The sequence below is a fragment of the Gopherus flavomarginatus genome, chromosome 9 (assembly GCF_025201925.1).
Source record: "Gopherus flavomarginatus isolate rGopFla2 chromosome 9, rGopFla2.mat.asm, whole genome shotgun sequence".
Lineage (NCBI taxonomy): Eukaryota > Metazoa > Chordata > Testudines > Testudinidae > Gopherus > Gopherus flavomarginatus.
The window spans coordinates 53,781,859-53,903,754 of record NC_066625.1 but is presented as its reverse complement, the minus strand read 5'-3'; the positions used below and the strand labels follow the sequence as shown (position 1 = coordinate 53,903,754).

Sequence of the window (121,896 nt, the reverse complement as noted above, 5' to 3'; positions counted from 1 at the left end):
AGAGGCAGGTTTTCATAATCCTGGGTGTTCATTACAGGAACGGATTGGACAAGCCATGCAGATGGCAGTTGGGCCCTGCAGGTGGTAAAACACCAGACGCGGGACACATCCCCATCATGACTCACTGTCGACATTGGGCAGTGCAGCGCCCTTCTCTCTGTGGCTGAGGTGCACCCCTAGTGAGGAGGCAGAGAAAGACACCCGGGGAAGCATGGAGGTGTGTGTCCATATGGAATGGTTTTATTACAGTTTAATCTCACAGTTGGCAGCATTACATGAGAATAAAGCACTGGACAGGACTGGAAAAGGCCTCTGGAGACGGCATGCAAAACACTGCAACAAGTTAAAGCGAAACAATTCAACAATTGCCCTTGGAGTCTCAGTTATTTCACCCGGTCAGTTAGCAGATTTGGGATTTTCCTTCCTTTCGGGTGGGTCCATTTCTCTCTTTCTTTTTTAAACCTTTTTTTAAATTTTTTTTTCAATTACATTAAAAAATAAGAGATTCGTACTTTAGTAAAACCCCAGCACTTGGCTGGCCCGTTTCCATTTGAAATAATAAAAAATAACTGAAAAAAACCCAGAGAAAACAACTGACTCGGAAGTTCTTAAGCAATCGCAGGACTCGTGTGAGGAGCAGGAAATACCCGCAGCAGTAGGGCACCCCCCATTTATCCTCTCCCCCCTTCCCCGCCCCGGCTTCCCTCCTCAGTCGTCCCCACCCTGTCCCCTGCTGTCGCGATCCTGTGAGCTGGAGAAACAGAGATGTGATCCCAGGGAGAAATCAAGGAAGAGAAACTCTGTGGGGAAGGATCGGTGGTTGGGGGCAGGGAGAGAGTGTGGGGGTAACAACATGCTGCTAAAATAGTAGGATTCCCTTCCCAGTTTGGTTTCTACAGGGACAAGGTGGTCGGGGCAGCCTTGATCAATCCATCTCACTCCTGCATCTCCAGCCAGCCCAGCCTAAGGGACCCGGGGAGGGGGAGGCAGACCCAGGGCAGGGATATGCACAAGTCCAATATGTCTCTCTAGGATAGTTCCATGGGTGGAGCAGGTCCAGCAGCTCGCTCAGTCCTTCTCCCCTCCCCTTCTGGCCCCTCCCCCACCCCCGCTACCTGAGCAGGGGGGTGGGGCAGGACCAAAGGGAGAAGGGGCGGTGTCTTGAGGAAGCCCCGCCCCCCCCATCTCACAGGTAGAGCTCGTTGCCTTTGATATGCTCTAGCTGTTCCCGTAGTTGGTGGAAGGAAGGCCGGATGATGGGGTCCAGGGTCCAGCAGTTTTTCATCACCTCGTAGACGACCTGGGGGCAGCCGTCGGGGGCGTCCATCTTGTACCCCTTCTCCACGCGGGGAACGACGTCCTTCAGAGGCTGCGAGGGAGAGGGAGGCTGGGAAGACGACTCCTTAAGCCCCTGGCCCCTCAGTCGTACTGCGGTAGCCCCCGGGGCCCCTACCTACCAGGATCAGGCCCCCAAGCACTAGTGCTGGGCACAGGCCACGTTCCCTGCCCTGGGAGCTCACACGCTTTCACCTCCTCCCCCCTTTGAGTCTCACCAGCGCAGACAGAGGGGTCAGGCCCCTCCTGGCTTAGCCCTCAGATCAACTCTCTTAGCCAGTCGTCCTCCTCCGCCTTTGCCGGCTAACACTTCCAGCCCATCAGTCGGCTTCTCCCTCGGCTCCTAGGGAGATTAACCCTCCCTGCTTCAGCCCCTAAAGGCAACCTGACTAGAGCTCCGGATGCACCTCTGTGGGGGGCCGGTTGGGGCCCATCTCCTCCTGGGGGTTCTTAGGCCTTCCTCTGCAGCAGCGGCAGAGATGGGATGCTGCACTGGATGGACCTCGGAGCCGAGCCCAGCTGGCCACGCCTAGGAAACCAACTCCCCGAAGCTGCGTATCGAGCCAACCCCTTTGCCCTCCTTCAGACACACCTTGGCCAGCCAGTAACAGCCCGGGGTGGGGGAACTACACCTTGGCAAGCTAGTCTACAGGAAAACATGCTTGTGGGGTAGATACCTTGGCCTCTCGACTCCTGCACTTCCACAGGGACAGACACTGGGCTGCTCCGGCGAGCAGCATGTGGAAAAACCCAGAGCCTCCCCTCCGCCCGCCCCCAAACCAAGATCAGGCCCAAGTGGGCTCAAGCAGTGGGGTTGGGGGAAGGGAGGGAGGGAGGGAGCTGGCAGCTGCCCCCCAGGGCGTTGCCTCACTTACAATTCTCGGATAAGGCACTCGCCCGAAGGAGTAGATTTCCCAGAGGAGGATCCCGAAGCTCCACACGTCCGACTTGGTGGAGAATTTCTGCAGGGGAGAGAGTCGGCCGCAAAGGGGTCAGGGGGATGGCATGGGGCGTGGAGCGGCTGGGCAGCCAGGGGGTGGGAGGGGAGGACCCACGACCAAAACAGGGAGGGTGTCAACCCTCCCCGGTTGATTCAGTGCTGCACTGCCCGCCTGCACACACTGGAGAGAGTGTCCTCCGCTGGGAGGAGAGGAGAATCCAGGCCCCACCCTGGCTTTCAGCTAACTGCCTTTATTGCAGCCAGCAGTGGTGATTTATATTCCCATCGCAGCTCTTCAAGCAGCCTGGGGCCTCCTGCAAATGCTGGAGAAGTGTCCTCAAATCCACAGAGGAGGGGGATTAAGAGACTGAGCCCCCATCTCCCTCCTGGGCAGCAGCATCCATAACAAGGAGGAATATTTCCTTCCATGGACCCCTGCCCCCATGTCCTCTGAGCTGCGAAGGGGCAGAATAATCCTGTCTTGCACAAGCCTGTCTGGCCCTGCAAGGGGAAGATGCATCTTCCCAGCCGGGGACACCCAAAAAGGAGTAAGCCCCTGGGCAAGGCAGGTGACTAGCTCTCCTAGTCACTATGGAAGGCAGAATCTAGCCACTTATATACAGAGCACAGGACCATTGGCACTTCATCACTGGGGCAGCGCTTGGAGGCGGGGAGCTGGGGAGCCTGCCCCGTCCCCCACTCACCTTTTCTCTAAGTGCTTCCGGCGCCGTCCATTTCACCGGCAGCTTCCCCGTGTCCTGAGTGGACGATGCCTCCTTTGTCAGCCCAAAGTCGCTGACTTTGGCGATGTTGTCCTCCGAGACCAGCACGTTCCTCGCCGCCAGGTCCCGGTGGACAAAGTTGTTGGCTTCCAGATACTCCATGGCTTCACAGACATCTCTAGGGGGTGGGGAAGAGCGTGTCACGCTTATGCACCCAGCGGGGCTCGGGGCTAATTGCTGGCTGTTTATCCACAGCTGTTACAGACTGAGGGTGTCCCACCCCTGCTGGTGAGGCCGGAGGGGCTCCCCACCGATCATTCAATCCACAGCCTCCAAGGAAGCCAGTTCATGCCAATGACCGTGGCAGTTTGGTACCTTCTAGAACTGGCCTGAGGCCCACATCACTCATTTCCCAAAAGCCACTGACCAGACATCCAATCATAACAACTAAGTCACTGGCTGGATATGAACCTGTGACCTAGGGGGGAATGTACACCAGAGTCAAATCAACCATCCCCACGTGGCACAATCCTCCCGTTCGTTGTAAGCCCCACCTCTCCACCCATGGGTCTGCCAGTGAGTCACTCTACAGCACCAGAAACTCATCAGGCTGCTTGCGAAATACTTAGCCAGCTGGTGCCAGGGGAAGACACTACCAAGGAGCAGCAAGCCCTGGGCAGGACTGGGCTAGCGGTGGAAAGGCAGACCTGGAACGCGACTGCAATGTCACAAGCTACCCTGCTGATGGAGGAGATGGGACAGAATGAGGCTGTACTGACTCTGTGGGGCCAGGTGGAGGATATTGCAGGACAGAAATCAGGCTCCAGGATGCCCAGGGGGCAGATCTGCTGTGCAAGAAAGTGCCATTCACGCACAAGAGCTAGATCCTCACAGGGCAGAGTCAGGAGGGCTGGTCAGGATTCCTGGCGCTGCTACTGGATTCTTCGCGTGGCTGCGGGTCACCTAACTCCTGTTTGCCTGAGCTGCCCCATCACCCTCCACAGGAGGTGGGCTGGGAGGCTCAGCCCATAACATCTGTAAAGCGCTTTGAAATCCTCGCAGGGGAGGTGTGAGGAGAAGCACAGAGCATTACCATCATCAGAGACTCAGGGGCAAGCGGGGGCAGATCGTCAGTGAGAACCCCTGGCTACCCTACCATGCGCTCAGGTACCTGGGTCATGGAGGCCCAGCTGCGTACTTACAAGCAGAACTTCAGCAGGCAGTCGCCCCCCAGCACAGACCTCCCTCGGGATCGCAGGTAATCGACTAGGCTTCCCTGGTGAGAGCGCGAGACAGGACCATCAGAGCCCACCTTCTAACCCCTGATGCTGCCTCGACAGCCCCCTGGCGCCCTGCCCAAGTGGAGCAGAGCCCGGTTGGATCTGAAGGAGGATGGGAGACTCCTCGGCGGTGCTGGGGGAGCAGGTGGCTCTTCTCTCAGTCAGTAACAGACCAATCCCCACAAAGCACCGGTGGCGCTGACTGCAGGTGCCATGTCAAACAGGCAATTGCCCATGGTGCCTGTCCCAAGCTAAGGCCTCCCAGCTGAGCGCCCCCTGGGATGAAGGCGTCCTGCCGCCTCCCTGTATTGCCCCTGGTCTATCTAAGCCGCTGTGGGGCAATGCTCAGTGGGGACCTTCCCAAACCTGCCCCCAGTAGGTGCCCGTGCGGGGCTTCCTGTTTGTGCCCAAGCACTAGTAACACCAGGCCCCACCCCCAAGCACCTGTGGAGAGACGACTGCAGCCAGCGCTCCAGCGGGTCCCAACCTCCCACTGCAGGGGGGCTACCGTCTCCATTCACAGGACCCATAATGCACCAGGAGGTGCCCGGGATTTGGCAGGAGTCCCTCAAACATCTTTCCCAGTGCCAGACATAGACGCATCCTGGGGCGTCAGCGACTCATGGATGCGCTCGGCAGGCGGGCAGGCGTTACCGTGGCTGTTGTAGGGCGCCTGGGAAGCAGCTTGGTGGGGTGCTGCAGATGCGGGCACGTGCCAGGGTCGAGTGAAGGGGCAGCTAAAGGGAAGGAGGAATCCAAGCCTGGGCAGCTTTCTATTGGCTGAGCTGCTTCCCACGTGCACTGGCAAACTTCTGGGGGCAGGTTGGGAGGTGGGAGCAGGGACGGCTGGGTCTGCTGGTGCTCAGCAGGCGAGTTCTGCTCTCAGTGCCAGGGAGGGGGGCTGTTGTATTTAGCATGGAGCCTGTTTGATCCCTGCTGCCAGACCTCACACAGGCTCCCAGGGACCGGCTGGCTCCCCCGGCTGCAGGGCCTCACCTTTGCCATGTATTCAGTGACGATGTAGAGGCCACTCTTCTCCTCCACGATCACCCCCAGCAGCTGTACCAGGTTGCTGTGTCGGAGCTGCCTGCAAAGCCACGGGGCACTAGCTTAGAGCCAGACAGCAGCGGGCAGATCTGCGCTGGCCCCAGCCAGTGCCCACCCCCCAGGGCACAGGGACATCGCTGCAGACACAGAGCTGGCTCTGGGTGGCTTGCCATTACCACGCGCCATCCACCCAAACCCCAATCACACCAGAGGGCTCTCCCTCCCGCAGAGCCACCTCACTCCACTGCCCTAGGCCTGCTCGCCACATGCCCCCGAACCCCGCTTCCATCTCCTGTCACCACCAGATGAGGGCTCCCTGTCCCCTGCCCTGCTCTCCCATCCGGGGGGACATTTTCTCTCTCTCTCCTCCGGGAGCGCACGACCTCCCAGCCCCTTGTGACACTCACGTCATCACTGAGGCCTCCGCCAGAAAGGCCTGCGCGGTGGCATCGTGTTTAATGCACTTCACAGCGACCTTGTTGCCACGGTAATCGCCCAGCAGCACATCTGAGAGGAGGAGACACGGACTGAAGGTGCCTAAGAACATCGGCGTCTCCTCCTCCCTCCATGGGGAACCCCCCAGACTGCCCCCCGCCCAGCCCAGCCCTTGCAGATTTACTCGCTGGGGGAGAATCAGTTTGGGATTCAGGCTCAGATTAAGAAGTCCCGAGTTCTAATCCCAAATATGCGACCTCAGCCAAGTCCCCCTCTGCATCTCACTCTCCTCCAACTCGTAACATGGGGACAAGAGCAGCCTCTGACCTCGGGGTGACATGGGTATAAGAGCTAAGCCAGCCTGCTGCACTGGTGGGCCAAGACACTGAACTCATCACGGCCCCAAAGAGCTTCGGGAGCCTCAGCTGGAGGTGCCGGTAACGAGCAACGGGGTCACTGCAACCAGAGCCAGGCAGCAGCTGGACACCGACTGGATTCCTGCTGCCCCCCAAGAGCATCACCCCCTCAGGGTGGGGAAGAAGCCGGAGGGAGCCCAGAGCTAGAATGGCATGAGACTGGATCCTTCCTCTAGGGGAGGGAGAGTGGTTGGGCTCAGCACCCAGTTCCCCTCCCCACCCCCAATGGCAGAGCACAAGGCCTGAGCCTTTGGACTGACCTCCAAACTCCCCTTTGCCGATAGTCTGCAGAAGCTTCAGGTCCTTCATGTTGAGGGCCCAGCCGCCTGGAAGGGGAAGGGAGAGGTGAGCAGGCAAAGAGACCAGCTGGGATGGATTTGGGGGAAGGGGGAGCTGCTGACGGTGCTGCGCCACGTTCAGGGATGCACTCACTTCTGGAGAACTCGTCCTGAGCGGCTATCGTCCCCTCCATGAGTTTGGGTTTGATGAGGCGTGTGCAGAGCCCGTCGGCGTCCGTGGTGTAATGCTGCCGGGAGGAGAAGGCAGGAGGTGAGACCCCCACCCAGCCAGACCTCGCTTAGGAGACCTAGGCTCTGATTCCGGCTCTGCCACCGACTGGCTGTGTGATCCCAGACACCTTCACCCCACCTGATGCACAGTTCATTGCAAGGTCCAGCTCCTGCTATCCCCATGCAGGGCTGAGGGGAGTGGATACCCCAGGGCAGGTCTGCGGCTCCAGGGGAGAGTCCAACATGGGGAGGATGTGGGGAGGCCAAATGAGCCAGTGAGATCTCCAATTCCCTTCCTACATAAAAGGATGGGCTGGCCCAGGAAGACTGATTTCCCAAGGGAAACCACCTGGGTTCCCTTCCCCCACTGGCCAGGGCAGCAGTGCCGGGCTGCAGGAGCTCACTGAGGGAGCTCCCATTTAACCCAGCTCTGCTACCACAGGATTTGTCTGATGTTCCCCCCACAGGTGATTTTTAGTATTCACAAAGGCAAAGGAGCAATACTGGGGGGTCTGGCAGAGAGTGCCATGGGGCAAATGCCTGATCCATCTCCTAGCTCTAAAAACCAGACTGACAGACCCCCGGAGTCTGGTCCCAACCCCCAGCTCTCCTAACACCCCTCAGTCCTGATCCGCAGCCCCTGCCCTGCCAATGCCCCCTCATCCTGATCCGGAGCCCCTGCCTTGCCCTGCCAACGTCCCCCAGTCCTAATCTGCAGCCCCTGCCTTGCCCTGCCAACGTCCCCCAGTCTCTCCCCTGCCCTGCCAACGTCCCCCAGTCCTGATCCGCAGCCTCTCCCCTGCCCTGCCAACGTCCCCCAGTCCTGATCCACAGCCTCTCCCCTGCCCTGCCAACGTCCCCCAGTCCTGATCCGCAGCCTCTCCCCTGCCCTGCCAACGCCCCCCAGTCCTGATCTGCAGCCTCCGCCCTGCCAACGCCCCCAGTCCTGATCCGCAGCCCCTGCCCTGCCCTGCCAACACCCCCCAGTCCTGATCCGCAGCCCATGCCCTGCCCTGCCCATGCCCTCCAGTCATGATCCGCAGCCCCTGTCCTGCCAACGCCTCCCCCAGTCCTGATCCACAGCCCCTGCCCTGCCAATGCCCCCCAAGTCCTGCTCCGCAGCCCCTGCCCTGCCCACGCCCCCCAAGTCCTGCTCCGCAGCCCCTGCCCTGCCCACGCCCCCCAAGTCCTGCTCCGCAGCCCCTGCCCTGCCCACGCCCCCCAAGTCCTGCTCCGCAGCCCCTGCCCTGCCCACGCCCCCCAAGTCCTGCTCCGCAGCCCCTGCCCTGCCCACGCCCCCAGTCCTGCTCCGCAGCCCCTGCCCTGCCCACGCCCCCAGTCCTGCTCCGCAGCCCCTGCCCTGCCAACACCCCCTTGTCCTGACCCGCAGCCCCCAACCTGCGAACACCCCCCAGTCCTGACCCGCAGCCCCCCACGCCTCCCCAGTTCTGATCCGCAGCCCCAGCTCTGCCCACGCCCCCCCAGTCCTGATCCACAGCCCCTGCCCTGCAAACACCCCCCAGTCCTGACCCACAGCCCCCCACCCCCTCCCAGTTCTGATCCGCAGCCCCAGCTCTGCCAACGCCCCCCAGTCCTGATCCGCAGCCCCAGCTCTGCCAACGCCCCCCAGTCCTGATTCGCAGCCCTCCAGTATAGATATTCCACCCCTTCCCCCAACATTCATGCTAATGGCTCCTCATTTAGGACCTGCGTTTCCTTTGGCTATTTCAGCCAGACTGGCCTGTGCTGAACAGCTGGGCTGGTTTCTGTGGCCTGGCCAAGCATTTGCAGCATGCAGCACACATGAGGCATCACACTTCCAGGGACTGGGAGGGGGAGGAATTGGCTGAGATACCGGAGGAAAAAATGTGGGTTCCAGAGTGTTGATTAAACGGTGCAGTGGCACAGTCTGCCCACCAGGGAGTAGCACGAGGACAAGAAGAGACCAGCCGGCCTTAGCACAAGGGCGTGCAGAGCAGCTTGTCTTGCAGGCTCCTGTCTGAGCCCTGGAAACAAGGGTGAATTGGGGACACACGCTGGGCAGACGACCCCTTGCTCCCCACGTGCACCCAGCCCAGAGCTGCCTCCTTCCTTCGCAGCACCAGGCACTGGCTACAGCAAGGATCCTAGGCGAGGCTGATCTGCGGGATCTGCTCCAGCCAGGAGACGGCCACATTCTCTCCTCTCCGCCCCCCAGGGCCATCTGTGCTCCAGGGAGTTCCAATGGGCATTCTGCACTGATGCCAGAAGAGCCCAGCCCCCACCCCAGAGCTAACCAGCTGGACGGAAGATCACATATGGGTGGCACCCAACCAGCTCATGTCCCTTCACCCCGGTTGGTGCTAAGCGCTGGCCTTCGTGAGCCCAGTGGAGCCCTGGTGACCTCAGATCCTGCCATGCCCATTCTGATCTGGAGGGCATGGAGTTGTTCCTGGCTGTGAAAGACAGGGCCGGCTCCAGGCACCAGCCCAGCAAGCAGCAGCTTGGGGCGGCCAACGGTGAGGGGCGGCACGTCCAGGTCTTCAGCGGCAATTCAGCGGTGGGTCCCTCACAGCAAAGGACCAGCCGCCGAATTGCCGCTGAAGACTGAAGAGTTGGCGGTAGAGCTGCAGATCGCAATCACCGTTTTTGTTTTTTTTCCTCCTTCTCTTTTTGCTGCTTCGGGCAGCAAACATCCTGGAGCTGGCCCTGGTGAAAGATCAGGGTGCACAGGGCACCAGGACCATGTCCACCTCCCAGCCATGATGCTAGGGACTTTCCCATCACCCTGGGAGATGTGCCGGAATCCCCCTACGCTCCCGAGCCGTGCTCAAGAGAGGAACCAATGCAAATCTCCCGGGGCTACTCCACCCGCTGGTGGGCTCCCCACCCCCTTGGAGCCAGCCCACTGCCCCAGCGTGCTCAGCTCCCGAGAGAGGCACAAAACTTTTGGATTCTATCACACAGCGAGGAGCCTCTTCCTGCCCAGGCTGGGGGGCGTGGTCCTGAGAGGCAGGAAGTGCTCAGCAGGTTTGCCTGAATCATTATCAGGGCAGAGCCAGGCTGAGCCCGGCTAACCGCAGCCTGCGCCGAGCGCTGTGTGAGTGGGAGGGAAGCTGGGCTCCTCGGCAGGAGGAGGGGAAGGCACAGCTACTTGAGTGCAGCTGGGAGGTATCTGGCCCAGCGCTGGAGAAACTGGTGGCCTGCGTTTGCCACCAAGGCCGGTGCAGTGGGAACCTCCCCACAACCCACTGCCCTCCTGATACACCATCACCCTGATTGGCAGATGTCCTCTCTAGGGCTGAAAGAGAGGAGTTGAGTCTCTGTGATCCTCTCTGCAGAGTCCTGCCAGCACAGGGCGCTGGGTGTGTGTGAGACAGAGATCACCATGTGCTGGGGGGACAGAGCAGGGTGCCTGGAGAACAAAGGATTTGGAATGCAAATCTTTATGCAAACTCAGTGTTGCTAAGTGGGTGACTTGTGATGGTGGCTGCATGGAGCAGGTGCTGGGAGTTTAAGGCTGTGGGCCATTTCCATAGAGGGCTGGGAGACCTGGCCAGACCAAGCTTTTGGGGAGCCCCTTCCCCACAGCTCACCTCCACCAGCTGCATGAGGTTCTCGAAGTAGACCTCCTCGTCGATGCTGAGCTTGCTGGAGGAGTAGATGATGCGGTAATGCTCCACCTTCCCCTCGCAGCTCACGCACAGGGTGTAGTCGCCCGGGTAGTTGGTGCTCTCCCGCACCAGGAAGAGGCCCGTCTCCGGGGGGTATAGCAGCCGCTCTGCCTGCTCCCGTGTGATCTTCCCATGGAACCAGCTGGGGTAGGGGGAGAGAGAGCAAAGGGGTAAATTCGCTACCCCAGTGTGTGAGGGACACAAACCTGGGCACAGCGAAGACAAGGGTTCTTACACACAGCTCTGCCAGTGCCCCTCAATCCCAACCTGCAGCCCCCCTGTGATCCCAGCCCGGCACCCCCACAGCTCTACCGTGCCCCTCAATCCTGACCTGCAGCCCCCCTGCTATCCGAGCCCGGCACCTTCACAGCTCTTCCATTGCCCCTCAATCCCGATCTGCAGTCCCTCTGCTATCCCCAGGGCCAGCTCCAGGCACCAGTTCAGCAAGCAGGTGCTTGGGGCAACGAAGGGGAAGGGGTGGCAGGTGGGGCTCTTCCATGGCAATTTGGCAGTGGGTCCCTCGGTCCCTCTCGGAGGGAAGGACCTGCGAACGAAATGCCACCGAAGAAGAAAGCAGCGAATTGCTGCCGATCACTTGGGTCAGAAAAAACCCTGGAGCCGGCCCTGGCTATCCCAGCCCGGTGCCCCCACAACTCTGCCAGTGCCCCTCGGTTCTGACCCCCAGCCCTCCTGATGTCCCAGTCCCAGTCAGAAGCCATTGTCCAAGGGGGAACTGTTCAGGGGATACTGCCAGTGTGAGAATCACTCAAGCCTTGGGGAGGAGCTGGGGCTGAAGGAGGAGGGTCTTTAAGAGGAATGCAGGAGGGCGATAGCACAGCTGTTAGAGAACAGAAACAGCTTCCTGGGCACGCAGGGAAATGGCCCTGTCCCCATCCGCTTTGGCCACGTCCCACCCTTGGTGCTGCCCGTGTGAACACGACTGATTGTGCCCATCACACATGATCAGGAACGTGCATCTTCCTGTAAGGCCTCAGACCAGTTCAACCACCAACACCGAGCCTTCGCTGCAGGACAGGAGGTGCTGAGGTGGGCAGAATGAGCAAGCCAGGCACAAGGCAGGAGATGATAAGAAAGGTGCGCACCCAGGAAATCCTCTGAGAGAGTAGGAAAGGGAGCTAGCTCGCTGGCAGTGCAAGTTCCTACCAGGGGCCAGAGCATGCACAGGCTCCCAGGCAAGGAAGCAAACAGATGCATGGAGCCCAACAAAGGCCTTAGGGTGCTAGCACAGAGTTGAGAAGCACTCAGAGGCAGAGAGACTGCTGGCACCCAGATTGCATGAGATGAGCACAGATTGAGGGGGCAAAACACCATTAGAGAATTGTAAGCCACATGGGCTCAGGGTCTGCTCATCTGCACTCATCTAGTGCTCTCTAAAGCCCCACACGTCCCAGGCCTGTGAGTGCTTCCTCCATCTCCAGAGGCTCGTATCTGCCTAGGATGGCGGGACCAGCTGCTGAAAAGTGACCCCAGCTGTGGGACATGGATCTTACTTCACAGCGCTCCGACGGGAGGAGAGGTCAGCATTTCTGGCTGAGACACGTGTCTGCAGGGCACTAGGAGCAGGAGACCCAGGCACCCCAAACAGACGTTCCAACTCCACGTGCATTTCCCTCTGGGTGAGGTGCTCCCGATCAGGAGGCATCGGCCACCCACAACACCTGCAGCCCTTACAATCAGAGCCTCTTGTAACAATCGGCCAGGCCACACACAAGTCCTGCTGTGCCCAGAGCCCCAGTGACTGAAGGGTTAACCAAATTAACCAGGAAATACACCCCGGAACACGAAAACGAAAATGAAAAAACACACACACACACTTCTGAGACCGACACAGCCTCAACAGGTGTAAGCACCAGGAAGTGCAGAAACGGAGTCACCAGAGCATGTGCAGCTCTCCTGGCTTCAGCTTTCACTGCTGACCCTTCCCTTATACAAGACACTTTCCCTCACTCCACCCCCCAGGATTTCCTCTGCCCTGTTTCTCACACTGCCTGCTGCACCCAGCGTGAGCTGGTCTGCGACAGCCATTTGCTGCGGGCACTGTCACCATTACATCTAAACTGCATCATATCTTCTGGATTTAAGCCATCATTAATTGTTCTTGCTAACTGGCCTGAGCACCCTCTACTGGTGAATGAGAGTATAATCCACCTGCCCACGGCCTCCATGCACCCAAAGGAACACTGCTAGGTGCAAGTCCCACACAAGGTTGCACTTGAATTTGGCAGCTATGGGTTAAGCAAGCCTAGGATGAGGCCACTGGACTGGTGACCCATGAAATGGGATGTAGCAGGCATGAAGGGCAGCATCACAGGGGCATTTTTCTCCACATACTTTGGGCATTAGGGGGAGAAAGGCTCAAAAATACCACAAGCCTTCTCTCTTCTGGTCAGTGAGAAGCCTTTATAGCTGCAAAAAAAACCCTTTTAAATGTGACCCTATGCTGCATTTGTCTTCCATAGTCTGCAGACACATAGCTCCAGTGCCTCTGTAGATGCTCATAACTCTTGGAAGCAGCCACAGAACAAAGTTAACAAGATTCTGATCAGTTTCTGTGCTGTTATTCAGAGCCTCAGCAGTGAAACTGACAGAAACCAGGTCAGTTTCCCTCTGCTGCTGGGAAAGCCATGAACCCAGGTACTGATGCTGTTGTATCTCTTTACTGGCTCTCTCTCTGATAGGGCAGCTTTGGCTCTCTGGTTTGCAGGCCTTCAGTAAGTTTTTCAAGCCCTGTGTTAGGCAGCACTTCAAATCATCAGTCCAGCCTTGCTCCAGATCCACCATCCTGCTGCCCATGGCCACAACAAGCAACATAGGATCTGGGTGGCAATTGGTAAGATGGATCTTATTCCTTCCTCTGGATACTCACGGCATCAGACTGAGTTTGGTTCCGGCTTTCACTCCTTCTCGCTTCTGAACATAGTTGGCAGGGATGATCCCCTCACGGCCCACCTTGTTTTTGGCTTTGTACCAGTTGGGATCCTGGGAAGGGAAAGCAGAAGTGAGCCAAGCCCCTATGTGTGCCTCTGCCACCCACAATGCTCTCCCCTCCATCCCACTGAGCAATGCACTGCCATAGAGAGACTTACATCTACACAGAGCCTTTCGTCTTGGGGAAACCTAAAGATATATTATGCATGCAGCCACCTCTGAGGTGTCACAAGGCAGTTGTTTAATAGCGCACAGTAACGCTACACAACGCTTTAGCTTGGGCACTGAAGACGACAAGAGTCCAATTAAGGGATCATTTACATTTGCAGAATGTAATCCCCAGGCCTGGAATCTGATCAAGACAACAGGGTTAAGAAGCCCGTCCTTTTGCAAAACAGAAAGAAAAGAAACGTTCTGGCACCTCAAATGAGCTGCAGCATTTAGTGCGTCAGCTTTTCATCCCATCTGCAGCAAGGCACTGTTAATAGCCCCTGCACCTCTTAGCACTTCAAGGCACTGGTCTCCCACTGACGCAGGAAGAGAAGCACCTCCGCTCCGACTGAAAGCCTGCGTCACTGCCTGCAGCACTTCTGGTTTTCCTGGAGGTCCCCCACCCGAGCAGTCACCCAGCCCAACCCTGTTTAGCTGATGAGACAAAACCAGAAAAGGCCCAGGCCTACACAACAAAGCACCCATCCTGGGTGCTGGGCCCAGCGTTGCCTGCTCACTGCATGATCTAGCTCATGGCCAGACTGCCATCCCACCAGCCTAGAGCTCTGAGCTTGGGAAACGAGACAGCGGCGTGGCTGCTCTTCAGTGTAGACACAGCCTACGCCGACGGAGCGGGACGTAAGCCACCTCCCTGAGAGGCAGCAGCTAGGCCAGTGGAAGAGTTCTTCCCTCGACCTAGCGCTGCCTGCACCGGGGGTTAGGTCGGCTTCACTATGTTGTTCAGGGCGTGGATTTTTCACACCCTTGAGTGACGCCGCTCGGTTGACCTAACTTTTTAGCGTAGACCTGACGTCTGCCTGCAAGGGACATGCTGGCCAGGCCATAGCTCCATCATTGACTATAGAAGCCCAGCCGGGGGGCAGCAGGCACTGGTCAGCCCCACCTTCCCTCATGAAACAGGCCCCATCAGATTTACCATCTGACTGCCATTAACTGCAGACCAACCCCTGGTCTCCGGGTGTCACTCTTCAGTTCACAGACCCCCACACGCCCTGCCTGTGGTGGGTCTAAACACTACGCCCCGGCCCGCTCTTGAAGCAAACGCAGGGCATCTGTGTGCACGGGCGATGCTGCCACCTGACAGAGTCACTCCTGGCAGAGTCTTGCTTTAAACTCACGTGACTGTCTCCCTGGGACCCGCCTGAGCAACTTACATTTTGGAGAGGTTTAAATAACGATCACGTTAATTAAAAAGGCAGTTGGGTTTCCTGTCCCTTCTGCTCCTCTGTGGGAGAGAATCCAGGCAAGGCTCCCGCATAATGAGTGTACCCTAGTGGGCACTGGTGGCATCTCATCTCTCTGCAGTGGGCCCCCCTGTGACCCCCGAGCCAGCAAGGGGGTCTCCCAGTTTTTCAATCCGTGGATCACTTTCTAAGAGGAAGATTTAATCTCTCCCCTTCCCCCTCCTCCTAATATTTGGGTTCCCAAAACTTTCTGTCCAGCAGCCCACACCCCTCCTCTGGCTGACTGACCGGGGCGGGGGGAGGGGAAGCGGGGGGTTCCACCCTTCCTCCCTGGACCGCAAGCGGAGAACTAGAGCCGTGAGGGCACTCCAAGATGGGCTGCAGAGATGCAATCCTTCCAGCTGCCTTCGGGGTCACCCCAGGGAAGGCAGTGACTTGCCAGCAACCCCGAGACGAAGGGTGGGGTGGGTTACCTTGGTGACAGCGACGATGGTGAGCACGTCCCCTTTGCTGAACGGGAGGTCCTGCTCAGCGGTGCCATGGAAGTTATACTTGGCGATACATTCCGTACCGGATGGCCAAATGGCCTGCCAGAGGGACAGACAAACAAGGCCTCAGCCGCTGACCGTATGCTGCTCCCAAACCTCGGATACGGCCTCGGGGTGAAAAGGTGGGACCCTGGCCCTGTGAGTGTGCAAGACATGCTAGCGGAGGGGCGGGGGTTATGGGCTGGGTATACGTGCTGGTTAATACATGCAGTCGCCCTTAGCTGTGGGCTGGCCCTGGCCACATCGCTTGCCTTGAGAACTCCCAGGGGCCCTAGGCTACTGGCTGGGAGGTTTCATTAGCAAAGCCTTTCAGGGCCAGGGGAGGTACCATGGCTGATTCCCAGGATGGAGGGCACAAAGGGGAAGGGACAAGTCCTGATTTAACCCTTCGGCTCCTGAGGCTGGGAGAACAGAACACACTGTGCTAGTGCCCTTGGGGTGTGCAGGCATACTGGTGCCAAGTGATTTACACTGGCTTCCCAGAAACCAGTGAGCGCTGCAGAAAGGAGTGGCCTGCACCTGACCCCCAGACATGGCCCCGCCAGCCAAAACAGGGCTCCAGCCTTCGCTTGTCTCTCCTCCCACCCCACACAGGCCTCAAGCAACGCTGGCCTTTCCCTGTCCCTGACCCCTACCAAAGCACAAGTGGCTCTGGCTGTTACCTGCATTCCCGACATTGTCTCAGGCGGGTCTGGGGATCGAGTCTCACAGGAGGGACACGTCACTTGGTACCATGAGACCTGGAGAAGTGAATGAGAGAGGATGTGTTGAGAACAATCGTGATGAGCTATGTCACACACCCAGCCCTACGGGCAGCTCCAGAGGCCCCCACCCACCCCAGGAATATCCATCTTATTCTTCAACACACAAAGCAGGGCTCAAAAAATGTTGCCAGATACCTATTACCCCGAGGCGAGGTGGGAGTGGTGTCCCCAGGGAGGTTCCAGAGCAACACCCTGGCGGAGACGGCCAGTCCCCATCCTCCAGCTGTTGGGAAGGTGGTGTTTACACACCCTGTATGGGGAACTCCTTGTTTGGATCAGCCACTGCCTAGCAGGCGTCTGATGAATCCAAAGGCCTGACTCTCTGGCTCCTGGGTTACTAGAAGGAAGCACCTTGTACTCTCTCCCTTCCCCCAGCCATCTCACACCCATAGCCCTGACTGCTGTATGCATAGAAGCTTTCTGCTGTCCTACCCCGACACTGCCTCCTGCATGCTCTGTGGGGATAGCTACTCTGCCCTCGTTTCATGAGTCCTTCCCAGTGTGAACAGCTCTAGGGCCTGTCTCTGCACCTAGGAGCTGCAGCAGAGTGAAACTGACACAATTCTTCCACTGCTTCCCCCAGGGATGGGACAGCAGCCCTGAAACTGACCAAGCATGTCCATTACATGCTTCTACCTCTGGCTGGAAGGGTACGGCCGCATCAGGACAGATTCTGACCGTGGCGAAGATCAAGACGGGCTGGTTAAGTTCTGTAGGAATGGATGGCTTAAGCCCTGCCTCCCTCTTCTCCACATGTGCCAGGAAGCACCTTGCTCCCTGCCAGGGAGCAGGTGAGTGGATTTTCCAGCTTCTCCCACTGCGGTGACACTGAGGGGAAGCAAGGGCAGAAGCCGCTGAAGTCTCGGAAGCCAACCACTAGCACCAAGCCCTCCCGCCCCCCGTCTCTGTGCTGCTCTGATGCTGTGAGGACCCCAGGGCACCAGTGTGATTTGACAGAACAAACAGGAAGTGGTTGGGGTAGGCGGATGAGGCTGCTGAGTGCCATTCAGAAATACAGAGACTCAATTTGCACCCAAGCGAGCTGCTGCTGCTGGGAAGAGGCCTCCCTTGTGTGCTAGCTGTGAAACAAACCGGGTCCTTCTCTGGAGCACAAACAACCTGGTGGGGGTTTCTCCCCACTCCCTGGGATGCTGCAGGGGGACAGACAGGGTGGAGATCACGCAGGTTTCACTGCCCCTCCCCCCGATCTAGGTCTCAGCCAGGTAAGGGGGGGGAGGAGCGCGTCTGGGAATTAGCACTGTCCCCTGGCTCAAGCTTTCAGACCATTGCTGGCCTGATAGAGCTCTGGGAAGGGGCGTGGCATGGCCTGTCTCAGCCCAGCTCTGTGGCAGCAACTCCATCTGGTGGGGGGAGGATCCAAACCTGAGTGAGGATTTTGGCTTCATCCACTTTGAGCTGCTGCAGGTCTGGGGGAAAAGGGACGTGGTTTCAGTCCCCGACCTCCCTGGCTATCCACTGGGGGTGGGGGTGAAGCCAAGACCAGCATACACAGTTAGGGGGGTCTCAGTTCGGCTTTAACCCACTTCCCATTCAGCTCTTGGGCCAATGAGATGAACAGCTGCCCCCCTACCCCCCGGAGAGATTCCTCCCCCAAAGCTGGGCAAAACAAACTGATCCACGTGTACCCTTCCCCTGCACTGGGAGAGGGCTAGAGAACACACTTTAAGGCAGGTCAGGAGGGGGAAGGCCACCCCCCTGCAAGGGGACACCACTTACACACTCATAAGAGGGCTTAAGTAGCAAAAAAAAAAAAAAAAAAATTTAACCAAGACAGATACATCAATTAAATTCCAAATCATCCAAACACTCTATGAACTGCCACCTCCAGCTGACAGGTTGCTAGTCACCGAACCATAGTTATGAAGGCTAAAGGGATTACTGCGATCCTCACTTTTCTGCACGGCACAGGCCAGAGAACCTTGCCTGGTAATTTCTGCACCAAGCCCATATCTTCAGCGCTTCTGTAGGAGACAACAATCCAATTCACAGCCCACCCCTCTACGGGTGGTGGCGATCGGCATTCCCAGTTTGTGCACTGAGGGGACACCCACGCTGCATGGTACCCACGGCACTCGAGTCCCTGCTTGAGCATCCACTCTGCATTTACAATTGCTGGACCCAGATCTCACAGCCGTGCTAATGCGTCCCTATTGCACTACACTGACCTTCTAACTCGGATTTGCAGCTTGACCTGCTTCCACAGTGCAAAATGACAGGGCTTGGGCAGGTCTTGAGCTTGGCCCCCACCCTCTGGCAGGTCCTAGGACCCAAGTGCTGAGCGCTTGCAGACCCAAGTCAGAAAGGTTTGTGTGCGGACAGTGGGAAGTGGGGTTGGGCTTAAACCGGAGTCTCAGCCCAGGTTTACAATGCAGTGTAGACAATCCCTTAAAGTAACAAGGTTGCTGCTATGGGAAAACTCCGCTGGGGGAACTTTTGGGGGACGTTGCCCCCAGTGGTGCAGCTTGAGAGGTAATTTTGCAGGTAGCTGGGTGTAAACAGCAGTTAGTTCTACTGTTTCCAGTGCAGCACAGTACCCACAGTCCCATCTCCTGCTTCCTGGCAGTAACAGATCCCTGGGTTCCCCCAGAGCAGTGGTTCTCAACCTGCGGCCCATCTGTGGCCCAATCAGCACATAGCTGCGGCCCATGTGACAGGCTCAGGGCCGCACAGGTAGCATTGTGGCCCACAATGGTAAAGAGATTGAGAAACACTGCCCCAAAGGGGACACACACACCCCTGCAATTACCAGACATAGCCAGTCCTCTGTGATACAACTGGTGCTGCTGATTAGCATCAACCAGCCACCATGTGGGCCTGGATCCTTCAGAAGCAAAAGGCTGGCTCTTCCTTCCAAGGGAGCAGGGAAGAAACTGACTGTGTGTCCTCTCCTCCCTGTTCCTGCTCGGGGAAAGTTATTACAGCAGGGAAGGGCAGTTCTGGGGACCTTTCTCCCCAACCCCCACCTCAGTTATGTCCAAGGAGTGGGGGGTGTTGGCGCAGTATCTAGGCCCCAGTACAAGCCTTCATGCTGTTTGCCAATTCCATTACTTCCTGAGTGTGCAGGTGGCTGAGTGATTATCATTTATGTAGCATTAAAGCATCATCCAGCCATCAAATCATGCCCCACAGCTCCTGCGAGGCAAGGAAGTATCAGCTCCATTGTTCACAAGGGGAAACCGAGGCACAGAATGAGCAGCAGAGTCGGGATCAGAACTCGGAACCTCCCAGTTTCTTACACAATCCACTAGGTCACAACACCCCCTGGCCCACATCACACGCCAATCAACAGAGCTGGACTCCAAGCATAGCCCCTCATGCACTGTCAGTAGCTCCAATCAGGAAACTGCTCGCACACACGCTTACCACACACACTAATGCTACTCACTAGCTAAGGGCTCAGCTGACACAGGTACCTGTGCAGGCAAGAGGCATAGGCAGCTACTAACAGGTGTGTAACTGGAGACCAGAACAGAGAACATTTCTCTGCATGCCCTGCTCCAGATCTGGCACCCAGCGCAGCAGGGGGCTGGTTGAGAGTCGTCAGCCTGGGATACGGAAGGTTTCTATTAGAATGAAGGAAACGGAGGGCACAGGCAGCCTTGGGGGGTGGGGCTGAGAACCACCTTAAGTTCATGGCAGCTTTGTTGCCAGCCTGTTTTGCTTTTCATCAGCATTTGCAGAGGACGTGCTGTTCTAAGCGATCACTCCCCGGGGTCACCAATTCACAGAGCCACAGATGGCACCTGTCAGGTGACCCCCTTCCATTCCATTGCCAATTGTTCATGTTGCAGCAGTACCTAGGGACTCCCTGACTGAGATCTGCACCCCTCAGTGCCAGGCACCGTAGGGACACACAGGAAGAGACAGGTAGAAAGGGGAAGTGGCCTGCCCACTCCAGTCAGTGGCAGAGCCCTGGTCTCCTGAGCAACAGACCAGTGTCTCATCCATTGGACCAATGCAGGATAGAACCCAGGAGTCCTGACTCCCAAATCCCATCTCCCACCCTGCTGGTACTCTACCACTAGATCCCACTTCCCTCACAAAACCAAGAACAGAACCCAGGAGGCCTGACTACTAGTCCCTCCTGCTCTAACCACTACACCCGTGCTGCCTTAACAAAATATCAGGTCAGTTTCCTGTGCTCCTTTTCTCACCATGCCTGCCTATCAGGGCTGTACGGCTGTACTAACATCTCTGTCCTGCATGTCCCAAACTCCCCCTTCTGGCCCAATTCAGGGATGCCATAAGCCAGCCCGCATGGGGTTGCCATTTGGCTTAAAAAAAAGAAAGGAGACATTTGCTTTGGAAATGCAGTGACAGCTTCTGGACTCTCCCCCGACGTATGCTTTGTTTTATAGCGCTCAGAATGGTGTTCCTGGTTACAGATCAGCCCCTTTGGGAAGCCTGAGGCTTGGCAAGAACAGATCCTGGCGAAAGCCAGACACAGGAATCCTGTAAGTCGCTGCACCCTTGGTGAGAAGTGGGATTCCACAAGCTTCGCCGAGCACCATCTCTACAGAGGTGCGGCTGGAGTTCGCTACCAGCCACCAGAGGAAAGAACAGAAAACTTGAAACACCCTATTGTTCTGGTCAGATGCTCATTCATTCCAACACCAAGTGGAAGAGAGAGAGGGGAATGATGGTTCAGTGGTCAGAACAGAAGCCTAGGAGACCCAGGTTCAAGTCACTGCTCTGCCACAGACTTCTTGTGTGACCTTGGGAAAACCTCTTAGTCTCTATCCGTCAGTTCCCCATCTGCTCAATGGCCCTACCCCACGGGGATGTTGCGAGGACAAACACATTAAAGGTCAGGATGGGCTCAGGTAAGTATTAAAACAGGGCTTTCAATTCAATGCTTTGGGCTGCAGTCACCCAGGCCAGTTCTCCATCCCAAGAGGAAGCACAAAGCCTGGTTGAATTCAGTTTCACAAGTCTAGGCTTATCACAGTTTCTTTGATACCTAAGCAAGAGTGGGACAGGGCCCTTTTCATACCTTGACCACGGATCTTCACCTAAGAAGTCAGTCTAATTAATATTTAATGTATTAAATTTTCTAAAACCCCAGAGATCACGTTTCTTTTCAACTCACAACCAGTCACTGGAAAAGTTCACTGGCCTAAAACCACATGTACTGATTCCTACCAGGTCACCATTGTTACATGTATTTATTGGTCTGTTGGCAGCAGCTCGATTAACAGCTCCAGATGTGACGGTGTGAGGCACTATATAAACACAGCACAAGAGATAGTCCCTGCCCAAAGAGCTCACAGTGCACACAGACACCACAGATGCACAGAGGGAGAAAAGCATTATCTTCGTTTTCCAGCTGGGGCTCTGAAGCACAGAGAGAGGACGATACTGAGTGCCGGAAACCTGGGCATTACTTTAATTGATTTAAGCTTCATTACATGCTGATGAGCGACTGTGATAATGCCCTTTTGTGAGTCGAGGGCTGTTTTCTCTAACCAAACAGCTCAGTTCCTTCTGAGTGCCAGCCCCACACACTCAGCTTGGGTCAGGCTGGCATCTTCCAGGCTCATGCGTCGCCAAGGACCCAGATTCTACAACTGGCATTTAGTGAACAATGTTGCAGCCGATGCAACAGAATCCAAAATTCTGCAACAGAAGAGAATTCTGGAGCCAGAATAGAATCCAGCTCCCCCTCCTGCTGCTGTGTTCGCTCTACACTCGGCACCAACGTCATTCGTCACTCAAGTCAGCAAAGGGGGATTCTGAGTCCACACAGAGAGCAGATCTGGGGAGTGACAAATAAAGGGGGACAATTCTACTTTTAAAATCACATCCTTCTGGCTGCCATCTTGTTTCGCCAACTCCCACTTCAAAGCTGGCATCATTTTGGCAGCTGGTATCTTGTGACCACTCGAGTTGGAGATTGGAATTTAATACCACTTGAAAGCTATGAATCCCAGCTGCTTTCAGATGATATAAACCACCAGTTTCTAGTGCTATCTGTTCCCTAGATAACAGTTTCCACATTCAAGCTGGAATTGAACTGGTGGAGAAATAACAGACAAGAAGATAACCCAGAGATCATTTAAGATCTCAGGTCTTACAGTACTGCAAGGGCTGTACCACTGAAAAGATAAGATTCCCAGATTTTTAATGCTGTACAGCATTTGTTTCCAGCACTGGGGCTGGGGATTCACTAGGTATCAGAGCTTGCACTGTCACTGGTCCCTCAGAAGTAGCAGTGCTATTTGGAACCAGTCCAGGACTTTTCATAGCAAGTCCCAGAACTCCAAGCCCCATCACTGTGATCTGCTAGAACTGATAAGTAGAAACCTTTTAATTATTAACAAGACACAAACCAAACCAAAATAAAAACAGAGGAGTTTACTCAATTCGTACAATATCTGCAGAGATGGAGATCAACCCTTCTTTCTCCCATCCTTTGTCTTGTCTATTTAGGTTGCAAGCTCATCAAGGCAAGGACTGTCTCGTACTAGGTGTCTGTACAGCACCCAGCCTAGGTGGGGCCCCGATTTCGTTACAGCTTTGAGGTGCTACACGTGCTAATAGGTCATCATCATCATTACCCCAAACCCTGCAGCACTCCGCTAGTGCACAGAACTGGGAAGTGTGGAACTGACCAGCTGGATGTGTCTGCTTGGAATGACTCAAGGACAAAGACAAAAGCAGCGCAAGTGATGAACTGCTCATTAAATGTTTTAAACCCTTTCGTTCCGTTTAAACCATCTCCGGTGTTGCCGGGGACAGGGCACACTAGGTCCCTTAAATATGACTTTACACCTGGCAGCAACACTTTAAGAACATTTCGGAGCCTTTTACTTTCAGTTCAGGTGATGCCAAGGGCTCTGCTTTAACCTTTAATGACTCAGGCTAATGCCGAGGGGCCAGAGCCACAGCTGCTGGAAACAGGGAGCTAAGGTGATGTACACAAGCCGAGAATACAGCCCGTGGTGTTTAACACCCTGGGGACTAATCCATTTCCAGTTTGGAGGCAGCCGCTGGAGGATGCTGAACTGGGGCGGAAGGACTGACAAAGCCTCATCCGCCCATGCTCCTGGCTTGACTGCGTCCCTCTGGCCATTGACCAGCAGGATGGGAGCAGGACCCAGAGCACAGAGGAAGCAGCCTCTGCTGGTAGCAGAGCAGAGGCAGACAAGGTAGACAAGCATAATGTAGGTGGCTAAGGGCTAGGAGTGCTGCAGTGGGCTTCAGCCTCTGCAGGCGGGCGTGTTTAACAGAGGTGTCAGACTCACAGATGGCGTGGAAGCAGGGCAGCGGGGTTTGTAAAGATCACAGGGGAAGGCAACCCGAATACACAGTTGCAGGGGTCATGCTACAGCCTGCTGAAGTGAAAGCTGGTGGGGGCACCTCCGGCGGCATGGGGGCGTGCAGCTCTTCTGGCCATGGGAGCTGGGAGAAGGAGCCTGTGCTCCCCCATCACTTGGTGGGGGTGGAAGAGCGCACACACAAGCCTGTGTGTTCCCATGCCAGTATCACTGCAGCAGACACAGTCAGTTCAAGCAGCCTGCGGGAGGCCAATATTTCAGCAAGCTCCAGGGGTTGGATCCTTTTCTCCTCCTCCTCTATTTGTTGCAAAGAAGCAGCCAACAGGGCAGAGAATAACACCACCTACTCTTGTATAGCGCTTGCCCCTCAGTAGATCTCAGGGCATCTCACAAAAGAGGTCAGCTTCATTTGGCACATGAGGCATGGGGTGCTGAAGCAATTTGCCTGAGGTCACCCAGGAGGCCAGTGGCAGAGCCAGAAACAGAACCCAGGTCTCCTGAGTCCCAGTTCAGCTCTCTCGCCACTAGAACACACTGCCTGTACTGCTCACTCAAATGTAGGGCTCGAACCCGGCAGCCCGAGAGTGAGTCTCATGCTCTGCTGACTGACCCAGCCAGGTGGAAGTTGAAATAGGCCAACAAAGCCCAAGCAGAAGTTTCTTCTGAGTTCTGCCCACATAGTATTACTCCACCCTCATGTGCAAGGGGTGCTGTGCTCCAGCTGGGGGAACCCCTGGCACTCTTTCTGTTGGGGTATTTCCCTTCCCTCCCCTAGAGTGGCATATTGTCTGTATTTCCCTCCCTCGCAGCTACAGCTGGAGCATGAAGGTTGCCAGAGAGAGTTTCCATTATAACTCCCCTTTCTCAGTCCCTCATAACTAACCCAAATTCTCATCTTTCGGGCTTACATTTTCCAGATCTGGTCTCTGACTGAGGGGGAACGGTCTTGGGAAGTTTGAGTCAAATCCTATCAGGCTTTTTGTGAGATCTAGGCACAGGTGCCGATTCTGTGAGCACTTCAGAAAAAAGTTAGTGGGTGCTTAGCATCACCCGCAGCCAGCTCCCCCCTTGCCCCCAGCACCTCCCGCTTGCGGCCCCCCTGATCAATTCCTTCCCCTCCCTCCCAGCGCCTCCTGTACACCACAGAACAGCTGTCAGTGGTGCTGAGAAGGAAGGGAAGGAGCAGGGACAGGGTGTGCTCAGGGGAGGAAAGAGGCAGGGAGGGGGTTGAGTGGGGGGCGGGAAGAGGCGGGGCAAGGGCGGGGGCTTGGAGGAAGGGGGAGTGGGGACAGGGTCTGTGCTGGAGGTGGGGGTTGAGCACCCCCCCTGGGTCAAGAGGAAGTCAGCACCTATGGATCTAGCTGAGTTCGGATGGTGGGGAACACTAATATTCCCACAAAGAAATGATTATCAGCTTTATAGGGCAGGGACTGTCTTTTTGTTTTGTGATGTACAGCGCCTAGCACAACAGGGGGCTGGTCCATGACTGGGCTGCTGCAGTAACACAAAGAATAAATTCTAACAAATGATGGCAGCTCTGTCTATCCAGCTCTACGCACATACTCAGGGAGCGACTGCTGTAACCGACGTGGCTCAAGGCTTTGCGGCCCGGACTCTCCACTCCTTAGATTCGCAGTGGATGCCCTCATGGCAGGAGAGCTCTGGAACTACTCCTGGGGGGAGAGGGGGCGGGGGGTGTCACTGTGGGGGCACTCTATCCTGGGAAGCAGCAACTACGATTTGGGGTCGTGGTAGATAATTGGCTGAAATGAGCTCCCAGTGCGAGGCGGTGACCAAAAGGGCGGCTGCAATCCTGGGATTTGTAAACAGAGAAGCTCAGGAAGCAACAGAGAGGTTATGTTACCTCCGGACTTGGCACTGTGCTGTCACTGCAGCTGGGATACTCTGTCCAGTTCTGGTGCCCACAATTCAAGAAGGATGGTGATAAATGACAGAGGGGGTCAGAGAAGAGCCACGGGAATGATTAAGGGAATAGAAACCTTGCCCTGCAGTAAACCTCGAGGAGTGTAATCTGTTTAGCTTAACAAAGAGGTTAAGGGGTGACTTCATTACAGTCTACAAGTATCTACCTGGGAACTAATATTTAAACAGAGGGTTCTTCCATCTAGCAGAGAAAGGTCAAACACGATCCTATGGCTGGAAGCTGAAGCTAGACAAATTCAGACTGGAAATCAAGTGTAAGTTTTTAACAGTGAGAGTCATTAACCACTGGAACAATTTACCAAGGGTCACGGCGGGTTTTCCACCACTGACGATGTTTAAATGCAGCCTGGCTGTTCTGCTAAAACCCTGCGCTGGGGATTATTGTGGGGCAGGTCTCTGGCCCGTGCTGTACAGGTCAGACTAGATGGTTCCTTCTGGCCTTGGAATCTGGGACTATGAATCTTGCTGCTCATCAGCCTCCTCCTTCCTCTTCAAACCTCCTTAACCTGAAGTGACCCGTGGGTACAGGATTTCAGTGTGATTGAAAGGGCTCCCCAGGGCACTGCAGTTAGTGCAGAAGTGCGGGGAGCGATGTTAATGACAGCACCACATGGGCCACTAGAACAAAGGGAGGCAACTGCACCCCTCCCTCGGGAAGGGCTCAGTGAGGGGCGAGGTAACGCACACCCACTGAGAGGGATCTGGATCCCTTTCCACAGCTGCTGGGGACTAGAGTAGGATCTCCCTTTGCCCTGGGGCTGCAGCAAGCCACTTGTAACCAGGCAGCTGGAGGTGGGGTGGGGCTGGACAGGGGATTGGAAGCTCATGCTCCCAGTCCAGCCACATGGATGTTACCCTCCCATCGCAATGTAGCACCTCTCCCCCCACCCCGCAGGATGGGAGAACCCTCCCTCACAATCAGCTCAGTCCAGTCCTAAACCCACACAGGCCTGGCAGGGCCCCTCACATGTCGGGACAGACACTCACCCCCTAGCAGACCAGAGCTCACGGCTGCCCGGCTGGAAGGAGTCATCAGCTGCTGAACAGGTAAAATGAGAGACTACCTCCTGCTGGCGGTAGCCAGAACTACAGCCTCCATCTTACACCTTGATCCCACCATTGTCCATTCAGCACAACGGGGAGAAAGAGCCATCTCCTTCCAAGCTCCCGTCTGAACCACGGCAGCTCAACAGAACCCGCCACCGATCAGGGAAGCTTCGGTGGTTCCCCCTGCTCTCCACTGTTAACACTAGTCTATCTAGCCCTGACCCACGCTAGAGAGATCGCTCCTTGCCGGCACTTGAAACTCTTTGAGCTCTGAGATCGCTTTGTCCAATGGTATTTTCCTTCACCCACTGCCTCTCCACTTTCACAGACTGGTGCACGGACACGTGTGTGCGGAGAAGCAACAGGCACTTTTAGAGGATGCTCAATGCACTACAGAAGAGAAGAAAGAACAGACCAGGGCAGGGAGGGTTTTCCCTCGCAAGCCCCAAGAGCAAGGATGGCCCAGCGATTTGGCCTGGGGTGAGTGCTCTGGCCACAAGGCCATCAGAAACCACAGCAGTGGGCTGAGATTATACTGGGGTGCGTATGTGGGTGGTGGTGGGGCACGGGGATCTCTGAGAGAGATTCCTTGGACACAGAACTCTGGAAGATTCAGCAGGTGCGGGAACAGCCATGCAAACCAATTGGTTCCTATAAGGATCCTTCTCCCGGCCCCTTACACTCTGACTCCATGCCCTGGGACGCCCACTTGGCCCCTCACCTCTCAGACACCCCCATACGGACCCTTCTGCTGCAAAGCCCAGCAGGCAGCGGAATCCCAAGACTCCAGCTTGCTGGGTGTCAACTGTGCAGGGGTTGAAACCAAACAGGTCGGGGGGGCCAGCCAACTCGGGAACCCTTCCCCCACCCCCAGAGATCTGTGCACCTGAGAGATGCTACAGGCCTCACGCCCTTAGAGCTCCAGGGAACACGGCCCTCAGACTCGACCTCAGCTAGAAACGCACCCTGCAGCCTGGCTGGGGAAGGCCGAGGGGATGGTGACGTCAGCTGTGCTCTGGCAAGCCTAAGGCCAGCGCCTGCCAAACACAGATGGAGAAAAATCCGCTCATAATAGAAGAAACAGCTGCAGGAACTGGAGGGGGGTAGGAGGGGTGGGGCTGATCCATCAGGGGAGGAGGCAACTCCCTATAACCCCTCCCCCAAAGCCTACTCGGGAGAGGAGGGCGAATCCACAGAGCATACCTCCCTTAGCTGAGAATTTCCCGGTCTCCTGAGCCCCCCACCCCACTACACTGACTGCCACCTCTGCACCAAAGAGGTACCCCATAGATCCAATAACCAAAGCTCACAACACCCCAGGAAGGGGGCTGGGCTGCCACAGATCAATGCCATTACCCCCGCCCCCATCTTACAGACAGGGAAACTGAGTCATCCACTAGTCCAACTGACATCCTCTGCATGACCAGTCCCACAACTGGAAATAGAATCCAAGTGCCTCAACTCCTAGCTCCCAAATGGAAAGCAAAACCACTGATCAGTCCTCTTTATGATGCCTAGAGGCAGCCTTGGGGGAGGGTCCCCCAGCTCCGCTGCTTCATTTTTCACCTCATACTACCTAGTCCTGGTGGCCCCCCTCTCTGTCCTGGGAGACTCCGGAGACAAGCACAGAGCCACCAGTGCTTGAGGCTGAAGCTGGAGACACAGCTGAGTGGGTCGCAAGTGGGGAGGGGCTGCTGCGGCCTCAATAGTTTGAAATCCCCTAAAAACGGGGGATCTCCTGAGATGGGGCCAGGTGTCAGCCGCTAGCTAGGTGTTTATCTGCCGCCCCCATCACTGCTGTATCTGAGCACCTCAGATCTTTGATGCGTTTCCCCTTACACAGCCCTGGGAGGGAGGGCACTTCTATTCTCCCCATTGCACAGATCGGGAGCTGAGCCACAGGGAGCCGGTATGCTGCCTCACCTTGAACTCCCACACCGGCTGCTGGGGCAACTTCTCCTTCCCTCCTCTGCCTGTGCATATCCGATGGCACCTGCCCTCCTTTCGCATCTCTGAATCCAGAAGGTAGATCAAACTTGCCCTGCCGTTGGCTGAAGGCCACCTGACCAGAAGGCACAACAGGCTTGCCAGCTGCTTCTCCCTTTCCCACCCACAGCACCTGTCCCTCTGCCCCCAGTGGCTATACTTAGTGTCTCTGCAGCACGGCTGCCGCTCATCCAGGGGAAGTCTACAGCACAGTCGAGCTAGAACCTGCTATAAATAAATGTGGTGCTAGCAGGCATCTGCTTCATCCCCCAGACAGCTGGGAGGAGAGCTCCCCACTGCGGCTGGTGCATCGGCCCCGGGGCCGGACGCCAAGGGCGACTGACAATCAAACAGCAGTGCAACTGGCATCTCGAGCGCGTGGAGCCATCGAGCTTCCCGGGTGAAACGGGACCCCCACTGAAATGCTGCTTCGTGCCTGGGAGATGAGGTGACTGCGGTTCACAATGCCATGGACAGCAACAGATGGGGCATCACCTTAGGCTAAATCAGCTCCTGGGCTGGCCACGGGCTTGCTGTATTCTACTGCACTGAGCCAATGCACAGTTAGGGAGGAGGGGCCGCTGGGGCAGGAGATTAAAAAGTATCCGCTGCCCAGCATGCATCAGACAGAGACTCCTCACCATGTAGGATTTCTCCCTAAGCTAGAGTGAACAAGCAGCCCTTCAGGGGGTCTTGACTCTGCATCAGGCTGAGAGAGGCCCCTGCTGCGCGGGACTCGTAACAATCCTTGCTTTGTTCTTGCTGTCTTGACCTCTGGAGATGCATGATGTCATTGGCCAAAGCATCAAATGAGCCTTTCTCGCTCAGAGCTGGAGTGTCAGGGCAGGCGAAACGTGGGTGCCGAGCGGCAGCCGTATTGACTTACCACTGCCAAGGGCCCTGGAGCAGGGAGGAAGGGAAGACAGACCCTCTCTGAAATCTCATTCCCGGGCTACAACGGGCACAGAAATTAAGTTTTAAGGATCTACTTTAATATGAATCCTGCTAATTAACGACGTGCACACACCCCTCTCACCATTTCATATTTTTGAAGTACTTAGAGGCAATGGCTTTGAAATGCTTGACTCCAGGATTCACGCCAACTCCCACAGCTGGCCACAGCGTGCCAGGAACTTTGCCACAAAGAGGGGCAGCAGGCAGGCAGCCTGCCCGGAAGCTCGAGGGCTGGGCCTAATTTGCAAGTGCAAACAGAGGCGTTTTAGACAAAACCAACCCTCAAGATTTACATCTTCCTGGAGAGAAGCCCAGGGATCAGCCTTTAGAACCAGGTGCAAAACTCTCTGTGGCATTCACACAGCCAGGAACAGCAACAAGCAGGACTGAACAGCAAAGGAGAAGGCAGAGAAGCAGTGTGATCCAGCGGTTAGGGCACTGGACTGCGAGTCGGGGGTGGTGGGTTCTAAACTCAGCTCTGCCACTGGCTTGCTGGTGAGTCGCTCTTTTCTGTGCATCTCTTGCCCTGTCACCCTTTGCTTGGGGACTGCAACACTTAATACGCTGCAGCTGCATTGCTGTAGCATTTCAGCCTAGACACTACCTCCGCTGACAGGAGGGGCTCTCCCATCACCATAGGTAATCCAGCTCCCTGAGAGGTGGTAATTAGGTCACTATAGCTTGGGATGCAGATTTTTCACACCCTAGAGCCGTATAGCAATGCTGAGGTAAGTACTTAGTGTAGCCCAGCCCTCGGCCGTGTCTAGATTGTAAAGTCTTTGGGCTGGGGATTCTCTCTCATTATATACAGTGCCTAGCACGATGGGGCCCTGACCTCAGCTGCGGCTCCAGGAATATACCTAAGAACGGGGTTGTGGGGGAAGAATATCAAAACCCTGGCGGGAGGCATATTAGACCCTTGGCCTTTCTGGGTTCTGAACTCTGCCACACTCAGATACCCTAGCGATAAGTGCAACCTACAAACCCGGCTAGAGAGTGCATGTGTCCCCCCTGGGGCTTGCCTGCACTCAGTACAGCTCTGCGAGTCTAGACAAAGCCTGGTCTTTACACAAACACCTGTCAGGGCTGCTCTAGGTACACTCAGCCCTGCCTCAGCGCAGGGGGCTGGACTAGATGACCTCGCGAGGTCCCTCCCAGCTGTACATTTCTAGGAGTCTGAGGTCATCAGCTTCAGTGCCCACAGCCAGCAAAGCACCTCTGTACGGCCACTCGCCACCTTTCGCCGCCAGGGGGCAACAAACCCATCACCATAAAGGAAGATGCCACTGTCCGGAGAAAGGGGGGGGAGGGGAAGAGGAGAAGGAGCCACCCAGGCCCAGAGAAAGAGAACCAGCAGCACCCAGGCAGTGGCCAGACGAAAGTCAGCTGCCAAGCGCTGCTATCAGAGGAGAAGAGGAAGCTTCCAGGCAAGTAAGGCAGAGGGGCACTCACTGTAGCTAGCCTCAGGCGTCACTTCCCCTCTGTGAGTCAGTTTCCCCCATCTATAAAACAGAGACAACTCTGCAAGCTGCTTTAAGAGCTAGGGTGAAGAGTGCTAGGCGGGTGCCATGAAGAGCTAATCTCCGAACTGTCCCCCCTGCTTTACGGGACACCCCCCCCCATTGCATCAATCATCCCAACAGGGTGGCTCGTTACAGGCGAGAACACCACTGTCCAGTGCCAACCTCTGTCCTGCTAAGACCATTCAAAAGCCTGGCTCCTTTCCCTAGTGCATTACATGCACACAGCTACCTCACAGGTTGTGATCATGGCGCACACATGCCCAAAGGGCAGGATTGAGACAGGTGCTTTAACAATACATTGCCCTCCCGACCCCCTTCACTGGTGGCTTTCCAAACATGGTCACAAATACTCACTATGGGCTTTTGGGCTTGGGAATATTGACTGGCTCTGGGAGAAGAACTATCTGAGCAGTGAAATTATTCCAGAATACTGTGTCCACACAGGAAGTTATTCCTCCATAGCTAGAGAGTTAATGACACTGAGGGCTTGTCTACATCAGAAAGTTGCAGCGCTGGTGAGGGAGTTACAGCGCTGCAACTTAGGAGGTGTACACATCTGCAGGGCACCAACAGCGCTGCAACTCCCTGTTTGCAGCGCTGGCCGTACTCCCGTTTTGTCTCGGGTGTAGAGGATCCAGCGCTGGTGATCCAGCGCTGGTAATCAAGTATAGACACTTACCAGCGCTTTTCTTGACCTCCGTGGAATAAGCAGGTATCCCAGCATACCTGAGGAAGCCTCTCTGGTAATCAAGCTGGTCTCCTTCCCCGGCTTGCTCTCGCGTTCCCCGAACCCCGAGCAAGCAGGTCTCCGTCCCTGCGGTTTCCAGGGTGGTTCCGGGAACGCGAGAGCAAACCGGGGAAGGAGACCAGCTTCGCCGCGGTTTGCTCTCGCGTTCCCCGAACAAGCAGGTCTCCTTCCCTGCGGTTTGCACGGTGGTTCGCGGAACGCGAGAGCAAACCGCGGCGAAGCTGGTCTCCTTTCCCGGTTTGCTCTCGCGTTCCCCGAACCCGAGCAAGCAGGTCTCCTTCCCTGCGGTTTGCAGGGTGGTTCGCGGAACGCGAGAGCAAACCGCGGCGAAGCTGGTCTCCTTCCCCGGTTTGCTCTCGCGTTCCCCGAAACCCCTTGAAGCCGCCCAACAGCGCTGCAGTGTGGCCACATCTAACACCACTTGCAGCGGTGGTTGCTGTAAGTGTGGCCACTCTGCAGCGCTGGCCCTATACAGCTGTACTAATACAGCTGTAACAACCAGCGCTGCAAAATTTTAGATGTAGACATGGCCTGACTTTTCACATGCCAGACTAGAGGATCATAGTAGTCATTTCTGGCCTTAATCCATGGATAGTTATTCTACTACATCTAAATCAGTCACTTTCCCTCTGCAGACAAGCCCTAGTTCTCAGAGCAGCTCTGGGACATGAGGAGATAGCACCCTTCATTTTACAAAGAGGGAAACTGAGGCCAAGAGACTTGCCCACGGTCACATAGTGAGTGGGGGCAAAGCTGGAAATAGAATCCAGGAGTCCTGGCTTCCGTGTCTCTGCATTAGTCAGGTAACATCCCCTTCTCTGTCATTTGGCTTGAATTAAATGGAGTTTTTGGAATAAATGAGTTGAGAATTTAAAGATGGTTTTTATTGGAAAATAAAACGGAGACGGATGGGGTAACGTGGATTTAGACAACTCTGCCTGGGTGTCACAAGCTCACATGGCTAGAGGTGCACATACAAGACTGACATGGACAGCAGAGAGGCGTAAGGCTCTTGGGAAGCATAGGGATTGGAGTGTGGAATTACCCCAAGCTTAATTACAAGCTAATTCCCTCTTTCCGGGTTCTGCTGACCTCAATGGGGAAAAGCTCAGTGCACATGTCTTTTCATGAAATGGGAGGGTAACCCCAGGCAACAGAGGGACAGGACTTGACAACCCCAACTGCCCCAGAAATGCAGATGTCCCTGTTCCCTTCATGCCGCCTGGTGCGGGACACTCCCCTCCGCCTCCCTAATGCTCTGGAAGCCAGCGAGATGGGGAACAAAGGGCAGTGGCTGCACAGAAATAGAAAAGTCTTTATTAATTTATAGGGTAGATTTAGGGCAGTATGAAGCCTCCAAGCAGCAGCTCCTCATGGCCCCGTTGACAGCTGCTCTTGACGGCTAAAAATACCAGGGAAAGGGGAACTGAGACAAGGGTTGTGAGGGGGGGCCACACCGCAGGGAGGAAGAGACTGGAGCCAAGGTGCAGGCGTGTGACATAACAGCCCGGTGCCCAGCAGAGACATTGCTTCATTGCTCACCCTGCTCCCATGCAGCAGCCAGCAGGGCCAACAGGGGACCCCCTGATGGCATGGCACCCAGGAGCCAGCAGCACCCAGACATGGTTTCTTCCTGCTATGGCACCCAGCCGCACCGAGATGCAACCTCATCCCGTACACCACCTCCCACGCTGTGGCACAGCGCAGCACCCAGGAACTGGCAGTGCCAAGAGGTGGCTCCATCACCCAGGCAACAGCAGTACTCGGGCCCGGTGGCATCATCTGTGCTGCAGCTCAGCGCGCTCCTCTGGACTGCAGCCTTCTGATCTGGCTGCAGCTCCTCCTAGGAACACAGGAGCAAGCACAGCATGGAGACGCCAGTCCGGCGCAGGAGCAGCATGGGAGGGAGAGGCCTGGAGGTCTCTTTGCTTGTTGGGGTGGCCAGGCTCCAGCACGGAGAGATGGAGCAGCAAGAGATGGAGCATTGAGAAGCGTGCTGGAGGACACGCTCCCACTCCCTTTCCAGTGCCCCCTCTGTGTGAGGCAGTCTAGGCTGGCCTGGCCCATCAGATGCTGGTCGAGTGAACCAACCCCTCCCAATTCCAGTGGCTATTATCAGGCTGCAGGCATGTCTCCGAGCCAGCCTGGGAGAAGGGCTGAGTGCACAGCTCCGGACCGAGAACGAGGCACCACAGGGCTGCCCAAGGGGGACCAGATTCTCGATTGTGGATCGATCCCCAGGAAACGCTCCTCGCCAGCCCTGTACCAGCCTGGAGCCTGCAATTTACTGCCAGAACACTCAGAGCTGATGCAGCATCAAAGCACTTACATTTACCAGCCTTTACCCAACCTGGCAGTGCCCCTATGCAGGGCGGGGGCAAGTGTAATCATCCCCACTCTGCAGGCGTGGAAACCAATGCACAGAGGGAGAAGCGGCTCCTCCTCAAGGCCCAGGATCCTTGCACCCAGGGCTGTTCTCTCACCATTGTTCAATGCTGCCCTTCTGGAGAACAGCAATTTTGGCCATTTCCAATGTGCCTCCTGCCTTGGTCTCCAAGTGCCAAATGCAGGCAGCATGGCCTACCCACGCCCCACGAGCTGGAAGGCTCCAGCCCAGCTGCCGCCAGACTCTGGGTGCATTTTGTGCTGACGGCATCACTTTCACCCAGCCTGCGTCACTGCCCAGCGCTTTCCTCTGGCGATAAAATCGCGCCCGCCAGCTCTTGCCTCTTCACAGAGCCCACGTTCAGAGCCGGGGAAGGAGCCAAGCAGCAGCTTCACACCCACTCCTCTCAGCCCGTCTCTGCTTATAAATGGGCCACAGTTTAATGCATCAGCCAGCAGCTCTCCCCCTCCCCCACTCCCCAGCTATCCTGGGTGGCCTGGCAGTGCTCACCTGGGCTAGTTTAGCCCTAAGGGTGGATTTTTTCGGGGGTGGGGGTGGGGGGGAAGAAGGGGGGAGAGGAAACGGGAAAGGCTGGAATTTCTGCAACTGAGCAGCAAAGTTCTCAAGCTCCTCACCTCTCCAGAGCTGAGCAGGCTCTTCTCAGACACTAGTTTCCAACTCCTAAGGTTCCCTGTGGATCTCTCCCCACTAGGGCCTGGAACCCCCAAGAGACAGCAGGGTTGGGAGTTTGGAGAGGGAGGGCAGGGGGGTGTCAATGTGGGGTCACAACCCTGGTCTCGGCATGTGTAGGAGTCACCGCTCACAGCCCTTCGCACAGATTAGGTGATTTTCCCACCACCCCAGGCCCTCTATGCCTTTCTCCTCTCCCCAGCAGTGAGGAGCAAGCTTAAAGCTATATGCGATCGACCCACAGCAACCGATGCTAGCTGAGGCCAGCTTTCCCTGCCGTGCGATGGAGGGAGCAGGGAGCTCAGAGTCTGAGGGAGAGCAGGCAAGTTTCTGAAGGGATCCAGAGCACAGGGAAGGCAGCAAAGACCCCTCAGTGGTGGGTGTCCAAAAGAAATCCAGGAACAGAAGCAGCAGAAGATGCAGGGAAGAAAGGGATCAGCTGGAGGAAGGAAGGTCACAGCCACTGGGTGGGATGGGAAGGTCTAATGCAGAGGCTCAGTGAAGCTTGTCAGACAAAATGGCAGCGTCAAGCATGATGTGACCCTGACTGGGGCAATGCAGGGGAGCCATTAGTCACAGCTGGGAGGGCTCACGGGTGATGCCCTGTGACCTGACCAGAAGAGGAGGATTGAGTGCGCGTAATCAGCCAAGGAGAGGTGGGCAGAGGATGCACTGTTCACAGACACCTCCGACTGGAGAGTTGTGGCTCTGGAGAGCCTGTGACATGAGCCACAAGGGGCCAAAAGGCCCATGGAAAACGTGCCCCAAAGCAAGGAAGGAGCACAGCAGGGAGTCCGACTGCTTCCTGGAGGGAGATGCTGGGGGGAATCTATCAGAGAAGATTAAAAAAGCTGAATGTCTTCGCTGCATGCTGCCAGCAAAAGGTGGGGAAGGGCAGGGAATCATTTACGGGGCTGCACAGGCATGTTACTTAGGTGCAATGTGATGGAATTTGTTGAATCTTGGGGAGAGGAGGGGGGAAGAGACACGACTTACTAGCTGCTGTGGCATGGAAGCCCTGTTGTTTGGGACTTTAAGTCCAGAACATACCCAGAGGGGGATGATCCCACACTGACTCTGAGACACGGCCTGGCTGATCTGATGCCTCGCTTCTATAGCAAAGTCATCAGGATTTCAGCCCCCTTTCCTCATGTGAGCACAGTCCAGCTGCTGTTAGTCCTCTGGGAGATTTCCCAAGCATTGCTCAGAAGGCTTTGCGTCTACCCTCCTCCCTGTCCAGTCTCTCGGCATGGGCCAGTATCAGCACAGAGCGATCATCCTTAACCTCCTACCGAGGCTGGGGTCATTGCAAGGGATCAGCTGCATCTGGAAGCTCTGGGGACTCGCTGGAGCCACCAGCTGCTAAGTGCAGCAGCAGCTAGATAGAGGAGCCGTTTGTCCCTCCCGCTGGCTGGTGGCTGGGCTGTTATGCTGCAGCCAGGCAGAGGATGGGACAACGGGAAATACCCAGTGATAACAGAGCAGGTCTTTCCAGGCTGATCAGCATGGCTGGGGACAGGATGGGGAGAAAGGCAGGACTCCTACTAGATAGAGAGAGAACATAAAAATACCTCATTGCGCAATGTGTGCCTGGGAAACAGACACCGCCTGGGAGGGGCCATACCTCAGCCAGATCAGGAGACCCACTGTGCTCAGTGCTGTACAGACATACAGGAAGAAATACCCTTGCATCAAAGAATTTGCAAGCTAAGGCCCCCATCCTGCAATCAGATCCAGGCCTCGCACCGAGGCAGAGCTTCAGTGACCTAAGCTTGTCAATGTAACGTATAAACCCCAAGACCATGTTTACGCTAAAAAAAAAAAAAAAGTGCGTTAGTTAACCTGCCTTAAAACCTCACCGTAGATGGGAAGGCTGTAATTTTAACACATTAGCTAGTCAAGGAAAACCTTAGGCTCCCCTCCAGCATCGGGTCCTACGTGCTAACAAGAGCTAAAATACAAATCATCCTGATTACACTGCTAGTGAACACATGTTAAAAAATCCACCATTTTTCCTAATGCAGACAAGCCCTAAGACTTGAAGGACCCACAGGCTGCTAGTTTAGCAGGAATCTCTGTCACTTAATGAGACTAGAGGAAATTCCCTCTGCACTTCAGTGAGTGGGAGAAGACGGACTCAGAAGTGTTTGTTTTCATTGTGTATTTAAATCTCTCTCCCTCAAAAAAAAAAAAAAAAAAAAAGACAGTCACTGTCAGAGACAACCTGGGCCTGCCAATGGGGAGGTGGGGGGCAGAGTGAGGGCGGCTGGCTTCAGCAGTGTTATGGACTGAGCATGCTCAGTCTGTGTGAGCATGCTCAGTCCAAGCCAAGCAGCAAATCTAAGAGGGGAGGCGGGGCAGGACCCTGCATGCCCCCCTCCCCATGCATCACCTCCGGCCACTGTCCCCATATAAATGGGCTGCATTGCTTTTCTTTGCAGATCGTGGCCAGGATTTGTCAGCACTAATTCAATGACCAAAAGCCCTTCGTTAACAAAGAGGTAACGTTGCACTACCACAGCATCCAGCTCAAACGTCAGAAAACAAGGAAACGAAGAGTTACGCTACACGCCCACACAGCTTTATCTCTGCCCCACCGGAGCTGGCAGTGCCGCTGGGAATTATTTGCATACATTGCAACTGCGACCACTGTGTTAGGTGTAGCTAGACTGCGTGGAGGAGGAATTAGTTGGAGCAGCTTGGAAGAGCTGTGGCAGTGATCTAAAGAGCTGTGCCCTCTGGGGGCGGTGAAAACCCCTCTCCCTGACACCTGTGTGTGTGATCATGGAGATACATGTGTACCTTGAGAAATGCAGACTGCCTTTTCCAGTACTGTGCTGTGGAGTAGGCTGAAGGGTGCAGAGTGCAGTTGTTTGGGGAAGTCACTGCAGGCTAAATGGACACAAATCAGATATTAGGAATGGCAATATACAAAAACCCATAGGAGAACACTTCAATCTCCCTGGACACCCAATAGCAGATTTAAAGGTAGCCATCCTGCAGCAAAAAACCTTCAGGACCAGACTTCAAAGAGAAACTGCTGAGCTTTAGTTCATCTGCAAGTTTGACACCACCAGCTCAGGATTAAACAAAGACTGTGAATGGCTTGCCAACTACAAAACCAGTTTCTCCTCCCTTGGTGTTCACGTCTCAACTGTTAGAACAGGGCCTCATCCTCCCTGATTGAACTAACCTCGTTATCTCTAGCCTGCTTCTTTCCTGAATATTTATACCTGTTCCTGGAAATTTCCATTACATGCATCCGACGAAGTGGGTATTCACCCACGAAAGCTCATGCTCCAATACGTCTGTTAGTCTATAACAGTGGTCCCCAACCTTTTCCTGGGGGCGGGTGCCAGATGACTAGCCACTGAGGACCGTGGCCGCCAGACAAATGGCCACCAAAATGCCGCCATGAAGCGGCAACGTCAAGAGGTATCGCTGCCTAAATGCCGCCATGAAGGAGCGTCACCACGAGGCGCTGCCACTGACATTTGGTGGGATTTAGACTGTAGCGCTTCTTGACATTGCCACTTCTCGGCAGGATTTCGGTGGCTGCTTGTCCGGTGGCCAGTAGGCGGGCACACATAGATGCCATGACGCCTGCGGGCACTACGTTGGGGACCCCTGGTCTATTAGGGGCCACGGGACTCTTTGCTGCTTTTACCGATCCAGACTAACATGGCTGCCCGCCTCTGATACTCGACTGCAGATTTGATAACTTAACAGGGTGCTAACTTGGTAACTTAACAGGGTGCTAACTGTAGATAAACAGGGAGCACAAATGGTTTCCACCTTTTCCTATGTATTGAAAGCAAGCAGTGACAGAATAGCAGTGAATGTGACACTCAAAGTGTCCTGCCATTAGGCTACTACTAGCCTAGTAATAGAAATGCTTGCCAGTTACTATCTTTGTACGCAGCCATGTCGGTCCCAAGACACTAGAGAGAAGGTGACTGAGGGTATGTCTACATCTACAATTTTGCAGCGCTGGTTGTTACAGCTGTATTAGTACAGCTGTATAGGGCCAGCGCTGCAGAGTGGCCACACTTACAGCAACCAGCGCTGCAAGTGGTGTTAGATGTGGCCACGCTGCAGCGCTGTTGCACACCGCGGTGAAGGAGACCTGCTTGGAGGAGGGGTCGGGGAACGCCAGAGCAAACAGCGGGGAAGGAGACCTGCTTGGCGAGGGGGTTGGGGAACGCCAGAGCACACCGCGGGGAAGGAGACCTGCTTGGAGGGGGGGTCGGGGAACGCCAGAGCACACCGTGGGGAAGGAGACCTGCTTGGAGTGGGGGGTCGGGGAACGCCAGAGCACACCGCGGGGCTGGATACCTGCTTGGAGGGGGGGTCGGGGAACGCCAGAGCACACCGTGGGGAAGGAGACCTGCTTGGAGGGGGGGTCGGGGAACGCCAGAGCACACCGCGGGGAAGGAGACCTGCTTGGAGGGGAGGTCGGGGAACGCCAGAGCACACCATGGGGAAGGAGACCTGCTTGGAGGGGGGGTCGGGGAACGCCAGAGCACACCGCGGGGAAGGAGACCTGTTTGGAGGGGGGGTCGGGGAACGCCAGAGCACACGCGGGGAAGGAGACCTGCTTGGAGGGGGGGTCGGGGAACGCCAGAGCACACGCGGGGAAGGAGACCTGCTTGGAGGGGGGGTCGGGGAACGCCAGAGCACACCGCGGGGAAGGAGACCTGCTTGGAGGGGGGGTCGGGGAACGCCAGAGCACACCGCGGGGAAGGAGACCTGCTTGGAGGGGGGGTCGGGGAACGCCAGAGCACACCGCGGGGAAGGAGACCTGCTTGGAGGGGGGGTCGGGGAACGCCAGAGCACACCGCGGGGCTGGATACCTGCTTGGAGGGGGGGGTCGGGGAACGCCAGAGCACACCGCAGGGAAGGAGACCTGCTTGGAGGGTAGTGGAGTTTGCTTGATTACCAGAGAGGCTTCCTCAGGTATGCTGGGATACCTGCTTATTCCACGGAGGTCAACAAAAACGCTGGTGAGTGTCTACACCTGATGACCAGCGCTGGTGATCCAGCGCTGGATCCTCTACACCCGAGGCACGACCGGGTGTACGGCCAGCGCTGCAAACAGGGAGTTGCAGCGCTGGTAATGCCCTGCGGGTGTGTACACATCCTAAGTTGCAGCGCTGTAACCCCCTCACCAGTGCTGCAGCTTTGTAGTGTAGACAAGGCCTGAGGCAGTATGTTTTATTGGACCAACTTCTGCGGGTAGAAGGGACAAGCTTTCGAGCAACACAGAACTACTATTCTGGGAGGGAGCAACAGGGTGTGGGAATCTGTGGAATCAGACAGAAATGAAATTCTTCCCTTCCGGCTCACGGGTGCCTTTTAAACTAACGATCTCTGAACTCATCTCTCACGCCTAATGTCAATCGTTTTCCTGAAGTTTCGTCTACATTCAACCTTGCGCCTGTTTAACTTTCAGTTAGTTTAAAACCAGATTTTAGTTAAACCAGCCCCAAAACTCTATTGTGAACACTTAACTTTAACTGGACTTCAGCCGAATTAACTCAACAAGGAATCCATTTAATTCAAATTGATATATGCCAGGTTTAAATCAGAGTGTCCACAAAGGTCTTCCACTGGTTTAAATTAACTGGTTTAAAGCCCTGCCTTTAATTAAACTAGGGCAACTTTAGGCAGGGTCTTTCTTGCCTCCATACTTCAAACACGGGTGTAAAGGAAATTAACTGCCTCAAAACTGCAGCAGACTCAGATCTACACACTGCTTTGGAAATATGCAGATTGCAACCAGCTGGTCTCCAAAAAATGCTATTTAAGGAGTTTAAAAAAAAAATTACCCACAGAAAATCTAAATAAAAGTCACTGGAGTTTCTCTATTTAAGTGTATCCCTGCAGCTATAGCAACCCAAACATTACAACACGATGAGATGCAGGAAGTAAAATTGACCAGTCTAGTGTCCCCACCCAAGCAGCAGCATGAATGCAAAAACCACCAAATTATCATAAGTAAAAACACTAAGGGCTTGTCTCTGGCCTGGTCCACACCTAAAACAGGTTGATCTAGTTACATGGCTCAGGGCTGTGAAAAATGTAATGCCCTGTGCAACATAGTTAGGTCAACCTAACCCTCATGTCTGTAGATGCAGCTAGGTTGATGGCGGAATTCTTCCGTTGATCCCGCTACCATTTCTTGGAAAGCTCGATTAACTGCATTGATGGAGAAATCCTTCTGTCAATGGAGGAAGCTGTGCCGCTGTAGTACAGACACACCCTCAATTTAAAATGTTTCACTAGAACAGCAATGTCAGTAAAGGGTGTGGGGGTTTTGCCAACACAGCGATGTCACTAAAAGTCCTACTGCAGAGACAGTTATACTGGGATCAAAGCACTTTTGCTGATCTAGTTTATTTCACTCACCAAACTGGTAAAAGCTACACTAGCAAAAGCACTGATATGCTGCCACAACTGCAATGTTTAAAACTTATCACCAATTTATAAAAAAAACAACCCATCACATCCCCGAGTCAACAAAGCTATGCTGGCAAAACCCCCAGTGCAGACGCAGCTACACCAACAGAAGAGCGTTTGTGGCACAGTTAATGTCATTTGGAAAGGTGGGGTTAGAAAATGTGTCCACACTGGAGGGTTTGCCCCATATAGCTACATGTGCAGAACTCAAGTGTAGACAAGGCCCAGAGTCAGAATCCAAGGACAGAAGGGAACAGCAAATGATTCTGTCAGACCTGTATACCACAGGCCACCAATGCCAAGCCCAGCACCTGCACACAAAACCCAACACTGGAAATCAGACTGACATATTACATCCCACAGGAGACTAGACTATTCTGTACCACAGGCAGCGAGTAGGAGGAATCCACGTACACCTTCCCGCAATGGCAAGGAAATGATTATGTGAGAAATACTCAGATAATCCTGGCAAATGACTGGCACCCACATGCTGCAGAAAAAGGCAAAAGTCCCCACCATCACTGCCATTCTGACCAGGAGGGAGGGAGATTCTCAAGTTTTAAATCACTGCAGCCATCAGGGTACTTGAAAATAGGATTAACCCCGCAGGGTCCCTAGAACTACCCTGGGGCCTGCCCTCAGCAAGAGGGTCACTCAGTTCAACTTCCCCCTTATTATCTGCACTGCAGCAGCGCTTACCAGCCGCAGCCAGGGATCAGGATCACATGGCATTGCCCAAACATAGAACACAAAGACAGTCCCTGCCCCAAAGAGTTTACAGTATCCGAGGCTTTGTTCTTTCCATTAGCAGTGCTTAAATAATGTTGCCATTTAAATGCTCCCCCATCAGGTGTGGGTATTAACACCCGGAGGAGGCGCTCTATGCCCTTGACTCCTGCAGGCGTTGGGCACTCGGCACCTTGCAGCATCAGGCACTGCTGCAAGTGAAGAAAGTAGAACATGGCACATGCATGTCTGTTGCCGCTCATGTTTGGAGACAGTTTTCTACATGGCCATCTCACCAAGCAACTGTTACAACAGCCAGCTTTAGGAGAGACCAGGTCCTTGGCTAATAGAGCCACAAAGACTTGGGTGGCATTTACAGAAAGGTTCATTCCGTCAGAAGCAGAAAAAAAAATGCAAATATCTAAAAGATTTGGAATTTCTCCCCTCCCCCCATAGCCAGGACATTCCAACCACCAGGCTCTGGGTATGGCTACACTTGAAACTACAAAGCGCTGCCGCAGCAGCGCTTTGAAGTGTGAGTGTGGTCGCAGCGCCAGCGCTGGGAGAGAGCTCTCCCAGCGCTGCATGTATTCCATCTCCTCATGGAGATTAGCTTACAGTGCTGGGAGCCATGCTCCCAGCGCTGCGGCACTGTTTACACTAGCGCTTTACAGGGCTGTATCTTGCAGCGCTCGGGGGGTGTTTTTTCACACCCCTGAGCGAGAAAGTTGCAGCGCTGTAAAACGCCAGTGTAACCATGGCCTCTGTGTGCCCCTGTATGGTTACCATGCTTCTCAGCAGGTTTTCGGATTAGCTGTGCAGTGTTTGATTGCATGATATCTTCTCTACCGCTCTCATTCAGCTCCCATAAGTCCTTGCATCTGCAGTATCTGAGATCATGGCGTGGTGCAGGCCAAGAGCTGTCACTATTAAATGGGCCAGTCCCCATGACTTTTAAACTGTGCTCATGGACAGCAAGTTGATGGTGTAAAACCAGCATTTTTACTGAACAGGTCTGCTCCTTATCTGGATTCAAGGTTACATCCAGTTACTGCTGTGCCCAAAGTAATTTTTAACAGCAAGCTGGACTGTTGACAAGCTTCTGTCTGCAGTATCTTTCTAACTAACGACAGTGCACAAGCTATAAAGATCACACCTTGAATTTGCAAGTTAAAAAAAAAAAAGTTTGTCTAACTGCAAGCCCTGCAAACTTAACCTGAGACCTCAAACGGAGCAGGCTTGATCTGAAATCACGTAGGCACGATCGCTGCGGAAGCCCACCATGCCTTTTGCACAGAGCACAACTGCTCTTTGAATGCAAAGATCTACGTTGAGTTTACAATCTGACCACACACAGGCATCAGGAAATGAAAAGTTAAGTCTCCCATAGCAGCACTAACCTCTTCCATGCTGCAAGTACTAAATATATTCAGGGTGTCCTGTTTGCAAGGGTTTCCCCCTGATTTTAGGCTAATTATGGGTCATTTTTATGAGTTAAAAAAAGCTTTTAATTAATAATTTTTTTAAAAGTTGGTTTCTTTAAAAGATTCCAAATCTGTCACTCAGCCCCCTCTGAAGACACAAATTCCCCCAGATGATCTCCTAGTGAAGCTGATTACAGGAGCATTACTATCGGCTAGTCTACACTGGCAGTGCGAAAGTGCTGCCGCAACCGCACTTTAACGTGCCTTGTGGAGCTCTAAAAAAAAAAAAAAAAAAAAAAAAAAAAAATCACTTCAACAAGGGGTGTGGCTCCCAGCACTGGGACACTGTTTACAGTAGCACTTTACAGCACTGAGCTCAGGGGGGTGTTTTTTCACACCCATGAGCGAGAAAGTTGCAGCGCTGTTAACTGCCAGTGTAGACAAGCCCTATGGCTTGGTCCACACTACAGAGTTAGGCTGATGTAAGGCATCTTACTTTGACTTAATTATGTCAGTGTCTACACTAGAATGCTGCTTCTGCCAAAGTAAGTGGCCTGCTATACTGCCATAACTCCACCAGCGCTTATGTCAGTGTAGTTAGGGCAATGCAGTGGCTTTGTAGAGACTGTTACTTACATCAGCTGTTGACTGTCATTCTTGTCGGTTTCCACAGCTGCCTCTGGCTCAGAGCAGCAGGTGGGGCTCACAGCTGGAGCTGTGAAACTGACAAGAATGTCAATTTCACTACTGGTAGGCTCCCTGATGTGAAAATGGAGCTGGGGCTGGGCTCACAGCTATCCCCCCCCCAGCTGTCAGCTAGGCACGGGGCTCACAGCTGGAGCCCCCACCCTCTGCCCTGCGGCAAGAGCCCAAGCTCAAGAACTCACACAGAACAGAATCAGGTCACTGGTGCATCCGGTTCTACTCAAACACAAAATAAAAGGCCAGTCAAACCACCACAAAAAACCAACAATTTGTCCACACAGCAAAAAAATTGGAGATGTTGGGTATTTGATAAAAACCTTCTCTTGTTTTTTTGGTGTGTGGGGGGGAGGGAGGGCGTGTATCCCTGTTTTAACACCAGAGTGAAAGTCCTGGCTGGGCTTTTCAAAAGAAACCAGCAATTTTGGGGTGTGCAGCTCCAGACAGCTTGAAGAGACCTGATTTTCAGGAAGTACTGCGCAGCTGTGGTCTGAAGTTCAAATCAGAAATAAGGCATAGAGTTTGGAAAGGGAGAGTGATTAGCCAGCAGAACTGACTCCCAAGGAAAGTGATGGATTCTTTCTCTCTTGATGCCTTCAGATCAAGACTGAACGCCTTTCTACAAAATAGACTTCAGCCAAACATAAGTTATTGAGCTCAATATGGGGGTGACATACAATCCTTTGTTTTAGGTCAGACGAGGTGATCTAATGGTCACTTCTGGCCTAAAAATCTATGATATTATAAATCTGTGAAAATCAGATCCCTTTAAAGGTGCCACCAGTTGGGTGCCCAAAAAACGGAGACTCTCAAAATCACTGGTCACAGTGGAAAACCTCGACCTCTGCACATATTAAAGCAATACATTTAAGATGAGAGTTTCAAAAGCGCTCAGCATTGTGGGTTAACGGGGGTTTTACCACAGCCTTCAATGGGAGCAGAATCTGGCCAGTCTCGATCACCTCTGAAAATCTAGTAATCTAACATTCACAAAGTACACGTGTGTGCTGGACCCAGCGCATACGGCTACAAGAACTTTCATTTTTGTGTGGGTGCTGTAGTGTAATTCATCACAAACTATGCTTTTGGCATTTAATTTCCTTGTATTTTGTTACAACTGAAAGGACAAGCAAAAAAACCCTCTGATAATTGCAGGAATCTGATGCTGTGGGATTGTGTCTCACCCATCACTGCAGCTTTCAAAGTACTCCACTCCTCAGAAAGGCACACAAACCCTCACTGTGGCTGACATCACAAACAGGGAAGCAGAATACAAATCTAAAAGCTTAACTATTGCCAAAATTTTGCTACATCCATTCCACATTCAGGTTTAGACCTAGGCACGCAATCGTCACTAGCCTCTTAGGGCAGCGGTTTTTAAACTTTTTTTCTGGCGACCCAGTTGAAGAAAACTGTTGATGTCTGTGACCCAATGGAGCTGGTGACGAGGGGTTTGGGGCATGGGAGGGGGCTCGGGGCTGGGGCAGGTGGCTGGGGTGTGGGAGGGGGTCAGGGCTCTGGGCTGGGGGTGTGGGCTCTGAGGTGGGGACAGGGATGAGGGGGTTGGGGTGCAGAAAGGGGTTCCAGGTTTGGGGGGGCTCAGGGCTGGGGCAGGGGATTTGGGGCATGCAGTTGGGGTGCGGGCTTACCTCCAACGGCTCCCGGTCAGTGGTGCAGCGGCAGGCTTCCCGCCTGTCCCAGCACCACAGACCATGCTGCACCCTGGCAGTGGCCAGCAGGTGCAGCTCCTAGGCAGAGGCGCGCAAGCAGCTCCACACGGCTCTCACCTTCAGGCACCCCACCACCACCACCTTCTCCACCCCAGCTCCCTTTGGCTGGGAACCGGCCAACGGGAGTGTGGAGCTGGTGCTCAGGGCGGGGGCAGTGCCTACGAGCCGGACCAGCTGCTGGCTGCTTCCGGGTAGGGACTACTAGTTTTACTACTAGTTTTTACTGGCTGGCCGCCAGGGTCCCTGGGTGCTGGGCAAGGTGACTGGGTCACGACCCGAACTTTAAAAACCACTGTCTTGGGGAATGTCTACATTGCAATTAGACACCCACGCTGGCCCAGGCCAGCTAACTCGGGCTAAGGGGCTGTTTAATTGCAGTGTAGCGATTCCGGCTCAGTCTGCAGCCCGAGTTCTGGGACCCTCCCATCAGAGCCCGAATTTCTGCCCTGCAATTAAACAGCCCTTGGCCCAAGCCCCAGTAGCCCGAGTCAGTCGCCACAAGCCAGTCACGAGTTTTTAATTGCGGTGTAGACATACTGTCCCTTGGCATATTCTACAGAGGGTATTTCCCTCCCCTCCCCCACTCCTGCCACTGTGAAGGCTGCAGAAGATGAGTGCACTGAAAACAGCTAGGATAGCTGGAAGTAACACAACCTGCCCAGATCCCCCGAGATTCTGAGTGCTTTCAACTACTGGATCTAATCTAATTTACTCCGCTATTTTCTGACATCCCTTCCCCTCAAAGCAGACTCTCTTCTCATCTCACTTACTGTGATCCACAAAGCAGCAGCTGCTCCTAGCTACTGCTAGGAAAAGGATAACCTAGACAGGATGGTGGGGGGTGGGGAGAAAGGGACACAGATTGGTTGGATTACCAGTTTGATTAAAACTGAGACCAGCAACCCTGCAGCCCTTCTGCCCAAGCTGCGAGCTAAGCAGGATCAGAGACCAAAACGGTGCTGGAAGTGCTGCTGATGATTTGTAGATAGGGCCCTGCTTTCTGAATAGGCACAGAAGCCAGTACACAAGGGAGCACTGTGCTGCCGGAGGTAACATCTTCTGAAGACTTCAACCTACACTTCCCTGTGACTGCTAAGATCCCAGAGTGCTTTGTAGGAGAGTTCATCCATTCTGCCTTGCAGAAGAAGAGGAGGAGGAAGTACAAGTGTTCTCAACGGAAACCCCCAGTGCTGCGTGCTTTTGCTGGCGCAAAATGACAGCTGCATTTCAGTGGCAGGTGATGCAATCCCGCCATACAGGGTCTTCAGATCGATCCTCTGGACAAAGTCATTACGGACAGGGAGTGAGCCCTCTCCATCCCCAGCCCATCGTGATCCCCATCAGATCTCTCTGCTCTAGTCTAAAAGCAGGTTTGGGGGTCTACAGGTGTAGCAAGCTCAGAATGATCCAATGGCCATCTTCTGGGGGGCCGAGGAGGGGGGAAAGATACTCTGGAAGAAACTGCTGAAAGCGGATCAGGGCTCAGCTAATTTGGGTGAACAGGGGCATTAACTTGATCTGTGCTTTCTTAATAAGGGGACCCGAAAAGATAACAGAGGGATTTGGTGTGGGCAGGACAAAGAATGCAGTTAAAGCCCCTGCACAAATTCAAGGAAAGTGGTCTTAACCAACATCATCTTGTGACTAAGGCACTGGACTAGGTCTTGGGAGATCTGGCTTTGTTTCCTGCTCTATCACATCCCTAGGCAAGTCACTTACTCTCTCTCTGCCTAATAGCAATAACAGCACTCCCTTTCTCCCCCTCTTTGTCTGTCTCGTCTATTCAGACTGTAAGCTCACTGGGGCAGGGACGTGCTACGGATCGCAACAGCACCCAATACAGTGAGGCCCTGACCTCAGCTGGAGCTTTCAGGCATTACCCCAATGCAGAGCACAAACCACAGGGTGGAAAAAATTTTACTCCCTTGATTTAATTATTTTTAAATCATTGATCTGAGTCAGGTCGACGTCTTGTAAAACCAATTTGAAAATCTGTGTTACCGCAATTCTTTTACTGCAAATTTATAATCAACTCACTTATAAATGCTTTATTTTTCTTTTTTTACCATCACTACTGTTGGGGTATCTTAACTGAATCTTACAAAAGCAGCATAGGTGGCATGTGAACCGCCAGCTGGGGAAGCTAGCCATCAGCCCCTGCCCCTTCTGAGACGCTGCCCCCTTCTGCACCCACCCACCCTGGATCCCAGAGCCCCGCTCCACTGCAGCCACTGGCCCTTGCGCCAGGCTAGTGACCCTGCCATGGAGCACCCCCAGTCTCCGAGTGCTGGGAGAGTGGGCAGCACAGCCTGAGCCAGGGCCACCCCCAGGAAGACTGGACTCACTGGAGCTGGCAGAGCAGGAAGCGGGAGGGGGGGGGACCTGGGGGCAGAGTGTGGACGGGGCCATACCTGGCTGTTTGGGGAGGCACAGCCTCCCCCAGCCTATGATACCCGCCACCCATGAAAACAGTATAATTATGTTACTGACATGACCCCCCACTACCATAGTAACTGAACACCTCTCAACCTAACACATTTATCCTCACACACCCCTGGGCTGCAGACCAGTGCTACTGTCCCCATTATACAGATGTGGGAAACTGAGGCACAGGCAGACTGAGGGCATGTCTACTTTGCAAGTGAAGGTGTGGACTGCAGCACATAGAGGCACATCTGTGTTTGCTTTCATCTAGCTAGCACTGGCAACAACAGTAGAGACAATGTGGCAGCATGGGCTAGAAATCAGAATACATACCCCTTGTCCCCAGTGGGTTTTTGCCCTGAGCATGTTCACCTGTGCTACAAGCATACCTTCACTTGCAGTGTAGACATACAGTAAGGGGTTCAGGCCCAACTTCTTAACAAGGAAGGCTGATTAACCACTGGAACAGACTACTAAGGGAACTGGTGAATTCTCCAGCTCTACATGTCTCCAGATCCTGACTGGATGCTTTCCTGGAAGAGACAGTTTAGCCAAACACAAGTTACTAAGCTCAGTTCAAGGGTAACTGGGTGAATTCTCTGGCCAGTGTGTTATAGGAGGTCAGACTAGATCTAATGGTCCCTCTCGCCTTAAACACTATGAGTCCGAGTCACCCAGTTTGTGGGGCAGCAGGGAATAGAACCTGGGTCTTCCCAACAAAATCTTGACAGTAAAGGCCCTCATCCTATGAATACTTCAGCCTTTAGTCACATGAATTATCCCATTGATTTCAAAGGGAATACGTGGGTGCTTAAAATTAAGCACATGCATAAACACTGGAAGCATCAGGGGCTAAAACCGTATTTGTATTAATAGCTTCTTACAGCCACATAAAATCTTTGTCATTTTCAAAACAAAACTGAGCTATTTAGACTTTCCATTGGCACAATTACTGGGAACTTTTTTATACACACAGGCTGAAATTTCAAAACCAAGAGCCTGAAGTTCAGATGTTACGCTCATATTTAGGTTACTTATGTGCTTATGAAAATGTCACCTTACGTAGCGTGTTAGAACAAGAGGCCCATTGACTTCAGACTGGAGGAGCACAGCCCAAACAAATCATTTCACCTTTCGCAGCTTGTGGAAATTCAGTGTCTCAGAAGATGATCCTGGTTACAAACATAGCACGGGCTATTTGCTATCAGTTTTGTGTATTTGCATTTATGTAGTTCTCACACTACAGCGGTTAATGAGGCTCTGGGCTTGTCTTTTTCAGCACAGTTGAGCAGGTAAAGTGTGAAACTTCATAATAGAAAGAAAAACCTATGTAAAATAAAAAATCCCCATTCACAGTTAGAAAACTAATTAAAGAATCAAATACAAAACATCCCCTGATGTAATTTAAGCCTATAAAATGGGAAGAAAGCAAAGACTTAGCAAGATATACATTTTAAAAAAATCCGATTTAAAAAATAAAAAAGAATTTTAAAAAAATCACATTTTTTTCAATAAATCACTTTAAAAAATTTAAATATTATCAATTATTTGTACCCACCCTGATCAATAGCAGCATTGCCTTGCCGCAGAGTGGAGGCTGTCACTTTTAGAGCTAGGTAAATACCAGGTAACATACCGGTATGAGATCAAGTCTCTCATGGCTGTGGCATAAGCTGGCTCCTTACTCATACCACAAGTTACTCCTTTGCTTGGGCTATGAGTGTCGCTAGCTTGCTCCCCACTAAAGGCTGAGGTGTTTGTAAAGGTGTTACAAAGACCTTTCAGCAGCTTTTTTATTTAAACTACTAACTGACTTCAGTCGTGCTCGCATTCGCTTTCCATTATCATAGCCGTGACCAAGTTTTACCAGCACAAATACCTGAAGAAAGTGAACGTTAAGCTCATCTGCTCAGAGGCAATTGTAAAAATCACATTGTGCCCGGCATTTACAACAGAAGCCTGATTACAAGAATTACGCGGCCAGTGACTGATCAAGAACGATACAGCTCAAATAGCAAACCAGAGAATCAACGAAATTCAGTACACATTTCCAATACCTGTGAGAAAAATCGTGATCTGCTTATTGACATTCTGTAAACAGAAAAGGTGGCAAAACTTATGGAGTAAGCTCCTCAGTATGAATTATTTGCTCAGTTCAAGCTACTTTAACCCATCAGAACCCTCCTCACATGTGTTCCTCAAAATGCCAGCTCCCAAAGCGCCTTACACTGTGGATCACCTCATCCATACTGAAATGTAGCCGCCTCACATGGAATACGGATGCTGTTTATAAGACCACACTAACACTGAGTGAATGGTTCAAGAGAAGGGGGGAATACAGTGTTCAACAAAACGGGGAATTTTAGCAGGCAGAGTTTAATTACCCATTTTCTTACAAAAGTGCACAGGAACTCTTCGGGTATGTCTACATTGTGAAAAAGAAACAAACAAACCCCCATGCTCTGCGTGTCCCCTAGCCTCTGTTGGCCAGAAGCTGGGAGTGGACATGGGATGGAACATGAGATGATTGCCTGGTCTGTTCATTCCCTCTGAAGCACCTGGCATTGGACACTGTCGGAAGACAGGATACTAGGCTAGATGGACTATTGGCCTGAGCCAGTGTGGCCATTCTTATGTTCTAACCCCAGGGCAACAAGTTTTGGAGTCCAGGTCTACAGATTCAGGGGCTCATAGCAGCAGTGTAGACATTCCTGCTCAAATGGGGGCTTAACCTCTGAGATCCACCCCCACTTCTTGGGATTCAGAGCCCAAGCAGGAACATCTACCCTTCTATTTTTAGCCCTGTGGCAGGGACCCAAGTTTGGAGATCTGGGCTCCGAGCAAGACTTTCTGCGCTGGGGATTTTGGGAGTTTTATTTGCAGTGGAGATAGCCGTAGGGTGACCAGAAGTCCTGATTTTTGGGTCTTTTTCTTATATAGGCTCCTATTACCTCCCAACCACCATCCCTATTTTTCACATTTGCTGTGTGGTCACCCTAGACAGCCTTGATGGGCAGAACATGGCTTTTCCGGCTGATCTCTAAGATGGTGCCTCTAGCTGCACAGCACCCCCTGACACAACGCTAGGGAACTGCTTCTATACTGACAAAGGAAAGAGCGCCACCTGACTGACTGACTGCAGCAGCTCTGTTTTCCACCAATGTCTCCCCTGCAACCAGCCCCCATAAATGATCCCATTTAGCTTAAAAGCACTGATGTGATCACAACTTGTCTGCAGGCAGATGCACCTTCTGCTGTGTCTCCAGCGGTTCTCTTTTCTTTTCTCTTCCAATTTTTATAATTGTTCTTCTTTCCTCCTTGCATTCATTTTCAGGATAAAGTTTGGCTCTAATCATTACTTAGCAATTTCATTTTCAACCCTGCGGCTCAGAATTTCAGGAGGGCAAAAAGGGGAAACACAGCAATTTAACCCTCAGATCAGAAAAGGTCACAACTCTGGGAGGGGTTAAATTGAAAGATCAGCCAAACATCAGCACCCTCTAAGAAAACTGAAGCCTCCCCAAGACACTGGAGCACAGATAGAATTCACAGGATAAAGGATCAGAGAGGGAAAGAGAATCCAGTTCAGCTCCACTGCCGCTCTACAAGGCATATGTCCAAGACAGACCCTGCAACCATGGTTCTGAATTCCCTTGCTGGTAACGCACCAGTGACACTCGCGAGCACCATGTCACCCAGTCTACTCTTTGAATCCCCAGGAGGTCCTGCAGGTAAAATCCCCCAGTAAAATCAGACGTCACCCATTCTGCACTGAAGCTGAGAGAGCCACTTCCCCAAATGCAGAAATCGCAGTAAAAAAAGCCATGACTGGCTCAACCGCTCCTGTTCAGCGTGGTTGTGTCAGCTTTGGATAAAAATTCCCCCACATATCTGGCCCTGCTATTCTTGGGCCTGCCTCCGTGGGAGATTCTGGAGCCGCGGATTCTGTCTGCGCTCATGTTGGAAACTCCTCTCCACTGAAACGCAGCTCTGCTGGATTCAGAGGAGGCAAACTCAACCCACAAGGCATTGCTGCAGAAGGAAGCAGAAATACAGCCGGAGCATGAAGAAGGAAACTATCGACCTTTTATCTTGCTGTGCCAAGGCTCAGCACCAGTTGCTTTCTCTCATCCACCCTGGGAGAACATGACGGGCAGTTTGATCCCAGAGGGAACAGTCCTGCCATAAATCTGTTGCATCCTTGCACTGGGGAGCAATCCACTCTATAGCAGAGCAAAGAGAGTATCTGCCAGGGAGCTCAGCAACCTAAAATCATTCCTTAAAACTCATTGGAAGTGGATTCCCTGCTAGCGAACGATTGACAGCCCTGAAGGGCGAAGTCCCAAGAACAGGTGCAGCATGGAGACTGGCAGAGCAAGCATCCCCCCGAACCATCCCCTGCCTGTATCCCTCACAGTCCTAACCTGTACAGGGGAGCTCGGTCTCCATAGCCACAAATTCTTGGCCTGTATGAGACAGCTAGGCAGGAGGCCAGTTGTGACCTGGACACCATAGCTGGTTTTGATATTGAGACAAGACAAACCTCTTGCATGTGGGTGGCAACCAGGTTTAGAATGGGAAGCTAGTGCCACCCTTAACATGGAGAGATGATCCATCTCTACAATAAAGGGGATTCTATATAGAGGCTGAAGGACAGTGGTCAGCACCTGTGATTGTCCTTAGCTCCTTTGCTGTCTGCTCTCACCAGATGAGTCTAAGCTGTCATGGAGCCAATAGGAACAGGACTTCAACTCACCAAATATCTCCACGGCCTCTCTAGTGGATTTGAATGCCAGCATCAATACCAGCTGGCAGGACTGCCAAATGGTATTCTCTGTACTGCACGATGGGCCCGATCCAAGGCCCAGTTAACAGAAAGCCCCAGTGATTTCAATGGGCATTGGATAAGGCCCTCTGAGAGCAGAAGGAAGTGTGTGACTCCCATCAACACGGTTGAATTAAACAGAACTAGCTGCTCTTCAAGACTTGAAGCATCCCCCAGGGGCACCCAAATTCAACCCATCTTGCTTTGGCAGCTAAATCCCCCAGCTCTGCACCCCAGCGCCTTCCATTCTTTAGGGCCTGCTCACCTATGTGGAAGAACCCTATAGGATCACCAGGCAGCAGACTGGGGCATTTTTCCTGGAAGCAATTTGAAATCTTTGTCAGTTTCACACCCTCACTAACCTCCCACCTCCCCAAGCAGGTCCCCTAGGAGAGCACTAATGCAGAAGAGCCCGGACCCAATTGCCCAGTACAGTCATTTGGACATAAAGGAGGGACGGACACAGGGAAGTGGGGGATGGGGGGAGAGAGGATGAGCAAAAACAGCTACCAGTGATAGAACTGGTAGCTGGAGGGAAAACACCCTTCAAAAACACCAGCAATTATTTTGGAGTCTCTAGGCCCCCATTAGGAAAGGGGATCTGCCAGACCAACCCAAAGAACAAAACCAACGGACACAGTCAAGATGAAAAAAAGGCAGCAGGCAGCATGAGCTAATGGACAGAGCACTGGACTGGAACTCAGGACACTTGGCTCTTATGCCTGGCTCTGCCACTGATTTGCTGTTTGGACACTGGGCAAGTCACTTCCCCTCTCTGTGTCTGTTTACTCACCCGTCCTTTGTTTTGTCTATGTAGACTGCATGATCATTGGGAAAGGGACTCTCTCTCACTGTGTGGCTGTACAGCAACTGGCACAACAGAGGCCCAACCACTACTGTAGTATAAATATACTCAATCATTTACAAACTACTCCTCCCTTTTAATTCTGCGCCGCAACCCAAGATAATTAAGATGGAATATTTCAGCTTTAACTTTTCACCTTTGGTGTTATTGGTTTACTGCGTGCGGTGGCTTGGAGAGAGAGTAGGGCCATGCCAATTTCACTTCTGGGTTCTCACACCACTGGCCCGACACTATCCACTCAAATCTGGCCCAAAGCTTTGAGCTTTGTCCTCTGCAGCGGTTGCACCACAAACACTGCAGAGCTGAGAACCTGACTATAAACAAGGGTGAAGCTGATGGCATTGATTGGGTTGCCCACGGTCTCTCTCTGTGCCTTAGTTTCCCCACCTGTACAATAATAATACTGACCTCTTTTGCGAAGTGCTTTGAAAGCAGCTGATTAAAAGTGCTGCATGAGAGCAAGGCATTATTATGTATTGTCCAGCCGCTGGAGAAAGGCAAACAAACAGCACAGAGTGCAACATGCACCAAGTTCTAAGAGGGTTTGCCATTTTAATAGTCTCTACAGCCTTCAATAACACAGGAAATATGGTTATTTCTATTATTTTTATTAATATTTGGAGAGGCATGAGGACCTCCTGCAAGGTTAGATTTTACTACTCTCCTCCTCTCCCCTACTTTAAACCAAACTGTTCTAAAGCCGAAACTCAGCGGACAGTCATGTCCTGGGGCCTGATTCTCCTCCCACTTACACTGCTGTAAAGCAGGAACTGCACCACTGAAGTCAGTGAATTGCACGGATGTAACAGAGGAGGACGAGACCCACGGTGCGCGACCAGCACACCTCTGACACCAGGACGTTCCATAGACCGGTCACACCAGGTTTTGAGCCCTAAATAGCAGCAGCTGCATCAGGAATTTATAGTGCACGTCCTAGGCCATCCTCTGCCCTCCCCCGCACCTTATCAAGGTTTCTATACCACACCCACGGCTGGGATCTGCACATCGCCACCCTCAATTTTATCTCAAACGTTAGCAGCAGCTTTGTTTACATTGCCAGACTTTTCAGAGTTCTCACTGCACAGTCACTATTTATAATCATCTCACATTCATGCAGACAACACAAGCCTCCTTTGGAGTGGTACAGGTGGCTTTAAGCCACCTTTCTGCCATCTTGATTCTGGGCAGCTATGGGGCCCAGCTAGCCCCCAGCCTCCCCAAAGTTGCCTGTGGATCATATTTCAGCCGAGAATCCCCATAGCACTTAGTGCAATGAGCACATCCCCAATGCTGGGGCAACAGAGAGCTGCTTACACCATCTCTACGCTGCTCCGATGCTAGGGGAATTCTGCCCTGGCATGCCCTTCTATGCCACTGCAGCAGCATGCCAAGGTTGGGGCATGGCCCCGAATCAGCCCCGCCATACACACATCTGGACAAAATGGAGATCACACTGGGGGGTTGGGAGAAGCAGAGGGAAGAGCTGACTGAATTTAGATCACAGCCTGAGACAGCCATTTGCAACACAGATATTTCTAGTTCCTTGGGTATTCCTAGATGCCCAGGTAGCAGCTGCGGCCAAGAGCACATTTTCCACTTGCACCTAGACATCAAAGTGCAACCTCTTCTCTCCAATGCAGGGACCTGGCCACCATGACCTACGTCCACGTCACCTTAAGATTCGATTGCTGCTATGTGCTCTACACGGGCCTGCATGCTGAGGCCACTCTAACACTGTAGCAAGTGCACGGTGCCACTGCAGCCGTCTTGAGACATGCTGCATGTCAGTACCACATTACCCCAGCGCTCCGGGAGCCGCACTGCCTGCCACCAGATGTCTACGTGGAACTCAAGGCATTGGCACTAAGCTAGGAACCTCCGAACAATTTGGCACCCGTGACATCTCCTCTCTCCGCATGCCACGCTGCTGCATCTCCGCAGATTGTAACGGACTGAGCTGGAGCGCCCAGCTGGCAGGGCATTCCAAGAGTGAATCCTCAATTCATCCCAGCCCTCCAGGCTAGCGCTACCCTTTCTGCAGCATACACAGTCTCTTCCCCACCTCCCCGATTCTGAGCTACTTTCCCCAGCACAGCAGGATCTCCATCAGATGGCAGTCGGCTCTGTAGGCATTACAATCGCAGCCTGGCCAGGCTTACACCTCAAGAATGGTGTGGCTGGTAGAATTTATGAGGCCTCCCCAGCAAGCAGGTTGCCCCGGTGAAACACCGTCAGCGGCTCCTTAAAGCCGCGCACTGTCGCTGGGTGAAGGGATAGAGCCGGGGCTGTAAGGCCGCAAGCGTTTGGTTTCCATTCAGTGCTGAGTCTCTGCAGTATGGGGCCCAGCCAGCAGCTTCTCAAGAAGTGTCAATTATTTATGAATTTTAAAGATGAGGAGGGGAGGGGGGGGAAACTTACAAGACCAGAGCAGAAGCAAAGAAGCATCTTTCATTACATAGCACCCCCTGCCCAGCCCCTTCTCGCTCATCCTCTCATCTTATCTCATGTGGTTCTTCCAGCCAGATACGGGGCGGGGAACCAAACGATGAAGAAGAGCAGTGTGCCTGCTGCAAGGGGAAATCCTGCAACAGCAGCCAAGCCTGCAGCAGAGGAGGCAGCAACCGCCTTCTCCTCAGCACATCAGCTTGTGTGCTTGGCATTCGGAGGCTATCAATTCTGAGCCCCACCACAAGGGCAGTGAGCACAGAGGAAGTGGGGTGGAGAACGGCGCATTCTGATTTCAAACTCATTTAGTAACTTTGCTGCACACAAAAGGGAATTTGTTCCAACCATGAATGAATAGCGCAGCCTTTGCCAAATCCACGGCCCCCGTTTCTAGAGACCTCCACTCAAGTTGATCCCCTGATTCCAGAGGAGGACAAAGTGCCAGCTTCTTCCATGTCAGGAGGATGAGGAAAGGTGGCACTGTTTCTCACACAACTTGATTGGAAACTGTGTAAGATCACTGAAATTAAAGCTAGATGAATCCTGGGGAATTATCTACAATCTACCCCCTTTGGCCGAAACAAGGTTGTACCCTACAATCTTTTGTCCAGCAATCTGTGCTACCTTTATAGACAGTCTGCCTCTAAGTGTCCCATATAACAGGATCTTCCTCCCAGCTCCTCTGGGAGAAATAGGCAGTAAAGATCTGTTAGCCAAAAAACCCACAGGCCAATTAAGAACATGAAGGGTAGCAATGCCAAGAAATCCTAGGGTGATAAATCCAGTCCGCCAGCACTGTCAGTCACTCTCAACTTCTGCGAAGAGGGAAAGCGCTGAGATTCTTACTCAGGTGCTCTCCATAGACCCTGTTCAGCAGTGGATAAAACCGGAGAGGGCGCCAAGGAGAAGGGAGTGACACTTACCTAAGCCAGGGGGAGGGAACAGCTGATTCTTTGAACCATGAAGGTGGAGCTCTGCTCTCTTCCATTTACTTGACTCATTACACAGGAACCCATCTATTGTATCAGCCTCTGGCTAATGGGAGTCGATACATTTGATGTTCCCCCTCCCCAGGGCTGCTGGAATGAAAGAGCGCTCTCTCCCCTTTAGGCTATAGCCTCCTGGCACTCTGAATGGAGGGTTATCTGCTGCTCTAACCCTTGGTTGCTGCAAGGGGAGTGCTTCGCTCCTCTACTCATCTTCCAGTATCCATTTCCGAGTCCTCCCCCACCACGAATCACTCCAGTGCCTGCCTCTGCTGCTGCACACAGGTTTTCCGCAAAAATAAGCAATGTGAAATTGACCCGACTGTCACTTTCACCACTTCTCACAAGGCCCTGAATAGCAAGGGATAAAACTGACCAGAGTCTTGTCCATTTCAGACTGCCCTGGGCAAAGCTAGGAGCAGCGGCGGATGCATGAGAGCTATCTTCCTGAGACTACAGAGAGACACCACCATATTGTCTCATATTTGGAAGATTCTTCCTAAGAGAGAGAAACTTTTTCTTTGAATGAACATTTAAATTGCTGTAGGAGGTGATGGCTAGCACTGCCCCCATCCCCCATGTAGATAATGCATCCTACTTATCATGAACCATTGGGTTTGTCCACCCTGGAATCAATAAACTTCAGCATCAGAAATGATTCCTAACAGTCAACCCGTATTTCCCCTTGCTTAAAGAGAGACTTAACTCTTAATAAAAATAAAAAACAACCAAGGAATCACATCCTCTCTGAAAGATTTTATCTACTTCTGTTACAGAAACCACCTACAATTACCATAACTGAAAGATCAGAGTGAAAAATATGTTTTTCCTTGATCTCATCAATGGATTGGCTGTGTGCATTTAACAGCACTTTGAGTATACAGCCAGTTTCACTGCTTCTCTCCTGTTTAATCAGTTTGGGAGGGCCTTTCACATGCTAGCTAGGGTGAGAAGAAACATTTTTTAAAAGTTGTTGTAAAATCACAAAAATCTGCACTCAGGGGCAGGTGGAGGACCTGAACTATCTGAAACTTGGTTTTAGGGCCTCCTTGTACTGTTTGGGTGTTTGAACCAGTGTAACATGACCAGTGTGGATGCCCCTACACCTTAATCCAGAACAGGGGTCAGCAACCTTCCAGAAGTGGTGTGCCAAGTCTTCATTTATTCACTCTAATTTAAGGTTTCACGTGCCGACAATACATTTTACTGTTTTTTAGAAGGTCTCTCTCTCTCTAAGTCTATATATTATATAACTAAACTATTGTTGTATTGTAAGATAAACAAGGTTTTCAAAATGCTTAAGAAGCTTTATTTAAAATTAAATTAAAATGTTGATCTTACGCCGCTGGCCCACTCAGCCCGCTGCTGGTCTGGGATTCCGTTCACCTAGGCTGGCAGCGGGCTGAGCGGGACCTGCGGCCAGGACCCAGGCTGGCAAGGGGCTGGCAGCCAAAACCCCAGACTGGCAGTGGGCTGAGCAGGTCGGCCTACTGCTGCTCAGGGGTTCCATCCGCCAGCTCCTGCTAGCTGAGATCCTGGCTGCCGGACCCGTTCAGCCCGTTGCCGGTCTGGGGTCCCAGCCCTGCCCAAATACAGTGGGTACCTACCTTCTCCCTGGTTCTGGCCATTCTCTTCCTCTCTCTGCACTAAGCTGAGGGTGGGAGTGCACTGAGCACAGGGCTGGAGGTAGGAGTGTAGGGTCTGGCCAGGAGCTAGAAAGAGGGTGGGGGCTCAGGATTGGGGCAGGAGATTTGGGTGTGGACCGCTTACCTGGGCAGCTCCCATTTGGTGCAAAGGGTGGGTATTGGGGAGTGCAAGAGTCAGGATGTAGGGGGGTGCATGGGGTGTGGGGAGGCTAGGTATGTGGAGGGGGTGCAAGAGTCAGGGCAGAGGGCTGGGGCATGTGAGGGGGGTGCAGGTGTCAAGGCATGTGGTGTGGGGGGCCTGGGTATGTGTGGGGGTGCCAGAGTCAGGGCTGAGGTTGTGAAGGAGTCAAGCAGAGGGCTGGGTGTGTGTGAGGGGGGTACAGGGCTCAGGGCAGGGGCCTGAGGGGTGTGCAGGGCTGCAGGGCAGGGGTCTGGGTGGGTGCGGGGCTACAGGGCTCAGGGCAGGGGCCTGGGTGTGTGAGAGGGAGGGTCAGGGCAGAGGGCTGGGGGTGTGGACTGGGGTCATGGGGTGCTCATGGCAGGGGCCTGGAGGGGATATGCCCCGATTCCACACCCTACTTCCCAAAGGCCCTGCCCCTGCTTCTTCTCTGCCTCCGCCCGGAGCAGCGAGCACGCTGACTCGGTTCCTCTCCCACCCTCTCCCTCGCAAGGGCCTTCAGTTGACTGGTGGGCAGGGAGGAGGAGGAGGAGGAGGAGGGGCAGGAACCCAGCACACTGCAGGAAGAGGCAGGGGAGCTGGCAGGACCAAGCTTCTGCCCTTTGCCCCCATGGGAGGGGGCAGGTGGCGGAGAAGAGCGGGATGGGACGGGCTGGGCAGGATTTTTAAGGGACTCCAGCAGGCAGCAGCGTGCCATTAAAAATCGGCTTGCATGCCGTCTTTGGCACACATGCCATTGGTTGCCGATCCGATCTAGAAGCACACTGGAATAAACTGTCCCTGCGTAACCACATTTTTCACTCTGTCTCTACATTAGGGGTTAGCACCAGTTTAACTGCACAAATCCAGGGCATATTTCCCTAAGCTTTCCTCCACGTACCACTCCGATTCCTAGTGTGTGCACTCTTAAGTCAGTGTAAGAGCTGAAGTGTCATTGGTTTAGCATTAGTAATTTAGTTAAGTGAATGCACAAACAGTAGGGCATAAACCAACCCTGAAGTTCAGAACTTAACAAAAAAAACACAAAGCTACAAAAGCCAGGACACAGAACTGAAACTGCACCTTTAACTCACCCTGCTAGGGCTGGGGATTGCAGCTCATACATGATCTCTAGCTCTGCCAAACACCATCCTGATCTGCAATACAAGGGAGGCAGATCACAGTAGGAGTGGCTCTTTGATTTGTACAATTAGCCAACCCATCAAGTTCCAAACAGGTTTTTTGTTTAACTTTCCTTTATTCCCAGCTTAATGCTTAACAGTAATCAGGACTCCTGTGTGCTAGGACAGCAAGTCGACCTACCGAAGAGGGAGCATTGTACACCTGAGAGCTGACACAGCTTATAAAAGCATCCACCATCTCCTCTAACTACATTTTTTCCAGTGAAGCTTCCTACCTACCATCAGCGGAACTGCACAAGTGTCAGTAACTGTAGAAGCACTAGTATAGATAAAGCATCTACACCTACACCTGCTCTGACTAGTTCCTGGAAAAATGTTACTGTAGTTAGACAATGGTGGCCAGTTGCAGCCAGGTCTCTGCTAGTGCTCCCCATGCTGCTATAGGTTGGTGGAGATGAACCAGTGGGAAACTTTGAGGGAGGGGCCAGAATAGAGACAGCCTCAGACCATACACGAAGCATACTTGTGCAAAGATTGTCCAGGGAAGCACACCCCATGAAATGAATAGGATTCACACGCAGAGGCAAATTCAGCCCTGGGGTAAGCGGGTAGAGCTCTGTCCAAGTCAGACACTGAATTAGCAGCCACGGCAACTGAAGGCCTCTGCTCATCTGCAGAACAGGCAGCAGCGCAAGCTTCCCCTCTACAACCCAACCACCATGCCTTATCACTGCTTCTTTAGGGGCGGGATCCGGCTCAGAGCCCTGTTTAATCTTTTGCTGTTTAGGGTACCACAATATAAGTCCCTGCTCGCACTCAGGCTCAAGTCCAACCCCTCATTTTGTCTACAGACATTTCTGTCTGATTCAGGCCTGGGTCCCAGGACCTTGAAGGGGTGAAGGGTTTGAGCTTGAGGCCTGAGGACGGCTTGGGCTCATACTCCATTGTTTTGCAGTGTGGACACAACTCAGGCTCAGGCCCTGAGAATCTGCCAACACTATCCCACAATCCCATGGGACAGTGTTCTTTGTCCTGTCTATCTCAAGACTGGCCAATCAACATCCAGGAAACAGAAGCAATCCCCTCCCCTACCCGGCTGTTCAAGTTCAGCTACTCAGTGTTTAACCCAACAAAGGGGGCAGCAGTGAGCAATTTTGCGCAGAGACACCTGCTCCTTTGAACTAGACTCACACCACCTAGTCCTTTCTCTCTCTTTCAGCTGCTCAATAATTTTAGAGATCAAGCTTCTTTTTTTCCCTAAATTCTGGGAAAAGAACAGCCAATGGCAAAACTGATCTTAATTATATTCAATTAGCCCCTTCAGCACCCTATCCATACACACTCGAGAGCTATGAACACTTGCATAAAGGTTCTATAGCACTCAAAGGCTTTGAACAGGTGGGCTATGAAGGTACTATACAACCACAGGAGGCCTGTGCTTGTGATCCTGCAGTCGGAGCTACATGACACACACATGCATCTGAGTGGGGTCCTGCTGACTTCTGTAGGGTCCCTATTCTTGTCCTGAGTGGGGTCTGCACAGGTGGAAGGATCCACTCACATGGATTCAACTGCAAGACTGGGACCATCGCAAGAGGCCTAAGAGACAACAAAGGGATCAAAACAAGTAACCCTGCTGGGGTCAAAAATCCAAACACCAAAGCTCCATCCCAATACCATTTGAATGAGCCACGAGATAAGTCTTCGACATACAGAGTTAATGATGGAAAAAAGAGGACAAGAGGACCATGCTGAATCTAAAGCAGGGGTCGGCAACCTTTCAGAAGTGCTGTGCCGAGTCTTCATTTATTCACTCTAATGTAAGGTTTTGCGTGCCAGTAATACATTTCAACGTTTTTAGAAGGTCTCTTTCTATAAGTCTATAATATATAACTAAGCTATTGTTGTATGTAAAGTAAACAAGGTTTTCAAAAGGCTTAAGAAGCTTCATTTAAAATTAAATTAAAATGCAGAGCCCCTTGGACCAGTGGCCAGGACCCAGGCAGTGTGAGTGCCACTGAAAATCAGCTCGCGTGCTGCCTTCGGCACCTGTGCCATAGGTTGCCTACCCCTTATCTAAACATTGGTTCCACTGAGTCTGGTATCCTGCTTGCTGCACACATCATGCTCCTGGGGAGCCCCTCTTGAGGTACACAACTACAAGTGCAATTGTGTATGTGTGTGGAGCAAGGAAAAATTCCTTCCTGACCCCTGAAGTAACCAGTTTATGCCATGGAGGACGAGATTTGATTCCTATTCTATTACCAGGCAGAACTCTCAATGATAAATAGCCAGACAACTATTCAGACTGGTTTTAATCCAACTACACCATTCGGCTTTTTGATCTTTCACTGTCAGCCTCAAATTCCATTGGCCGACTACACTGTGAGAGGAAACAGTTCCTTTTATGTATTCTCAATTCACTTGGCCATCGCTCACAGCACCCCTTCAGCCCATTTTTTAATATGATACTAAAGTTTTCACCGGCCCCTTCATAACCTTAAATACCTCAATCAAGTCTGCCTTCCACTCACCTCAAGGAAAGTTAAATAACACAAGGTATTTTAAGAAATCTCATCATACCTCGAGTCCCATGAAACCTATGCTCAGAGCATCAACAAAGGCAGCACTGCTGCGCTCACCCGTCAGGGTGACATACAATAATGGCTGCCAGGGGATTGCTCTATGATGGGAGTGAGGGCAATGATACAGACCTGCTGCTTGTCCTACAGACAGACCGCCCAGTTTGTAGCAATATGACTCGCCTATTGTTGTGGGGGCAGTGAGGGGGGCGAGGAAAAACACAAACTCTCCACAATCAATAGCTTTGTTGGTTTCCACAATGTGGCTCTGAAAGGCTAAGACTGGTGAGCACTGTAGCACTGCTGTCTGTCTACAAGGAAATGCACATTAGGTGACAGCAGCAGCCTACCATTCATACTGAGCCAACACATATTTCAACAGAGCCAGGAGTTCTAGGGCCCTTGATCCTTGGGCTTAGATAAACCTCAGTGAAATGGAATCAAACCAGCCTAGGGGCCCCAGATCCCCATCCATAGCCCCGAGCACATGAATCTTGGGTTAGAATGAGCTCTGCATAAGCAACCCCATTCTCTGGGCTCCCAGGCTCACTATGGGAAGGAAGAAACAGTGGTCAGCGTGGGGAGGAGGGAGTCCCCATTGTCTCAGCTGCTGTCATCTCGGGCACTGTCAGAATGGCTGTGTGAACAGAATTCGATTGTCGCCCTGAGCAGCTACAGAAACGGATGGGCGGCCATGGAAGGGTCAAGGTTTTATCCAGTGAATCTCCCCCTTCCCACCCGTGCAGTTAGAAGCCTCCTAGGACTGCAGAGGAAACTTGCAGTTTGACCCTCCATTTGTTTGGGAGGGAGGAGTAAACCGGTAACCTAACCATTCAAATCTACTTCAGCCACAAGCTGCCAGCCACAACACATTTCCAAATCCAAACTACTGGGCTAACAAACGGATACATCTTATTCATGCCAAAATCACCTATACAAACACACCCTGGTCTCATTATGGGAAGAAAGGAGATTTTATTTTGGGAAGAAGGGGAAGAGAGCACAGGCCTACTCCAAATGGGAGAGTGACTGAAGCCCTCCAAAGATCCACACGCAATCTGAAAAGTCATTTCTCTCCCGGCCTCCGCATTCAGCAACCGGTGACAAACTGGGTCTAGATGCCAAAGCTGGTACTGCCCCAGGCAGATCACTCCAGGGGGCATGGCCAGGAAATCATTCATCAGTGCCCACACAGGGGTTATAGGCCTTCTGCAAGTCCCAGATGGCTCTCTATGGCTGGGCTGGAGTCAGACGGCAGGGCTATAATCCCATCTGAGCACGGGGTGCACCCTGAGTGACACAGTTCCCAGGATTATTCAGACCCACCAGAGGAATAGAAGTTGGGGTAAACTATGATCCTAAGGTACATCCACCCAGGTGCAGTCTGGGGGGGCTGTGGAGCAGCGAGGAGGAGGATGCAGCTTCGGCCCCTACAGTAACCACTTCCAACTCTCCCCAAAGTGTGAGAGTGGTGGGGGTCTCGGGTACTCACCTCTCTACAGGCTCCGAGTTGCCTCCAGCTTCGTTTCCCCGTCGGGGAGCCGGCTTCTCAGCGTGGGGCTCAGCCAGCTGCCGGATATTCCATGCGGCGGGGGGGGGGGGTCCCCGGGCGCTGCTGGGCCGGGGACGGAGGTGAGGGGAAGCGGGAGAGGTACAAAGGGGTGGGGTCGGGGTGGGTGCTCGGATAGCAGTGGGGCCGGGGGCAAGGGGGATCGGGGAGAGGGGGTGGGGAAGAGGAAACAATGTAGCAGCGGCCGACGGGAGGATTCCAATTTCGAACGCTGCCGGCTTTCTTGGAACGCGGCGAGCGTTCGATCCCGGAACGCTGCAGCTCCCGGGGTTCGCAGCGCGCCGGGAGCACTGCAGACGGCACGGGAAGGGGCGGGGGGGTTCAGCCCACTACCGGCCTGGAGGGAGTGGGGAGGCCCTGTGCGATCCCTGGGGAAGGAGGCGGTGCGGTCGTTGCGGGGCTCGCTCGCTCGCTCGCTCTCTCCCCCGCCCCGCTCCCTCTCGGGCACAGTTGGAGGGGAGCTCGCAGGCCTGGTGAAAGGAAACAGAGCCCGGGCCCGGACCCGGATCCGTCCGCCTCTAGCACCGCGCCTGCGCCGCCGAGGCTCGCCCAGCTCTCAGGCGAGGTGTGGGCAAGGATGATGCGCCACCTGCTGGGCATCCTGGCGCATTGATTCGGGGGGCGAAGGGAGGAAGGGGATTTACACATGGGACGAGAGAGGGAGAGGCGGCAGATAACTGAGTTAGTAAATAGAGGAGGCCGAGGGCAACAGGTTTGAGACGCCTAACTGGTGGTGGATGGGGTGGTAATGTTTTGTCCTGCAGGCTGCGAAAAGCTTGCTCAGTGGTCTGATGCTTGTGCCGGGCATGATGACGTGATGCTAAGTCACGTTTGCACAGGACTTACACGACCCCAAATTGACTGGATCCGTTTAATATTTCCCTAGGTACATCCGAATCCATCTAGGAGCGTCTTAACCTGCCCGTCGCTGTGGTATCTAGGCCCCTTATACACACGTTTCCAACCACATCGGGTCCATCTGAAAGGACTATTCGTGGTTGATGCTGCTTCGTGAAGTGTGGTGTTCTCCCTTTGTCTCCACGTGGGAGATCAGCTATTCTACAGCTGTTGTCAGTGACAGGTGGCTTGCCCAGAGGACAAGTCCTAATGGTGGCTCTCACTGATCTTTGGTGGTTGGGAATGCCACAGTCTGACTCCAAGTCCTTCATTCTGGACTCCTTCAACTGCAGCACCTCTGCTGACCACAGCTGTCACAGGGGAGCAGTGAGAGACAGGCTCCCCCATAACTTTTTTTGGCCTTTGAAGAATAATACCACGTCCTAGAGGCCAATCCCAGGAACTGGCCAGGGAGCCAATGCAGAGCTCAGAGTGCTGGTGTGACATGCTTTCCTCAGTCTAGTGCGGTCCTGCAAAGCCAACCACTGTTGTTGGATTTACTGATGCTTCTGCCCAGCCTGGATGGTGACAAAGACATGGATCAGAGTGGCTAGGTCTGAGACTGCGAGGAAGAAGTGCAGCCTTTTAGCTAACTGGAAACAGGCATTTCTGTTTACACCTGCTATTTGAGCATGAAGGCTTCTTTGTTATTATTATTATTTTATTTTATTATTGTAGCCACTGGAATGGGAGCTGCATTGTGCTAAGTTCTCTCCAAACATAGCATAACAGAGTCCCAGCTCCAGAGATCTTAATAGACAAACCAGGGAGGGAAGGGGAGGGTACAACAGACAAGCAAAATATGTTATGAGTCGAGTAAGATCACACCAAGATATTATGGTGATTAGCAGTCTATGAGTACCTTAGCTATAAGGGATTTGCACAGTTCATAGCACAATGGGGCCCTGTTCCTGACTGGGGACTCTGGGTGCTACTGCAAATACAAATAAATAATAGTAGGATATTATTGTGCACCAGCTTGGCAATCAGGTCAGTCAGAGAGTAAATACCTACCACCACATTAGCTGTCATAGCTGCTTCTATTTCCTCAAAGAACTTCTCCCTTCCTACCAGTGTCATTTCCGTTTTCCCCGCACTGAGCCTGAACTAGCTCCGCTTCTCACCCACAAACTTCCCTCATTCAGGCACAGTGAGTCCGCAGCTGATGCACATGCTACAGGGATGGATGTCATCAGTGTATGGTTGGCAGAGAAGCCTATTGGCATTTCCATGACATCTTACATCTTCAAAGCACTGTACTAGCATGGACTCATGCGTGATCCCTGGGGTTGCCACATCATGTCATGATATAGTGTCACAATGCATTGCAACAGCCCACAATATATTTCAGGGCGCTTTAAAAGGTTTCTAAGCCCAACTTCAAGGTCATGGGACTGCCACCTCAAAATCAGGAGAATCCCCTCAACATCAGGACAGCCCAACAGACAACCTTGGCTCTCAAGCCCAGAGACCCTCCATAAGAAGCCACAAAATCCAAAAAGTTACAAACACATTTAATCCAATTCCCAGAGAGTCGTTTGACTCTGAAAAGAGCAAAGCCTGAAGCTGTCCCATCTCGTGCTGCGTGCTCTCATAAGCAGCATAGTATCAGGCCAGGTCGGCATTTGGGATGTGAAACGCCCAGTGAAAAGCCAAGATGCTGCACAAAGTGGTGCTGGCAATTCAGTCACGGGGGAACTCATCCCTTGGATTCAGTACTGAACAAAAGCCCCAGCCTGATGCTAATGGGCATTGTGCTATGAGAAGATTCATGTTTTGATGAGATATAAAACTGAACTTCTGACCCCATGTAATCAGTAAGATCCCACAGAGCCCTTTGTAAAATTAGATCTGTTATCCCTTTTGTCCTGGCCAAGCTGCACCTCAGAGAAGTACATTGTGACATCCTAAATCATCTGTACAGATTCAATGCAGGAAAGTAAAGGGATCTGTCACTTCCTGTCCTAAATTGCAACATACTGTTGCCATGTGCTATGGAACATGAAATAACACATGTGCATTGTTTGCAGATTGTTTTTTAATTTGCTCTGGACACATCCTGGGTTAAAGGCATTATATATGTATAAAATGATTATTATGTACACAATTTTTTTACTGATGTGATCAGACATAAACATGGTGTGACTGCAACATGGGAGTTTAGATGAAGGATGGGAGTTGGATCAGGCTCTTGTTGAATAGGCAAACACATTCCAGACTTCCTGGTTGTGGCATAATAAGGACACATCGAGGAGTCAGTCAGTTGACTCTGTTTCCCAAGATGTATTATCAGGGAGTGGCAAAGGGCAGTAGAAATATCAGCAACCTGCTGCTCATCCCCCAACCAGCAACAGCACACAGTAGCCAAAAGAAGAAGTAAAACCAGTACACGAGTCCATATATATGCTTACACATGCACGCGCATATATGGGCGGAACTGTGATACTATGACTGGGTGATCAGTCAGTCAAGCTTTCGTCAGCGCTAGAGCAAAGAGAAGCTGAAATAACTCCAGGGGAAATGAAAACGACAAGCTTCTGGCTGTTACTCTGTAACCATCAGCTTCCTCTGTGGCAGGTGTTCACTCCCTTCACAGAAGGAAACAGCCAAAAACGCAGTCTCTGCTGTCACTGAACAAAATTTTTATGAATTGTCCACTCCCTGACATGCCCCCAAAGGCCCCGTTCTCCCTTTGAACAACTCCCGTATTGTGTGGGTTGTGACAATGAGATTTGGAGGCAGATCAGAAAGCAAAAGCGCAACAAGATCATTTAATAGACGAGACCATGGGCCTTCCACACCTCCAGTGGGGACAAAGTCTTTTGCAGGACAGGCACTGTAGAATAGCAGGCGCAGTTAACGTTTGGACCAGCAATCAGAAATCAAATCCTTTAAACTCCACCCCTTCATCCTACCCCTTCTCTGCACTACTCAGCTCTGTCAACAATGTACAATGAAAAGAACCATCTGGATCATTTTAGGCTTAAGAACTCATTCACCCACAAGCACCAGCCATCATCTGACCAGCTAAAGTCTGGGCTTTCCACGGTGTCTCTGCAGCATATCTAGCTGGTCATTACATGATTGATAAAGACCTCTGGATAGCTTAGAAATCAGCTCTTCCTCAGAAGGAAATGGGACAGCAGTGCCACCTGAAGTTAAGTTGAAAATTGCATCTCTGCTCTGGTATCCTGCCTCCAAGGCTGCGCCACATCCGAGAAAGAAGGGACAGTGGCTGTGTGTGACAGCCAGCCTGCTGTGCCAGGCCAGACTGATCGCTCTCTGATAGGGAATGGTCTTTAGAAAGCCGTGTGTGTGTGGAGTGGGGGAACATAAGCAGGAAAATTCTGCTGCAGACTGCAGAGGTTTGAGCTAGGGAGTGGAACGCAGGGATCCCAGGAGTTGGAGGGCAGCTGTCCTCTCTCTGTGGTTGGTAAAACCAGAACCTCAAATCCCAGACTCCTTCAAATTTCAGGGATGCAGGATTCAGATGCCAGGATCCAAATCTGTCTCTGTAGTTTTGGTTCCAAATCCAGAAAGGCCTTATTTTTCCTGTGAAGAGGGTGGGATTTTCAAAGGGGCTTAGCACTGGCCAAACTCTGCCAACTGTCTCTGGGGGTTTCACCATTGACTCAGTGGAAGCAGAGTTTGAGAAAACAGGGCTATTGATCTTCAGGAGAACCCAGCGGGAGGGCAGCGAGAGGCTCCCACCCATGCTTCTCCTGGCTTTGTGAAGCTGCTCTCCCAGTCCCAGCCCTGGTTTAAATTTCACATGCCTACCTCAGAGCTGCCTAGAGTTGAGGAGATCCAGCCTTATCCCACAGACATGCAGGGTTTTGATGGAGCTACTACCCCAGTTTACTCCAGATGAGGATCTAGCCCCAGACAGCTTTTGGCATTCCTGCCACCTGTGCTGCATCCAGTGCTGCAACTAAAAAAAAACGCTACACAGCTCTGCCATCTGCTCCCCCCACCCTCCTTCATGCCCCACATGCTCCTGTCTGACATATGAACCAGACACAAGTTTTGAGGTTTGTTTTTTAAGACCTACATTGACTCCAAGATTCCTGGGCACCCAATCCTGCTTTGACTGACAGCCATTGACTGCAACTGGAGCAGGGTTTAGATTTCACAAACAGCGCTTTCCCTCAGCATGGACACAAGGTCCCCAGACTCCTGGTTCCTTGTCTTATCTATCTCAGTCTTCGGCGGCTGCGACTGCATGGGGTCACAAAGACATATTGGGGGGCATGACCTCCTCCTGTTCTTTATGGCTGGATGGGATGGGACAAGGAATTTTATGGAAGGGAAGTCTTGTAACTTTTTTCTGAGTGCATAGTATAGAAACAGTTGAGAACCACTGATTCATAACCATCTCTTACTGGCATTTATCCCGTGTCCAAATTTCTCTAATCAGGGAAGCAGGCGAGGTGCCTGGCTTAGATTTCTCACTCATGAGATGAGTTTCATTTGTCTCAGGCTACAGTATCTGCTGGTGTTCATGTGGTGGAGGGATATCTTTCATCCTACAAAATCCTTGGGGATGAATGAACTTGCTTATGACTAGGGAGCTCCTTTTGCTAATTTCAAAGCCAAGCAGATACTGTGCGTGTGTAGGTTCGATTTGATCACATACTTGATCAGGCTCACATCCTACTTAAGCTAGACCATGAGAAAAGGAGAAGAGAAGATAAAAACAGAGCCAAGAGTGTGCAGAGTAAGAAGCAAATATGAGGAAGGCTGGGTCGGGAGCAGAGGGGAGGTACAGAAAAGGGCAAGAGAAAAATATCAGTGACCCAATCCATGCAGCACCTCTGATGCAGGCATCACTCCTATGCACTGGGTGGCAGAATGTGTCCTGAATAGATAGCACAGGTTACTCCTTAGCTAGCAAAACAAGTTAGTTGGGTTTTTACATTGAATCATGCTTTAAAGATCCCTGGGTTTAAATTACAGGGGAAGGGTTCATGAACTCAACACAGCTATGCCAAAGCCAGCAGCACAGGTCAACAAGAACAGCCTCTGACACCAAGCGCTTCCCCAGTGCTGTTTGTAAGGTTTGGTTGTGACCCTGAAATAGCTTCAGGTGTAAACTCCACATATATCACAATCAGCCTCTGGAAGGGGAGAGACTAGGGCCAGTTACTGGTGTAACTGACATCAGAATCTGGCCCATAAAATCTCAAGGGTCAGATCCTCAATTGGTGTAAATTGGCATCACACCATTGAAGTTTATGGAGCGAGGCTGAGTTACACATGCTGCCAGTCTGGCCCATGGGCGGAAGGTCCTTCAGTTGATCTCCCTGCCAGCACAGGATCATTCTCAATGTTTTGTTATTTTAAATTCCTCCAGAGAGAAAACTTCTCCCCCTTCTCTTAGGAGACTGATGCTTAGAGGTGATGGCGGGCTGGCAGCTGGCAGGGCCTTCTCCATGAGGGCCCCAGGGGCTCTGAAATTCCCTGTCATCCCTAGTCCAAAAGACTGGTGAAGGGCAGGGCTCATTTGATTCAGCTGGCCTTTGCAGAGAGGAAGGGGACCAAGGCTAGGCCATGCCATGGAGGTGTTGGTGTTTGATTGGGTGCCCCTGGCTGGTGGAAGGAGTAAGCTGATGTTTGCCATCCTGGTCTCCTGGTTTCAAATGATCGGCAAGGTGCTCCGAGCTGAACTTGGGAGTTTTGTATTTGTCCTGACTGGAGACAACATCCATCACCAGGACAATAATGCACTTTAGCTGCATGGGACCTCCCCCCTGTGCCCAGACAGGGGTGAAATTCCACCAACTCCAGGGGAGTTGGGCCTGATTTACACCCATGGGAAAGGAGAATCAGGCCCCTCATAGCCCATTCCTCTCCCTAGTGCCATGCCCAATGCCTGTGCTGGGTAAATAAACAGGGCCTGACTCTCAGTTCCACAAAGGTCCCTTTACACTTTTTTGGCAAGGGGCGCAAAAGAAGATGAAAAAGTGCTACCATTCCTCCCTCAGTGCTAGTCTCTACTCCCACTCTACATGGCTTTGGCACCCATTTTAACTGGACATGCCCCGGTAGGGTGACCAGAGGGCAGGTGTGAAAAATTGGGATGGGGTGGGGGGTAATAGGCAGGGCCGGCGCTACCATTTAGGTGACCTAGGCAATGGCCTAGGGCGCCAGAATTTTTAGGGGGCGCTATTTTGCCAGGGGGGCAGCACGCGGGTCCAGTGGATCTACTGCAGTCATGCCAGCAGACAGTCCGCTGCTGGAAAAGCTCTGGTGGAGCTGCTGCAGTCATTTCGGCGGACAGTGCACTGGTCTAAAGGCTCCAGCGGACCTACCGCAGTCATGCCTGCGGCAGGTCCACCGGAGCCTTTAGACCAGCAGACCGCTCGCCGGCATCACTGCGGCAGCTCCACCGGAGCCTTTCCAGCAGCGGACCATCTGCCGGCATGACTGTGGTAGGTCCACCGGGGCCGCGGGGGGCAGCGAAATGGCCGTCTGCCTAGGGCGTCAGAAACCCTGGCACCGCTCCTGGTAATAGGAGCCTATATAAGAAAAAGCTCCCAAAATTGGGACTGTCCCTATAAAATCAGGACATCTGGTCACCCTATCGTTGGGGCCCATAACCTGTGGCCAGTTCCCTGTCTGGCTGCAGGCCCATCATCGGTATCCCCGCAGGGGGAGAGGGTTAAGATGTAGCAAGATCCAGGCACAATTCCGGAGAGCTCCTGGAGATTGAACAAGATCCGGGCTGGGCTGGCAGAAGAAGGATGCTCCAGGGAGAGCTGGCGGGCCTGGGAAAGAAGCTGCGGGCTCTGGGCAGGTCTTGGTGGAGCGGGACGCAGCCTTTGGCACCAGGAGAGGGGGCTCTCGGCCAGGACACAAAAGGCGAGGGCGAAGCGGCGAAGAAGGCAGGGATCCGAGGAGGGCTGAGCTCTGACTTCGGGCCAGGGAGCCTGGGTGCAGGGCGGCGGAGCCAGACGGGCAGATAGCCCAGGAGAGAGCGGAGCTGAGGACACCCTGCGCAGGGACTGGGCGCCGGGCTGCCAGGCAGGGGGAGCAGCGGGAGAAGCCGAGCTGGCCCAGAGCCGCCAGCCCCTAGCGGGGTCCCGCATGGCCCGGCTGTGAGGGGTGCGCTGGGGAGGGAGTCCAGGGCGATGCTGCGCCTGCTGGAAGCCGAGCTGCTCTTCGCTTCCCTGCTCTCCGGCCCCTTCCCGCCGCTCTCCGGGGATCGGCAGAGGTGAGACGCGGGGCGCTTGGGGCTGCGGGGCGAGGGGGCCGGGCCGGGCTCCGAGGCAAGCCCTGGGCTCCCGCTGGGGAGCAGCGAGCCCCGTGGCCGGGGTGTGTGGGGCGGATCGGGGCCGGGGCGCAGCCGAGCCTGCTCCCTGCTCTGCCCTGGCGAACCCACCCCCGCAACCCTCAGTTCTGCGCTCGGGCCCCGCCTGGGAAGCTCGAACGGCTCCTTCCCGTAAGGAGCGTGACGGGGCGGGCGCAGCTTCTCGGCCACTAGCCGGCACCCCCCGTCTTGCCCCTCCGCAGGTCACTGGCGAGCCCGACGGGACTCTCCTTACACAGGTCTCTGGTGCCTGGCACCTGCCACTTATCCTCAGAGCCGCTGAGCTCCTGGGGCTGAGCCAGCACCTGCTATTCCAGTCCCCGGCTCCCCCCAGCTCTGCCAGTGCCCCCCCCCCAGTCCTCATCTGCAGCCCCCCCCGTTATTCCAGTTCCAGGTTCCTCCCCCAGCTCTGCCAGTGCCTCCCCGTCCTCACCTGCAGCCCCCTGCTATTCCAATCCCGGGCTCCCCCCCTCCAGCTCTGCCAGTGCCCCCCAGTCCTCAACTGCAGCCCCTCTGTTATTCCAGTCCCGGGCTCCCCCCCAGCTCTGCCAGTGCCCCCCCCCAGTCCTCATCTGCAGCCCCCCCCGTTATTCCAGTTCCAGGTTCCTCCCCCAGCTCTGCCAGTGCCTCCCCGTCCTCACCTGCAGCCCCCTGCTATTCCAATCCCGGGCTCCCCCCCTCCAGCTCTGCCAGTGCCCCCCAGTCCTCACCTGCAGCCCCCTCTGCTATTCCAGTCCCGGGCTTCCCCCAGCTCTGCCAGTGCCCCCCCCCAGTCCTTACCTGCAGCCCCCCTGCTATTGCAGTCCTGGGCTTCCCCCAGCTCTGCCAGTGCCCCCCAATCCTCACCTGCAGCCCCTTGCTATTCCAGTCGCGGGCTCCCCCCCCAGCTCTGCCAGTGCCCCCCAGTCCTCACCTGCAGTCCCCTGCTTTTCCAGTCCCAGGCTCCCGCCCAGCTCTGCCAGTGCCCTCCAGTCCTCACCTGCAGCCCCCTCTGCTATTCCAGTCCCAGGCTCCCCCCAGCTCTGCCAGTGCCCCCCCTCCAGTCCTTACCTGCAGCCCCTCTGCTATTGCAGTCCTGGGCTTCCCCCTCCCCCAGCTCTGCCAGTGCCCCCCAGTCCTCACCTGCAGCCCCCTGCTATTCCAGTCCCGGGCTCCCCCCAGCTCTGCCACTGCCCCCCAGTCCTCACCTGCAGCCCCCTACTATTCCAGTCCAGGGCTCCCCCCCAGCTCTGCCAGTGCCCCCCAGTCCTCACCTGCAGCCCCTTGCTATTCCAGTCCCGGGCTCCCCCCAGCTCTGCCAGTGCCCCCCAGTCCTCACCTGCAGCCCCCCTGCTATTTCAGTCCCAGGCTCCTGCCCAGCTCTGCCAGTGCCCCCCAGTCCTCACCTGCAGCCCCCCTGCTATTCCAGTCCCGGGCTCCCCCCAGCTCTGCCAGTGCCCCCCAGTCCTCACCTGCAGCCCCCCTGCTATTTCAGTCCCAGGCTCCCACCCAGCTCTGCCAGTGCCCCCCAGTCCTCACCTGCAGCCCCCTCTGCTATTCCAGTCCCGGGCTCCCCCCAGCTCTGCCAGTGCCCCCCCTCCAGTCCTTACCTGCAGCCCCTCTGCTATTGCAGTCCTGGGCTTCCCCCTCCCCCAGCTCTGCCAGTGCCCCCCAGTCCTCACCTGCAGCCCCCTGCTATTCCAGTCCCGGGCTCCCCCCAGCTCTGCCACTGCCCCCCAGTCCTCACCTGCAGCCCCCTACTATTCCAGTCCAGGGCTCCCCCCCAGCTCTGCCAGTGCCCCCCAATCCTCACCTGCAGCCCCTTGCTATTCCAGTCCCGGGCTCCCCCCAGCTCTGCCAGTGCCCCCCAGTCCTCACCTGCAGCCCCCCTGCTATTTCAGTCCCAGGCTCCCACCCAGCTCTGCCAGTGCCCCCCAGTCCTCACCTGCAGCCCCCTCTGCTATTCCAGTCCCGGGCTCCCCCCAGCTCTGCCAGTGCCCCCCCCAGTCCTTACCTGCAGCCCCCCTGCTATTGCAGTCCTGGGCTTCCCCCCCCCCAGCTCTGCCAGTGCCCTCCCAGTCCTCACCTGCAGCCCCCCTGCTATTCCAGTCCCAGGTTCCCCCTAGCTCTGCCAGTGCCCCCCCCCCAGTCCTTACCTGCAGCCCACCTGCTATTGCAGTCCTGGGCTTCCCCGCCTTAGCTCTGCCAGTGCCCCCCCCCTCAGTCCTCACCTGAAGCCCCCCTGCTACTCCAGTGCTGGGTCCTATTGCAGCCCTTTCACTGTAGGTCAATCCTTTGTGTTGTTTTGTTTAAAGATGCATTTAGTGTTGGGCTGACAATAGCCCTGTAGATGACAGGTCCTCTGTGGATTTGTCTACAGGGCAGGCACAGCATGGGCCCTGGCAGCAAGAGCTTCCCCACCTCTTGAGTGTGGACAGAAGAAAGAGTTCCGTCTCCATTGTGCATTCAGTCCCTAGCCTCTCTTCTGGGAGGGCCACCAAGGGGTTGCCAATTAGCGTTAATTGCATTTGGCAGTTGTGCCCTAGGAACTGGACCCATTTCACACAAGCCACTGAGCAGCCCTCAGCTGGTAAATGATTTTCAGCGCTTGCAACCTGGGCCAGCACTGAACTAATGATCTGGCAGCAAAGGGATCCAGACCCTGTTACTAATCCCCAGAGCCCCTCTGCAGCTCAGAGCCCCGAGCCCCTATGCAGCTCAGTCTGGCCCTACAGCATCAGAGTGCAGCACGGACTGACAATTGGGCCAAGGTGTGTGGTTGCTTTGTAATGTGGACAAGTGGGGGACTGGAATAAACTGAGCTCAGTGGGGCCTCATTGCGCTAAGGGCTGTACAAATGTGTCTGAAGACAGCCCTTGCCCCAGAGAGTTTATCATCAAAAGCTACTGCAGCCTCCAGTGTCAGGATCACCACATGCCTTTGCCCATCCCATGGAGGAAGGACCCCGGGGCCATGTGGTTCTTGTCCCCCTGAAGGGGTGCTTGGAACAGGCTTTGCACACAAACACCTTTCCTTACCCCTTCAGCATTTGTAACTGAGGTCAGGGAGCTGACTTCCAGCCTGGTTTAAGAAGGACTAACTCTAGTGACCCCGCTGACACTACATCTGCTTCCATCAGGTCTGAATCTGACCCCCCGGGAATTCTGAGGGAGGAAGGACTTCAGGTTTGGACTCCGATTCTCTTCTCACTTACGGGAGGGAAAATCAGACATAATTCCCTTACAGTCAGTGGGGTTACACCAGTGTCAACCTGGGGATAAGAGCGAGGCCCCAAATCAGGCCCATCTGTTTTGTTAACATGTTTGGTGCTGCAGAACGAGAGAGAGAAAGATCCCACTCATCTGCAAGACAGACAGACAGACAGCCTGTCTGAGCAGAATGATGTATAGCTAAGGACAAAAGCACCAAAGTATTTGCTAAGGGCCAGATCCTCCCCTGGCATAAACAGACACGCTGGCTCTGTTGACTTCAGTGGATCTATGCCAACGTAGAGCAACTGAGGCGCCGACCCTCAATTCCCTGCCTCACGTTTTGTGGCGCGTCCAAGTAAATTGTTTTTCCTGGTGTTGCATAAAGGACTAACTGGAAGCAATGACACATCTCCTGATGCCTGTCAAAAAAATATCTGCAAAAGATGTTGCAGACACGCCAGTTGTGTTGATGGGGCCAATGCTGCCAAACCTCCTACCCGCAGCAGCGCAACAACTTCCTCTCCTCCCCATGACACATGAACACTCTGCCTTACCCAGCTCCCAAACCACCGCATGGTGTGAGTCGGTGTGGTTTTCCGGGCCACTCTTAGACCCCCCTCGGGGTTGTTACTGCTGCAGCTGGCTCAGATGTTGTTACCAAGGAGTCCAGCCAGAGAGTTTAACAGTTTTTTTTTTGTTGTTTTTTAAGGAAAGACACTTTATTCTCTAAACAGTTACAGAGAGGCCCCTGGCTGGAGCAGATTTCCCCTCACCCCAAATCTCCAGAGAGCCCCACAGATGCTGCTGCAGCCTCTCCTCCTGTCGCCACCGGTTGGGGGTATTTAGAGGGGGCATTACTGGAGCCCTTCTGCCCCAGCAGGGGATCCTGGTGAAATGGGGGACCCCACCCAGCTAGCCCTAACGGGTGCAGAGGCTTTATTCAGGCAGCCATGGGGGGCAGGTGCTGCCAGGGGAAAGCTGGGGGGAGTCCCCGACCAGCCCCTATGACACCCCCACAGGTCAAGCCAGAGTCTGGTCAGGAACTCAAGGGGAGCCCTCCCCCCCATTTCACCCAGCCACACTCGTGCATGGACCCCACCCCCGCGGCTCAGACAGCGACCGGCTCCCACAAGTGGTTCTGTCGCTTCACCACGAAGATCTTCTGGCAGGAAATGGTCACCAGGAAAGTGTGCTCCCCGAACACCACTGATAGGCATTTGAACTGGGGGTCGGGGCCATGCTGGAGCTGGAAGCCACAGGCTGTGGCCACCAGCTCTGAGATCACCCCGGCCGTGTGCTCGGCGTTCTCCAGGTCACCGGCTGACGCCAGCACAGCTCCATCGCAGATCACCAGGTAGCCCAGCTGGTCGGGGATCCGCTCCAGCTCCTGGGTCAGCACCGTGGTCATCTCAGGGCAGCACAGTTGCCTGGGAGGGGGAACTCAGTGACTGAAGGACGAAATGGGTTGGATGGAGTTTAGAGAGTGTTTCAGGGAGGTTCCTGTGAGCTGCGGAAGAGTGCCGCCAGGATGACTTTGGCCCAGTGCAGCATTGCCAACTCTCGCAATATTGGATGTTTTGGTTAAAGCCCTAGTTCCACGAGTCATGTGATCAGACGAGATGCTCAGCTTTTGTTTTTAAAAAAGTGAGATTGTAGCCCAGGAAAGTTTGAAAAGGTGACTTGAGTGCAGCCTCCCAGGCTAAGAAATCAGAAGGCAGCTATAAAGAGCCCCACCTTTATTACTTTAAAAAAACTCTTATGATATTTAAGCCTCTCTTATGACTTTTGGGGGACGGACTCCTGCTTGTTTAACATTTGTGGCTGGCAACACTGCCAGTGCAACACACACACACACACACACACACACACACACACACACACACACACACACACACACACACACACACACACACACACACACACACACACACACACTTTGAAACTCATGAGCACTCTACGTCAAAGACAAGTTGCCTTTCCTGCCCTGCTTTTAGACACAATCCATACACTGGGGAATCAAAACTCCCCCATACCCTGGGGGTTAGGTTTTATTAATGAAAAAACTAACAAGATAACATAAAGAACAGCTACCACCTTCTCCCCAGGCTTGGCAATTCTAATAATAGCAGTAATTCCCTTTGATTGTTCACTAGCCAGTGTAGCAAAATTTTCATGGGCTGGTGATCACTAGCTATAACAGCATGACGTTAGCTAGCGCTCATTCACTATCAAAGGCAGGCATGTGACTAGATCACCAGACAAAGCAGGAGCGATACCACCTAGGGCTGGAAGATCACTAAGCACTGAAGGGATGCCCTTAGCTAGGGCTAGAAGACTCTGGCTAGAGCGCTAGAATGTAACTTCCCAGTCCGAGCAGTATGTTGCTAGCAGATCATATCAGGTCACTATGGGTAAGGGTAAGATTATGTAATGGAGGTCACAGATTCTGTGACTTTCAGAGACCTCAGTGGAGGGCAAGAGCTGTCAGCCAGCAGGGACCCTGGAGTTTTGAGCTGCCGTGGATGGCGAGGGGACTCTGGAACTCCCAGCCTCTGTGGAGCTCCCAGCCACTCCAAGCTGCTCAGGTGGTAGGTGCTGGACCCACCCCCCATCCTTCTGCAGTGGGGCTTGGGCTCCCATCCCCCGGGCCCCTCCCCACTCGTGCTTCAGTCCTCCCTCTATCAGCTCCATTTGTCACAGTTATTTTTAGTAAAAGTCAGGGACAGGTCACAGGCTTCCATTACTTTTTGTTTATTGCCCATGATCTGTTCCTGACATTTACTAAAAATAACCTTGGCAAAACCTTAACCTAATAGCAAGGTAAAGGCAGGCAGGCCACTGGCTAGGAGCCCTGGCCAAGAGCAGCGTATTGTCATGAACTGGGTGTAACCTTGTCATGCCTTGGGTTAAAAACTCATTGAGGTTGGTAGGTGTGAACTCATCCTTCTGTTAACGTAACTGTAAACATAAACGCCACCCAAGACAAAGGTGTGTGTGAACCCGCCCAGGTGCTTCTGGGCTGAGTATTGCTTGGGGTAGGTTTGTATGGGTGTGTGAGAGATCACAATGAAACTGAGGACCCAGCCAAGACCAGAGAGAAAAAAAAAAACAAGAAAGCCTATAGGGCCTGGTCTGCACTACAGAGTTAAGTTGCTATAAGCTGCCTTCTGATGACCTAACTCTGTAAGTGTCTACACTACAGCGTTGCTCCCGCAGATATAAGTTGCCCACTACACCCACCTAATCAGTCTGCAAGAGGCATAGCGCTTAGGCTGACGCAGTTAGGGCACCAACGTTTGACTAGCCTCTCGGGTCACAAGTATCCAAGGGCACTTGCCTGTAATGTGGTCTGTTTGGAGGGACAGTTAATTCTGACAAATACAACCTTAAGGACCTCACGTCACTCCAGACCCAAGGCCAGTGAGCACAAGCCACCAAACCGTGTCTACTGACAGGTGCTTATGACGCTCAGGTGGGACAGGCTGATGTGGCTTTAGGAACCAAGGCAGCCTGCGAGCCGATCTGGAAGGAACAAACTAGACTTAAACTCCTCCTTCATCTTTCCTGCAGCGAATCTTGTCCTGAGAATAAAATCCTGACCATGGAATATTCCTGCACGGGAGCAGGCGGGACGCCAGCCACATGCTTACGGTAAGTCATGTGCCTCTCTGAGAGCTCAGGGCAGGAAAAGGGAGGCATCTGTAGCACCCCAAGGATTTTGAAATTGAGGGGCATCTGGAAAGCTTTTTCTTTTCTGTAATGAGGATAAAGAAACAGTTCACAGCTCTCAGGATAGACTGACCGTGACAGAGTGTACTCTAATGGTTAAATCTGGGGAAACAGGAGCCAGGACACCTGGGTTCTATCTCTGGTTCTTCCACTCTTGCACCAAGGGCAAGTCCCTTCTGCTCTCTGTGCCTCGGTTCCCATAGCTGTACAATGGGGATAATAAGTGCACCACAAGGGGTCTGATCCTGCATTGCTTGCACAGTCACAGTGCCCAGGCAGAACCCCAGCTGGTGTAAATCAACATTGCTCCAAGGACTCCAGTGGAGCTATGCTGACTGCGGAGAGTGTGAATGGGTGAGGAATGCAGGATCAGGCCTGAGGGCATTCCGGGCTTAATGAGTTCATATTTGTAAAACACTCACAGTATTATTGTTGTTACCCAGAGCTTCTCCAGTGAAACCCTCCCGGGCATGACCCAGTCAGGGCTTTGTGTGTTGAGGTGCTGTGTGTGATCTATAGCCCTATTGAGATCACTAATCCTGTACCAGAAACAGGAGGTCTGAAGTGGCCAAACCCAAACCATGTGTCTCTCTGAGGCAGCCCAGCTGAGCACCAGATGTGGCCAGCTTCCCTCGGACCAGCGTCATCTCCAGTCAAAAACGGTCTGGCAGCCTCCAGTCATTGCAAAGGCATTTTTTAATGCAGACGCTCCAGCATTTTTTGTGCAGCGCCAAGGGAATTCTTGAGCCTTTGGAGACTGGAGAAATAGAATAGCGTGGAGTTTTGGGAGAGAGCTGAATACACCCAGCCATTTGCTGAAAGAGAGATTGCAGACGCACATGGCAACTCTGTGCCCATTGCACTGAATCCTTGGGTCTCTCTTTGGCTATGTCCACACTTACGGTGGTGTGTCGAGTACCAACGAGCTGCAGTGAAAGGCAGGTTGTATCCCCACTTGTCACTGCAGTGTGTGTCTACACTTTGCAGTGAAAGGCTCTGGAAGGGTTGGGAGGCAGCAGGACATTGCACAGCTACAAACAGCAGTGTAGACGGGAGTCACTGCTTGGGTGTGCAAAGAGCCATGTAGTGTATGTACCCTGGGGGATTCAGGCGTGTAGCGCACTCTACTCACCTAAGCCGTCCCACACCATCTACACACTATAGACACCCATGAGTGTGCAGTGTCCCTACTCTACACGCCACCGTAGACGTACTTTTTGATCCAACAGGTTTGTAGTCGCATTGCCTCTGCAATACTCTAGGTGCTGTCCACACTCACACATAGAGACAGTATATTTTCAAGGGCATCTGAGTGGTTTAGGAACCTACATCCCATTTCAAAAGTGACTTAGTACCAGATTTTAAAAGGTATTTAGGTGCCTAGCTCCCACTGAAATCAATGAGAGTTAGGAGCTTAAATACCCTTGAGGACCTGGGCTTTAGTACTTTGAGTTTTAATGAAAGTCAGCGACACCCTGGGCTTGTCTACACTTATATGCCACAGTAGCACTTCAGTATATACACAATCTACACTGACAGGAAGGATACTGCCACCAGCGTAGGTAATCCATCTCCCCGAGAGGTGGTTGCCAGGTCAATGGAAGAATTTTTCTGTTGACCTAATGCTGCCTACACCAGAGGTTAAGTTGTCTTAACTGCGCTGCTGTGGATTTTTCACACCCCGACTGATTTTGATAGTTTGACTTAATTTTCTGGTGTAGACGAGGCCTTAGGCTCTTAAATCACATGTGTAAATGGGACTTGGCCACTAGGTCACACAGGGCTGGTCGACACAGGGAACTGACATCAGCACAGCTACATCTCTCAGGGGTGTAAAAAGCCACAACGCCGAGCGACGTAGTTAAGCTGATGTAACCACTGGTACAGACAGTGCTGAGTCAATGGAAGAATTCTTCCATTGACCTAGCTACTGCCTCTCGTGGGGTGTGTGAATTAAGCAGCGGTTCTCAAACTGTGGGTCAGGACCCCAAAGTGGGTGACAACCCCATTTTAATGGGGTTGCCAGGGCTGGTGTTTAGACTTGCTGGAGCCTGGGGCTAAAGCCCGAGTCCTGCTGCCTGGGGCCAAAGCCGAAGCCTGAGCTGCACCGCCCGGGGCTGAAACCCAAAGGCTTCAGCCCTGGGGAGTGGGGCTCGGTCTTTGGCTTCAGCCCAGGCAGCAGGGCTCAGGTTACAGGTCCCTCGCCCAGGGTTGAAGGAGGGGGAGGCGGGCTCCGGTGGGCTCAGGCCTGAGTCCCCCTTTCTGGGGTCGTGGAGTCATTTTTGTTGTCATAAGGGGGTCACGGTGCAATGAAGTTTGAGAATCCCTGAACTCCAGTGACAGGAGAACCCCTCCCATCACCGCAGTGAATGTCAACATGCAAACGACTGGTGCAGCGGCAGCCAGGAAGATGTTACCCCACGCTTTAGTTAAACTGCAAGTTATTGGGCTCAGTGTCGAAATCACTAGGTCAATTTCTATACTCTGTGCCGTGTAGGTCAGAGAACATATCCAAACAGTCCCTTCCGGCCTTACAGAAAATTGGATAAAGCTATATCCGAGGCTGCGTTAGGGAAGGGATAGCGGATACAGTCAAAATAGTTAGATTTCAGATCAATAAAGGAAATCAATAACTACCATCCTCAAGTAGCCCTGTGCCAACATCGGTAATGTTATCCAGAGGAAGAAGCAGCATGTTTAGGACACCCCACAATGATGGGTGGGACAAAGGAGAGGGGGAGGAGTCAAAGAGGACCCCTAGATCTGAGTGTCAGATGGGGCTGGGGTGTGATCAGTCACAACAGAGGAAGCAGGAAAGGTTAGGGAGGGAAGATGGGGAGATCAGTTCAGAGAAGGCGAGATGCAGATTGGATGTAGAGAGGCAGGTCAGGAGAGGGGAGGTAGAGTTATGAGTCACTGGCATAAAGACAGTAGCTGAAGCCATGTGAGTGGATGAGATCCCCCAGAGGCAAGGGGTAAAGAGAGACGAGGAGGACAGATCCTTGTGAGACATCCAGGCTGGAGGAGGAGAAGACCCCACTTAGCGAGCCACTGAAGGAACAGGAGGTAAGAGGAGAGGAGAGAAGCACAAATGTTGAGTGATTATGTGGAGAAGTTCGGATGCCTGTTGTAACTAACCAGCCCCCTTGCAGGAGGAGAGGCTGAGAAATTACTATTGCAAAGCACAAGGGTGTACAAACACCCCCCTGCCCCCCGTGGAACTGAACTGGGGTGGTCGAGTTGCCTCTCCCAATCCAGTGTTCTGATTTCGGAGGGCAGTCCCTGGAATGGACCAGGTCTTGCTACCTGCTCTGTTGGGCAGACCCTTGAGGCTTCTGCATGCTGTCACCCGGGCTGGAGCAGAAATTGGAAGCACGGTGGCTGGCTGAACCTTTGCCCAAGCTGCCTGCTGAGTCAGCGATGATTACAGGGCTGGCTGGGAGCAGAGCCAAAAACCTTGCAGGGCCCTGCCGAGCCGAGCTTCCCCTGAACTCTTTCATTACTGCAGCAGCTGGGCTCCAGCATTTTAATTAGTGAAATTGTGCAGGGACGCAGAGGGGGAGCGAGCGTGGGGGAGTTATTCCATCGGGCATTTGCTGCTCCTCTCAGCATGGGCTTCAGAGTCAAAGGCACGACTGGGCTTGGCTGGGGCTCCCCCCAAACGCTGACTCGGGGGATGCTGAATCAGCATAGTGTATGCCCCCCCAGTTGACATGCATCACATATTCTCGAAGTCCCCTCTTCAGCTCCAGCTTGACTGGCTTCAGCAGCCCCGATGCTGCAATCTGGAAGAGCTGCTGGGCCAGGTCCTTGGCCCCAGCCCCGCAGTACCCGGCGTAGCTGGGAGCAAGCAGCTAGAGAGGAATTTTTCTGCCAGTCCAGTCCCCAACACAAGGCACAGTTGGTCCAAGGTGAGCTCATGCAATGACTGCTTTGCTGGTGCACAGCAGTTCAGGCCTTTGGTCCTTCTACCCCAGCCACACCCCTGGCAGGTGGGGGTAGCATAGAGCTGGCTAAACTGGCTCTTGCCCACACAGCGATTTCCCCTGTGCCAGGAAAATCTCCAGGTAATTGGCAAAACAGGCCTGGAGGCTGCTTTGTGTCTCCAGACTGGTGCCAAGCTGGCTCAGTGGGGACCAAGATCTGGTCTTCAGCTAGGGGCAGTAGAGCAGGGGCGGGCAAAGTTTTTGGCCTGAGAGCCACATTAGGTTTCAGAAATTGTATAGACGGCTGGTTAGGGGAGCCTGTGACTCCCCAGACAGCCAGGAGTAGCCAGGCCCCACCCCCTATCTGATCCCCCTGCCTCTTGCCCCCTGATGACCCCCCCCGATTCCTGCCCCATCCACCCCCTCCCTACTCTCTGTCAGCCTTCAGAACCCCTCCCCCTGACTGCCCCCCACCGCCCCATCCAACCCCTCCTGTCATTCCTGAATGCCCCGTCGAGACCCCTGCCTTATACAACCACCCCTTCTCCCTGTCCCCTGATCACCCCCTGAACCCCTGTCCTGACTGCCCCCCTGGAACCCCTGGTTTTCCGCCCTCTGACTGCCCTGACCCCTATCCACACTCCTGCCCCCTGACCACCACCCCAAACTCCCCTGCCCTCTATCTATCTATCTCTGTGCCCACTGGAGCAACTTCTTCATTCCTTCTGGCACAGAGTCAGCTGACCCCAGCCCAGATCTCAGTACATCACCCAAAGGAGGAAGAGATCGGGTAGGGTGGTTGTGGCAGAGGCCAACTTAGCTAGGCAGCACAGTGCAGCCTCAGCAGCAGAACAGCCTTACTGAGATCAGACCTTGCCATGAGATCACAGAATGAGTGGAGGAGTGGAATGCAATGGATCTCCCCTCCCTAGTTTGGTATGACGCAGTCTGATGATATCCTAGGCAAGACTGTCCCAAGCAAGACAGTGAGACCTTCCAGAGCCATCACTGGGGTAGTCACAGTGTGAGTGTCGTGTGATGCTTTCATCCCAGAGGACAATGTTTGAAAAGGAGCCAGCCCAATTCTAGCCGGAAAGTTCAGCTCCAGGGAAGGGGAAGTACCGAATGACCGAGTCCGAAGGAAGAAAGTTATGTTTGGCTGGTAATCCGGGCTGGCCTACACTGGGGGTGGAGAAGGAAGGAACTGAGAAGGCCACTCAGATCCCAGCTTTATGGGCCTCTCTGCCTGGTAGCACACAGATGGGATCTGGAGAGAGGTCTGCTCCAGTCCTCCTTCCCCCGCCAGCCTGGAGGGGGCACCATGGCTGCAGCACCCATTCTTGAGGGGAGGTTCTGTATTCCTCTCACTCGGGGTGCTGGGCAGTAGATTTACACTGGAGCATTACCAGTGATGTCAATCAGGTTGCCCCCCCAGTGTGACACCAAAATTCTTTTGCCTGGCAGAGAAAGCATGTTGTACAGACAAAACTACACAGGATCTTTTCAGGGGGCAAGACAAAGATGCCACATTTATTATGATAATCTGATTTATGACCAATAACTAATATTTTAATCCTTATACACACACATTATACCTAATACCTATACATACACACACACACACATTCATACACATACACACACATTCACATCCATCAGATGTTTTGCAGCTGCTGCATAGTTACCAGTCCTGGACATAGCTTGAGTTCGTGGCTTGATTTTGCAGCTTGGGTTCATAGCTTGAGGCAGCTAACGGGCCAGGAAAGCCGGGCACAAGGATGAGTTGGGTCTCTGTTGGGCCTGCACCGATTCCCTTCCATGTTGGCAGCAGAATGTTCCCCTCCAAAGTCTTCCATCTCACCCATCCTTTTTGTAGGCTTTAGTTTGAATCCAGAGTCTATAGGTCTTGCTGTGTCACGCTGCCTCTGGGTTTGGGGATAGATCACCTGTCAATTGCAGGCATGACTTTCAGCCTAGGACCTGGCTTTGATCTTCCTTCTATTGTACCTTTTCTTTTTAGGGTGGACTCTTCTTACTTTGTTAGGGCTCTTGTCTGCATCTTCAGTTAGTGGGGTTTGAACTCTATTTAATCAGGGCAGGCTGGGGCTGGAGGTTGATTCCATCATCCATACATACCTCAGTCACACAGCTAAACTAAACTAATAAGATTACAGCAGGGTTTGCAAAAATGAAGGAAGCTTTTACAAAATGGAGTAAGCGTTTTAAAATGGGGTTTGAATTACAATATGGTAAACATTGAACAGAAGTTACAATGTAGACAAGTGTAGTGAATGGTGAACAGACGTTACATTAATAAAGTGAACAATTAAAAACAATTTCATATATCAGTTCTACATTGTCCCCCTTTTGACCCTTCAATCCAGGGGTACTGAATGGGTCACACTTTATGTAATTGTTTTAAGGCAGAACCAACATAACTAATAGGACAATGAGGGGGTGAAAAATTATATTTAGGACTGCTGACCAGGTGGGCTGCTTCTACAACACTTTGCCCCTTGATCTATGATTATTACAGTAGTTGTTGTCACTGTAGGGCACAGGTGATCTGTTGCAAATAAACCAAACAATTATAACCAGGTGAATATAACTAAAACCATTACAATTGACTAAACACCAGATATAACCTACACACAAATGCAAACAATTATAGTTATAATAATTGGGAATACAATAAAACCATTACAATCATTGGGTACATTGACAAATAAAATGAGGCCCAAGTCTGATGCTGCAATAGCCATCAAACAATAAAAGTTACTGAGGTCAGGACCTTCTTAAGCACACACAACAAATAAGACTTTGTAGGAGGACCACAGTTGTTATGCAAGGTTAAGCTGATTTGGACTTAAACTAACATTTAGTTGCTAAAATGTTGCAGAATCCCCTATTTTTAACACTTGTTCTTAAGAGGTTTCTGGGGACCTGAAAGATGGGGCCCTACAATTATGGGCCAAGGTCTTACAGGTTATGGGGGCCCAAGAACTACCCTTCAGGGCTTGGGGAAGTAGAACCAGGGTACATAGAGGAAAGTGTGGAATTAACAATACAAGAAAATGTAACTAACAATACAAATGTATTAATAACAAAAATTAACAACAAAATGACTATTAGAGAACCTAACAAAAAATAAACCTGATGCACTGGGGACGAAAGTCTTCTGGACACAAGTGGTGATTGATAAGTTGGATGGACATGGGGGAAGTAGAGAGAGTAAAAGACATTTATCCTGTCTAGTGTAGTATTTCTCTGTTTCTGGACCCAGTGCCAGCACAGGACCCGACGAGAGACAGACACAGAACGTACAACACGGAACACTGAACACAGACTTAGTCGCGACACTATAACCCTTCAGCTGGTACCAGCTCTCCTGATGTTCTGGTTTAGAGCCTGAAAAATAGAAGCTTAGAAACAAAATTAGCACAGTGCTCCCACATGGCAGACCCTGCTTAGTCTCTGCCACAGTGTGTTCAGTACTTGGGGCTGCACAAATGCTAATTAAGTGGTGCATTTTTTTGTGACTTTAGATTTTTTCCATTTTAAAATCCCCAGCCACTTTGCCATGGCCTGGAGGTCTGAGGCAGAAGCAGGCACTGTTGTTACTGTTGCAATGGCATTCTGGCCCTGGAAGGAGGAATCTACCCAAATATTCCCCTTTCCACTCTCCAGAGAGGTCCCCAAAATGTGCCCCTTTTGGGGTCTCAAATGTTCCTTTTTCTGATGTTACTGCTGCTGTAAGATGTGAGAGTGCTGTTTTAACTCTCTGTACCCAACCTTAAGGGCATCTAACTAGGTTTGAGTACTACATACATTTTTATTTCTCTGCTTTTGCAGCAGAGTCTTGTAAAACTTGGTGCAGTTTTTTTATTTTTACATTTAGCCAATTGAAGGAATACCTCATTACAGGTTTTCCATAGAAGCCAAATTGCGGTTGCTTCCTTTTTCATTGGAGTTGAGGGTTTATATACCTAGCCAATTTGTTGTTTTTAAGAATATCTTTAGACAGTGTTTTTTTTAAATATTTTCCCCAACAGTTGTGAGCAACGACCGACGACAACAAAACCAAATTGACAAATATCAAGCATTATAACCCCTAATTCCTAAAAGAGCAGCTTACAACTTCTGAAAGAGCAGTTTCCCTTTTTAACTCCTGGAAGAGCAATTTAACCTTTTTAACTCCTGAAGGAGCAACTTGCAACTCCTGAAAGAGCAATTTTCCCTTTTTAACTCCTGGTAGAGCAACTTAACCCTCTCTAGGCCAGAAGGAGAGACACTAAGGCCTTGGCTACACTCACACTTTACAGCGCTGCAACTGGGGTGTGAAAAAACACCCCCCTGAACGCTGCAAGATACAGTGCTGTAAAGCGTCAGTGTAATCAGGGCAGCAGCGCTGGGAGCGTGGCTCCCAGCGCTGCACGCTACACCCGTAAGGGATGTGGTTTACATGCAGCACTGGGAGAGCTCTCTCCCAGCGCTGCCGCTCTGACTACACTCACACTTCAAAGCGCTGCCGCGGCAGCGCTCCCGCAGCGCTGCCGGGGCAGCGCTTTGAAATTCCAAATGTAGCCATACCCTAAGCCTCCCTCGGCCTACTACCACCAAGGGTTCATACTCACTCACTCACTCAGTTCATACACCAACTATAAAAATCCTTTCCAGGATCAGAGCGAGAAACACTAAGGCCATGTCTACATCTAAAATTTTGCAGCGCTGGTTGTTACAGCTGTATTAGTACAGCTGTATAGGGCCAGCGCTGCAGAGTGGCCACACTTACAGCAACCAGCGCTGCAAGTGGTGTTAGATGTGGCCACACTGCAGCGCTGTTGGGCGGCTTCAAGGGGTTTCGGGGAACGCGAGAGCAAACCGGGAAAGGAGACCAGCTTCGCCGCGGTTTGCTCTCGCGTTCCGCGAACCACCCTGCAAACCGCAGGGAAGGAGACCTGCTTGCTCGGGTTCGGGGAACGCGAGAGCAAACCGGGGAAGGAGACCAGCTTCGCCGCGGTTTGCTCTCGCGTTCCGCGAACCACCCTGCAAACCGCAGGGAAGGAGACCTGCTTGCTCGGGTTCGGGGAACGCGAGAGCAAACCGGGAAAGGAGACCAGCTTGATTACCAGAGGCTTCCTCAGGTATGCTGGGATACCTGCTTATTCCACGGAGGTCAAGAAAAGCGCTGGTAAGTGTCTATACTTGATTACCAGCGCTGGATCACCAGCGCTGGATCCTCTACACCCGAGACAAAACGGGAGTACGGCCAGCGCTGCAAACAGGGAGTTGCAGCGCTGGTGGTGCCCTGCAGATGTGTACACCTCCTAAGTTGCAGCGCTGTAACTCCCTCACCAGCGCTGCAACTTTCTGATGTAGACAAGCCCTAAGTTCTCCTCTTTAGCTCAGTCTTGCTATGGCTGAGGGTGTATGCACGTAGGATTTTTCAGTGTGGAGCGAGGATCTCTAAGTCCTCCTCCTGTTGCCTGACCTTGCTATGACCGGGGATATACCCACCTCCAATTATTTCCCCCCAGCAGTTCGGGGTGGAGAGAGGGATGCTAAACCTCTCCCCTTTTTCTCAGCCCTCCTATGACCGAGGGTGCGTATATCTTTTAATTATAAAAATTCTCAGTGCATAGTATTTTACTACTTGAACAAGATTTAAACCTAAACTTCTATTTCCTTCCGAGTTTGTGGTTAATTAACTGAAAGTTTACAATCTTTTTCCTATAGTTCCAGGCTTACTAAAGCTGGTGGTGTGCACACCAGTTTTTATAACAACTGTGGATTCTGTGCTTGCTCCCCCTTTGCATTCTCCACCAATAATGTTGTACAGACAAAACAACACAGGATCTTTTCAGGGAGCAAGACAAAGATGCCACATTTATTATGATAACAATCTGATTTATGACCAATAACTAATATTTTAATCCTTATACACACACATTATACCTAATACTTATACACACACACACATTCATACACACACACATCCATCAGATGTTTTGCAGCTGCTGCATAGTTACCAGTCCTGGACATAGCTTGAGTTCATGGCGTGATTTTGCAGCTTGGGTTCGTAGCTTGTGGAGGCTAACTGGCCAGGAAAGCTGGGTCTTTGTTGGGCATGCACCGATTCCCTTCCATGTTGGCAGCAGAATGTTACCCTCCAAAGTCTTCCATCTCACCCATCCTTTTTGTAGGCTTTAGTTTGACTCCAGAGTCTATAGGTCTTGCTGTCACACTGCCTCTGGGTTTGGTGATTGATCACCCATCAATTGCAGGCGTGACTTTCAGCCTAGGACCTGGCTTTGATCTTCCTTCTATTGTACCTTTTCTTTTTAGGGTGGACTCTTACTTTGTCAGGGCTCTGGTCTGCATCTTCAAGCTGGTGGGGTTTGAACTTTATTTCATCTGGACAGGCTGGGGCTGGAGGTTGATTCCATCATCCATACATACCTCAGTCACACAGCTAAACTAAACTAATAAGATCACAGCAGGGTTTGCAAAAATGAAGGTTGGAGGAAGCTTTTACAAAATGAAGTGATTGTTTTAAAATGGGGTTTGAATTACAATATGGCAAACAGTGAACAGAAGTTACAATGTAGGCAAGTGTAGTGAATGGTGAACAGACATTACATTAATAAAGTGAACAATTAAAAACAATTTCATTTATCAGTTCTACAAGCAGAAGAATGATCCTGTAGTTAAGGCGCTAGATTTGGACAGAGTGTTCCTAGCTCTGCCACAAGACTCCCTGTGTGGCTCTGGTTCTATCACTTAGCCTCATTGTGCCTCAGTTTCCCCAGCTGTAAAGTGAGGCTAATCACGCTGCCCTATCTTTGAAGTGTACTGTGAGGCTAATGGTGCAAACGTTCAGGCGGTGCCTAGAGATTTGGGGGATAAGGGCTGTATCCTAGGTCTTGGCTACACTGGCGCTTTACAGCACTGCAACTTTCTCGCTCAAGGGTATGAAAAAACACCCCCCCGAGTGCAGCAAGTTACAGCGCTGTAAAGCGCCAGTGTGAACACTGCCCCAGCACTGGGAGCGCAGCTCCCAGTGCTGCAAGCTAATCCCCACAGGGAGGTGGAGTACGTGCAGCACTGGGAGAGCTCTCTCCCAGCGCTGGCACTGCAACCACACTTGCACTTCAAAGCGCTGCCGCGGGAGCACTCCCACGGCAGCGCTGTATCACTGCAAGTGTAACCATACCCCTAGACAGACAGACAAGTGGATCAGGAGCTCACACAATGCTGTCTGGCTAAATGAGACCCCGCTGTACTAGAGGGATGGGGTTTAGAGAGCGGAAAGGCTGTGAAAGGCTAGGGTGTATCAACAGGGAAACACTGGGTGAAGTGCCCCTCTCCGGCCTGCACAGCTGCCCTCAGGAACTTGGTCTCTGTGCACAGAGCAGAATGCCAGAGTCCAGGTGTGCCGAGAGGAGAATCTTTGGGCAGGAACTGGGGGGAGCGACTGGGAGGGGCTGGGCCAGCAAGGAGAGATGCTCAGGGCCCAGGCTGTGGAGGAACAAAGGGTTAAAGCCATGGGTAGGCACCAGTGCCAGACCTCGAGGTGCATTGTGAGGCTGGGGGATGGCGGGACTGGAAGGTCATTTTAATTAAAGTGTCTCCACAGAGGGTTTGAGAAAACAAACCACAGGCTCCTCTCTGCCCCCGACTCTGTGGGAACACGGCTTTTGCTTTTAATTGAATTGTGCCACAGACATCTCCACTCTGCTGGGCTGTACCCTGCCTGGAGAGACACCCCACAGCTCGGCAGCAGCAGCCCATGCAGGGCAAGGACCCGGCCCAGCAGGAGCCACAGAGAACTTAAAGCCAGAGCAGGGGGCAGAGTAGGGGGTTGGCATTGGGCAATGGATCGTTCCATCTACAGGCTGCTGGGACTAAGCCAATGATAGGGATGGCAGTGGGACCGGTCCAGGATTCTTCGCATGTGGTCCCCAGCCAGCAGTCTCATTTTGACCCTCTTATCTGCACCCTGGTTTTCATTCCTTGTTCTGAGCTCTGTGGCCACACCTTTCCCCTAGTGGGCTCTGCACTTCTGCCCAGAATTCAGATTGGCTGGCAACGCCGCCACCACCAGCACAACCCTGACCTGGACTTAGCCTGCGCAGCCCAACAGCTAGGGGAGTGGCACTGACACGGATGCTGGAGTGCTGGAGTGCTGCCTCCCCAGAGATGGACATGGTTATTTTCTGCCCCTCTCTACATTCTGCTAGATGGGCACATGAACACACAGCTCCCAAGGGGCTGCCGGCGTGGCCTCTGCCCTACCAGGCTCTCGCCTGCCCCACGGTCCACCAGGGGTGGGAGAGCGGGGTGCTAAGGGGATGAGTGTATAAGAACAGGATTTCCTGCCTCTTCAGCTGGGCCCCCTCTCCAATGCAGCGCAGGATGAATCTCAGCAGCGTTTGCCAAGCGTCTCCCCCCAAGGACTCGGCCCTGAAGCTGCAATCCCTGCCCCACCAGCTGCTTTGCCGAGTTCTTTGCAGCTGACTCATCAGCCAGCGTGCTAACCTTCTCCTTCCCCCATTCCATCACCCTGCACAAGAGGGAAACTTGCCCCCAGCCCACTCCCCCTAATGGCAAGGACTAGACTTGCCCCTCCCCCTGTTGACTACGTGGGGTAGGTGCGGCCAATTCAGCAAACAGACCAAGCATCAGATTCACAAGAAATCAATGGACAGTGTCCCAGGCAAGGTCCTCAAAAGGCACTGGCTCTCAACCATGGGTACACTTACCCCTGGGGGTACACAGAGGTCATCCAGGGGGTACATCAAGTCATCTAGAGATTTGCCTAGGTTTACAACAGGCTATAGAAAAAGCACTAGCAAAGTCAGGGCAAACTAAAATGTCACACAGACAATGACCTGTTTATACGACTGTATATACTGTACACTGAAATGTAAGTACAGTATTTATATGCCAGTTGATTTATTTTATAATCATATGGTAAAAATGAGACCAGAAGCCATTTTTCAGTGATCATGTGCTGTGAGACTTGCATTTTTAGGTCTGATTTTGTAAGCAAGTGGTTTTTAAGTGAGGTGAAACCTGGGGGTACGCAAGAGAAATCAGACTCCTGAGAGGGCAACAGTAATCTGCAAAGGCTGAGAGCCACTGCTCAAAGGCATTTCAGCTCCTGACTTCCAGTGGCACCTAAATACCTTTGAGGCGCAAGTGACTAGAGAGCAGTGCCTGCTGGGCCTTGTGCTGGGGCACGCCCTGCTCCTGTCCTCTTTGCTCCGCACACGCACAGACCTTCTCTTGTGTAGATACCACGGTGCAGCTTACACACAGTGTTTCACCCCATCACCTTCCCCGACTCGTGCATGCACAGCATTTACAATGGCCTCTCGTTTTACCAGCCCTTCTCCAAAGGTGGGAGGCGAAGAGGTGACTCCACCAGAGAACTCCCTTTTGTCAGGCCCGGCTTGGCTCGGCTCGCTGCCACCACCCTCCATGCACTTCCTTCCCCTGCGTTTTTATCCAGTCTCCTTATTAATGGGCTAATTAGCTCATTAGCTACTCCAGCCCCAATCTGAGCTGGTAATCAGCCTCCGCCCCAGGGCCCAATTGGTTAACCAGTGACCGGAGGGCTTGTTCAGTTGCTGATTCCCAGCACTCATGGTCAGAGAACATCTCTGAGTCACAGTGCTGGCATGCGCGGTCCTTATTCACCACTCTGGCCCTGCGTGATTCGTTCCTGCTCGGCGTCTGGGTGGGGGACACACTTTAAAAACACTTGAAAGAGAAATTCAGCAGGCAGCGTGGTCTAGTGTTAGGGCAATGGACAGCGAGTCTTGGGTTCTGTTCCAGGCCCTGCCACTGGTCTGCTGGTGACCTTGGTGAGTAGGGTGACCAGGTGTCCTGATTTTATAAGGACACTCCCAATTTTGGGGTCTTTTTCTTATATAGGCTCCTTTTACCCCCACCCCCTGTCCCAATTTTTCACACTTGCTGTCTGGTCACCCTATCAGTGAGTCACTGCCCCCTCTGCATCTCTGTTTCTTCTCCTCTCCTGTGTCTGTCTTGTTTATTTTGACTGGCAGCTCTTTGAGGCAGTGATCTCTGCTGCTGTCTGCGTGGCCAGCACCTCTCGGCATCACTACAACAGCAATTGTAATGGTGCACGTGTCGACTAGTTCTCTCCTGAAGCGCATCTCATAGACTCAGAGATTTTAAGGCCAGAAGGGATCATCATGATCATCTAGTCTGACCTCCCGCCATGTCACAGGCCCCAGAGCCTCACCCACCCACTCCTGTAAGAGGCCCCTAGCCTCCGGCTGAGTTATTGACATCCTCAAATCATGGTTTAAAGACTTCAAGTTACAGAGAATCCACCATCTCCTCCATGCTACCATTTGAGTGTGTCCACTTCTGGGATTCTACAAGGCTTCTCCCTTCCAGTGAACCTTTCCCCTGCAGTTCCCCAATGCTCGCAGCTGCCTCAGATTTCATCAGCCCCCTTTGTCCCACCGTGGTTCATGCCATTGCCACATGTAACGGTCCAGTGGAGGCAGATGCCAGGAACGTCTCTAACAGTCCCCCCCCTTGTGGATTAAAGTGGCTTTATAAAACATATATCAGCAAAATCCCTTTGCTTTTTCTGTAATGTTCCCTGTTATTGCTGCAGCTCTGCAGCCTGGATGGTTTTCATGGAGCTTATGCCCTCATAAAACTCATCTCCACCTGCTGCTGCTCCCCAGGCCTGCAGCTAGATTAGCTTCCCTGTGTCTCTGAGACAAATGGCAGCCCTCACCCCTTTGCACTGACTGGCACTCCCTGCCTAGGGGCAGGGAAGACTGGGTTTGCAAGATGCTTGCAGTAGGAGTTACACTGGGAACCTTCTCAGGATCAGACCCTTAGACAGCAGCCAGGCCGCTGGTACATTGGTGACTTGATCCCATGATTAGCTCATTGCAGTATCAACAGTTTTGTTTGGTGGTTTATGGGAGTGGGGCATGGGATCCAGTGCTAAGTGGTTCCAGAGCCAGCGATTTAACTGGGCACCTGCTAGTCTAACTGGTTTCTGCACCAGCTGGTGGAGCTAGGCAAGGATCATCCCCTGCTTCTCTGTTCAGCATTTTTAAAGTGCCCATCCCACCACAGAACAGAGGTACAAAGGGCCAAATTCATCCTGGCACTGGAGGGGCGCTCAGGGGGGTGGGGACTGGCACTGGAGGAGGGTGGGGAAAGGTGGCAAGGTGTCTCCCCTATACTGAAGTTGCTAGGGAGTCAGTTTGGCTCTGGCCCAGGGCAGATCAGCCCCAAGACCTGCCCTCACTTGTGTCTGGCCTCCAAGGACCATTGCAACAGCTGGGAATAGCCAATGCACAGGAATATGCTGGCCATGACCCCTCTCTCCTTCAACATGCCCTGGTGCTAGAGACTCACATGGGGGTATGGCCTAGACCCTCCCCCCCCCCCCCCCCGCATATGGACTCTGCCAGGATTCCCCCTATATAGGAGGAATTCTCCAAAGCAGAAAATACAGTTGGTTTAAGGGCCCTGTCACAGGGTCGTCTGGACTCTTATCCCCCCTGCATGGGAATTCAATTGACTTTCTTAACCAGACTCTCTCATCCTTGTTCTGTTCCCAGGGACGCATCTCCCTGCTTCCCGTCTGGAGCACTAAGCTGACCTTGGCTGGTGCTCTCTGCTCTGCTTCCCTGCTCTCTCCCTAGAGGGCCGGGATCACTCTGTCTCGTCTCTGAGCCCCAGCTCACAGCACTTCCCAGCCAGTAGCAGCCTCTGTGCCAGTCTGTTACCACGAGGTCACCACTGCCCTGCTTCTAGCATCAGGCAGATGAAACTTACATACCCCTGGGCTCTCTCTCTCTCATTAGACGCATCCATTCACCATGCAGAGGTGGTGATGATGGATGTACTCCCCACCTCCCCTGCCACTGATCTCCTGTTCCCTTTCACCCAGCGCACTGTGAAACAGACATCAGGAGAGAAACTGCATTGAAGGTGATGCTACTACCTGTAGCAGCAAGGGAAACAAACCTCCAAACTGGGATTTTTTCTTTGACAGGTATTAGCCAGCACATCAGCCCAAATGAATAAGGCCTACCAAAGTGGACAGTGCAAAGGAAAGCAGAGCCCTGGAATTGTGTGTGGCAGGGGCAGGGGGATGCGGAGTGAAGATCTAAGATACTCCAGGACAAGCCTCTGCTAGACTGAGCAGTGGTGGACTAAATAAGTGTGTGTGTTGGGGCGGGGGAGGGTGTTAAAATTGTTATCTCTAACCTGCTTCTTGCTTGCATCTGACGAAGTGGGTATTCACCCACGAAAGCTCATGCTCCAATACGTCTGTTAGTCTATAAGGTGCCACAGGACTCTTTGCTGAAATTGTTGTTATTAGTCTCCAGCATCAAGGCCCCCCTCTATCAGAGCCAGGTAGCCTAAGTCTGGCCTAACTCCCACTGGCTTTACAGCAGTGTGGTGCCATTGGCTTCCCTGGAACCGAGTTTACATGCAGACGAGTGGGAGCAGAAAGCAGTCCAGTGTTTGGCTGGCTGCAGACTCAGGCAGGCAGCACCACACCCCCAAAAGGTTTTCTCTGCAAGCAGAGGGGCGGGAAACTTTGTTTTAAACTAAAGCTTAAATAATGGAGAGAAGGAGCCAAGTGAGAGGGTGGCTGACTGTCCTCCCTCCTCTAAAGCGGTAAATGGGAGGTATGGAGTCGGTAGCAGAGGGATGGGGGATCTAGGCCCTCCGCCCACATATTCGGGCCAGGTCTCCCTTTGTGCAGCCCTAGAGACTGAAGCAGGCCCAGTAGCTGGATGGCCATTGCTCCCCAGCAGGAAGGCAGAACATGCAGCAGGAATTAGTGTTGTTTCAGGCTCTGGGGGTGTTGCTCCTCCATCTCCTCCCCCTCCCATGCCTGGCTTAGTTTGCTTTAGATCTCAAAGCACTTTACAAAGATGGGAGGTGTTATCCCCCTTTTAAAAACTGGGAAACTGAGGCACAGAGAGGGGAAGGAGCTTTTGCGTAAGATTACAGAGTGAGTCAGTGGCAGAGCCAGGAATAGAGGAACCCAAAGGGCCTGGCTCTCAGACCTGTGCTCTAACCCCTGGCACAGGCTGCCTCCGACTGTAATGGCCCCACTTCTGTACACCACAAACTGTACTCCCACATGCCCCCTCTGCCCCCTGCTCTTTCTTTGTCGCTCTAAGAGTCCTGCTTCAGCCCCCAGCAGTTCTGTGACCTGGCTAGGAGATGGAATCCAGTAACTTTACCCAGTATGGGGCAGAAGACTCATGGGGCGGCTAATTAAGCTTAGAAAGGAAAATGTGACACACGGCGTGAGCACAGGGCCTCCCCAGCACCGCGCGCCAGAAAGAAAACAAACTGCTCAGATACAGCCCGAGGAAGAGGTTGGCAGCTCCAAGCCAAAATGCCTTTCTCCAGGGAAATCCCACGTGGGAGCAGGAAAGTGACCTCTCTCCCTGGTGGGCAGCAGAGGAAGCTAAACCCACTGCAGTCCCAGTCTCTCCCAGCAAGAGGTGCTGCAGAGAACGGCATAGCCGCTAACCCAGCTCCTTTCTCAATGGGAAAGCAACATGAAACAGAGGCCGATGATCATGTACATGATGCTCTGACTCAGGTCTGGGGACTGCAGTGCTGAGAACCAAGCAGGGAAGGGAGGGCAGGTCGGTGGAGAGCGCTAATGCTAGAGAGCTGAATACCAGGCAGCTCTCTGCAGCCCCTGCTCTGGTCTCCATCACCAGCTGCAGTTGACACAGCCTGCCACCTGTCCAAATCCCAGAGCAGGACACAGTGTAGAGCCCTGCAACCTGACCCAAAGGCAACGGGACCCGGCTACAAGTGTCGGGTCCACACGAGGTGAGCCAACAGCCAGGCGCTTTCAAGGCTAGGCTGGCTCTTGTCCTCCTGCCCACGGGGTCAGCGTGGCAGTGCCGACCCAGGTCTGGGGGGAAGGGTCAGGGTGAGATGGGTCAAAACAATGCAATTGAAGCATTTTGACTTTATCAGAATGTTTCGTGTCGATAAAGGTCTAAACGAAACATTTTTACCTTATCGAACCAGCGTTTCAATCATTTCCCCTTGAAAATGAGACAGTCCCAGGAAACATTTTGATTTAGTCAAATCAGCTTTTGCCGAACAGGGACAGATGTTCCCACCGAAGCTTTTCTACTGGCTCTGGTTCCAGCGCTGGGCCCATTCTCGGCTCCCTCTCTCCTGGGGCTGAACGCTTCCTCCAGCGCTGAGAGCCCAGCTAAAAGCAGGCCGCCTTGTTCCAAACCTTGCCGGTGTGCAGTCCGTCAGGGCACCGCTCCACACGGACGTGTCTCGTGTTGACAGCCTGCCCTGGCTTTAATGAAAGGACCGAGGGCGGGGGACAGGTTTCCCTTCTCAGCACATGGCTTCTGTAGACATTAACATTCAGTTTGGCTAGAGCCTGGCCCTGGGGTACCATCCACTCTTGCTTATTCTCCAGGCAGCCCTTTCTTCCCCTGGGGAAGCAAGGCCCCATTACTAAAAGGCTCAATCTTGAGAGAAATTAGCTTCTGCAGAGCAGCACGCTTGTGGCAGGTCAGACTCCAGCTTCAACGCCCTGCCAGTGCTAGCTGGGAATCCATCTTTGCTCTCCATAGTGCCCTGTTACACTCAATTCCATTGTGTTCTTGTTTGCCCATCCCGTCTAGGGCTTGAGACATGACTTCGGGAGATTAGGGGCTCAGTCTGCAGTGGAAGGTTTTTAAGCTGTCAGTGAATTCCTTATTGCTGCCTAACAATCGACCGCTGAGCGCGTGGGAAGGGGAGTCGGATTCCTGGGTTCTTATTCTTCACTCTGTGACTGATCACCTGCCTGACTATAGGCAGGTCACGCCACTGCTCCAATCCTCATTTCCTAGGGGGCTGGGACCATGGGATCAGAGCCAGCAGAGGCCCAGACTCACAGTGGGTCAACAGCCTTCCTTGGGAACCTCACAATGCCAGAAGTAACATGGAGGGTGGCCTCAGAGGAGACCTGGGTTTGGAGAAGTACGCTGGGCCAGACGGAGAGGGCAGGGGCAGAGACAGAGCAGGGGAAGGGAAGGGAGAGAGATTGGAGATGTTCTGCTGGATCCTCCTCCATGCTGTTTTTATTAACTAGAGTGCAGCAGAGCTAAGGGGACAGCATGCATCAGAGGTGGCTTTCAGCATGCTCCATTTCCTGGTTCCAGCACAATTGCAGGGGTCAGGTGGGTGGCTTGAAAGAAAGGGCAGTGCTCTGGGCACCTGGCTGATCCCGCCTCTCGCGCCCCTTGATTCAAACACAGAGATTGGGTTCTTTTCTGCCATAAAGTAGATACAAGAGACACTGTGGTGGTGCTGCCCCCTTGTGGTACAGTGTGCGACTGCAGCCCTCTTTGGGGGTACAAAGGGGAGGGAACAATCAGTCCAGCTGTGAATATATTTGGAAAGGTCTACAAAAAAAAATCCTGTGCACGGGCTCCTCAGAAACAGCTGTGGTGCAGGTATCCAACAAAATGACCCGATGTCATCCTCAGGCTCCAGCGTCAGCAAAAGAGAAAGATGAAGGCACAAGGGACAAGTGGGCCCAATGCTTGTTAAGCACTTCAGGGCCGAAGCTGTCCTATAGCTACCGGAGAGGTAGCATGGTCCAGTGGCTAATGCACTGGATTGGGACCCAGGACATCTGGGTTCTAATCCCAGCTCTGGCACTGACCTGCTGTGTGACCTTGTCTATTTGGATTGTACGTTCTTTGTGTCTCAGTGCCTAGTACAGTGGGACCTTGGTCTTAGTTGCTGGGGTACAAATAATAAGCAATGTAAGAAATTCTAGATTACAGTCTCACAGAGATGTAAATGATAGAATCAGGCCCAAATCCTAGAGTCCTCATTTCAGGTTTGTAAATTGCAGTGCCTGAATAAGGTCCTCAGTATTCAGCCAAGCCCCTAAAACCGCTGATGCATGGCCCTGAGTCACTCCTTTCATTGGCGCGTCTCCATTGATGTCAGCGGAATGACACTGGCCTCACACTGGAGCGATGCAGTGAGGAATCTGGCGCTGCTTGTTTCTGTGAGGTCTCCCAGTTGCTTATGACAGAAGCTAACTGCTTTTCGGCAGACGTTTGTTAGTCTCGCGTTCACTCTCGAGCTGGCAAGTGGCCCACAATATGGCGTCCAGCGCTCACATGTTACATTTTCAAACAAGCCTCTCTGTGTTTTCTGCCAGGCTGCCCCTCACGTGCGGGAGGAGCTCCTCGTAACCATCAGCAAAGCCACCTCAGCCTCCTTCCAGTCTCTCCTCAAAATGCTCCTCTGCCATAAGGCCTTCAAAAAACTGTTGGTGTGCAGAGGCCACTGCCCGGCAAGGAGGCCAAGAGTATCTCAGTGTTCCCTTGTGCTCACCTATCTGTCTGTATCCATCCGTTGTCTCTTGTCTTGTACTTAGATTGGCAGCTCCTCTCTGTTTGTTCTGTGTCTGAACAGCGCCTAGCACAATGCAGTCCTGGGCCATGACTAGGGCTCCTAGGTGGTACAATTAAATAAATAATAGTCTGATTCTCTCTCTCCCCCAGGAGGAAATGCTGTGAGGGCTATAGGTTTGTGATGGGCCAGTGTATCCCGGAAAGTAAGTATAAAAAGGAGATCTCTCCCATTCTGCTCACTCTGTCCACACTTATTCTCAGGTGGCACTAAAGCCACAGATGTCACCTGTGTGTGGATCATCTAGTCAGACAAAAGCCAGGATGATACCATCCACCTGGAAAGACCCTGGGAGACTTCGCTGCATGATTTGGGCAGTCTTCTCCGCTGCCTGCTCCAGGGGTGAAAGCTCTTGAGATGTTGGCTCATGACAGGGCTGCTTCTTGCACCACGTGACGGCAGTTCTCTATTTTCACACATCACACCTTCAGCACTGATCACACGGTATTTCAGCAGACGAGGCTTTCTGCATTCTGCTTTGTGCTGGGTGGGAAAGGGTCCATCAGTTCCATTCTGGAGGTGGGTCCAGGTCACAAAGTTCTGATCCGGATCTTCCCCAGAGTTCGGGGGTGTTTGGAACTGGGTTTGCTCCAGGCTCATCTCTTGTCTCTGTTGAACGTGGGACCCTCCAGCTTCTCAGCAGAGTCCAGAGCATGATGGTCTGGAGTCTGTGCTCTTGCTAGACAGCTAGGGTGCTGCTAGACAGAGGGTGGGGTGGGTCCATTGCGGGATGGGGAAGCTCTGACGCAGTTAGGTTGGGAGGCTTGGGAGAGGAATTGGGTCACCTGCCAGTTAGAGCTGGGGGGAGGGTTTGGCAGCTGGGAGAGGGAGGTGGGGACTGGAGGATGCCTGGTGGAAGGGAGAGATTGGGTTGAGGATGCTAGTTACTGGGGAGTGCCCAGTCATGAAGTACTTACACATGGAGAGGACACATAGGCCGGATCCTCCACTGGTGTAAATCTGCATCTTTACAGGAAAGTCAGAGCCATGCTGAAAATTTGGCCCAGGGCAAGGCATTGTCCTGTGTGTGTGGGGGTCACTCTTAGTTGCAAGGCTGCACTGGCTGTGGTCCAACCCACTGTGCTTGACCCCCAGGGTGAGGCACATGGGAGGAGTGGTCAGTACAGCAATGCATGACTCCATCTGCCCCTCTTTGCAGGCGTGGACGTGTGTGCCAACTTCCCGTGTGAGCAGCAGTGCACGGACAACTTCGGTCGCGTCCTGTGCACGTGCTTCCCTGGCTATCGCTTTGACAGAGAGCGCCACAAGACTCACCTGCACCCTTACTGCCTGGGTGAGTGCCCCCAAGGGTACCCGCCCTTAGCCTGGGCTGGTGGCAATGGCCTGGCTCCAAAATAGCTCCTGTGTGATAAATGGACATATCTTTCCATGGCCTGGGGTCGGTTTCAGGACACTGTTGCAGGAGAGGCTACTCCAGGTAACAGCCATCCCTAGGCTCCAGCATCCAATGTAGGAATCTAGGGAAAGGTTCCCAGAGACCCACCTCAGGGTTGCCATCCCCAAAGGATGTGTGAATCTCCTGGCCTGGCCTGCAGGATGATAGGAAACTCCCTTCTACTGCGTCCATTTCCCTGGCGAGGCCTCCGTGACCCCTGGTGCTCCCCTGGCTGAGCTCTGGCTGACATTTCTCTGTTTTCACCCCCAGACATTGATGAGTGTGTGGAAAGTGGAGGTGCCGTCTGTGACCAGCTGTGTACGAACACCCCAGGCAGCTACCGGTGCCATTGCCAGCCTGGCTATTACATAGCGTCTGATGGGACAACCTGCCTGAAATCCAGCAATGGTGAGTCTGTGAATCAGGAGAGGGATCGAGTCCTAGCACTGTCTGACCCTGGGGTCACGCCAGCCCTGGCTCAAGCAGATGTAGCTCCATTGACCCGTGGCTACAGGTCCACCCTCCCCATTCCTGCTGCCGACTGACACAGATGCGTCATTCTCTTCCAGGCACCACAGTGGTCAAGTCGGAGACCCTGATGGGCACCAGGTCCTGCTCCATCACCTGCGAGGAGTTCACCAGTATGAAACAGACGGTCTCCCAGCTGAGACACAAGGTGGGACGATGACTTCTGAGCCTCTTCTGGTCAGCCACAGCTGGTAGTGCTCCAACAGACAGCTGTCTAGGGCAAACCTGCGGAAGCAACTCTCTACAGGCCCCTGGGGCTGCCACCCTGCAACCAAATCTCACCAAGTCAGAGCTGAAAAGAAATAGGTAGTCCAGGAAGTGGTCGCTCTGATCACACAGGCGTGCTCAGTCAGTCCAGTGTGACAAAGTTCCTTCTCTACCTTGGTGGGTCTTGCATTTATTGGCAGATTTGCTCACCTCAGTGACATTCCCCACAGTCTGGGTCAACTCCTCCTGTGTCTGATCAGGAGTTGGGCGGTTTGGGGGGAACCCGGGCCTGCCCTCTACTCCGGGTTCCAGCCCAAGGCCCTGTGGATTGCAGCTGTGTATAGTGCCTCCTGTAACAGCTGCATGACAGCTACAACTCCCTGGGCTACTTCCCCATGACTTCCTCCAAACACCTTCTTTACCCTCACCACAGGACCTTCCTCCTGGTGTCTGATGTATCAGAGGAGTAGCCATGTTAGTCTGGATCTGTAAAAGCAGCAAAGAATCTTGTGGCACCTTATAGACTAACAGACGAAAGCTCATGCTCCAAAACATCTGTTAGTCTATAAGGTGCCACAGGATTCTTTGCTGGTGTCTGATAACACTTGTATTCCTTAGTCCTCCAGCAGCACACCCTCTCACTCTCAGCTCCTTGTACCTCTTGCTCCCAGCTCCTCACACACACTTCCTCTCCTCTGGCTCCCCCTGCCTGACTGGAGTGAGCTCCTTTTTAAACCCAGGTGCCCTGATTAGCCTGCCTTGATTGGCTGCAGGTGTTCTAATCAGCCTGTCTGTCTTAATTGGTTCTAGCAAGTTCCTGGTTACTCTAGTGCAGCCCCTGCTCTGGTCATGCAGGGAACAGAAAACTACTCACCCAGTGACCTGTAGTCCCTCTACCAGACTCCTGTACCCCATTGGTTTGGGTCTGTCACACCAGTCAGAGCTGGGGCAGAAATGGATCCAAGGGCCACATTCAGACCTGTGCAAAGTGAGCACAAGACCATGGAAGTCAGCACAGTTGCATCCACTTGTACCTGTGCTGAGTATGGCCCACGTGGCTTTTTTTTTAAATGATGTGCTGGGGTAGATGCCTCTCTGGCTACTCCCATCAGGGGAGGGGCATGCAGGAGGTGGCATCATCTCTCCAGCCACTCCTATTGGGGAGGGGCATGCAAGGGGCAGGACCCTCTCCCCAGAGATCTTCCCTCTCTTGGCTAATCTGCATACCCTTTGCAGCAGGTTTCCCTTGCCTCCTAAGCCTGCTGGGCATAGGCCATGAAGCCAGGGGGACCACCCAGGCCACGGCCTGACCACTTTTTGGCTGGAGCAATCTTGAGAGGCTCTGTGACCCTGTGTGCTAGGTTGCAATGCCGCTCACTCAGATTTGGAAGGGGTGGGCATAGGTGCTCATGGGCCAGGGATCAGGCTGCTGGGGAGGCTGCGAGAGGAAGAGGAAGGTCAGTTGTGGGGGAGGATGAATCTATGCCCCCCCACTTTCAATGGTGCTCTCCAGCCCCTGCAACTGGGAATCACTCTGTTGACAGTCTATCCCCTGGGGCATGAGGCTGCAGAAGTTTTTTGACCCGCCCTCCTTCCAGGGCTTGTCTGCACTTCTTTTCCTTCCCCTCTCCAGCTGCGGCTCCCTGGCTTGGATAATGAGAGTGGAACAACCTGGATGAGGATTAACCGAAAACCAGCAGACCCCTCGCATCATCCTCCTGTTCTAGGGCCCCCAGGCCTCCCGGGGCCTCCAGGTACATCTTGGGGTGCTGGAGATTGCTGGGGTGGGAAACCCTGGATGCCTGTGAAGGTCTGACCCAGCACTGGTTTTCATTAAACCAGAGGTTCTCAAACTGGGGGTCGGGACCCCTCAGGGGGTCACAAGTTTATTACATGGGCGGTCACAAGCTGTCACCCTCCACCCCAAACCTCATTTTGCCTCCAGCATTTATAATGATGTTAAATATATTTTTTAAATGTTTTTAATTGATAAGGGGGGGTCGCACTCAGAGGCTTGCTGTGTGAAAGGGTTCACCAGTGCAAAAGTCCTGCATTAGACCAAGAGGGAATCCTGTTTGTCAGAGGGACGCGATAGGGCCGGGTTGGTGCAATCAAGCCACTAGTGCAGGAGTAACACCTACAGTGGGCGAGCAATGGACAGTCTACGTCCCCGTGGCACATTTGCCAAGAGCGGGGCTGGGGTTACCCTCTGGGCCTGGCTAATTTCTCAAGCCTGGATCCCCACTAGCCTGGAAATAGCAGGCTGCATTAACTCTCTGGGCTTGGCACGGCTCACCCCTTTCCTGGGGAGACTAGCAGGGCCTAGGGCAGTGTGGATGGTGCAGTGGAAGACATTGACTTTAATGCTCCAGGGATGATGGCAGAGGCCCATGCAGAGCTAATCCTAGGGGGATAATTCTGCCCCCCATCAGAGTGTTACATCCTACTCCCCTAAATTCACCCTCTGGGTGGGGATGTTCTTTCCCCTCTTCCTAAAAATGGCAGTGTCACTTGAGAAGGAGGACTGCTATGTTCCACCCCAGAGGTGGCTGCATTTCAGCAGTAAATGATCCCCTCCCAATACTTTGGCCCATTTCAGGATGGAAGATAGCTTAGGCTGCGTCTACACTACAGGTGCTGCAGCTGTGTTGCTGTACTGTAGATGCTTCCTACAGTGACAGAAGGGGTTTTCCCATTAGTGTTGGTCAGTGGTTCTCAACCAGGGTAGGTGTACCCCTGGGGTACATCAGTTCATCTAGATAGTTGCCTAGTTTTTTAACGGGCTACATGAAAAGCACTAGCGAAGAAAGTGAAAAACTAAAATTTAACACAGACAATGACTGGTTTATATTGCTCTATATACAATACACTGAAATGTAAAGACAATATTTATCTTCCAATGGATTTATTTTAGAATTCTATGGTATTTTTGTATTTGTATTTTGTATTCTTAGGTCTGATTTTGTAAGCAAGTTGTTTTTAAGTGAGGTGAAACTTGAGGGAACGCAAGAGAAATCAGACTCCTGAGAGGGGTACAATAGTCTGGAAATGTTGAGAGCCACTGGTGTAGGTGATCCACCTCTCTGGGAGGTGATAACTAGCTGCATCTACACTAGGTGTTAGGTCGGCTTAATTATGTTGCTCGGTGGAGGGGGTGGATTTTCCACACACCGAGCAACATAGCTGGGTTGATCTACATTTTAAGGGTACACCAGGCCTTAGCTGCCATCTGTCATGTGGCAGTATTTTTAGGTAGCGTCTCTCTAGCCAGCAGGAGCACTTCCCTGAATGTGGCCCGTTTGGCAGGTAACCTAGCGGTGGTGGAGGTTGGGGGCAGTGGGGGTTAGACACACTTCTCTTAACAAGCAATGGGCAAACCAGCCTAGACTGCCTCAAACCTGCAGCTTTCAGTTACCAGCCTCCTGGTCCCAGCTCCCGCCCCTTCCGTGCTGGGCTCACAGCTCTAGGGCTTCCCAGGGAAGGGGAGGGGGGTGCTGGGCTGACATCCAGGTTGGATATGAACTGGACATGGACCCAAGCAGAGATTTCTGCTCAGGATGTAGATTAGAAATGCCTCCTAACCTGGGAGCAGTGGGCTAGGCCCTCTGTAAAGATTGGATCCAATCCCTCTGGCTGGGGGTCCTGGGCCAGGGCCTTCTCCAGTATTAATGCTCTCAGTTGCTCTGCTTCTAGAAGGCCTCATTCAGAAATCAAACAATGTTTTCTGTGTTAAGGTGACCCAGGTGCAACAGGGGAGAAAGGGAGTCCAGGGGCAGTGGGACCTCCAGGGCCTCCGGGAACCCCAGGGCCCCGCGGGGACATGGGCCCAATGGGACCGTATCCTGACTTTGCACATATCAAAATCGGACGGAGGGGACCAGTGGTGAGTAGCAAAAGTCCCATTTGCTGGGTCATGCATCCTGGTCCCACCCCCAGAGCACTGGAGTCCAGCCCACCATCCCCATCGGCCAATGGCTCCTTCCCCTGCCCAGATCTGGCAGATGGGCCCCTCCCACACATACAACCCAACCCTGCCCAGTCAGGTTCAGTGACTTGCCGCTCTCCTGCAGAGACCCACTGCCCCCAGTGCTTCCTGCCTCTCCCCTTCTCTCCAAGAGACCCACAGCCAGCAGCATTTCCCCATCACCAGATCCACTTGCTGGACCTCCAGCCACCAGCGCCCTTCCTCTGTCCAAGCCACCAGAGCAGGCTCCCCGCCCCACAGCTAGCAGGCTCTCAGCCCCACCCAATGCGACACACACTCTCCACTCTCTGGATGCACTTGCTGCAGACCCAGAACTGCAATGATCTTGTTTACTACTGTGCTAAGCTCTGTGTTTGTGCTTCTCCTAGGGCGCTGCTGGGGCACCGGGGAGGAATGGCCAGAAGGTACCATGGCTTCCATTATTATCTGTATGGCCTTCGAGGCCCCCAGGGGGGCTCCACAGTGCTAGGTGCTGTACACATACACACAGGGGTTCCTGCTGCAAAGAGGCTCTCCCACAGCTCTGTTTCCCAGTCCCGTGTCTCAGTTCCCAGCGAAAGTAACGTAATTCCTTTAGTGACCTATAGCCAGGAGAAAATGAATCTGATTCTCCAGTACCTTGTCTCTCTGGCCATTATCTACACCAGTGCAAACCAATTCTGATCCGTTTACACTAGGAAAATTAGGACCCGAGGTTCTCTGCTGGGGTCACACACTGCAGTGGTACCAAACATGCACTTTTCTGACTGGCCCATTCTAGTCTCAAAACCAGCTGCAGTGGGCATGACGTATGGGGGGCAAATACATGCTCCCATTGTAGCTGCAGCCTCCTCTTGGGCAGCAAAACTTTCCGCACAAGTGGTGTCGTGGCCCAATTGCAACCTGAGTGGTTACATCTTGTCAACCCGCTGGTGTTGTGCGGAACAGGTGAGGCACTCCATCCCAGAAGTGGCTGCATTTCAGTGGTAGGTGAGCAGTCCCTGTGTCTGTACAGTTTGTTAAAACCCTTTGGGAGCCTGCAGGATGCAAGGTACTGTAGGAATAGGTGCTGAGTATGGGATTTGATTTACCTTTGCTCAGATGGCTTTATGTGTTTGAGGAGTGATGGGGCCCATCTCTGTGCTTCCCCCTTGTGGCCCAGTCGGGCATTACTCACCGTGTCACAGTGTCTCTGAGTCAGTCACTGTCTCTCACAGGGTCCAGCGCAATGGGCTTCAGCCCTCCAGCTCAGGTATGCTTGAGTCCCACCCCTCTGGGTCTCGAAGTCCCAAAATACAAGCAAGCTATGAGCTCAGAACAGGGCCATCTGAGGAATCTTCATCAGCACTCCAGGCTTCTGCTCTGGGGCTGTCTTCAAACTGCCCCCCTTGGGTCAGTCGCCCAGATCATCCATGCCATCCACAGGGAGACTCAGCCAGGCTGCCAGCTGTCCCTGACTCCTGGCTGTAACCAGGCTCCTCTCCCCAAGAGAGCAGAACTCTGATCTTCTGCCTGCTCAGCCCTGCGCTAAGCTGGGCCTTCTCCTTTGAACTCCCCTCTCCACACCTGACATTGGCTGCAGATGTAGCAGGGTGGGGCTCATTGGAGCCACAGACCCTCGTTAAACCCCTGCCAGCCAGAGCAGGGCCTATATGCCCCAGCACAGAGGTCGTTTTATTCTCAATGAGTACGAAAATATCTTTGGTGCAAGTTGGTTTTGGGACTGAGCTCTAGCCAGCAACGCAGCTTGTTCTGAGGACAAACAACAGGCCAGACCCTCAGCTGGTGGCAATCAGCCTGGCACAGGTCAGAGCACAGATTCTAGGCACCCTGACAACAGTTACATGCAAAAGCATAGAATATCCCCAGCCAGCAGAATCCAGGAAAACATTAACTTCCCAGCCTGTCACTGAGAAATCCCACAGCAGCTTTATCCCCACCTGAAAGACCCTGCCTTCAACACAGATGGGTTTTGACAATGATTTAAATCCCATCCCCTGCTCTGCAACAGAAATCATATTGCTGCTAGTCCCCGCTCTGACCTTTGCTTTCTGTTTTAGGGTGAACGAGGACACCCCGGTCCCCGAGGGCCACCGGTAAGAATGGAAAAACAATTAGCAGCACAGAGTATCAGGCAAAGCAAGGGTCAGAAACCTCCTCCTGGGCCCCAAGTCCCCAGTGCCTTGCTCTTTGGGCAAGTGAGTCTGAAATTCAACGAGTCTGATTCGTTAGCACTTGGTTCCCACTGTGTTTGGGTGTAAATGGCTGCACAAGGTTCAAGGCAGTGGAGAATCAGGCCCTAGGGGTCTGAGCAAATATCTAAGGTTAGCCTGATGCTGGATGCGTCTCACAAGTATGCACACCCCCCTACACACACGCGCCCTCCCCACAATCCATCTATCTTATTTTGGTAGACGTTAAGCCCAGACAACATGTTCTGCCCTGGCCAAGACACACAAAAAAGACATTCCCTGTCCCAGTGGCTTACAATCCAATAGACACAATGGGAGAAGATGGGAAGCCTAGAGGAAGGAGTAATTTGTATACACATGGTCAGACCCCCCTCTGGCGTAAACTGACGCAGCGCCTTGGATGTCAATGGGCCCTCCCCAGCTGGTATAAATCAGTGCAGCTCCATTGACTTTAATGGCTAACAAAGACCCCTCTGACCAGGGAACTTTCTGTTCATAACGAGCAAGGCTGGGCCCACAGAACCTGGCTGACTTGAGCCCACCCATGTGCATCATAGCGATGGTGCAACACTACCCCACAAGAGTGCGTTCTCGGCAAATCCATCCCTGAGAGGTGAGGAGGTACCTAGCAGCAATGCCCAGCCAAGCTGAGCCTCTCCTACATGCAACCAGCTCTTTCCTGCCACTCTCCCCCATTCCCCAAACACAACCTCCATCAGGCTGGCATTGATCAGCTGCAACATGGTGTCATTGTTATTGCCATGAGTCAGGGTCTGGGGTATGCTGAAATGAAATCCTGGACATCTTTAAGTTTGGCCAGCTCTGGCCAGTCCGGTCTGAGCCACTGGGACAGAGCTCTGTGCTCACAGCGAGCCTCTCTTTTCTCTCGCAACAGGGCCCCCCAGGCTCCTTTGACTTCCTGCTCCTGATGATGGCCGACATCAGGAATGACATCATTGAACTACAAGAGAAAGTGTTTGGCCAGCGCCGGAGGATGGAGTTTGAGATGCCGTCTGCCAACAGCAGGGACTCTGAGGTGCACGAATGGGGATCCGGCCAGGAGGAGCTGCTGCGGGGACCTAGACCCACGCGCTCAGCCACATGACCAGGTGCAGACACCCGCTCCCCTGCAGTTGGACTCACGAGTCATCCACACTCCAGAGACATTGCTTGGACATGTGATGCTCCAGGGATGTTCCATGGTTGCCAGACACGGCAGCTGATTCATCCCCTTGGGCCAATCTGATCCATCCATCACAGTCGCTGTCCAGAGCAGAGAGTCTATTTATTATGAATACTAAATGTTATATTTTTACACTAGACAGAATGGAAAAGAGGTATTTTTATAAAGGTGCTTTTCTGTCTCTTTGAAGAAGACGGGACATTCTCCAGACTCAGGGAGGAAGCCCTGGTTTTGCTTCTCTGCAGCAGCTCAGCTTCTGCCAGCAATTTACATCCAGGGGAAATGTAGGGCAAATGAGCTGGAAGGAAGGAGTTAAAACCCAGAGGGCCTGATTCTCTTCTCATTCCAGTTTTATACCAGGGTCACTGTGTTGATTTCACTGCGGTTGCTCCCGGGTTACGCTAGTGTGAGTAGAAAATCAGGTGCGGATAATCTCAGATCCCTGCTGATGTGTCCAAGGGAGAATTCTTTACTGACTTCAGATCTGACCCTCTGTGTAACCTTGCTCCAAAAAGCTCGGTTTAACACCTATTCGGTATGATGCTCTGTCCCTCGCTAGTGATGGCAGGTTGATGAAGCTGCCACAGCTGGGTCTTTTAGCTCAGACAACAGAAGCTTATGGTTCCAGATCCCCACTGCCAATAACCCACTTGGTAGAAAGAGAGAGACAGACCACTAAGGGCAATTAGTAAAAGCTCACTGGGCATGCAGGGCCCTCCTTGCCTGGGGAGCCGGTGTCACTCTTAGCCCTGGGATTTCATGAGCACAGGTTACGTCCATAAATACTAAGGGCCAAATGCAGCTGTGAACGCTGCTATCATTTTTGCACCTCTCCTCTTGTAAATGACACGAATCTGGTCTTGCATGCCCTTACCCTCACCTCTGACTTTGGTCTCTGTAGCAAGAGAGATGGCAATGGAAATAACTGCAAACAGAGGACAGTTAGCGGGTTCCTTCTCCAGCTCGCTGGACCTGGGGAGAATGTCGTCAGAACATGACCAAGGGAATGAGCCCCTCATACTCTCTAATAAAGGCCTGCTAATGGGTTGCAGTCTAAGTGTTACTAAACGGACAAGTGAATTGCATGCGTGGAGAGTGAACTCAGGGATTCCAGAGAACTCCATAGACAAAACTCTCCAGTAGATGGCAGCTGGTGTTTTGAAATCCACCCTTGATTTTAGCACAGAGGCACTGGAGAAATGAACGTCTGTAATTCCTGCATAAGCGAAACTCTTGTCAGGCTGCGCTGGCTCCCATAGAGCAAAGGCGTGTGAAGGAAACTGTAGTGCACTTGGTATGTACAAACAGAAGTCTAGGCTCTAACGGGATGGAGGCTGCCTTCAGATGTGTTCTGCTAAGGATCTGCTATGCCTCTAGCAGAGGAGTAGAGAAGCTAGTGGTGAGGCTTGGCCGGAGAGTGAGGAGTGCGGTGGACTCACTCACCCAAACTCTCCCAAACCCAAAAGCCCAACTCTCACCTTAGGCCTGCACTGTTATTCTCAATAGCAACAAAAGGGGCCAAATGAGATCAGGGCTCCATCATGCCAAGTGCTGCACAATCACAGAGATACAGCCTGTCCCCTCGAGAGCTTCCCAGCTGCATAGAAATGTGACTGGGAGGGACACCAAGGAGAAGGTGTGACTGTCTGACCATCACACGGCAGAGCTGGGACTGCAACCCAGTTCTTCCGATGCCTAACGTGGTCTCCTATCTACTAGGCTACGCTGCCTCCCAGTGGGATTTCATCCACTAGTGCACTGCAAAACCTTACCATAGACACCGTTTATACCAATGCAGTGTGGCTCCAGGAGGGGATTGGTCTAGGTTGGATATTAGGAAACACTTTTTCACTAGGAGGGTGGTGAAGCACTGGAATGGGTTACCTAGGGAGGTGGTAGAATCTCCTTCCTTAGAGGTTTTTAAGGTCAGGCTTGACAAAGCCCTGGCTGGGATGATTTAGTTGGGGATTGGTCCTGCTTTGACCAGGGGGTTGGACCAGGAGGTCCCTTCCAACCCTGATATTCTATGATTCCCCCACCTCTCCTCGTGTCCACACACAAAACCCTCTCACCTGCATATGGTGGTGCTTTCAGGCCAGGCAAACTGGCCCTACTGTGAGTGCAGCATGACGTGCTGGGGGATGGGGGGGAGGGGGCAGAGCTGTTTTCACTGGGGCTGGTAACCCATACACTTTGCAGCAAGGATGCAGGCTCATTCACCTGGAAACAGACTGTCCCCAGTGTCTTCCCACAATCCCCCGCACACATGCCCAGAAGGACTGGCAATTTCTCCCATAGTTCACTGGGAAAGAATCATAGAGCCAATCAGTTCACTGCAGTGCTAAGAACCATGGGATGTGCCCCCAGAAGTCTTAGCAACCAGCAGGTTAGCAGTGTGGACACAGTTATGCATTCAGGGCTTTGCCGTGGCTGCTCACAGGCAGGCTACGCTAACCCAGGTGGTCAGACCTGGGTGTCAGGCACCTGGACTTAATATGCAATGAAAACCCTAAGTCACTTGCCCAAGGTTACAGAGGAAGCCTGTGGCGGGGCGGGGCATCGGAGCTAGGTCTTATCACTGGGCCATCTTCCTCCCCCTGGGCCTAGTAGAGGGAGGAAGATGATGGTGTTAGAATAGGGGGTGGGGTTTTTTTGGCCCTCTTTACAAATGGCTTGTCCAACCAGGAAGTCAATGCTGATGTGAGTGAATGCTCATGTTTAGGCCAAAATTTATAAAGCACAAAGTTATGCATCACTGCTATTCTCCACTACCACCATGGCAGTTGGAGAATTAGAATCATAGAATAGCAGGGTTGGAAGGGACCTCAGGAGATCATCTAGTCCAACTCCCTCCTTGAAGCAGGACCAATCCCCAGACAGATTTTTATCCAAGTTCCTTAAATAGCCCCCTCAACGATTGAGCTCACAACCTTGGGTATAGCAGGCCAATGCTCAACCCACTGAGCTATTATCAGATTCCAACATTGAGAACTGGATCATTGAAGACTATTAGACTTGGGTCATTGATGTGACTGGGAGCAGAATTGGGCCCAAGGTGCCTGGCCAGGGGCATATGCTGAAAAGCCCACAAAAGAGGAGGTCCATAGGGTGCATCCCTTAAAATGTGCAGGTGCCTTTCATCCAAGGCCAATCAAAGCACTGTCTAGTCATTCTCTGAGCCACACAACATCTTGGGAATTAGGAGAGTGTTAGTACCTCTCCTAATTGGGGAAATCGAGACACAGACTGGCTAAGGGACTTGCCCAAGGTCACCCAGCAAGTCAGAAGCAGAGAGAGTTCTTGCCTCCCAAGCCTCTGTTGGGTCCACTAGACCCTACCAGTTCTGCAAGTAGCTGGCGGAAACCTCTCAGCGTGTCTTGTGAGCAGAAGGCTAGTTCCCAAAAGCACTTCCTGTCCATATATCGCTGGGCCCTAATGTGCCATCTGCAAGAAATGGGAAGGGGACGTGTTACTGGCAGTTGAGCTGAGAAGGGGCTCCAGAACCTTCCAGCTGGCTCCAGTCCACCAGCTGAGCCAGCTGCAAACACCTGTGTTGCCAGCAATCCGAGTTAGCCCTTCATTCCCAGCAGAAGCAGTTAGTGTGGGTGAATTATGGCCTGTGCCTGGTATTTCTTGGTGCCTCCTCCCTGGCTGCTGGACTCTGGGGGCGGGGGAGTGCATCACCTGTGAAGGGTGTGCAGTGATGCCTCCTGGGAGACAGAAGGCACAGCCCACAAGAGGATTGTGGGCTGCGGCAGGGGCTGAAGCAGCTCTTGGGACAAGTTGGAGGAGTCTTGGGGGCCATCATGAAGGGGCCACAATCACCCCCTTGGCCTTTCTCCCCTCTCTCTCTCATCCCCACAGCCTCCCACTTTCCCCAAGGCTGTCTCCTGTGACCTGAATGTCCTGCCATTGTCCCCCTCCCCTCTTGGCTGCACTCCCTCCCAGAGGGATCCAGCCATCAACTCCTCCAGTGTAATTTACACCTATGCAGGAGGATATAAAGGGACAGCTGTGCCAAGAGACTGAGAGGAAAGACAGGTTTGAGGCAGCTCCACCGAGCCTGCAACTCTCTTCAGGCAGGCCTTTGTGTGCAGGAAGCTCTTATCTTTCTATCTGCCTTTCTTTCCTTCTTAACCTGAGGACAAACTCCATCCTCACGCTCCCTCTGATTAACATGGCACTTCATTGTACCGCTAATTACCTGGTGCATCCAATCAAAGCACCGCCTCCTCTCCAGAGGGCAAAGGAAGATAACACGGAATGGAGTGTTGGCTTTGGACCATGAAGAAATGTTAATTATTGCTAGACACGCACAACAAATAACTCAGTGACCAGATGCATGAGAGGAGCTCAGTGGAACAATGGAGTTGAAATCAGCGAATGGCACCTTTCATGCCATGTACTATATCCCAGCTACACGGCTCAGCAGCCACTAAACTCAACGAGAAACATGTTTCAAAGCAAGAAACTAAAATCACACAATTTGGATCTTGATCCAGCTTTCAAATGCTTCAAAGCTCAGGGGCACTTAGATGTAGGGTTTTGGTCTGTCACAAATACAAATAGGAGCCAATCATAACATTTGAATCTGGATTCGGGTTTAGATTCCAGTTCCCCTCTATTCCCCCTCCTCTTCCACACAGTCACAATGAACCAGATCCTTGCATGGTGTGAAATGGTGTAGCTCCATTGACTTCAGCCCTGATTGACACCAGATTAGGATCTGGCCCAATACTGGAGTGTTGAGAATGGATGTATCATCAGTGACCAGTTCTAAACAGATGTTGCTGGGGACTAGTTTGCTCCAGGTGGGTAGGTGGGCTGGGGGGTGACTAGCCGTACATAGCTGAAATCTGGTGTGGATTGTAATTTGTGGCAGAGGAATCTCAGTAGCTTTGGAAGTTGGATATAGCTGAGCATCCAAAATGTCAAACTTAACTGGCCAACTCTGGTCTTGACATCAGGCTGAAATCTGGCACAAAAATTCCAGCAAAAGATTTTTTTTCATGGAAATGTATTGATTTGTCAAAAGTGAAATGTTTTGCAGAGAGGTTTGATTTTGACAATGTTCCTACTGAACCCACCTACCAGACACAGCCTGGTTTCCTGTCAGCTCACCCACCTGGCAGGCTGATGGGGACCTGGGAGCCTGAAAGCCAACCTAGCTTGCCAGTTCCCAGACTCATGGCTTCCCAGCAGCCTGGGCCCTCAGGGCTTCTGTGGCTCAGCTGGCTGACTGAGCCACAGCTGAGGCCTCATTCACTTTCATGGAGAATTTTAAAATGAAATGAAACCTGATTTTGAAATATAAACTGCTCCACAAAACAGAATGACCTTTTCCTGCCCAGCTCCACTAAAACCCTGTGAGATTGGGTTCTCTGTGCAGAGGAGAGATCCGATGTCATGTCCTCAGACTGGAAATATTATGAGCACAGACTCCCTCATGCTAGGTCAGTGTTCGCTGGTCCATTCCCAGCTGGAACCCAAAAGTCAAGAGGCATGGAGAAAAAACTTGAACCGAGTTTACCAAACTTTTTACAGCCCTCAGGGTTGGGTCAAACATAGGGAGAAAAAGCTTGGGCTAGTTCTTTTCTGATCTGACCGGCTCAGCCCAAGTTGTGCTTGGCTGAAGGGATGCGAAACCACTAAACAGCTTTCAGAGTAGCAGCCGTGTTAGTCTGTATCCGCAAAAAGAACAAGAGTACTTGTGGCACCTTAGAGACTAAATAATTTTCTTAGTCTCTAAGGTGCCACAAGTACTCCTGTTCTTTTCACTAAACAGCTGTTATGTGTAAAGGCAGTGTCCTCAGCTCATTCAATGCCAGCTAGACATCTCTCCCCTCAGCACACTGACCGCATTCATGGGGCAGGCCTGCTACTCACAGGTATTTGCTGAATAAGAGTCCCCCACTTCTTTCCATATTAGGATAGCTGTAAAGATAGCTATCCTAATATAAGTCAGGCACGGTGAGCGCAGAGAAATAGCACGGATCGGCTATGGCTCAGTTAGGGTTTCCCGATCTTTGGGCACATAGCCAGTCCTGATGATGGATGCTCTATGTGTCACATGAGGATCCCGCCAGGAGAATCTACTTCGAAATGGGGTCAGGCTGTACAGCTCAGACCCGCAGTTCAGACACCCCTGAGCTGAGGGACATTCAGCCCATTGCAACCAGTTGGATCTGGTTGCAGATCTCAAACAGTCCTGAGGTTTGGTCTGGGCCCATCTCTAACTGGAATAAAAACGTACTCCGGGAAAGACAAATCAGGTGTTTTATTTGCCGCGCATTGTGTGCCTGGGTCTGCTCTGCTGTTCTGTGTGTCTCAGTTTTCTGCGTGCCTGAGGGAAGTGGCATTCTCTGAAGTTGATTAATACAGCAGTGATGGGTGGCCCCAGGGGACAGGCAAGCAGATGAAAGGAGGGAGTTAGTCTGTCAGAACCTCATCACTTTTTGTTACACAGGGACGGAACTGCCAAGAGTTCTGATCTTGTAGTAACATGCACTCGGAGATGGGAAGGAGACTGGAAATACCACAGCCCGAGTCACCGAGGGCTCCCAGAGAGGAGCCAGCAGGATTAGCTCACATCTGTCCAGGAGAATCAGCTGCTTAGACAATGTATCCCTTTGTGACGGGCAAACCTCAGAACAAATTGGAAGCCCACAAAGGTTTGGGCTGCACATCCAGGGCTGCCCAGGAAACCCAGCCAGATTTCTGTTTATTTACTTAACACTAACTTTCATCTTCCATATGTTTTATAAACATTAAGGAGTTCATCTACATGTGCCTACAAGAGGAAATGATACCTGACAATAGACACGCCGGGTGGAAAGAGACAGGACAAAAACCCAAAAGTTGGAAGCTGAAGCTAGACCCCACAGTCAGGGGTTCCCACTCTGTGTGAGGCAAAAGGTCAGACTGAGTGTTCTGAAAGGTCCATTCCAATTTTAAAAAGAAAAAAAAATCTATAACTGAATTCCCATGACTGCCCTGAGCAGCAGCCAGTGTTACAGTCCCAAGAGACAGGAAGACAGAGATTAAGGCCCTGGTTTTCAGAAATGCTGAGCACCCAGAGTGGCCACTGAATTCAGATGGAAGTCTGGCTGCTCAATACCTGTGACAATCAGCCTGTAAGTGACTGAACCAAAGTCAGAGTGCATCCCAGGGGAAGAGGCAAGATTAATAGATTCTAAGGCCAGAAGGAAGTGAACTGTTGTGATCACCTAGTCCCAGGGCTCTTAAATTTCATTGCACCACAACCCCCTTCTGACAACAAAAATTACTGCATGGCCTCAGGAGGAGAGACGGAAGCCTGAGCCAAAGGGCTTCAGCCCCAGGCAGTGGGGCTGGGGCTTCAGCCCTGGGCCCCAGAAAGTCTAAGCCAGCCCTGGTGACCCATTAAAATGGGGTGGCAACCCACTTTGGGGTCCCAGTTTGAGAATCGCTGACCTAATCTGACCTCCAGATGAGCATCTAGGAGCTTCTGACTCCCAGTCCCCTGCTCAGTCCACCCTTTTCTCCCAGCTATCCTGGCCTATTTCCACTTCCCATCTGGCCAGCAGCTGGATGTGTAGAGGGAGCAGGAAACACACACACAGTGTAGATGAAGTTAGGACAAACACTGGGGCTGGTTGTTATTCAGATTGGCCATCCCCTACTTCTCTGAGCAGGCACCACAGAGCCAGGGTTATTCAGAGGTCTTGCTGCCCTCTGAACTTCATACAGTTCTGAACTCCAGCTCTAGGCCCCTTATGGAGCAAGGCCTGAAGCTGCTCTTGGGTACACCAACCTGTGCCTATAAAATCTGTGACATGCTGGAAGTGTGCATCCTTTCCACTAGGGCACCCCCACCTGCCCACAGGCAGCATTGCAGGGGACTTTGCCTCTCACTCCCTCTGGTGGCCACTTTGGAAACAGTGACCACTCCCACTGGGTGAATTCCCTGATTCCTTCTCTGGGTCTTCTGTGGCTTGTACCTCCCACCAAGCCACACAACAGTTCAGTCCCCTTCCAGAGATCAGCTCTAAACAACAGATCCTTCACCCCTCCTGGGCTTGACTTCAGCTCCCTTACCCTTGTAGGTCCCTAGTTCAGGACTTTTCTCCATCAATGAGACCTGTCTCCTCCACAATCGCCCCTCTCCCAACTGAATTCCCTCAGTCTGCTTATATGTATCCAGGACGAACTAGTTACTCCCTCCTCCCCAGAGCATAGCATAACTAATTGGGTCCTTTCCCTTGCCTTGCAGGTGAAAGAGTTTAAGCCTCATCCCACATGCCCTTTCTTAGGGTAATTCTCTGCTACCTGAAGAATGTGATATTCAGTCTGGTAATGAATTTTCAGCCAAGATTCAAAATCAATATAAACCTGGCAGAGGAAGCAGAGCTATTGGATAAACCTGTGGAACTCACTGCTGCAAGATATTTTCAAGGAAAAGAGCTGACTAAAATTTAAAAGAACTAGACATTTTGTTGGATAAGAGTTATAGGATCTGCAATTATAGGATCCAAGGTTTCATTTGCAAGGGTTCTCCACCTTCATAGAAATGTAGGGCTAGAAGAGACCTCGAGTTGTCATCTAGTCCATCCCAACATGCTGAATATACCTAGATCAGCCCTGGCAGGTATTTGTCAAACCTGTTCTTAAAAATCCACAGTGACAGGGATTCCAAAACCTCCTTTGGAGGCCTGTTCCAGAGCTTCACCATCCTTAAAGTCAGAAAGTTTCCCTAACATCTAACCTAACTCTCCCTTGCTGCAGATTAAGCAGATTATTTCCTGTCCTACCTTCAGTGGTCATGGAGAGCAATTGATCACCATCCTCTTTATAACAGCCCTGAACATATATGAAGATTTAGCAGGTCTTCTCTCAGTCTTGTTTATTCAGAGTCTACACTACAAAGATAGGTCAGTTTACAGTTGTGAAAAATTTCACCCTGTCTGATGTAGTTAAGTCAACACCTCTTCTGTTGACCTAGCTACCACCTCTTGGAGGGGTGGATTTACCACAGGGTATGTCTATACTACCCGCCGGATTGGCAGGAAGTAATTGATCCAGCCGGGGTCGATTTATCGCATCTAGTCTAGACGCAATGCATCGACCCCTGAGTGCTCTCCCGTCGACTCTTGTACTCCACTGGCATGAGAGGCGCAGCAGCAGTCAGCTCACCGCAGTGAGTAGATCTAAGTAAGTCAATAACATAGGTGAAGTTGCATAACTTAGATCAATCCTCCCCCAGCATAGACCAGGCCACAGTGACAGAAGAACCCCTTCCATCCCTGTAGCGTCTGTGCTACAGTCGTGCAGCTGCAGTGCTACACTGTGCTGCTGTAGCATCTCTAGCATATCTAATATCTCTCTGCCTGCTTGTCACTTTCACTCCATGCATCTGCAGAAGCAGGGCTGCCCGGAGGATTCCGGGGGCCTGGGGCTGTCGGCGGCAGGCGGCTCCGGTGGACCTCCCGCAGGTGTGCCTGCGGAGGGTCCGCTGGTCCCGCGGCTCCGGTGGAGCATCCGCAGGCATGCCTGTGGGAAGTCCACCGGAGCCGCGGGACCGGCAAGTGGCAGGGCGCCCCCCGCGCAGTGAAATGTCTAGAGCCGGCCCTGTTCGGTGGCGGGGGGCCCTTCCGTTCCGGGACCCACCGCCGAAGTGCCCCGAAGACCCGTGGCGGGGACCCTCCACCAGCGAATTACCACCGAATTGGGACCTGCCGCCAAAGTGCAGCCCGCTCTTCGGCGGTAATTCGGTGTTGGGGGACCCCTGCCGTGGGTCTTCGGGGCACTTCAGCGGCGGGTCCCGGAATGGAAGGGCCCCCCATCGCTGAATTACCGCCGAAGACCAGGTTGCACTTCAGCGGCAGGTCCCGCTTCGGCGGTAATTCGCTGGCGGGGGGTCCTTCCCCCCAGAGCAGAAGGACCCCCCCGCCGGCAAAGACCGGGAGCAGAAGAAGCTCTGGGGCCCTGCCCCACAAGAGTTTTCCGGGCCCCCTGAAGCAAGTGAAGGACCCCGCTCCAAGGCCCCCAAAAAACTCTCGTGGGGGCCCCTGCGGAGCCCGGGGCAAATTGCCCCTCTTGCACCCCCCGGGCGGCCCTGTGCAGAAGTGGGGTTTTTACCCACAAAAGCTTATGTCCAAATAAATCTGTTAGTCTTTAAGGTGCCACCAGACTCCTTGTTGTTTTTGTAGCATCTCTAGTGTAGACAAAGTCTAAATTTACCCTGTTTTAAATCTTCCTCACAGATCAGGTTTTCTAACCCATTCATCCTTTTTGTTGCTTTTCTCTGGACTCTCCAATTTGTTCCCATCTTTCTTAACACATGGTACCCAGAATTGGACACAATACTCCAGCTGAGAGCTCCCCAGCGCTAAGCAGAGCAGGACAGTTACCTTTTGTGTCTGACATAGGACACTTCTATTCCTACACCTATGACAGGGCACTCCACTCACTGCAGGTGCAGTGCCTCCTCCTGGCCATTCTGGGGAATAGCTCCCAGGACAATGCCCCTTCCTGCAGCTGCATGTCGTCACTCCATCTCTCTCTCTGGTCTGCAACCTCTGTCTCACCCCAGGAGTTACTACATCCTCTTCATGACTTGGCCCTCCAGCCCCCACACTCTTCCAGGTCTTTGCCACTCCCACAGTGACCCAGTCAGTCTTCCCATTCACTAACCCACCAGGGCCACTTCCTCAGTGGCAGATAGGGGAGACTGGGCCTGCCTGCTACTCTGGGTTCCAGCCCAGGGACCCTACAACATGCAGCCAAGTTCAGTTCAGTCCTCAACTTTGCTGCTTCCTCCCTGGGCTATGTCCTACGCCAGCACTCCCTGCTCTTTGGGGTCTGCTGCCCTTTCTACTTCCTCTTCCAATGGAGCAACCATGGACTACTTCTCACTATAGCCCCCAGACACACCTCCCTTCTCCCAGGGAGTGACTGCTCCCTGCTACCTCCCAGCTCCCTGGCTTTACAGAACCCCGCCTTGTCTGTTCCCACACAGGTGAGCTTCCTCAATTAGGGCTTTCCTCTCAGCCTTCAGCCTAATAGGTTAATTGGCCCATCTGGCCTCCATTAATCCCTTCAGGGTGAGTGTCGGGTGGACACCCCATCACAACACCCAATGATATTAAATTTTTTCACTACTGCATAACACTGTTGGCTCATATTCAGTGTGTGACCCACTCTAACCCCCAGATCCATTTCAAGTAGTGCAGTGCTACTGCCTAGCCCTAGAGGAGGCTCAGTCCTGAAAGTGCTTCTCAGCTCTGCCCAGCAGACATGCAGGCAGATTTTGCATCATCCCCCTGAGGGCGGAATCACAGGTTCATACCCAGCAGAATGGACTGTTGGTCCAGCTCCCGGACTGGGTGCTTGGCCCCTGTGTCTGAATTGCTACCTCTCATGGGCTGGGTTTCTCATCTGAACACCCTTCTGTTGTTAGTCGTATCTCACCTCGGGACCCTGTCTTAGATCAGAGCCTCTGTGTGCTAGGCTTATAGTGACAGACAGTCCCTGCCCCAGACACCTCACAAATGGCACAGACAAGGGTAATACCATTGTGCCTGGTTTACAGACAGGGAGCTGAGGTACAGAGAGATGTGGCCACTTGCCCAAGGTCACAGAGGAATATGTAGCAGAGCCATGAATTTAACCTACATCTCCTGAGTTTATTTATACTGCAGGATTCCCTCATGGACCCATTGTGCTTGGTGCTGGCCAAACCCAGGACAAAAAGGCAGTCCCTGTCCCAAAGAGTCTGTGCTGTCTGATTGTCAGTGACCAGGGCGTGGGCCATCTAACCTAGCAGTTAGAGCTGGAGCCTGCCCTAGTGATTATAACCAGGAATGGTGACTGGGAGTCAGAGCCAAAGATCAGAGCTAGAGTCAGGAACTAGGAGAGAGCCGGTGTTAGGAGCCAAGCAAGGGCAAAGGGCCACAGGAGACTGGAGTGGGACAGGAACAAACAGGAGCAGGGCAGGGAACAAGGCAGGGGCAGGAGAGATTGCAGCCAGAAGCATTGAGCAGCTGGTGACCTGCTGCTGAACTGAAATGCAGACCCGTTGGCTCCTTGCAGCCAATGGGGTGAGTCGGCCGCAGCCCAGCTGGGCTCATTCACCAGCCCCAGGCTGAGCTGCGGGAGGGCTCCAGGCTCCAGCCCATGATACCTGACACTGTTGAGCTTCCATCCACTTCCTTCCTCAAGCAGGAGCATCTGGGAGGGAAATGGGGAGAAGCCGGCAAGAATAAGCTTCATTCCCACCCCTCCCAGACAGGTGAGCAGCTCAGGTGAGGAGGCTCCACTTCAGCACGTAGAGGAGCGTGAGAATGACATTGCGTGCCTGGGAGACCAAGGTGGCGTGCCCAGCATTCCCGCCCAGTCCCTCCGCACTTCCTCCCCAGGGGCTGCTTAGAAATCAAAGCAGGAAAAAAAAAAAAAAAAGGGTGGGGCAAGATTAAGAAAGCTGCTGCTCCACTTGCAACGCCCTGGGAGTAGCGTTTGCCATGCACAGCCCTCTGCGTGCAAGCGGTGAATAAACAGCCAGGCAATCAGACCACGCAGGGGAGGAAAAGGCCTGGGCAAAGGATGACAGGAGAATCTGCCCTTCAGGCTCTCCC

At 52.8% G+C, this 121,896-nt stretch overlaps 3 protein-coding genes and 1 long non-coding RNA gene across 8 annotated transcripts; 1 reads left to right on the top strand and 3 right to left on the bottom strand.

The window, feature by feature from the left end:
- Positions 1-218: 218 nt before the first annotated feature.
- CSK (C-terminal Src kinase) lies at positions 219-64,745 on the bottom strand. Of its 4 annotated transcripts, none has more exons than XM_050966801.1 (14): positions 64,195-64,745; positions 16,692-16,841; positions 15,912-15,989; positions 15,175-15,288; positions 13,225-13,337; positions 10,260-10,479; positions 6,608-6,701; positions 6,436-6,501; positions 5,732-5,831; positions 5,274-5,364; positions 4,200-4,273; positions 2,980-3,175; positions 2,211-2,297; positions 219-1,369 (listed from the first exon to the last, which is right to left on the bottom strand). In XM_050966801.1, the coding sequence occupies exons 3-14, from the start codon at positions 15,924-15,926 to the stop codon at positions 1,187-1,189; spliced, it is 1,353 nt and encodes a 450-aa protein (XP_050822758.1). In that variant the 5' UTR covers positions 15,927-15,989; positions 16,692-16,841; positions 64,195-64,745; the 3' UTR covers positions 219-1,186. The 4 variants fall into 4 exon arrangements, with proteins under 4 accessions (XP_050822758.1, XP_050822755.1, XP_050822756.1 ...); XM_050966798.1 differs by lacking the exon at positions 64,195-64,745 and adding an exon at positions 48,444-48,479 and having other exon boundaries at positions 16,650-16,841; XM_050966799.1 differs by lacking the exon at positions 64,195-64,745 and adding an exon at positions 48,444-48,479.
- LOC127057790 (uncharacterized) lies at positions 38,799-39,788 on the bottom strand. Of its 2 annotated transcripts, none has more exons than XR_007776176.1 (3): positions 39,235-39,788; positions 38,977-39,028; positions 38,799-38,819 (listed from the first exon to the last, which is right to left on the bottom strand). It is a non-coding gene; the product is annotated as an uncharacterized LOC127057790 (long non-coding RNA). The 2 variants fall into 2 exon arrangements; XR_007776175.1 differs by lacking the exon at positions 38,799-38,819 and adding an exon at positions 39,081-39,132 and having other exon boundaries at positions 38,953-39,028; positions 39,235-39,332.
- A 7,332-nt stretch (positions 64,746-72,077) lies between the features above and the next one.
- On the top strand, positions 72,078-110,266 carry LOC127057768 (collagen and calcium-binding EGF domain-containing protein 1-like). Its single transcript, XM_050966826.1, has 11 exons — positions 72,078-72,382; positions 79,240-79,320; positions 99,908-99,960; positions 100,975-101,109; positions 101,482-101,619; positions 101,781-101,887; positions 103,580-103,700; positions 105,681-105,829; positions 106,300-106,335; positions 107,971-108,006; positions 108,998-110,266. The coding sequence occupies exons 1-11, from the start codon at positions 72,300-72,302 to the stop codon at positions 109,205-109,207; spliced, it is 1,149 nt and encodes a 382-aa protein (XP_050822783.1). The 5' UTR covers positions 72,078-72,299; the 3' UTR covers positions 109,208-110,266.
- Positions 76,584-77,084, bottom strand: LOC127057786 (ragulator complex protein LAMTOR4-like). Its single transcript, XM_050966855.1, has one exon. It carries the CDS (start codon positions 77,075-77,077, stop codon positions 76,778-76,780), a length of 300 nt encoding a protein of 99 aa, XP_050822812.1. The 5' UTR covers positions 77,078-77,084; the 3' UTR covers positions 76,584-76,777.
- Positions 110,267-121,896: the final 11,630 nt, after the last annotated feature.

Bases quoted from the DNA above. Each gene is read 5' to 3' on its own strand.
- CSK (XM_050966798.1), bottom strand. From the start codon at position 48,464: ATGTCTACACTGCAAGTGAAG. The intron at 10,480-13,224 runs GTGAGTATCCAG...CCCCTACCCCAG, and splicing joins ACCAAACTCAGTCTGATGCC to CTGGTTCCATGGGAAGATCA. The intron at 1,370-2,210 runs GTAAGTGAGGCA...TCTCCCTCGCAG, and splicing joins GAGTGCCTTATCCGAGAATT to CCTCTGAAGGACGTCGTTCC.
- LOC127057768 (XM_050966826.1), top strand. From the start codon at position 72,300: ATGCTGCGCCTGCTGGAAGCCGAGCTGCTCTTCGCTTCCCTGCTCTCC. The intron at 99,961-100,974 runs GTAAGTATAAAA...CCCTCTTTGCAG, and splicing joins GGGCCAGTGTATCCCGGAAA to GCGTGGACGTGTGTGCCAAC. The intron at 101,888-103,579 runs GTGGGACGATGA...TCCCCTCTCCAG, and splicing joins TCTCCCAGCTGAGACACAAG to CTGCGGCTCCCTGGCTTGGA.
- LOC127057786 (XM_050966855.1), bottom strand. From the start codon at position 77,077: ATGACCACGGTGCTGACCCAGGAGCTGGAGCGGATCCCCGACCAGCTG.